General features: G+C 35.7%; 1 protein-coding gene across 8 annotated transcripts; it reads right to left on the bottom strand.

Moving 5' to 3' along the window:
• Positions 1 to 306: 306 nt before the first annotated feature.
• On the bottom strand, positions 307 to 104,547 carry LOC149785302 (TNF receptor-associated factor 6-like). 8 transcript variants are annotated; one of them, XM_089979190.1, is made up of 9 exons: positions 104,476 to 104,547; positions 96,423 to 96,514; positions 82,999 to 83,067; positions 69,029 to 69,375; positions 53,803 to 53,959; positions 48,906 to 49,067; positions 26,926 to 27,000; positions 7,265 to 7,342; positions 307 to 6,463 (listed from the first exon to the last, which is right to left on the bottom strand). In XM_089979190.1, the coding sequence occupies exons 4-9, from the start codon at positions 69,295 to 69,297 to the stop codon at positions 5,240 to 5,242; spliced, it is 1,965 nt and encodes a 654-aa protein (XP_089835316.1). In that variant the 5' UTR covers positions 69,298 to 69,375; positions 82,999 to 83,067; positions 96,423 to 96,514; positions 104,476 to 104,547; the 3' UTR covers positions 307 to 5,239. The 8 variants fall into 8 exon arrangements, with proteins under 8 accessions (XP_089835316.1, XP_089835317.1, XP_089835312.1 ...); XM_089979191.1 differs by lacking the exon at positions 82,999 to 83,067 and adding an exon at positions 72,879 to 72,961; XM_089979186.1 differs by lacking the exon at positions 82,999 to 83,067.
• Positions 104,548 to 121,896: the final 17,349 nt, after the last annotated feature.

Below are 121,896 nucleotides of genomic sequence, written 5' to 3'. Positions count from 1 at the left end.
AATGGGTATTTATGTATTAAGGTACTACCTCCACTAGGTGTGACATCTTCATTGATTGAAATTTCCTTAAATACGTGAGATGCCAGTGATCCGTAATGAAGAGCGCTTTAGACCACTCGGGACCCCAATTGCAATGTACATTTAAAGCATTAGTAAATGAAACAATATTCAGAACTTTCTTTAAAGAAAATAGCACAAGTGTATGTCTGCCCATACACCACTCTCACTCTTAGCAACATCAAAATTATTGGATTCAGTTAATAGACATTTTAAAAAATATTTTGAGAAAATAATTGTAATACCTCAATTAGTACATTCTTTATTAACAAACTGATGGATATCTATAAACAGTCAACACTACAATACATATAATTAATGTCATCAAATAAACTATATACAAAAACTATCTGCCGATACCATGTTATGTGGCATGTTGAAGAATTCATGCTCGCATACTGGTACTTCTGTTTATATGCTACAAAGAATATACTTCAAAAGACGGTACGAGTCAAACTACATGTAATACTGTACAGACTAGTTATATGGTACTTGTACACATTTATCTGAGCTTTACCGACATTACTTCAGTAATTGGTTAAAATTTGCATAAAAGACCAACTAAATGGGACCTTTGACAACTTAAATAAGTATACCAACTCCTAATACATACATTTGCTTTTATAAATTGAATTATTAGTTTTTTTACAAATGGACTGTTTACAAACTAACTTTTGTTCAGCAAAGAGTCTTCACTGACCATCATAAAAGAAAAAGTTAAACAGTCTTTTTGTTATTACCAACAAAACACCGCAGACATTATCAGAACTAACATAAGCAGTTACAAGTAATGTGTGAGGCACAGAGTGGATAAATTGGACATAATTGTGATATCTTGAATAAAAAATAACATTATAAATGAAGCCAATTAAAATGTGCATAAATTATTTTATTGATGTCAAACTGTTTAAAAGGTTACTTTTTGTCATTATAGGCCATCCTGATGTGGTAACCAAATTCTTTGATGCCTTCTGCTTTAATAATATCCCTAGACTGCATGTACAAAATAATGTCTTTCGTTTTTCTCTTGCTTTCCATATTGGATTTATTTAAAAAAATGTATTCTGCTGATTTTAAATCCCACACATCTTCTAGTGCACAAAAATGACAAGGAAAGTTAAATGTGTCATACACCTATTGTTTATCTTCATGTAGTATGATTATTGTTCTATTTTATGAATAAGTTATTAAAAGATCAATATTAATTTATATCCTCTACATCACATACTAATGAAAATGACAGCTCTGTCTTGGTTTTATACTTCCCTGAATTTTCTGTACAATCTTACCCCTCGAATTATCACAGAAGAATCCAATTTAAAATGTCTTCTTGGCAGCATTAGTTTACAAATGGTAATGATTGAAAAATAAGCTTTTCAATTAGCATAAGTTTGAAAAGCCTGGATAAAAGAAACTTGGACAAGCAGGACTTACAATCTATAATTAACGATTTTAATGGTTTTTAAACGGCAACACTCACTTCACTCATTGAAGTTCACTAGATTAACATGCATCAGCTGTCTTGTGAAATTCAATAGATTATAAATGATAATGATTTAAAAATGATATGTGATATTAAATAAATATTTAAAAGTATGAAAATGTGTTTCTCAAAAGACAAACCCACTGTTAAAGTAATAATGATGCACTACTCTGTGTTGTAAGGAATTTGCAATGCCACTTGACTAATGGTTTTTCATTGATCTAAAATTAGACAAATAATCAAGGACTTCATTTGTATGTTTTTCATATTGTTATGTATTAAAATTATAAGTGAAATGTTTGTAAATATCAAAAAACCATATCTATTTTGAAATCAGTGGGTTTTGATAACGTCTTGTTGAAATGGCGAATACAGCAGTGAACATGTCAGTATTTTTAGTTTATAATGATATCTTCAAATCTTGAAACTTTGCTCCCATCTTCCTCGATTTGATTGAAACCTTGATAATAGCTTACTGAATTGGTTTGACCTAGCGGTTAGAGAGTCCACCTCAAATGCGGGAGGTCACGTTTGATTCTCGGCCGAGTCATACCAAAAACTTATAAAAATGGTACTAACAGCTGCCTCATTTGGAGTTCAGCATTAAGAAGTTAAGTGTTAGGACTGGTCGGCCTGGTGTCAGGATAATGTGACTGGGTGGGACATCATGCTACATGTCTGCGGCATGATGTCCCAGTGTTAGACATCACTATAAACTGCCACACTGCAGACATTGTAGCGATATGACTGAATTTTTTTAAAGCTATGTTAAAAATGCAAATCACACAAACATGCACACTGAACTGGTTTAGAACAATGCATGTTCTCATCTATATTAATAAATCTTTAAATTGTAATATTGAAGTTTTCAAACAACATGTTGCAACCATGGAATATGAAGCACGTCTTTAATTGATTGACTACATGTAGATTGAACTGCATAATAACTTTATTCCTGAAATTAAATATTTACTTTTCAGATTCCTTTTGTCGGTCACAAAGGTAATAGTTATGGATTTTAAAAACTTTTGGTGGTAATGGGATATTTTAATTGGGTTTTTGTGTGATTATGTGCGTGTGATTAGGATTTTTAATGTAGCTTTTAAAAAAATTTTCAGTCATATTGCTACGATGTCTGCAGTGTGGCAGTTTATAGTGATGTCTAGCACTGGGGCAACATGCCACAGACACGTAGCATGATGTCCCACCCAGTCACATTATCCTGACAGTTTATCATTGATCCTGAGTCCCGAAGTACATTGCCTAGGTCTTAATTTCATTAAATGACATTTATATAACCGGCAACATGCCACCTCTCCCATTTATCTGAACCAGTTCTGAATCCTGATGGGGAGGAGGTAGGGGACATATGGAAAGAGGTTTGGGACAATAGAAGGAATGGCGTGCAAGGAGAGGTTAGGTCTGAGAGGAAGAGGTTAGTGACAGATAAATATCAGTGACAAACCGGAGGTGACAAGGAGTAGGTTGGAGAGAATAGAGGACTTGATGATTTGAAGGGAGGGTTACCCCTATATTCCTATCAAATGAGACTACCAACCAAGAAAATGTCACATCATTGGAATTAAAAGTTTGGAAAATCTTTCAAAAATCTATTCTTTGATTTTAAGACGACCTGCACTTTACTGTTACTACACTGAACGCTGAACATGTTCATGATAACATATATACTTGCTTATGAGTCCAACAGCAATCTGCACAGACCCAGACATGCCACTGCATAATGTACTGGGAGATCAGGATCTTTGTTGTTTGCTGTTTCACTTGACTTATAGGCGAGTATATATGGTAAGTGAAATCATTTTTGTTTACCTTTTTAAAAAGAAACCAGGCCATAGTTTTACGGCAAACATTGACTCAATAATTAAATATAAAAAATATGTAGCAAACTTTTAAGGCTGAAATAATACAAATTTTAATATCCAAGCATTCACATTTATTATACAGTAAAACATAACCTGAAATTTTGTTTTAAAAAACCCCAACATATTTTGATATACTTAAGTCTCATAAAACAGCTGGCAGTTGGTGAACATATTTATAAAGCCATATTTAATACACAAAAGTCTGAACACCTAGTATATAAGTTTTGTTTGTCCACCATTGGACATATCACTCATTCCAGACTATTCTGAAGACTGATGAATACACACATAAGCTGTGATAATTTGGACATTTGTCATGAATAAGATGATTTGAGTACAGTCAAGTACTTTATTTACATGTGTATAAAATGTCCCCAATAAACTCAGATTTTCTATCCCAAAATATACGGACATATCAGGATCTATTCTGTTCACATGAAGTCATAAACTGAATGAAAAGCACAGATCCTGGTCTGAAGACTCGGCTGAGTCTGAGAATGAGATTTCAATATTAGCCAGTCATAAACAACCTTTCAAATAAACTGTTGTTTGTGACTAGTTAAAACAAAATCTAAGTTAAAACTCAGTTTTATGATTTCCAGGTCTAACCTGCTGATGCATGCATTATGGGACAGCACGTGATTTCCAAGTCTGAATGCTGAGACATTATGGGACAATATATGGTTTCCATGTTGTATCTGCTGATGCATTATGGGACAACACGTGATTTCCAAGTCTGAATGCTGAGACATTATGGGACAATATATGGTTTCCATGTTGTATCTGCTGATGCATTATGGGACAACACATGATTTTCATGTCAGATCTGCTCACACGCTATGGGGTAGCATATAATTTCATGATCTAATCTGCTGATGTATTATGATACAACATATGACTTCCAGGTCCGATCTGCTGATACATTATGAAAAAGTGGATCTGAGACAATACTGTCTGCTACTCAACATTTGTTACACATGTTAAATATGGTATCTGATGTAATGATGTTAAAGTTCATTTCTATTAAAGAATATCACTAAACTAAATGTGGCTACAGAAATTCTTATAAGAAAGAAATACAATATTTGGTTGTTAATAAATATACAGAGACTGAACAGTTTGTTAAAAATACCTGAATGTAATCTACAATTCCTTGATATCTCAGATTGTTCAATGAAGTGGGGAAAATGTGCAAATACTATGTTAAAACCCACATAATTAAACATAGCCTTAGTTGATAATGATATAGAAATATTGTAAACTCCTGCTCTCAGTGTTAGTGTACACTTTATACTAGAGAATTTCAAACTGACTATGATGGTAGGCATGATGAATAACATATTGTCTTCGTCCGTGGGTGTGTCTGCTTGAAGAGTCCCTGACACAACTCTTGGTCTTTGAGATATTTCTTGATTCATCATAACCAAACACATGGTGATGATTTCTCTCAAACACGAGAAGCCATTTTTTATGCAGCAATCTTTACTAAGCAGCATTTCAGATGCATTTGTTAAAACTGAGAATGTGATGAAAGGAGCATCAGTGGCAAATAATCACTTAACCCATGACCTTATTTATCACACAGATAAAACTTATCTAAAATTCAGATAATTATGTGCATCTGGTAAGAGAGCACAATCTCTCACACGTGTGGACAAGAAGAAAGGGGGCGAGGGGAGAGGAATGAAAAAATATTCAAGACCTCAGAAAAAACAGGGAATCAGCAAACTTTGTTCCTGACATCACCATAACTTCCCACTGGTTTACATTTTTTTCTACCTACAAGCATGGTATTGAAAATAAATGTTCACTCAATTTATGATGAAATAACCTTTGCTTTTATCAACAAAGTGTCATTTTTTACATATGTAGACATTGGGGCACTGACAACACTCAAAGGCAGAAACTCCATATATCCAAAGCCTTTGTGGTTTCTCTGAGATGTGGGTCGCTGAAATGCAGCAAGGTTTGGCTTTGATGCAAGTGTCTCTGATACATTTCTTCGCATTTCACAAATTGGATTCTGATCTAATACAGAAAGAATTATTCTCCCGGAAAATGGCCAGTCTAAGCAATCATCATTTTCTCCCTGCATAAAGTGAATAAATATTGAAAGATGAGTCCCTTTGGCAGAGTCAACACCATTTAAATTCACACGAATACACAACTTGTATCCATAGCAACTGGAAAAGAAGGGAGGACTATGTATTGCAGTATTATCACCAATTATTGCTTCATCTCGTAATTTTGCGTAATTTTTAATCCTCCAGATAAACTCTCCATTTCCGAATCGTCCTTCAAATTCATTAACTGTATTTTCTAACTGTTTTATTTTTATCTTCATATCTTTGTTGGCTCTCTCCAAGTATTCATTTCTGTCTCGCAGAAACATGATCTGTTGGTCATGTCGTGCCAAACTCTCATCCTGATAATCATTTTGGGCCTTGAAGGATATGTACTGTGGGTCACAAAAAGAAAGGCCATCAACACCCTCATTATCCTTATGTGTGGAAGGCTTGGACATAAAACTGAGTTCTGATCCTTCTTGGGTCCTTGTACTCGGATGCTGGGCATCAGATAATGTTCTCTTATACACTGACTGCACATCCTGTTGCTCTTGACCTTGCTGCTCGTTACCCTGACCTTGCAACACTGTCACATCAGACTGATCAGGGACTTCATCCTGTTGTTGCGAGGTAGATGGGAATGATACCACTGATGACATTTGTAGTTGCATGTTTTCAAACAGTGTCTGAAGCTGGTGAACACTTTGTAAAGTGGATGGCAAACTAGAAATTGTATTGCCTTTGTCCATGCGTTCATCCAGACTACGAGTGACATCTGAATGGGGGATTCCAGAGAGCTCTCCTGGCTGATACCCCAGAGAGGATGGATTCCATAATTGCCTGGGTTGTCCTTGTGATGATGAAGCATGAATAAAGGAAAACTTCCGATAGAGCTCATAAAGACCTCGTCCAATTAGACTGATATGGTAAACCATTGCCTGAGACTGATGCTGGGACATCTTCATTCGGGTCATCTGGAAGACACATTAAATATTTTATCAAAGATTGTTCTCATTTATTAGCGTCATAATGTTATCCCACAGTCTTGCATGTCACACTCTGACATAACACAAAGTGATGTCAAATAGCAATGTCACTAATTAACTCGGTGATATTACATAGTGATGTCATGAAGTAACTTGCACTGTAAAACAACACAAATTGATGTCACAGTGTTGTCACTCAGCAACTCTGTGTGACAACACAATTCAAACTGACACAACACAACGTTGTCACATAACAATGTCAGTAAGGCATTGTGGCAACACCACATGTCATAGCAATTCACTGAATAACAATGACACCAAAAAAAGTACTGTCACACAGTAAAGTCACTGAGTAACACAGATTTACTCTCAAAGTGATGTAATATAGCAATGTCACTTAGTAACTAAGAGACTTTGCAATAAGTAACTAAGAGACTTTGCAATAATATTATTCCACATTTGTGCTTATAAGACATGAAATACATGTAACTGGTTGAAAAATAAAATGTCACTGACAGATTGTATTCAACTCGGAAGTTTCCTACCAAATGAACACTCAATCCTCCCTATACCATTGCTATGGTGATGGTGTGAGGTGCTCTTTAACGTGGAGGAAACCTGAAAACTAGAAAACCCAGAATTACCCACTAAGCTTGGATGGGCAACCATGCACCCTGACCGTGCAGTAATAAAGGGTCATATTCAAGACTGCAGACATGCAAAGTAAGCTCATTACCACCACATTATCCACAATGCAAAGCTAATTATAAGTTGATGTTAGATTCTTACCTCTGCTTGACAGCCAAGAAACCTAAACTCGCACTGTATTACTACATTGGAGCACTCAAGCCTTTTATGTCTTTCCAACTGTAATTGAAAATCAAACAGAATATTTTACAGTCAGTCAAAATAAAGGTCAATACTTTTAACCAAACTTGTCTGTAATGTTTGTATAATTTATTAATAATTGCTTGGGGTGTACATTTGACCCAGTAGAGCAATTAAACATAAAAAGAACACTTTATTATAAAAATGTTTCATTATAAAGCATTGTCTATCCTAGAACTTAGGATTTAGGAGGAAATTCCAATCTCCATTTGAAAACAAGGATCCCTCAAAGGGACTGATGCTCTACTTCCAAAGAATTTTTAGGAATTCAGGATAAGATCATTTCTTCTTTTTAACTGCCAAGTGTTCAAACCCTCTCTTATATTAAAATTAATCACTGTGGTGGCCATATTGGATGTAAGATGAACTAGACACCTTCAGAAGACTTCTGGTGAAAACCTCATGCTGATAGGACCATCCATTCAGGTAAATCAGTGACAGTGATAGCATTTTCAAGATGGTGGCCATGGTAGCCATACTGGCGCCATTTTCATCTAACACCAACTATGAAACTACAATTCTTCTGGTGAAAACCCAACGCTGACATGACTTTCCATCTAGGAGTAGTGATAAGATTTTCAAGAATTTTTATATGATCAGAACCACTTTTATCTAGGACCAACTTGACTCTGGGATGAAGCTGTGTGTTTTTCATGGCAATGCTCTATATAGTTAAGGAGAAGTAGTGACAAAAACTTGTACAAACAAATGGATACAAATGGAAGAACATAGGACACTTGACAACAATCAACAAGCCATCCCAGAAGCTCTTCTGGCATATGACTAGTAGAGCTAAAAAGAATGGGGTGATTTTTTAAAATAATATTGGAGAGATTTAATGAAGAAATAAAGACTGGGCTTGAAAATGTGCATGATTTTCAGTTGATATTTTGGTGTGATTTGTTCAAAATTAGCATGAATCATGCAGTCATGCATTCTAGAATGGACCAAAATGATAACCTATTCACATCAACCACAGATAGTTTCTTACTGCAAGTGACCACTATATTTGCAAAATCTTTATAAGAATACACAGTCAAAAAAAAAACCAGTCATGATTTTCCTAGATTGATTGTGTAAAACATATTTCAGGGTCTAACAAGACACCCAGGCTGGCCTGATATCGCTAACCTAGCTAAAAGTTATATGATGGAAGATTCTTGAGAAGTAATGTCTGTAACCTTTATCATGTTTATTTATATCAGTTAGTAAACCTATATTCTCCAGCAGAATCAAACTCTCTTGATGTAACTTAAGCTTAACAAGCCTGTTTCTTGTAGATGTAATGAATAGACTTTCCACTTTGTTACTATGAAGTCATGCCAATGCACGGGAAGCTACATCTTTCCACTTTGTTACTATGAAGTCATGCCAATGCACGGGAAGCCACACCTTTCCACTTTGTTACTATGAAGTCATGCCAATGCACGGGAAGCCACACCTTTCCACTTTGTTATTATGAAGTCATGCCAATGCACGGGAAGCTACACCTTTCCACTTTGTTACTATGAAGTCATGCCAATGCACTGGAAGCCACACTGCACAAACATTTGGATGAGAATACTCCAAGGGACATTTCTGCCAATCTTGATCCAAATTGGCTAAGCTATTCTGAAGTTATTAAAAACAAGTTTTTCACCTGGATGCTATGGAAGAGACACTCATGATAGTGAAGTATCCTTGGAATAATTTTACTACATGATCTCCAAAGGAACATTTCTGAAAAGTTCACTTCAAATCAACTCAACTGTTATGGAGAAGTCAGCAAATGTCAGCTACACCATTGTTATAGATATCTCCTAAGTAACATTTTTATGGAGATGAAAAATAAGTTTTCCACCTGGGTGCTGTGAAAGCCATACCATGGATGCAATTTTGCAATTGGACATACTCTAGCAAAATTCTACCCAGGGTTACATCCTAAGTGATGGTGTGGCTTCATTAGTAACCAGGTGGAAGACCTCTAGACAATTTGAAAAAATTGGCAGAAATTCCTTTGGATATTCTCAATCAAAATTTTACATGGAGTTGCCTCCCTAGCAATAGTTACAAAATCACTTTTTGCATTGCCATGACCTTGAACTTCAGGGGCATGGCTAAATAAAAGATAAAATATGGGAAAAATAATCGAGTTAATTTCTGATGTAAGATGAATGGTGGAGAGGGGGTTGATGGCATGTGTGTGTGTGTGTTTGTGTGTGTGTGTATGTGTGTAACCTTCTAATAACATTACACTGGCTTCAAAAGGATTGTAGGGTTATTTCTGCAATAAAATCATTTTCTTGTATTATATTTAACAAATGTACCTTTCATTCAATATCTTTCCAAGGAATGAACAGATCTGAGTACCAGAAAAAAACATTAATTCACAACTAGGTTTACTTCTGATATATATTTGTATTTAGAATTAATTTTACAACACTTCCTTTTTTGGACTTTACAACTGGCCTTAGATATTGATTCCAGTTTAAGACTGGTACATATTAATACATTATTAAGTTAATGAATCTGGTGCATATTAATACAGTACTAAGTTCATGAATCTGGTATATATTAATACAGTACTAAGTTCATGAATCTGGTACATAATAATACAGTACTAAGTTCATGAATCTGGTACATATTAATACAGTACTAAGTTCATGAATCTGGTATATATTAATACAGTACTAAGTTCATGAATCTGGTATATATTAATACAGTACTAAGTTCATGAATCTGGTACATAATAATACAGTACTAAGTTCATGAATCTGGTATATATTAATACAGTAAGTACTAAGTTCATGAATCTGGTACATATTAATACAGTACTAAGTTCATGAATCTGGTACATATTAATATAGTACTAAGTTCATGAATCTGGTATATATTAATACAGTACTAAGTTCATGAATCTGGTACATAATAATACAGTACTAAGTTCATGAATCTGGTACATATTAATACAGTACTAAGTTCATGAATCTGGTATATATTAATACAGTAAGTACTAAGTTCATGAATCTGGTCCATATTAATATAGTACTAAGTTCATGAATCTGGTACATATTAATACAGTACTAAGTTCATGAATCTGGTACATATTAATACAGTACTAACTTCATGAATCTGGTACAGGTACATATTAATACAGTACTAACTTCATGAATCTGGTATATATTAATACAGTATTAAGTTCATGAATCTGGTACATTTTAATACAGTACTAAGTTCATGAATCTGGTACATATTAATACAGTACTAAGTTCATGAATCTGGTACATATTAATACAGTACTAACTTCATGAATCTGGTACATATTAATACAGTACTAAGTTCATGAATCTGGTATATATCAATACAGTAAGTACTAAGTTCATGAATCTGGTACATATTAATACAGTATTAAGTTAATGAATCTGGTATATATTAATACAGTACTAAGTTCATAAATCTGGTACATATTAATACAGTACTAAGTTCATGAATCTAAGTTCATGAATCTGGTACATATTAATACAGTACTAAGTTCATAAATCTGGTACATATTAATACAGCATTAAGTTCGTGAATCTGGTACATTTTAATACAGTACTAAGTTCATGAATCTGGTACATATTAATACAGTACTAAGTTCACGAATCTGGTACATATTAATACAGTATTAACTTCATGAATCTGGTACATATTAATACAGTACTAACTTCATGAATCTGGTACATATTAATACAGTACTAACTTCATGAATCTGGTACATATTAATACAGTACTAAGTTCATGAATCTGGTACATTTTAATACAGTACTAAGTTCATGAATCTGGTACATATTAATACAGTACTAAGTTCACGAATCTGGTACATATTAATACAGTATTAACTTCATGAATCTGGTACATATTAATACAGTACTAACTTCATGAATCTGGTACATATTAATACAGTACTAACTTCATGAATCTGGTACATATTAATACAGTACTAACTTCATGAATCTGGTACAGGTACATATTAATACAGTACTAACTTCATGAATCTGGTATATATTAATACAGTATTAAGTTCATGAATCTGGTACATTTTAATACAGTACTAAGTTCATGAATCTGGTCCATATTAATAGAGTACTAAGTTCATGAATCTGGTCCATAGTAATACAGTACTAAGTTCATGAATCTGGTACATATTATTACAGTAAGTACTAAGTTCATGAATCTGGTACATATTAATACAGTATTAAGTTAATGAATCTGGTATATATTAATACAGTACTAAGTTCATGAATCTGGTACATTTTAATACAGTACTAAGTTCATGAATCTGGTACATATTAAAACAGTACTAAGTTCATGAATCTGGTACATATTAATACAGTAAGTACTAAGTTCATGAATCTGGTACATATTAATATAGTATTAAGTTAATGAATCTGGTATATATTAATACAGTACTAAGTTCATGAATCTGGTACATATTAATACAGTACTAACTTCATGAATCTGGTACATATTAATACAGTACTAACTTCATGAATCTGGTACAGGTACATATTAATACAGTACTAACTTCATGAATCTGGTACAGGTACATATTAATACAGTACTAACTTCATGAATCTGGTATATATTAATACAGTATTAAGTTCATGAATCTGGTACATTTTAATACAGTACTAAGTTCATGAATCTGGTACATATTAATAGAGTACTAAGTTCATGAATCTGGTACATAGTAATACAGTACTAAGTTCATGAATCTGGTACATATTAATACAGTAAGTACTAAATTCATGAATCTGGTACATATTAATACAGTAAGTACTAAGTTCATGAATCTGGTACATATTAATATAGTATTAAGTTAATGAATCTGGTATATATTAATACAGTACTAAGTTCATGAATCTGGTACATATTAATACAGTACTAAGTTCATGAATTTGGTACATATTAATACAGTACTAAGTTCATGAATCTGGTACATATTAATACAGTACTAAGTTCATGAATCTGGTACATATTAATACAGTACCAAGTTCATGAATCTGGTACAGGTACATATTAATACAGTACTAAGTTCATGAATCTGGTACATATTAATACAGTACTAAGTTCATGAATCTGGTACATATTAATACAGTACCAAGTTCATGAATCTGGTACAGGTACATATTAATACAGTACTAACTTCATGAATCTGGTACATATTAATACAGTTCTAGGTTCATGAATCTGGTACATATTAATACAGTAAGTACTAAGTTCATGAATCTGGTACATACTAATACAGTATTAAATTAATGAATCTGGTACATATTAATACAGTACTAAGTTCATGAGTCTGGTACATACTAATACAGTATTAAGTTAATGAATCTGGTACATATTAATACAGTACTAAGTTCATGAATCTGGTACATATTAATACAGTACTAAGTTCATGAGTCTGGTACATACTAATACAGTATTAAGTTAATGAATCTGGTACATATTAATACAGTACTAAGTTCATGAATCTGGTACATATTAATACAGTACTAAGTTCATGAATCTGGTACATATTAATACAGCATTAAGTTTGTGAATCTGGTACATTTTAATACAGTACTAAGTTCATGAATCTGGTACATATTAATACAGTAAGTACTAAGTTCATGAATCTGGTACATATTAATACAGTACTAAGTTCACGAATCTGGTACATATTAATACAGTACTAACTTCATGAATCTGGTACATATTAATACAGTACTAAGTTCATGAATCTGGTACAGGTACATATTAATACAGTACTAAGTTCATGAATCTGTGAACTCTGGTTTATGACAATTGTTTGTGAAAACTGTTTGATATTTATACTTGTGCTTACTTAATTTTTAAAACAATTCATGTTAGTGATTTTTTGTTAATTTGCAGTATTAAATTTACCGTGCCTATGAGAACACTGTTTGATTTCCTAAATTTTAAATATACACATATATTGAACATTGTAGGGTGTTGGTATCAACAAACTATTTGTTCTAGTGCATTCAGCAGAATCCAGTATATTTACATCATTTTCAGTGATGAATTAGTTTAAATGTATATTTTAATGTACACCAGTAATGGATCGCAAAATTATATAATCAGATAAGCAGGTAATCAAAAGAAAACTTAGCTAATCAATCTTTTAGTAAAAATATTTTTCTCCAATAAAATGAACGTCTTTTCATTGCTTACTTAATCTCAGCCATAGAGGTTGGTGCAATACTGGCATAGCAGCATTCTTTCATTGAGAGAAATGTACATGTAATATTTTGTTTTTGTGTCACATTTATTTATCGGGATGAAAGGCAGGAATTGACAGATCAAATATGCCGATAAAAAGTATGAAAACTACAGTTGTGTATACATGTACTTTCAGATAAATTCTAAGCTGGTGCCTAGTGTTTACTTGCTTTAAACTTATCTTTTTTTGTAGATGGTGTGTCATATTCAAAGGATCATTACACAGTAAAATAAAATTTCTATTTTACATAATACTTGAAGTGAAGTATATTCATTAGATACAATTCAGAACAAGAGTCCCTAGAAGGGACTGATGCTCTACTGTTCAAAAAGAATTTCCATGAATTCAAGATAAGACCATTTCTTCTTTTAAACTGCTGACTGTTGAAAACAATCCCTGATATTCTTGAGTGATACAATTTTCAAATTAGCCACTATGGCAGCCATATCAGATATAAGATTTTCCCCAGTTTTCATTTAGGTAATGGGGCCCAGAGTGGCCGAGTGGTCTAAAGTGCTCACTGTTATGGATCACTGCCATCTCACCTCTGTCTGCGTGGGTTTGCTTCTCGGGTTCGGCCTGTGTGGGTAAGTGAGAAAACTTGCCAGTAGCTTATCGTGGGTCGGTAGTTCTTTCTGGGGTTTTCCCGGGTTTGTTCTTCCACCATTAATACTGGCTGCCATGTATAGCCTATATTGTGCTGAAACATGGCGTTAAACCCCACAACAACAACAACATTTAGGTAAAACTAGGTATTGTAAAAGGTCTATCGGTGAAAACCTCATGTCAATGTGACAATCCATCCATGAGAATTTGAGACAAGATTTTCAGTATGTTCATTTTGGCCTCCATATTTGAGATCAGATTGGCACAATATTTATTAAAGACCAACTAGATACATGTAATAATTAGTCTTCTGGGGAAAAAACCCATATTGATATGAATTTAGGAGCAGTAACAATAACAATATTTCCAAAATGATTGCCATGGTAGCCATACTGGATGTCAGACTGGCACCATTTTGATTTAGTACTCTGACATCATAAGAAGTTTTCTAGTGAGAATCCAATATAACTTTCCATCTAGGAGAAGTAGTGAAAAGATTTCAACTATGGTAGCCATATTTAATACCAAACTGGCATAATTTTTATTTAAGATCAACCAGACAGCATAAGAAGAAAATATTATGATGATACAACTTTTCATTCAACAGGAGTACCGGTAGCAATAACTAGATTTTCAAGATGGCTTCTGTGGTAGCCATATAGGATGCCAGATCATCAACATTTTCATTTAGGACCAACTGGACATCATAAAATATCATTTAGTATAACCTCATGCTGATATGACCATCCAATCAGGAGGTGTAGCAATAACAAAATTATTTTATATGCTGGTGTGGTGGCCATAACAGACATTCAAGCGTGGAACCATTTTCATTGAGGACTAAGTACACATCATAAATTTCCATGTTGATAACACTTTCCATTCAGGTGGAGAAGTGACAAGATTTTAAAGATGAATGCCACTGTGGCCATATTAGATATCAGTCAGATCACTACCATTTTCATTTAGAACTAATTAGACATGATAGAGTTTTTTCATGAAAACCCCATGTTGATATGGGCACCCATTCAGGAGTAGTGATAACAAGATTTAAAGGTAGCCACTGTGGCATCCATAATGGATGTGCAAGTGGAACCATTTTCATTTAGGACCAACACGACATCATAAGGAATCATTTAGTGAAAATCATATGCTGACATGACCATCCATTCACGAGTAGCAATAACATGAATTTCAAGATGACTGCTGTGGTGGCCATATTGGATCTCAGTGTAGCACTATTTCCATTTGGTGTATAAAGTTTCATTGGAATCCTCAACAAGTTTAGGAAGGAGTAGTTATAACAAACCTGTGCCAACTAAAAGAAGTGTCTGAAGATGAATGAGAGATAACAGGCCATCCCACAAGCTCTTCAGTCAATGACCAGCAGAGCAAAAAATGTGAGTAAAACACTCATATGTAGTTAGGACTCTACAATAAATGATTTGATTTGGTGCTTTAAGGCACATCAACACAAGCAGATTACTTCAGTTGCCTAAGCAACTGAAGTAAAGTGCTTTGGTAGCCAACATAGGTGTGATCCAATGGTAGGACTCAAACCTACACCCTTTCAGTCACAATCCATCACACTAACCACTATGCAAACGCTGCTGATTTGATGGTATGATTTTAACCTGCACCTTTTAGGTTTGGAGTCTAGCACAAGATGAGCCTCTATAACTTCCTGCTACTTTAGGACGATGAAGATGGAGACTCTCTTTCCCTATCTTTCCAGCCAGACAATAAAATGGCACAGGAATGGAAATTCATCCCAAGATTTTTATGAGAAAAATATTATTTTCGATAACTGCTCCGGTTATGTCATCCATGTGATGCAGGATTGTAAAGTGCAATCTGGCGTGCTACAAGGACAATCCATGAATTCCCTTGAGAATGTACCTTGTAGTTGCAATGCAGTGATTACAAAATGATATCTGTAGACACAGAAATGGCACCACTCTACAGTTATTATATACTTCTGAGATAGGAACAGGTATAAGGTGAATTTGAGATAGGAACTGGTATAAGTTGTTTGCAATGGCAACAAAAAATGGAGAGAATGTTGGCACACCTCTCTGCTACCTTTATGTACTGTGACTGAACTTTCTTTACATCTGGTAATTTATAATGGAAACTATGTATGATCTAAAGCAGACAACTGATAAAATGGAAGCTCCCACATGCTTGAAAAATTAGCCTGGTCTAGTCCAAAGTACACTAACTTTAGCATTTATTAAAACCGGGACAATTAATTTTGCCATATCATACACTACTAGCTTCTGAAAGTGCAGTGAATGATTGATACAATATATAAAATACATAAAAGGAAAGAAGTTATTGGCTCATTTTATTTTCCAAATTAAATTTAAAGTCCAGGAAGTAAAAATGACAAAGTGGAATTATCAGTCTAATCAGAGTTGCACATCTGAAGTATGGCCAAGCTGTATACTCTATAACCCAAATTACATGTACTACTCAAACACTAAAATAAAGGAAACTAGAAGATATTTAAGCAATGTCTAAGCTATACAGGGTCTATTTTAATTAACAGAATAACAAGTGAGGAAATCCTGGGAAATTCTTATTCTTTAAAAATCAAACCCTATGCAAAATGTGAATTGCAGAGCAGAACCATTTGAATCTTTAGAACCAACTAGACCTTGCATATTATTGAGTAAAATCCCAGAATTTCAAGATGGCTACTGTGTTGACCATATTGGATGTCTGAGTGGCACTATTTTTATTCTGGAGCAACTAGACAGCATAAGAAGTCTTTTAGCAAAATTATGGCCATCCATTCAAGAACAGTAGTGATAACAAGATTCTCAAGAAGGCAGCTGTGGCAGCCATACTAGATATGCAAGCAGCACAATTTTTGGGAGAAGTAGCAATAAGATTTTAAATATGGCTGCTGTGGCATCATTTTTATTTAAGACCAACAAGACATCATAACAAGTTTTTCAATGAAAACTCCATGTTGATATTACCATCCATGCTGGAAATGTAGCAATAACAAGATTTTCAAGATCACTGCTCTCACAGTCATAAACGATGTCAGATTGGCACCATTTTTATTTAGAATCAACTCAACATCATAAAAAGTCTTCTGGTGAAAACCCATTGTCAATATGACTTGATGTTTAGGAGGTGTAGCAATAACAAGACTTTCTAGATGGCTGCCATATTGGACATCATATTGGTATCATTTTCATTAGCATCAGCTGGACATTATAATAATTTTTCACTGAAAATCCAAGCTCATATGAACATCCATTCAGGAAAAGTAGTGATAAGATTTTCAAGATGGATGCTGTGGTGGCCATATTGTTTGTCTGATTGGCATAATTTTCATTTAGGATTAACTAGACATAAAACAATTAATAAACATATTACTAAATATACAGTGTGTACATTGCTAAATATACAGGAAAGAATATTGCTAAATATAGCAGTAAGCAGATGATTAATATACCAATAAGCACATTGCTAAATATATCAGTAAGCACATTGCTTCTTATACCAATAAACACGTTGCTAAATATACCATGAAGCACATTGATACATATACTGGTGAGCAGTGAAAATTTACATGACAAGCACTTTAAAAAGCATACATATACACTAGTTACAAACTTGTTCACAAATAACTTTAAGGTATTTTCACACGTAATTTCACAGAATAAAATACAACAGGTAAGTTTTTACACACTGCAAATTTTTTTTACAAATCTAGTTTCTCCAAGAAAAATATATGTATAAACATTTAGATGCATATAAATTCATTACTGCTTTATTCATTATTTCAAACACTGCACTGTCAGTGAAGTGTCACTAATTCTGTAGTGGAAGTCAACATCTTTAAGAGCATTCAATTAACAACAGAAAATAGATCCCATCAACCCACTTGAAGTGTATGACACCACATAATCCTAAGATACATCTATAGTGCATGTTTGGTGGCAACATTTTAAAACAGGGATCTTAAGCTTAAATCACCACAAGTGCCACATGAGGACTAGTACATTGGCCTGACGGCATCATCACTCACACCTTCTCACACAGTGAAAGTGCTCATATAAATGGTAGCCAGTTGAAATATTGGAAACAAGTAAATGATGTAACAATCAAATTTTTTGCAAAACTGGCTGGCTAGGAAGAAAAAAATTTGCATTATTATTTATTTACATATTCCGGTTGTGGTTGCAGGCTGCAGGGAGTAAATTTAAGGCTGCATGTTTGAGACCCCTGGGTTAAAAGGCACTTAAAGGTAACACAGACATAATTTTTGCTAAATAATGTTCTAAATCCTGGGAAGAGTGGATGGGGACCCTTTTTTAATGTGTAATATGTTTTCATTCTAACATGCATTTCTGGAGTAAGCTTGGTAGGAACATATGAAAAGATACTGGATTTAGAATTGAGATATAACTGTAACCAATTTTTATTAAATTTTGAAAGAAGGTCAGAGTGACCCAGTTTTCATGCACAACAACACGCTCATCACAAGATTCACACAAAGTGGTGGTCTGATATCATTAGATGTGGAACATGTTTAGTACAGCCCAAGAGAGCTGTTTTTCAAGGAGTATTTATTCTTTGGAAATCGAACATTCTCAATTATGTTATCTTCTTTTTTACTCCATAAAAGAGGTTAAAACTTAGAGGAAAAGTCAACTAATCAGCATACTGCTAAATGAAACCACTTCACCTGGTAACAGCCTCTGTCATGTGCCATTTGATCCACCCAATTTTATCCCATTTCATGTATTTTGGTTTTGGAAATCACATAAATGACAAACATTCTGAATTTAAATAGTGGTATATTTTGGAGTTTTAACATGCTGTATTCCTGAAGATAAACTCAAGGACTTGTCAATAAAAAAGCCAAAACTTTTCATGCATTTTTCAAGGTTGTACAAACCTGTAGTAATACTGAAGATAAACTCAAGGACTTGTCAACAAAAAAGCCAAAACTTTTCATGCATTTTTCAAGGTTGTACAAACCTGTAGTAATACTGAAGATAAACTCAAGGACTTGTCAACAAAAAAGCCAAAACTTTTCATACATTTTTCAAGGTTGTACAAACCTGTAGTAATACTGAAGATAAACTCAAGGACTTTTCAACAAAAAAGCCAAAATCTTTCATGGATTTTTCAAGGTTGTACAAACCTGTTGTAGTACTGAAGTTGCAGCCAGGACAGTAATGATCATCACAAATTTTAAACAATGTTGAATTTGTATTGGAAAGTAGGTCACGATGACCCAGAGTGACATGTCCATCCTATGATGCACCATAAGTGAAAGATTGTTGTTGTTGTGGGGTTTAACGCCATTTTTCAGCACGATAGGCTATACATGGCGGCCAGTATTAATGGTGGAGGAAGAACCCGGAAAACCCCGGAAAGAACCACCGACCCACGAGAAGCTACTGGCAAGCTTTCTCACATGCCCACATTGGCTGAATCTTAGACTCGAACCGCCGCAGACAGAGGTGAGATGGCAGTGATCCGTAGCGAAGAGCGCTTTAGACCACTCGGCCACTCGGGGCCCCTAAGTGAAAGAATGATACCAATACATGTTGGTGGAAAAAGTATTGTCATTATAGAGTTGATAATCATTTTTAACCAGTTTTTAATAAATCCTATAACAAAAATCAAAGCAACCTAGTTTTGGAGTGCATCACATGTACATCCCAAGATGTATCTACAGTGCAAGTATGACTTCAATAGTTATGGTGATCCCTCTTTATAACACTAATCATGCGAGTCATAAAAGTGACAAGCATTGATGAAACCTTACACTGAGGGATGTTCTAACAAGACCGTTCTTACTGTGTGTTAAACAAACAAATGGATTATTTCATGTGAAATCATTATAATCAGTTCTCATTAACTAAGTACAAAAATAAAGCGGTCAGTTAAATAGCAATTAAAAGAAATTTGACCCATTTAAATGAATTCAGAACTAAAACCGCATTATAATCGGGGTAGCAGTATAATGAAAGGCAATATAGTGAAAGCTGGGATTTAAATAGAATGAATGGATACTGTTGAGACTTAAATAGAATGAATGGATACTGTTGAGACTTAAATAGAATGAATGGATATTGCTGAGGTTTATATAGAATCAATGAATATTGCTGAAATTTATACGGAATCAATGGATATTGCTGGGATTTAAGCAGAATGAATGGGTTATTGCTAGGATTTAAATAAAATTAAGTAGAATGAATGGATTTTACCAGGATTTAAACAAAAAAAATGGATATTGCTAGGACTTTAGGAAATGAAAAATAATGTATGTCATCTACTGCTATATCATTCTTCTGTACAAGAAACATATTTTGAAAACAGGCCTCATGTTTGGTTTGGATGGATGTTTTACAGCAATGCAGCACAACTAAGTTATTTAGCGCTGAAGTAACCGAGTAAAGTGCCTTACCAAGGGATCCACCATGGAAGCTCACCCTAGTTGATCCAATGGTAGGATTCAAACCAGTGGCCTTCCAGTTGCCAATCCAGCACATAAACCCCTAAGCCATTGCAGATCCTACCTACATTACTTTATGACATATGAGAAGTCAAATAACACCTATTATATATCCCACATCTGGCTGTACACTATTTTAAATGAAGTTGTAATAAATGATACCTATTTAGAATAAATGTATATATTCCTCCATGAAATGTGAAAAATCAAAACTCTAAGAAATTAAAAAAGCATGCTATGGCATCTGTAGGACAAAAAACCAAAAACAATTTTGCAAAATGAACAATACAAGTTTCCATTTTATTAAGGCCCAAATGAAAATGTGTGCTTCTGGTCAGCCAACATTCCTGTTTCTCATTGCTGACCATAGCACCTTTTCCCCCATGGTAAAAAAAAAAATTGATTTGTGCATCTGACTGAGCTGGTTTTGCCCATTTGTTTGAAGCTTAGTACATTATATATATATATATATATATATATATATATATATATATATATATATATATATATATATATATATAAACTACTTACCAACCCTAAGTTTAAAACCAGTGCAATTGAAAATACACATTTTCTTTTCCCTAATCTTCTCTGTATCACCTGAGAAATATATACATACCTACCACTAACCTGCTTCAACAGGATGCTGCTAAAGTTTCTTTAAAGTAGGCATAGTATTGCAGATATCAAAATATTATCCTGGTGTGAATGAATAGAGTAGGAAACAAATTGAGAAAAATATCACTCTAATAGTCCTTACCTGAATGTAACTACCCATGCTTACCTAAATGAATTTAACTTTTACATTTAGCATAAACTAGGAAGTAAAAATAAACAGGTGTACATATATGTCATTTTATCTTGGCAACCTTTAAAGTAGGGGTAATATTCTAGATAACTGGTATAACTAGCCTTAAGGAAAGATTGGGTGATATTCTAGATTACTAGTATAACCAGCATTAAGGGAAGATTGGGTGATTTCTAGATTATTGGTATAACCAGCATTAAGGAACGGTTGATTGATATTCTAGATTACCAGTATAACTAGAATTAATGGAGGATTGGGTGATATTTTAGATTACCAGTATAACCAGCATTAAGGGAAGATTGGGTGATTTCTAGATTATTGGTATAACCAGCACTAAACAAAGATTAGGTGATATGCTAGATTATTGGTATAACTAGCATTAAGGGAAGACTGGGTGATATTCTAGATTACTGGTATAACCAGCATTAAGGAAAGGTTGGGTGATATTCTAGATTGCCAGTATAACTAGCATTAATGGAGGATTGGGTGACATTCTACATTACTGGTGTAACTAGCATTAAGGTAAGACTGGGTGATATTCTAGATTACCAGTATAACTAGGATTAAGGAAAGATTGGGTATTTCTAGATTATTGGTATAACCAGCATTAAAGAAAGATTAGGTGATATGCTAGATTATTGGCATAACCAGCATTAAGGAAGATTTGGGTAATATTCTAGATTATTTGTATAACCAGCATTAAGGAAAGGTTGGGTGGTATTCTAGATTACCAGTATAACTAGCATTAATGGAGGATTGGGTGATATTCTAGAATACTGGTATAACTAGCATTAAGGTAAGATTGAGTGATATTCTAGATTACCAGTATAACCTGCATTAAGGGAAGACTGGGTGATTTCTAGATTATTGGTATAACCAGCATTAAAGAAAGATTAGGTGATACTCTAGACCAGGGGTGGGCAAACTAAGGCCCATGGGCCGCATGCGGACCGCCAAGGGCTTTTATGCGGCCCGCCAAGGGTTTTCATGCGCCAAGGGTTTTCATGCAACCTAGGAACAAGTCATCATTCGCACTGACTCTGTTTATTTTACTCTGTTTATCAAATAAATGTGCTTCTTTTGAAGTTTAAGTTTAAGTTTTCAAATATTAACAACATATTAACAACTGAAAATTAATTAAATGTTATTTAGAAAAACCTTTTGTTTTTGCTATTTCAAATATTAATTACTTTACTTAATGAACTATGCAGCCCGCGACAAGGTGTAAATTTGTGCATGCAGCCTTGCACTGGAAGGTTTGGAAGGTTTGCTCACCTCTGCTCTTGACTATTGGTATAACCAGCATTAACACATTAACCCCTGGAGGTTTTTGTCATTTTCGCCTGAAAATCGAGTAGGAAACACATTTTGAAAGCTATTTCTGAATAGATCTGAAAACACCAAATCCCAGGTGATCTTTCACTAACATAGTGCCTAGTTGTGTTAGAAACATAATTTTTCATTGGCTATTTGACTCGCGCATGAGCAGAAGGGAAAAAGTTGGATTTTTTTTTGTTGATTTTTTTTGTTGCTAAACGGAGCCATTATTTTTGTATCGAGACCACTCTTTATTCCAAATGCCCATCTTATCCTCCGTTTTGCAAAGGTTCATCTGTCTGTTTGCAGTTCATACCGGTTTGCCTTAGATCTGAAACCAAAAAGTCTAAAACCCAGACACAAAATCGGATTCCAACCACTGGTGAAGTCTGGGTAGAAAAAATCGGATCCAAAAAATGAGGTTTTTTTTATCTGTAGTTTGTAGTGCAACTAGATATTCCAGATTATTTGGTATCATTGTAGAGCTACATCTGTCTACCTTTCTTTAATACCACCCATTTTAGTGTATCATGCATGAACATGATGCTACATAGCTCAGCAGTAGGCTACTACCTCCTGCCACATTAACTCGTCACTAGGGGTTAATGTGTTAAGAAAGATTTGGGTGATATTCTAGATTTTTGATTTAACCAGCATTATGGAAAGATTGGGTGATATTCTAGTTAAGGTGTAAGGAGCCATCAGGCTTGCATTGTACAGCAATAAATTAAGGTATAAGGAGCTATTGGGCATGAATGGTACAGTAGTAAGTTAAGGTGTAAGCAGCCATCAGGCTTGCATTGTACAGCAATAAATTAAGGTATAAGGAGCTATTGGGCATGAATGGTACAGTAGTAAGTTAAGGTGTAAGCAGCCATCAGGCTTGCATTGTACAGCAATAAATTAAGGTATAAGGAGCTATTGGGCATGAACGGTACAGTAGTAAGTTAAGGTGTAAGCAGCCATCAGGCTTGCATTGTACAGCAATAAATTAAGGTATAAGGAGCCATTGGGCATGAATGGTACAGAATTAAGATACAGTGTGACCCTGCTATAACACAGTAGTTGGGAGCCATAGAACCCGACCACATTATAGGCCGAACTGTGTTATAATCAAAAAGATCAGCTGAAGAAAATGTACCCAAAAATAATTGTGGGGGTGTAGGTAATAAATGTGGGTGGTAAAATATGTGCTTCATCAGCACAGTTACCATCTTAATTTGATGCATATTAAATGAGAAATACACCTGTAGTGGTAACAGAGAAGACATATATAACAGTTTACTTTATTTAGAGAACCATGAATTGGTACATATACGTGAATCCTGTTTATATATAAATGTCTAATGTATAGCATGAATAGAGTATCAACACCATGTACTCACCCGCAAACCTCATCATATATATTGAATCCACAATACAAGTGATTCTGTCAAAAATATGTACACACACAGCTTTAAAATATTCAATAATTTTGTAACAGGTCATATTGGTCTGAATTTAGTGGAAAAACATAGCACAATCACGTAACGAATGATGAAGCACATTTACTTTTCAGTACGTTCCAAGTCGGTAAAAGTTAGTTTGCATTTCAAGCCGCTGTTGGTAGCGTTCGTAAGCATAAACTTTTCCCTACACAAAGGAAACTTTTACAGCACAGTTAACGTGTTCCAGTCACGTTGGAAAATGCAAAATTCCATCAGATTCCATCACTTTTATTTAAGTTTGGTACCGACTTCCTTGGAAGAAAAGTTCTTTGCTGTTATTGAAAAATTGTAGTCAGCTTTCTATGATGAACGGTGCACGCGCTATTGAAGTCACCACTAAAGGACAGCTTAGGAGAACCTAACAAATGCCCATTTCTTATTGTGGCGGCAACATCAAATAAGTGTATTGCATGACTGAGACTGGTATTTTTTCCATTTGTTGAATACGTTTTCATAACAGTTGGTGTTTCAAAGGTAATCTGTTTCCTTAGAAATTTCAGCAAACTATTTTATCTGGGTACATTTTTAAAAAGGAATTGGCCGTCGTTTGGACTATTTACTAGTTACTGTCATTCCATGCCTATTGAATAAACCAATAAGTAAGATTATTATTATTTTTTTTACATTTGAAGTAGCAGCGTGATGCTGCCTTCCATGCATGCATCTGAAAATTAAGAAAGGGTCAAAGGGCAATAGAGACATAGGTGTTCTGATGACAGGGATTATTACAGAAAATGTGAGTGTTCTGAAGGATTTAATTCTGAGTGAAAAGAAGAGGAATTTTACTTACCATCCACATACAAATGTCAGTCTTTGTAAATATATTAATTACTAGCGAGTGGCCAAAAATCCAATGAAAGATAAATTACGAGACAATGCCTTGTCCAGGTGATCTCCGTTACCAGAATTGTCAACAACAAAAAAGCGGACATTTCACACCACACAGAACTCATGCTAAATGTCAAGATAAGCAGATTATGATATAACAATGCACTGTTTAGATGGTTTGTCATAATGGACAATGATGTGTTGTGATGTGATGTGATTTGGATTTTTAACATAACTTTATCAATTTTTCAGTCATATCGCTACGATGTCTGCAATGTGGCAGTTTATAGTGATGTCTAGCACTGGGTCATCATGCCGCAGACATGTAGCATGATGTCCCACCCAGTCACATTATCCTGACACCAGGCTGACCAGTCCTAACACTAACCTCTTAATGCTGTGCACCAAGCCCGGCAGCTGTTAGTACCATTTTTTTAAGTCTTTGGTATGACTCGGCCGGGGATGGAACCCATGACTTCATGCATCCGAGGCAGACACTCTAATAACTAGGCCACCGGACCAATTAATGGACAAAGAATTTGTTTATGTAACAATAGATAAATTTCAGTGCATTTTATATCTAGTTTGCGGCTTCCTTTCATGGGGCCTCTGAATTTCTGCACTCCAAACCAATGGTTGTATATTAAAGTTTAAACAGCCAACAATGTCCAACAGATAAAAGACACATGGTATGTTTTGCAGCCAATAAGGAAAAACAATCCAAGTTTGCGACATTGGCAAAGACCTACACGATCCCAGAATAAACTTTTTATGTGTTTTGTTCCGTACTTTTAAGAAAACAAAAAATACTTTTTCGTGTGCGAGAAAAATACATATAAAATTTCAGGAGCCAAGCCACGATCATCTGGTATCATTCATATGCGATCTCTTCCCCAAAATGATAACAAACTTTTTATGGTTTTTTCGTACTTTTTAAGAAAGAATTTTTTTGTGCACATGAAAAATACATGTATATGAAATTTCAGGAGCCATGCCACGACCGTGTTATATCCGAATTCGTGTTATAACGGAGTGCACTATAGCGGGGTCACACTGTATAAGGAGCCATCAAGCATGCCTTGTACAGTAAAGTTAATGTATAAGGAGCCATGAGGCATGCATGGCACAGTAGTTAGTTAAGGATAAGAAACCATGAGGCATGCATGGTATGGTAATAAGTTATGGTATAAGGAGCCATCAGGCATGCATGGTACAGTGATGAGTTAAGGTATAGAGAGTTAACAGGCATGCATTGTACAGTAGTAGTTGTTGTTGTACTCGGGGCACCCTGTACAGTAGTAAGTTAATGCATAAGGTGTCGTCATGCATGGTACAATAGTAAGTTCTAAGAAATTACGATGTTCTATGCAGATTTAAGCATCTGCTTCTCTCCCAGCATACTGTCCTCACGGCATATGTGCTGATGATGGAATATTTTGATAAGAGTTTTGATAGGAGTGGGGGTACAGTTATTAAAGCATGTGAAGTCATGACGCTAAATAGTAACATCACTTTGATCCCACTCTTTTTGTACAGACTAAGAAACATTTCAAATTTTAACCAATTTCTTCTAAGCGCAATACAGGAAAACTGATCAGAGAAACTGTTTGGATACTGCACTGTCCAGATAAATGTGGTATGGATTAATAAAACTTCATTCTATATAAAACTTTTACACACTGAAGTAGCGTATTTCTACAAAATGAAAATACTGTGAACAAATTTAAATTAGCATAACAGGAAAAACAGGACTTGTAATGAATAATGAAGACTACCCACCTGTTCTCGTAGAACCTTTGCCTTGCAGAAAGAACAAAAGATTTCAACCTTGGGGCATCCTTTATCAAAGTGATCCTGAAAAGAATTTAAAACTTTATTTAGCATCTGGCATGAGGAAGTAGTATATTCAACAACAAAAAAAGAAGAAGAAAAAAAAAGCAGAAAAAAGGTATCATTTTACATAAAGGTCACATTTTACATGTGTTTGTCAAAATTATTTTTATAAGCCAACCCTTTAAGTTTGGATGTCGGCTTTGTAACTGGTCAAGACAATGCAAAACCAATCAAATGGATCGAGCAGAAATGATGATTACGCTGCATCAGTGTAATCATTCAAACATGATCACCATACCTACACAAAGCCTAAGAATATGTGTTATCTCAACATCATACTCCATTTAATAAGAACCACACTGTTACAATTTAAACACAGTTTTCAAGTCTACAAGAGGCCTTGAGTGGACAAGTGGTCTTAAGCACTCTCCGTTACGGATCACTGCCATCTCACCTCTGTGTGGGTTTGAGTCTCGGATTTGGCTAATGTGGGTATGTGAGAAAGCTTGACAGTAGCTTCTTGTGGGTCAGTGGTCCTTTCCGGGGTTTTCCTGGGTTGTTCCTCCACCATTAATACTGGCCGCCATGTATATCCTATTGTGTGCTGAAAAATGGCGTTAAACCCTACAACAACAACAACAACAACAACAAAGACTTTACAAGTCAAATTTATCATGGAATTTCAGCTGGAAAAAAAAAAACATTTCACAACTATGCAAGAACGAAAGCTGGCAGGTGATAGCTAACAGATCCAAGACAGCAACTTTATCTGCCTGTGAGATTTCTCTAAAAATAAAGAATATTTTCTTTCAGGGTCAGGTTTTAGTATATAGGAAAGGTGGTCATAGAAAATAGGTCATATTGACATATTTTTGCCATACACTTGTAATATCCCATAAATTTCAACAGAGTTATAAGATTGACTGGAATTTGAGAGGCAACTGAAACCAACTATCAACAGCAATGTTTGAACACTAAATGATCTGCCTTGAGCAATGACAGCATTTGTTTCACTGATCAAAATCTGAGATAATGACCCAAATCTGCAGCAGCAACAATGAAAATTTTAAATTACACTTGTACATATATCTGATGACCTATCCGGGTTCCATGAAAACAAATGTTTATGCAAACAAAAAATGGAATGGTTCAGCATAGACTGAGCTGCTGACAGGTCATACAATGGTAGATCTGGGTATACAATGCACAGCATAGACTGATCTGCTGACAGGTCATACAATAACAGATCTGGGTATACAATACATAGCATAAACCAAGGGTGGGCAAAATCTGGCCAGATACCTGGTTTTATCCATTAATTTACATCATAGGCAATGGCTTAAAAAACAATTATATACAATGCACAGCAGACTGAGCTGCTGACAGGTTATACAATGACAGATCTTGGTATACAATACACAGCATAGAATGAGCTGCTGACAGGTCAAACAATGATTGATCTGGGTATACAATGTACAGCATAGACTGAGCTTCTGACAGGTCATACAATGACAGATCTGGGTATACAATGTACAGCATAGACTGAGCATCTGACAGGTCATTCAATTATAGATCTGGGTATACAATGTACAACATAGACTGAGGATCTGACAGGTCATACAATGGCAGATCTGGGTACAGCATAGACTGAGCCGCTGACAGGTCATACAATGATAGATCTGGGTATACAATGTACAGCATAGACTGAGCTGCTGACAGGTCATACAATGGCAGATCTGGGTATACAATGTACAGCATAGACTGAGCCGCTGACAGGTCATACAATGATATATCTGGGTATACAATTAACAAAATAGACTGTGGATCTGACAGATCATATTGTTGTTGTTGTTGTATGTTTTAACGCCATTTTTCAGCACAAGATAGGCTATACATGGCGGCCAGTATTAATGGTGGAGGAAGAACCCAGGAATCCCTGGAAAGAACCACCGACCCTCGAGAAGCTACTGGCAAGCTTTCTCAGACAGATCATATAATGATAGATCTGGGTATACAATGTACAGCACATACTGAGCTTCTGACAGGTCATACAAAGATAGATCTGGGTATACAATGTACAGCATAGATTGAGCATCTGACAGGTCATACAATGACAGATCTGGATATACAGTGTACAGCATAGACTGAGCTGCTGACTGGTCATACAATGATAGATCTGGGTATACAATGTACAGCATAGATTGAGCATCTGACAGGTCATGCAATGATAGATCTGGGTATACAATGCACAGCATAGACTGAGCTGCTGACAGGTCATATAATGATACATCTAGGTATACAATGTACAGCATAGACTGAGGATCTGACAGGTCATACAATTATAGATCTGGGTATACAATTTACAACATAGACTGAGCTGCTGACAGGTCATACAATGGCAGATCTGGGTACAGCATAGACTGAGCCGCTGACAGGTCAAACAATGATAGATCTGGGTATACAATGAACATCATAGACTGAGCTGCTGACAGGTCATACAATGATAGATCTGGGTATGCAATATACAAAATAGACTGTGGATCTGACAGATCATACAATGAAAGATCTTTGTATACAATGTACAGCATAGACTGAGCTGCTGACAGGTCAAACAATGATAGAGCTGGGTATACAATATACAGCATAGACTGAGCATCTGACAGGTCATACAATGGCAGATCTGGGTATACAATGTACAGCATAGACTGAGCTGCTGACAGGTCATACAATGGCAGATCTGGGTACAGCATAGACTGAGCCGCTGACAGGTCAAACAATGATGGATCTGGGTATACAATGTACAGCATAGACTGAGCATCTGACAGGTCATACAATGGCAGATCTGGGTATACAATGTACAGCATAGACTGAGCTGCTGACAGGTCATACAGTGGCAGATCTGGGTATATAATATACATAATAGACTGAGCTGCTGACAGGTCATACAATGGCAGATCTGGGTATACAGTGTACAGCACAGACTGAACTTCATATTTTGTCTATGAATTTCTTTGTAGTATATGTATACAATAATAATAGTCCTGTATATATCACCCGAAATATTAATGTTTTTCCCTTTTGTGGCAAATGTACAACTCATCATTTTACAAAGGTTCTTTGTTTGCCAAGTTTTTCCCATATTTGTAGTTAGTACAAGCTTCAGTGGCCTCTGTCCAATGCCATATATACTTGTTTCTGAGTCAGATCCAAGTGCAAACTGCATATACAAAGATCAACTTTTACATAATGCATCATCACATCTGGGTCTATACAGTTTGTCAGAAGTAATCAATGAAACAAACAACACAGACCCTTATCTGTTGGTACGTTATGTGATTGCAGATAAGGGTGTATGTTGTTTGCCACTGGACCTGACTTATGAGTAAGTACATATGGTAATGATGATTCCAAGTCAAGAGTTGTAGAACAGTGCATAATTGTCTTCATACACACAAATTGGTAAAAGCAACTGTCTTTCATCTTCATTTTATGATACAGCTTTATTATTATACGCTCATTTTTGTCTCCATTAAATTGACATTTTCAGAATTGAGCAATATTTTACAATATTGAACACTTTCATACTGCACGCACATTCACAACACGTGCCCAATAGTGTATTAGGAACTACTTTGTAAACAAATCATGCACATTCATGCAGTAGACGCTTTACATTCTGGTTGATTAAATTTGTTTCTGAATGAACTAAAGCAGCTGTTTTGTGGACTACCACATACCAACCGCTTTGCAATATTCTGCATTAAATTTTTTGATACAATATTTTGGATTTAGGCTAGCGACAGACGCCAGACAGGTCATAAAATTACTGAGATCCCTAGAATGAGCATGCAAGTGACAAGACATAAACATGTCTTCTTTAGCTGGTAATAAGAATGCCAAAAAATATATTTACAGTTTTACATCCTGAATTTCCTCAAAATGTACTTTCTTAGTTCTGCAAATCTGAATTACATGAGCTATGTCATGGGTTCTAAACCTTTATTACACATTTCCAAATTGTACTGTAATTTCAACTACATTCCAAGTGCAATAACATCCTCCTTACTGCACTCAAAATGAAATGAACATTAAATTCATCAGCATCTTTTTGATAATTACAGTTGAAAGAGTTAACAGTTTTCCCACATGATGATTCCAAACATTCAATGACAAAACAGAAACGCACAAGCAGTTGAGTCAAGATGCTGCTCCCTTGCTGCTCAAATCAGATGTTACTTTATGTAGAATGGACACAGATAAATCCAGTCCATAATGAACATTTTTTTAGCAGAATCGACAAAAATACCAAAATCTTTTCATTCCAGACCAAATGGAAAAGTTGTTACAATGTGCATTCATTCACAATATGACTCTAAATTTCATTTTTAAGTAGACCAAAAATGACAATTTCTTTTGAAAGTGATGTCAAGTACATAACTAAGTTCAAATTTACCTGGGCAGAGTTATGTATGCATTAAGATTGTTGTTGTGTACTGATGAATATGTGCTTGTGTATTTAGTTTGGAATACAGCATAAATTCAGTTACTTTGTTTCTTGTAGTGTATTTTTGTTTATATAATTAAGCCTTAGGTAGAAAATGAACATATAATAAAAAGGTTAATGCATTTGTATTGGAAAATATGAACTCGTTTAATAGGATGGAAATACTGCACTCCCAATGAAAACATGTAGACTGAATTTGTGTATAGCAAGTGTCACCTGTAATTGTTCTTAACATCACTGACCTCAATAACCATAATTACAGTTATGATTCACATTTTTCCATTGTGAGGCAGATATGATCCATTTTTTTTTATTGACACAGTTACAAAGTTAATATGATTCACATTTTTCCATTGTGAGGCAGATATGATCCACATTTTTTTATTGACACAGTTACAAAATTAATAAGATTCACATTTTTCCATTGTGAGACAGATATGATCCATTTTTTTTATTGACACAGTTACAAAGTTAATATGATTCACATTTTGCCATTGAGACATAGTTAAAGATATGTTTTCCTTGACAATTCTTGTTAATATTATGGTTTTATGCCAAATAAATTATTTCATGTGAGTGGTTAAATAAACTTAGCAAATAAGTTTGAGTAACCTCAACCCACACCCCGATTAAAAGTCGGCTATTCTAGTTTTCATATTGTGCGTTTGATGGTATATACAATAGGGTACAATATATACTTGTTTAAACATCAAGTCCAACAACAAATAACATAGACCATAATCTGACGTCACAAACTGCACTATACTGATTACTCCTGACAAACTGCAGAAACCCAGATCTGCCAGTGCATTATGCAATGGCAGATTTGAATCTCTGCGGTTCACAGCTGAACTCTGCTTATAAATGAGTACATATGGTAGATTGCAGATTATAGTCTCTGTATACTGTAAGTACTCAATGGAACATTTTCACGTTTTATTTCAACTGCCTTTTGTACGGACATAGATCCTGCAGTTTCACTTATGACATACTGTAAAACAGACATCCAGTTTTCAATTTTGCAGAGGGATGTTTTTGGAATTTATACTCACATGAAAACGGTCAATATATATATGAAAGACATACTTCAATGTATGAAGGGTTTAATGGGACAGTCTGGACTTTATAGTGCCACACTAGATTAGATATCCCACAAAAAGACACACAAAAAAAAGCAAAAAAAGGGCAAAAGCCTTAAAATACACTGACAAATTCTTTAAAATATAAATGCACTGTTAAAAAAGTTAAAGACCTCTTCAATTGAAACAATAATTTATTCAGATCGTTTTATTAATTTATGTCAGAATGAGTTCAATCTCCTGATATACTGTGTAGGCGAGAAGAAAACAGAATAAATAATAAATGCAGCACATTTAATCAAAAGTTTTATTTTCTGTAGTTTTTCGTTTTATTATCATTTTTCAATTACAGGAATACAACAGTGTACTCCAACATAACTGTATGTACTTGCTTATAAGTTGAGTCCAACTGCAAACTGCCCAAAATTCGATCTGCCATCGCATAATACACTAGCAGATCTGGATCTGTGCAGTTTGTAAGGAGTAATCAGTAGAACAAACAAAACAGACCCTGATGTGCAGGCACATTATGCTACAGCTGATCAGGATCTTTGTTGTTTGCAGTTTGGCTCTTATAAGCAAATATAAACATAGCTGATAAGTTTAAGGAAGGTAAAATTAGTCCTTCTCTAATCTGACTGACATTTATTTTAAGATACCTTAATGATAGTCATTTACCTTTTTCTTCCTGACTTCCTGCTTAAGTCATATTATTTTTACAGGTAGATGAAATATAAAGATTAGCAAGTGGCAGCTAGATAACATGGTACCATCCAACCATTGCAGAGCAAACAGGATGTTAAATCCCTTCCAGCTAGAAATCAAATGTGCAGGGCACCATTTCAAAATACAATTTAACCAACTTTAAAGTTTCATCCTTGAAGATTTTAAGATGCATTTTGCCTGAGAATCTCTTAAACACATCACCAGATTCACCAGATACAAGTATAGATTCAAATTCACAGTCATTGAAGTATATAGTACATGAATTTTGTTGGGTTTATTTACTTCCTGCTAGAAGCCTAACTTTTCCATTTCCACTATATTTTGACCTTTGATGATCAAGGGCCTTATAAACATCTAAGAATAAACAGTTCTGGTAGATTAACGAACACCATCACATTACACACCACTTAATTAGGACCATTGGTTCCCAGCCAAGAATGTAGATTCTGCACTGGTTCCTATAGAAAGAAACCGGTCTATAACAGTTATGGGACCACAAAAATGTGTCCTATACATCCGCATGTCCATCACATGGAGGTTAAAATGATCATCAATGCAGTATAGAAAGTGAACTCATAAGACTCCTTCCCTCCACCATTATTGCATTTTTTCTGTTCTCTCTTTTTCTACTTTCTTCATTTATTTTCTTCCGTTCTGATGTCATGATTGTCTTCAAATCTTTGTTTCCAATCATTTTTAATGTACTTTCTGCTCTCTATTAGATTGAATTTGCATTACACATTGGTATGTTCCGTACTATAAGCACTGATCACATCAGACAAAATTATATTAACACTAGTTATAAACATTTTCAATGAAAGAAAACTTTATGTACCATATATACCTGCTTGTATGTTGAGCCCAACTGCATGCTGCACAGATCCAGATCTGCCTTTGCATAATGCGCCAGAAGATCTAGGTGTGTGAAGTTTATTAGAAGAAATCAGTAAAATAAACAATTTAGACCCTGATATACAGGTCCTGATCTGCCAGTGCATTATGTGACTGCAGATCAGGGTCTATGTTGTTTGCAGTTTGACTTGACATATATAAGCAGGTATATACATAAACAAATTTAGGTAAAATACTTTGATTCTACTATGCTGCTGTTATGAAGATGAATACAAATTGTTTAAATCAGAAGGAACCTCTTTTATTATGGAATTTAAAATGACCATAAATACAGGAGTAGTCTGTACATAGAAGACTGGGCATAGTGCATCCATTATGTATCAGTGTAGCTGTTGCTTTGATTGGATGCATGTAGAAACATTTCTTGTGTGACATAATGTTTTACCTATATTCTTCTACACAAAAGGATTTTAAAACATAAAAAAGCCCACCAACAGAAAACAATACAGCAACAGTGGTTCAAGTGTGTGTGTGTGTTTGTGTGTGTGTGATTTGGATTTTTAGTGTAGTTTTAACAATTTTTCAGTCATATCACCATGATGTCTACAGCATGGCAGCTTATAGCAATGTCTATCACTGGGGCATCATGCCGCAGACATGTAACATCATGTCCCACCCAGTCACATTATCCTGACACCAGGCCAACCAGTCATAACACTAACCTATTAATGCTGAGCATCAAACGAGGCAGCTGCTAGTGCCATTATTACAAGTCTCTGGTAGGACTCAGCCGGGGATCGAACCTGTGAACACCCGTATCTGAGGTGGATGCTCTCTAACCACTTAGGCCACCACAGCAGTCCAAGACGTATTTTTAGTGAAAACATGTTAATATGACCATCGATTCAGCTGGAGTAACAATCTAATCTCGGAACAACTATGCCATGGAATGAATATATGTGTTTCATTGCAATCCTCCATGTAGAATGCCTCATCGAAAATTGCTCTGTTGACCAAATGAGCTTTTTATTTCAATAAAGTCATTATTTCTATTATTATTATTATTAATAATATTATTATTATTATGATTATTATTCAGGGTTTTCAGTCATGAAAAATCCTGGGGAAAAAATATTGTCATGGAAAGTAACGGAAAATGAAAATATTACTTTACTTGCTTGTCAGGCTATAGTGTTAAAGTGGGTGAATCAAATGGCTGTAAGGGGAGGTATAGACAATCTTGACAAAAATCTTATCATACAGTTATCTTTCCTGTTGATCAATATTGTCTATGTAGAGAACAAACTTTCTGGCCTTTTTGTCATAAGTATTGAGGAATTTTAGTCCAGAAAATCAGAAATTTGTCATGGCGAAGTCATAGGAAATTAATTATATTTGTGTAGGAACCTTGAATCATATTTTTATTATTATTATTATTATTATTATTATTATTATTATTATTATTATTATCAGCATCAGCATATACAATCAAAGTATTTCATGCTGACACTTATCCCATGTGAATTAATGTTTGAATTTAGTGCATACAGAAAAATTCATGAAAAATGGTTGCAAAATGTTGAAGTCACTATTGATTTGGATATATACATATATATATAAAGAATACAAATAAAATGTCAAATGTCAAATAACAATCCTTTCAAGTGCACTGGATCCAGCAAGGGATCACGTGTGTCAGTGATTGATTAAGATAAATGCAATAAACTGACAATGAACAGTGCAAAACTAGTATCTAGCTATCCTAAATGCTTTTGACTCTTTAATGAATCTTTTTCAAAGACAAACACAAAACACAGACAAGACAAACAAATAAAACAGAAAAACGGTTATGTTTGCAAAACTTTACATGGCTGCTTCTAAGGAATTCATCCTTTTAACTCTATCATGAGTCATCTAGTTTATTTCAGCTTGTTGCTGATACTGGAAAATATTTGTATTGACCTAGAAATTGATGAACCATAACAACATCTATTATTTTGACAAAGAAGCTGTAGAGAAGCCCGGTCGCAGATCACTTCTCCTCCCCTGGCCACACTTTCAGTGATATAACACTTATTGTAATTGCTCACAACCCCAAACAGAGTCCCCAAACCAGGAAAGAAAAGGAATCTTACTGGACATTCCGCCTTAGAACATTGAACCCAAGTGGTTTAAACCAAGAAGACTAGAAAAAGACAACCATGCACAAATAAAATTATCTTTTACAGCAGACACATTTTCTTTTAAATAATTCTCTTAATTTGCTTACTAGCCTATGACTACTATAAAAATGAAATATCCAGGATATAATCTGCACTTACATAAATTTACATAAAATAACTGTGTGTTCTACTTGTGATCCATAAAAAGAGGGAAGATCCAGATCTGCTTTAACATAATGTACAGGTATGTCATGGTCTAAACCATGTGTTCTATTTGTGATCCATACTAACAGTGAAGATCCTGATCTGTTACAACATAATGTACAGGTATATCATGGTCAAAACTGTGTTCTACTTGTGATCCATACCAACAGTGAAGATCCTGATCTGTTATAACATAATGTACAGGTATATAATGGTCAAAACTGTGTGTTCTACTTGTGATCCATACCAACAGTCAAGATCCTGATCTGTTATAATGTACAGGTATATCATGGTCAAAACTGTGTGTTCTACTTGTGATCCATACCAACAGTGAAGATCCTGATATGTTATAACATAATGTACAGGTGTATCATGGTTTAAACCATGTGTTCTATTTGTGATCCATACCAACAGTCAAGATCCTGATCTGTTTTAACATAATATACAGGTATATCATGGTCAAAACTGCGTGTTCTACTTGTGATCCATACCAACAGTCAAGATCCTGATCTGTTATAACATAATGTACAGGTATGTCATGGTCAAAACTGTGTGTTCTACTTGTGATCCATACCAACAGTCAAGATCCTGATCTGTTATAACATAATGTACAGGTATATCATGGTCTAAACTGCGTGTTCTACTTGTGATCCATACCAACAGTCAAGATCCTGATCTGTTATAACATAATGTACAGGTATATCATGGTCTAAACTGTGTGTTCTACTTGTGATCCATACCAACAGTCGAGATCCTGATCTGTTATAACATAATGGACAGGTATGTCATGGTCAAAACTGTGTGTTCTATTTGTGATTCAATAACAAAAGTACAGACCCTGCTCTGCCAGAGCATTACACATCTATTTGCTTAACAGTTCACTTATTTCAAATGATAGATAAACACATTTTGTCAATTACTCACTTACAAGCAGAGCCCAACTGCAGTCTGCACAGACACTGATCTGTCATTGCATAACGCACTGGCAGATCTGGGTCTGTGAAGTTTGTTAAAGTAATCAATATAAAAAACAATGCATGCCCTGATCTGATTGCCCAAAATGTGATGTCAGATCAGGGTATTTGCTGTTTGCAGTTTGACTTGGTTTATAAGTAAATATATGATTGTATTCCTGCAAATAAACACAAGAACCACTTTTCCTTGAATTCAGCTTTTATATAGCTAGAAAATAAAAGCACTAATAGTGAGCTTAATCTAAAAAATTCAACAATGACATTAAACTAGAAAGGGACATACAGAAAGACATGCATCCAAGAGATAGATGTTGAACTTCTACCAAAGCTGGCTCAACAGTTAAACAACTCTGAATATTTACTGATAATGTTTCCAGGCAGCAAGTATGCAATACCAGAATGTTCCAGAAACAAAATGATGTATTTAAATTAATCTCTGCCCACCAAACTATCTCCAGCCCCAGCCAATCTTATTTACTCTGGAATAAAAAGCTAGACACCAAAGTATTTGTGTAATGATGGGCAAACAAATCAATTATTATTATTACTGTACAGTTTATGATTTCCTTATCTTTTTTCTTTTCTTCCTAGTTTCTATAAACTATTAGCCTAAGAAAATTAACCAAATGAATCTCTAACAATTAATGTCTAACTGTTATCAGTGACAAGTCTTCTTCACTTCCTGCTATTTAAAACTAAGCCATGCATGCATATATACTGCATTTGATCTCTTTGAAATCTGTAATGTTATAATATTGTTTTGTTTAAGTTTGACAGCAGTTTTCATATTTGTCTTTCTTTCTGATTGTTTGACATCAATGTGATCAAATATCCAAATATCTGTCTACAAAAACCCATAGCTGTACATGAGGGACGTTAGTTGGTATCTTAATCTATTAATGATTAGGCTTTTGGTTATTATATAAGGCTTAAACAAGACGTACAGTACTAGGAATACAAACTAGGACACCTAAAATGCATCACATAACACCACCACCCAACTAACCAACAAGAAGTCCACCCCAAAGCATGTATAAACTCATGCCAATTAGCTATTTAAATCCCCACACTACCTTATGAATAAACCAATTAGCTATATAAATGCCCACACCAGCTTAACGAATGTCATATTTAAGATTAATTATTATACCTACTACACAATGTCCTTTCTCTCTAGACATAATCAATTTTATGTCATTCTAGCTTTCGATAATTATTCAGTAAACTTTCTGTTCAAGTTTTTAATAATAATAATAATAATAATAATAATAATAAATACAATTCTTTACCTTCAGAGGATAAGCCAGTTAGTGTACAAATGTAATCTCCCTTGAAACCCTGTATTAAATACGAAACTAATGTCTTTTGAAGACCTCTGTTAAATACAAAACTAACCTCCCCTGAAGCCCTATATTAAATACAAACATTCTGAAGTAAATGTAGAAAGAACCATTATAGTGCAGTTATTTACATATTCATATAAATGGAAAAAATGAAAGAGAGGGAAAAGAAAAAGAAAATTGATATTGTGAGAAAAACAAGAAGGAAAGATAATGTGGAGGAATGAAAGAAAGTATTTAATAATCCCACAGATTTGGCATTTTCTTATCTGATCAAAAGCACTTCCTGAATGATTCCAAATCAATGGGCCAGATATCAAAACATTACTTAAATAAATCTTTTAGTGTTTTCTGAAATTCTGTGACTTTACCTTGATGAAGATATAAAATAGTTAGAATTTGAATTTGATTGCTGTGGATTAACCATAGTTAGGAGATTTTGAGGACCCTCTTTATTTGAAATTTGTTACATAAGTTTAACTATTCTTATAAATATCCTTTACTTTACTGACAATATTCCTAGTTGGTCAACTGCATAAATGGAATCTGTATAAGTATCACTAGGTATAATTTTAAATGTTTGTTTCTGGATTCTGAACAGCTTAGTTAGGTAATTTTGGCAACAGTATTCCCACACCATATTAAGATAACCAAAGCAGGGTTGAACATGGCTTTAATAAAACAAAACTTAGAAAAACTGAAAGTGTTTAATCTTGGATGCCAATCAGAGTACTGAAAATCCATTTTTCATTATATGTCCAATGTGTTCATTCCAAATTAGACTGTTATCAACATGCACACATTATTTTGTGCAACAACTTGCAGTAATGTATTTTTGTAAGAAAGGTCCAATGCTGTCTCAGTGAAATTCTGGTCTTCTCTGTTATAATCAGAATAAGTCTAGTCTTTGATAGAGTCATTCTGTTATGTTTACACCAAGTTTCTAACCATCTAGGGCACTTAGGAAACTGTTTGCAGTACAGCTAAAGAGAAGTGCATCAGTGTTTTATCATCATTACAGAGATCTGTAGTTGTAACATTGTTTTTTCAAGTGAAAAGGCAAATCATTACAAAAGTCTGTAAACAGGAGGAAACCTAGAACTAAACCCTGCAGAATACCATATTGTTCAAGTTGATCATTTGAGAGCACCTATTTAACAAATTTTTGGTACCTCTCTGTGGAGTGAAAATCATTTTAAAACTTGTTCTTTCTCCAGAAGAATTTGATGGTCAACTAAGTCTAATGCTTTCTGAAATATATAATGACTAACTTACAAGCTTTCCTCACCTAGGGCTTACAACCATTTGTCTCCCACTGATAGGCACTTCACAACCACTACTGGGCCTAAATCCCAACTGATTATTGTGAACTTTACTGCTGTTAACAAAGAAATCAATTAACACATTGACCCCTGGTGACGAGTTTAAGTGGCAGGAGGTAGTAGCCTACTGCCCAGCTATGTAGCATCAAGGTCATGCATGATACACTAATGTGGGTGGCATTATGGAAAGGTAGACAGATGTAGCTCTACAATGATACCAAATAATGTGGAATTTCTAGTTGCACTACTAAATATAAAGGGAAAAACCTAATTTTTTGGACCTGATTTTTTCAACCCAAAATTTGCTCGTGGTCGGAATCTGATTTTGTGTCTGGATTTTAAACTTTTTGGTCTCAGATCTAAGGCAAACTGATATGAACTGCAACCAGACAGATGAACCTTTGCAAAAAATAGGATAAGAGATGGGCATTTAGAATAAAGAGTGGTCTTGATACGAAAATAATGGGTCCATTAAGCAACAAAAAAAAAATCCAACTTTTATCCTTCTGTTCATGCACAAGCCAAATAGCCAATGAAGAACGATGTTTCTAGCACAACTAGGCATTATTTTATTGGAAGATCACCTGGAAGTTGGTGTTTTCGGATGTGTTTCCTACCCGAATTTCAGACGAAAATGACAAAAACCTCCAGGGGTTAATGTGTTAATAACCACATTAATGGGGTTAATGTGTTAATCCAGGGGTTAATGTGTTAATCGGTAATGGACATATTTTTCACTTAATTTTGGAAATGGTTGGTGGAATTGGAATTGGTCTCAAATTGTTAACATCAGTCAGAGATCCAATTTAGTGAACTGACAGAACCTTTTCTAAATTTCACAAATGGGGAAACTACCCCATTTTAATACTGATCTATTAATGAAGTACACAATGCTTACTGCTATGACGTGACAGTAGTTTGCTTTCAAAAGTCTTAGACCAATCTGATCAAGCCCCACTGCTTTTGATAAGTCATTTTCAAAGAGATACTTAAATACTTTATCTGAATTTCAGAAATTGTCAAACAGTGCATCATGGGTAGTTTATTTCTACAGCTCACCTTTAGCATATAACTTGAATCAGTTGAAGGTACTATTAATTTACTGAGTACATTTGCAAAAAGTTATTAAAAGTATCAGCTCTCTGAAAATAATCAGTGATATTCTGTCCTTCTTGTGAAGTAGTTTTAAGATCACTAAATAGATCACTTGTACCTGCCTCTAATTTTCTGAACATTTTCAAAAAAGCATTGTGATCAATCTACAATTTTCTGGTGGTAATTTTTATTAGTTTTTCAAATGAACTTATTCCTCCATGACTTATAATTTCCTTCAATGCTGTTAGCCTTAGTTCTTTTTCTAGGTCTCATAGCTTCAAGAATATCAGCCAACAACCCTATGTGTTTGTGTGTAGACTTAACCTTAGAGTTTTTACAGGTAAGACAGGAAGTTTTGATCAACTACATCGAGGAATAATTTCATCTGGATCATCAAGCATTTTCATTTAAATTTTCTGTTTATTATGTCCCTATATAAATTATAAATATAGCATATTATCAATGTGTGTGTGTGTGTGTGCATTCAGAATGTAAATATACTAGGGGGCCACAAGGAGGATTAGTTCCATACAACAAACTGTGTAACCTCTTGAAATACAGTCATTAGTATTATTATTATTATATTTATTATTATTATTATTTCTATTAAAAATATTAATTGTATCCCACTGCACCAACTGCAGGTCATATAAAAATTGCCTAGGTTTTTTGAATGATCTATATGGTTTTCTTTAAAAGGAATAATTTTGCATTTATAGATAATGAATGTTTAAAAAGGATCACTGAGATCACATGGGTAGCTGTTTGTTAAATTTTCAAAACTACTACAATATATATGATCATGAAGAGTTGCTGAGGATCCATAGCTACCTAACAGAATCCAAAAGACTCCATAAAATCTAACCATTTGCTTTTGGACTTGCACCTTAAGTGAATCTTGATTGAAATTCCCTAATATGATTTTTTCTTTGTTTTCAAGAGGCACATTTTCAGTAATGGTTTCAAATCTGTTGTTAGATTCACTTTTAGATTCATGACTTCACTAAAGAAAACCAAATAGGAATCACTTGAAATCTCTATGCCCAATATCTAGCAAAATGGTCTCAATATTGGTGGGTTCAGTTCCTCTCAACCTTTACATATTCTATTATTCCTCCACTAGATCACGAAGATAATTTGTGTTGCACATCACCTTGCCCATGAGAATGTGGATGACATAAATGCCATGAAAGTATTTTAAATTCCTTTCAGAAATCAGCACCCCTCTAATTGGCACTGACACTTTGGCAGAAAATCACAGATGATCAAAAGCTGACACCTTTAGAAGTTCACTGCATAAAATGGCTTTCCATGACTGCTGTGATTGACTAGCACTCTTAGATATCACAGACACGTAGACTGGAACCTGATTCAAATATGCTTAAGTATGATTCAGATATTATGACAATCTCCATGTACGGTGTGTTAATGTCTTACCAATTTAACGAACATCTTTGGACATAGAACATTTAAGTAAAACCCAACAGATGAGGTATATTAACAACACACAAATGCAAGACACAGCAGTTGCATTTCTGATTAAAGTTTTGAAACCGAAAGAAATTTCCAGTCCATATTTCAGACATGGGAAGGTAAGCCATTCATGAACATGATATATTATTTAGTCATGAGGGGGAAGGGAATAAGAGTCCCTCAATGGTGTTCTACTGTCTGAAAAGAACTTTTGCAGGAATTCAAGATCAGACTGTTTCCTCTTTTAAATTGTTGAATGTTGAAACCATCTCTGACACTTTCAACACATTCACTATGGCAGCCATATTTGAGGCCAGATCAACACCAATCTTCATTCACAAAAAAAATGGATATCATAATTAATCTTCTGTTGAAAACCTCTATTACAATATGACTTTCCATTTTGGAAAAGTAAGCAATAACTAGATTAGATGGCTGCCATAGTGGCTATACTGGATGTCAAATTGGTATCACTGTTTTTCAGTATTAACTTGAAAGTCTTCTGGTGAAAACCCAATATTGATATTATTTTCCATATAGAAAGGCTAACAATAAGATATTCAAAATGGCCACTTCAGTGGCCATATTGGACATCAGATCAGCACAATTTTTATTCAAAACCAACTAGATACATGTACGAAATACCATATGAAAGCTTCTACTGAAAAACCCATGCTAATATGAATTTCTCTTCAAGAGAAGCAATAGCATGGTTTTAAACATGGCTGCCCTGGCGGCCATATCAGAGAATTGGGCAGCACTGCTTTCATGTAAGACCCACCTGACATCATAAGAGATTTTGCAGAGAAAACATCATGCTTATACAACCATCAATTGAGGCAGAATAGCACAACATGATTTTCAAGATGGCCACTGTGGTGGCGATACTCGATGTCTGCATGGCACCATTTTTATTCAAGATCAACTATACATCATAAGAAGTCTATGGACTGCAGACTTTCATTGGAAAAGGTGTGAGGCATGTTATTTAAAGCTTCACTGGAATCTTGTTGGACATTCAGGCCAGATGTCCATCTCCTAGCCAACTGTCACTATATTCAAATTCAAATCATCATAACTTCAACATCTTTCAGTACACACTAAAAAATTAATACTAATTCAGATGGGCTAAGTGTCAATATAAAATAATTGGATTCTATATGATGCAATATTCTAATGAGAAGGAATGGTTATCTTCCTCTGGTCACAGGTGAGTTTTCAAAGCACAAACTGATCACAACTCTACAAACATGACACAAGCCTATATTAAAAACAACTAAAAAACCTGCATGAAAGTATACTTACCGTTAATACCTGCAGACACAGGGTGTACATTTTGCTGCAATTTTTGACCATATGACACATTGTTCATGCAGTTTGTCAGGCAACTCAAAAACAGTTTATTTATTCATGTTAGTTCAGAATCTGAGAAAAGCATTATAGAACACTACACTTCTGTTCGAAGAAAGTATTTTGCCTCATCATGGCAGAGGGAAATGCTTCTGTGAATCATAATACTTAGTACAGTATTAATTGGTAATATAAGGGGAAGCAGTCTAAACTTCATAATTTCCTACACAATATGTCAACTGATACAATTTAGTGATCGATCTATAACTAGCTTTTGAAAAGCCAAGATGTTATTTACCTTATCTCTTGCAAGTTTGCAAAAAATAAATCAAGCACCAAATGTTTATCACCATTTGAAATTGAACCAATTACCATTATGCTAAATTAATCTCCATCTGCCTTTTAACACTATAATGCCACCAATCCCTACTAGTGTCAAAATTTATTTACATTGTATCTACTGAAATTTTTTATCTATACTGAAAATTTTGATATTTTTGTGCCTAACAATTTCCTGTTCATAACAAATTATCCACCTTACATCCTTGATTCCATTCACTGTGCATAATAATTGCCTACAACGACTGTATACCACATCATTAACAATAAACTTCCAAACAGCATATAATTCCATTGAAATTTTCTCAATATCCTGTTACCTATCAATTTTCACAGGTAAAGATCTAAGATGACAAACATCATCACACTCATGGAAAACCTTTTGCATAGAACTAAAGAGACAAGCATTTTTTTTTCAAAACCTTTGACATTTTACTAAATTGTAAAGCATACTTAATTTATTGATTATAGATACAAGATGTTATCTGCCACTTTTTTATTTTTCTGACATTACTGGATGTAGTCAAAAGAAAAACGATATACCGTTAAGCTAAAATTCAATTATGGACAATGTGCATGCATGCATTAGTCCTTCACAAAAGAGTTCAGCACACACTTGTCAGGCAGGTGGCCACGTCAGAGATCAATGGCAAATAAAAAGAGTGCATGGAAAAATTGTCAGGGATGAATAAGAGTAAAACAATAGTCCACATACACACGTGTTTGAATTCATTAGTTACACGTGTATTAGCTAACCTAAAGCCCAACTTTTATGTGGCAGACTATCCACCATTACATTTGTATTTGCACAGTTGTTCACCACTACAACCAGAAACCGTTGATTCGTAAGAAACAAAGTGGCAGAAAACAATTTGTTAGTCTAATAATGGAACCGTTCCAAAATGTCTTACAAAAATTGGAAACACTCTCTAAACGATGTCACAAAGTTTATTTGACTTTAAGCACAATAATGCTGTGAATTGACTCCATACATCGATTCTTGGGGTATACCCTATAACACTACTCTATTTTTTAAAACTATGTTACATTTTTATAATATGCCAGGTCCACAGACATTCTATGCTAGAAATGTACATGAAAGCTACTGTTAGTATTTTAAATGCTGCAGATTATGTGTAAAGAACTCTGAATACTGAATCTATTCCTCTTAGATAAATAGAGATATTTACCTACAAGTTGAGCGTCTTCCTCTAATAGACAGATTTATGTACAAGTTTAATCTATTCCTCTAATATATGGAACAATGAAAACATTCAAGCATATACATGTGCAGAACTTCACTCCATTGTCCACTGTAACATTTCACAAAAGTACATCCTGGTACTTAAATTAAATTTTTTTGAAGAAATTTGATTGGACTATAATGATCCAACAGATTTAAACATAAGTCTTCCTTCTAACAAGGAAGGAAAAATAATTCAGAACATTTTGGTTTAATCCTATTTTCTTTCCATTAAAAGTGACCTGACCAAAAGAACATTCATACAGATCTGAGGACTGATAGTGGATTAATGTCCAAATGAAAATAAAGTTCCATCTTTATCCTTAAAGACATCAGCTGTCCCTGTCTGGTTCCAAATTTCTTATCCTATTTGCTTATAGATTACAAATGCATACAATCTGGAAGGATGACATAACCAGAATGTGTTTATAGTATGCTTGAGATAGAGCTAATACCAACATATTTCCACAATAATTTTATTCAAAAAGCAATGTTGGAGAAATGAACAAGACATGTATATCAATCAAAAAAAGGTTACCTGTACTTTTTTTATTTCCAAAGAGTAAAAACATGTACATGCTATATTCAGTGCAACTAAAACAGCATTTGAGAGTCTCTAGGTTTACATTGATAATGATCCACCATTTTTCTGTTTCACAGACTGGTTCTTTAATTCCTATTAACTTTATAATAAAATTCTAAACTTTGTTCCAGTTCAACAAGTCTAAGAAGAATAACGCTGCAACAGTGGTGATCAATTACTCCATGTCATTATGACTGTCGAGGAGTAGTGACAACACAATATCAGCCATGGCAATCAGACCATATGTCAGATCATACAAACTCTGTAAATAAAAACTCACTGCCAATATGACTGGGGGAGCAGTGATAAGATTTACAATATGGCTGCTGTTGTGACCATACTGGATGACAGGTCAAGGCCATTTTCATTTGGAACCAACTAAATATCATAAAAAGTCTTCCAGTAAAAACTCCATATTTGATATGACTACCATGATGGCAATACTGGATACAGATCTGCCAAACCTAACATGACCTTCTCTGTAAGGCATTTGATATTTTTCCATTAGACCAGTTTTCAGTCAAGTGTAACAAAATCTCATGTACTGCTATTATAAAGTTTGAAAATATGTATTAAAAAAGTTCACAAGTTCTAATCGAGACTGAAGCAGTCATGTTAAACATTATGTTCAACTAAAACATTTGTAAAGTATGCTTTAAGACTTATATATATATAAGCAAACTCTCAACTCTTCTTTGCCATACATACAACCCTTCTCATTTGCTCCACATAAAAAAATAAACACAGCTGGTAGAACAACAATATACATTGCAATATTATTTCTGGGTTGATCAAGAAGTCCCATGTTTACGTCATATTGAATTTTGTTAGCATTAATGAATCTCAGAGTTTGTTACACAAATTGATTGTGCATGATTTTTGCACACATGCTCGTTTTGAAGGGGGATTCATTGCATTTAAGGATTATGAGTAGTACTGTACTCAAAAGAAAACAAAGATTGACAAATCTGAATTTATAATGCAAAAAAAGCAGCAAAGAAGTTTTTATACTGAAGAGGTTTCTGTAAAAGGATGAATGCATGTTTTTCTTTTTAAACAAGAGATCATTCAACCATGTTTCAAACATAAAACGGACACTTTCTAAAATAAAATGCACAATTTTTTTTCATGAAAGTGACTGAAACTGATGTTAGTATTATTCTACCCTCTAAAATGTTTGCATGAATTTGAATCCATAATTAATGTTATTAACATTTCATGTTGCTCTCAACCATTGAGTCATGAAAATGCTAGCAAAATACGTTAAAATACTGTTATGTATATTAAGTTTATTTTGTGTGCTTGACCTTTATCCATGACTGAGGATATAAATTTGGTGTGTACCTGCTTTTTATTGTTGTTGTTGTTGTTGTTGTAGGGTTTAACACTATTTTTCAGCACACAATAGGCTATAGATGGCAGCCAGTATTAATGGTGGAGGAAGAACACGGAAAAACCCTGGAAAGAACCACTGACCCACGAGAAGCTACTGGCAAGCTTTCTCAAATACCCACATTGGCTGAATCCGAGACTCAAACCCACTCAGACAGAGGTGAGATGGCAGTGATCCATAACGGACAGTGCTTTAGACCACTCGGCCACTCGGGGCACCCCCCTGCTTTTTGTCTTGTAAGTTATAAATTGGTTGTTTACTTGGATATAAATTCAAGACCCAGCCTTGATTATGACCTTAGAAGACTCCAGAAAAGAACCTGTTTACAGTTTGTGGTAATTTTCCATTACAACAATTGAGTTTTCTTCAGAAAGTGTCATTACAACATGGGTCAAGTGGGGATGTATATAAGTCTGAGTGCAGCAAGGTTATTCCTTCCTCCTTTCATTTTAGTCTGTAGAAGAATTTACTGTTGTGTTCAGATATAATATGAGAGAAATCTTTTATTTAAAAACTATTCATTTGAATTACAAAGTGCTCCTTGATATTTTCAACAAAAACACTACTTTGGGATTATTTAGTACTCATTCAAAGACATTGTGGATTATATCATTGTGATGCATCAAGACTATTGGTACATTTATACATTTAAGACTATTGGCATATCAGCACAATCAAGGTTGGAATTCATTCGGAACACCCTTAGAATTAATTCAGAACACTCTATACTTTTGGACTTGTGATAAAACTTTATTTGCGTTTTAATTCACAAAAAATCGTAAGTTCCTTTTAATTTTGCACTTATCCTAGGGAAATATATTATTTGTTGAATTTTACTAAGCTTTATGGGTTTCCTTTTTCTTTTACTTAGTTTAAGACCACAGAGTCATAACAATACTAACTTAAAATACGTGTGTTATTAGATTTTTATGACCTGAAAGCTTTAAAAAATTATGCACTTCAAATTTTTGCAATTTTAGCAGTACAAGTACTGTTAACCTTCCTTTCTTTGAGTTTACATTTTTCACAGTATTCCAGCTCAATACAAAAGTTACAAAATATAAAACAACACTGAAATTTCCACATATATAGTGATTGGCTAAAATTTTGATGGTAGTCAGAATATTGGATTTTTATTAATTTCCATTTCTGACATTTGATTCACTCAGCCTTTGCATTACATAGTGCGAATGTGCATTTCAACACTATTGTTACAAAAGCTGTGTCAATCTGAATGTACACTTTACTCCTGGGAATAGTAGAAGCAAGACCTTGATTGACACTCACCTCTTGTTCTTCGGCTATAATGGTCTCCCCACATTTTTTGCAAAGAATGATTCGCTTTGGACACTTGTCATTTTTGTGTTCCTGAAGATCTCGTCGCAAAAGAATATTGGCACACGAGTTAGGGCATTGGACATAGGCATAATCACAGACACACAAGTGACTCTGAAAAATAAAGTCCAGTAAAACCAGTCTTAGCAGATACTTCCATAAAAAGATACTTTAATATAAAGACACTTCCATGTAAGAACCTCATTATAAAGATTCCTCCATATAAAGATACCTCAGTATAAATATATCTCCAAATAAAGATATTTCAATTTAAAGATAACTCCATATAAAGATAACTCCATACAAAGATACCTCAACCTAAAAACCTCTATATAATGATACCTCAAACTAAAGATACCAAATATAAATATACCGCCATATAAAGATACCTGCATATAAATATAGCCTAATATAAAGATAAAGATATAATAAATGAAGTTAGTTCACAGGACTTTTATTGGTTTCTTTTCTTATTTAACTACAGTTATTAGAGACTGATGCACTGCAAAGGGCCCTGCTAACTAAAATTGACTCAAATGGGTCTTAAATAGAGGAACTTGGGCCAAGAACGGGCATTTAGGGGCTATTTAACCTCCAGATGATGACAGTGCTGGAAATCCAGTTTATTAAAGGTATCAACAATATCAGCTGCATGCCAATCTGGATTGAAATACAATAATTGTTCGTCAAATACCCTAGCAGAAACTGAAGTCAGGAGGACATACAAGAAAGGGGCTATAACTCCTGTGAATGATGCCATGGAAGGATAAAAATTAACTAATTCAAGGCCTTATCAATATAAAGGTACATGCTAAATTTGGTTGAAATCTAAAAGTTCTTAGCAACTTTTGGTTATTCTGGTTATTGCAAAAACCAAAGTTAGGTGGAAGGAAAATCAGGGGCCATAACTCCTCTAAATGATGTTGCAAAAAGCTGGAAATGAAAGTCATTTAAAGTCTCATCAATTTAATGTGACATGCCAGATTTGCTTGAAATTCAACAATCATTGGTAAAGTACTGGTGCTGAACCTAAATTAAGGATGATGGATAATCAAGAGGCACATCTCCTGCAAATGATGTCATGAAATGCTGTGAAGGAAACAAGCCCAAGGTCTCATCACAAACCCAAGGTCTGATCAACATATAGCCACTTTCCAAATCTGGTTGAAATCCAACAATCCTTGGTAAAGTAGTGCTGCAGAAACCAGTCAGCAAGATGGGCAAACCAGGAGCCTAACTCTTGTAAATAATGTCATGGAATACTGGAAACTGAACTCATTCAAGGTTTGATCAATATAATGCATGAACCCAAATTTGGTTAAAATCAAACAATCTTTAACAGTGTTATACTGCAGGAAGTGGTTAGTAGCACACCCAGTCAGTGGTGAAGGGACAAATTTCCTGTTAATGATATCATGAAATGTTGAAAATCAAACTCTTTCAAGATCTCATCAATATAACTCCTTGTGCCAGATTCGGTTCAAATCATGATATATTGGTAATTTTATGCTGTAGAAAGTAAAGTCAGGAGAACAGACAATAAGGAAGCATAACTCCCGTCCATTAGGTGGAACATGTGAAATTCAAGTCAAGAAAAGATCTCAACAGTATATAGCTGAATACCAAATTTGATTGAAATCCAACAAAAGTCAGCAGGCCTGGCCATCTGGGGCCATAACTTCTCTAAACAAAGACACAGAAGGCAAGAAATAGGAAGCCACAATAATATTGTGCATACCAATTCTGGCTAAAATCCAACAATTCCCATTAAAGTTTTTGCAGAAACCAAGTTAACAATGGATGGAAGGAAAGACAATAGTTGAGCTGTTGTTGTTGTTGTGGAAAACCCCAGAAAGAACCACCAACCCACGAGAAGTTACTGGCAAGCTTTCTCACATACCCACACTAGCCGAATCCTAGACTCGAACCCACACAGACAGAGGTGAGATGGCAGTGATCCGTAACAGAGGGCGCATTAGACCACTCGGGGCCCCCAACAGATGAGCTAACTGTGGGGCTCTGTAAACTTTGTCTAGAGGGACCTTAATTATATTCACACTTTTGTGGATAGTCTATGATAGGTGATGTCCATCCTTCCATCCATGCATCTGTGTGTGTGTGTGTGTGTGCATACATCCTTCTATCGCTGTGATATCCTTGCAACCTGAACTCCATCTAAACTGATTAATGGAGAAAAAGATCATATTTGGTATGATGCTGCACAGGGGATGATTAGATGAAGGTGAAAGTTTTGGATCCTCAATGCATCCCCAAGAGGAGGATGGGTGGATCAGAGGCATATTTTTATTGGTAATATTTAGCATAGACAAATTCACATTGCTGAAGTTTGGCAACAGCTCTTCTTGTAATTATGAACTCAAAATTAGCACATATGTGTGCAAAAGAAAACTAAGTCTAGGTCGTAAAATTAGCTCTTCTTACAACTGTTCTGTTCTTCATTTACTGATGAGTGCAACTCTTTTGACCTATACCCAGTATTCCGATTTACCTATAACTCTTTTGACCTATACCCAGTATTCAGATTTACCTATAAGTATAACTGTTTTGACCTATACCCAGTATTCAGATTTACCTATAAGTATAACTCTTTTGACCTATACCCTATATTCAGATTTACCTATATGCATAACTCTTTTGACCTATACACAGTATTCAGTTTTACCTATAAGTATAACTCTTTTGACCAATACCCAGTATTCAGATTTACCTATAACTCTTTTGACCTACACCCAGTATTCAGATTTACCTATAGCTCTTTTGACCTATACCCTGTTTCAGATTTACCTATAAGAATAACTTTTGATCTATATCCTGTATTCCGATTTACCTATAAGTATAACTTTTTTGACCTATACCCAGTATTCAGATTTACCTATAACTCTTTTGACCATTACCCAGTATTCAGATTTACCTTTAGCTCTTTTGACCTATACCCAGTATTCAGATTTACCTATAAGGATAACTCTTTTGACCTATACCCAGTATTCAGATTTACCTATAAGTATAACTCTTTTGACCTATTACCACTATTTAGATTTACCTATAAGTATAACAGATTTACCTACAAGAATAACTCTTTTGACCTATATCCAGTATTCAGATTTACCTATAACTCTTTTGACCAATACCCAGTATTCAGATTTACCTATAACTCTTTTGACCTACACCCAGTATTCAGATTTACCTATAACTCTTTTGACCTATACTCTGTATTCAGATTTACCTATAAGTATAACTCTTCTGACCTATTACTACTATTTAGATTTACCGATAAGTATTATTCAGATTTACCTATAACACTTTTGACCTATACCCAGTATTCAGATTTACCTATAAGTAAAACTCTTCTGACCTATACCCAGTATTCAGATTTACCTATAAGTATAACTCTTTTGACCTATTACCACTATTTAGATTTACCTATAAGTATTACTCTTTTGACCTATACACAGTATTCAGATTTACCTATAATTTTAACTCTTTTGACCTATATCCAGTATTCAGATTTACCTATAAGTAAAACTCTTCTGACCTATATCCAGTATTCAGATTTACCTATAAGTATAACTTTCTTAACCTATACTCAGTATTCAGATTTACCTATAAGTATAACTCTTTTGACCTATTACCACTATTTAGATTTACCTATAAGTATTACTCTTTTGACCTATACACAGTATTCAGATTTACCTGTAAGTATAAGACTTTTAACCTAAACTCAGTATTCAGATTTACCTATAACTCTTTTGACCTATAACCAGTATTCAGATTTACCTATAAGTATAACTCTTTTGACCTATATCCAGTATTCAGATTTACATATAAGTATAACTCCCTATAAGTATAACTCTTTTGACCAATACCCATTACTCAGATTTACCTATAAGTATAACTCTTCTGACCTATACCCATTATTCAGATTTACCTATAAGTATAACTCCCTATAAGTATAACTCTTCTGATCTATACACAGTATTCAGATTTACCTATAACTCTTTTGACCAATACCCAGTATTCAGATTTACCTATAACTCTTTTGACCTATACCCAGTATTCAGATTTACCTATCTCTTTTGACCTATTCCCACTATTTGGATTGGCTAATTAGCACAATCTGTTTGGCTTATTTCCAGTATTCAGATTTTTAAAGTTTTGTTGCCTTTTCTATCTTTCATGAACCTTTTTCCATTTAATTTTTGTCTATTTGGATTCACCAGAGTAAATCAGCACTAGAACAATGTTCTTGTTGTAATGAATTTCACCATCCACTGGTGCACATCAAATATACACATATGCTATCCCCAGGATCTATTATTATAGAACAATGTGATTGTGGAATTGATACTCATGAATTAAAAAAATAAAATTGAAAAATCATCCAAAAGCACCAAAATTGGCATTACATTTTCATGCCCAATCTTTATTTCTTCATTAAACTCTTCTTATACTCAGAAACTTCCCCCTTTTTTAAATGGAGGGGGGCTTTGCCCTTCAATATTCAGTTCAGAATAGCCCCCTCACCAGTTAAAAAAGTAAAAACGCTTATCATTCGAATTTTAGGTACTTTTGCAAATTTGGGATATAAGGAAAATTAAGTCATTAGATCATCAGTTCAATTCCAACCCAGCCAATACCAGGTCATTTGTTTTGATCAGTGCTTAGTTCGGATTTCCTCAGCTTGATATAGCCAATAATGTGTTAAAAGTGCCGTTAAAACCAACCTGAATAAAAGACCTTTACAAAACAAAATTCAGACCAGGAAGTACATGTACTTAGCAGAGTGACACGTCAATGCTTATTACTTTTTATTACATGTAACATGCTTTACCTGAAAATGTCTTAAATTAATATTCTGATCACAGCCTTCCTTGTAATAGATACATCGGATAACTAAATCCAGGATTTCTCGTTTGGCAAAATTATCAGTAAATAGCTGATTCTCATCCAGAGGTTCAACACAAATAGGACACTTCTTCTCTGAACTCCTGAAAAAGACAAATGCAGTTTTTTTAAGGAAAATTAGAAATGTGTCTAGTGGTCATAAAACCTCCATTAAACCTTGGTTTCAGGTCAAGGGCAAATTGTTACAAACAAAATTTATAACTTTTACATTTTTATGGGGGAAAAAAAAAGTCTTCTAAATTTAATTTCTGTAACAAATTTGCTTGTTACTTCCTTTGAGTCCTTCAAAAATCAATTAGCAGAAACAACTATTTAAAAAAACAACAGTGAGGACTCATTTAGGAAAGTATGAGCATTTGAGTTGCACTAAGTACTTTTTCAAAAGTCTAACAAGAGTTATTAATTAGTGGGAATAACACTCTACTCTCAAAAAAGAATTCCAGGAATTACAGATAAGACCATTTCATCTTTTTAACTGCTGAGTGTTGGAACTACTTCTGATATTCTTGAATAACAAGATTTTCAAATTAGCTGCTGTGGAAACCATACTGTCTGATTGGCTTTATTTTCATGTGGAAAAACCAGACACCACTAGTGTGTGAAAACCCAAAGCCAGTGCTGTCCAACCCGTGGACTGATTTTAAATGGCCTGCCAGAGCTTGAGCAGATATATAGTCGTTGCTTTTCAGTTTTCTGCTGCAGCCCTCGTCTTCAAGAAAAACATTTTTCAGTGGCCCATGGTGTCAAAAAGGTTGGCCAGCACTGCCCTAAGCCAATATGACCATCCATTCATTAAAATTAGTGACAAGATTATGTTCATTTGTGGCAACCACACTGGATGTTGGCTGGGTACCATTTTTATTTTGGACCAACCTGATGTCTTGAGAAGTCTTCTGGTAAAAGTCCCATGTCAATATGAATTTCCATTTAGAAGAATTAATAAGAATGAGATTTTTAATATGACCATAGGTGGCAATAACATGATTTCTGAGATGGTTGCCATTGTGACCATACTGGGTGTCAGATCTGCATCATTTTCACAAAGAGGTCAGCATACATACAGGAGATCTGCAAAATTTGGTCAGGTGTTTAGACTTCAAATCAAAAGAATTTTCATTGAACCAATTTTTAGTATGCAAATGAATAAAAATGACAACTATTGAATAAATTTCTTCTTATGTATTAAAATATACATATCATCTGAAATGGAACAAATCTACATCACTTCCAACTACCTTCTCTCCAGTCGACCTTCCGGACATGTTTGCAAATTTCTTCCATGACAAAGTACAAACCATTACAGATAAGCTTGACACCACAATTTCAAATGACTCATCGTCACCATACAGTTGGGATACAGAATTTGAGTGGCAACCATTAGCAGCATTTCAACCTGTCTCTATGGTTTTCGTACTTACAATCCTGACAAAGAGTGCACCAAAGTCATGTGAACTTGATCCAATTCCAACATCACTGCTGCTTGAGTGCTTAGATTCAGTATTGCCTTCACTAACTGATGTTATTAATACCTCTCATCTGGGGAATTCCCATCATTTTTCAAAACTGCCACTGTAAAGCCTCTGCTGAAGAAACCAACACTAGACCATAACGATTTAAAGAACTACCGCCCAGTTTCTAATCTCCCATTCATATAAAAAAATCTTAGAAAAGGTTGAATCTATCTCAGCTTGAATCTCATCTGAATTGAAACAGTCTTTTTAACAATGTACAATCTTCATATCACCCTTGCCACAGTACTGGAAACAACCTGAATTTTCCTCCAAAATAAAAATGTCCTTGCAGTGTCTGCATTGGAATTTGGCAATGTTAGTACAAATCTACCGAATCCACCTTGAAGTTAAAATAAGATTTTCCTGCATGTTGATTCAGGTCACTAGCTGCCTGACAGAACTGCTCAAGACTGGTGCTATCTGGGTCTAATTTGGAATGTTTTATTATAGGAATGGCAGAATGCATCTTCATATTCTTTGAAGTCGATTCCAAGAGGTGGGGGCCCCGAGTAGCTGAGTGGTCTAAAGCGCTCTCCGTTACAGATCACTGCCATCTCACCTCTGTCTGCGCTGGTTTGAGCCTCGGATTCAGCCAATGTGGGTATGTGAGAAGGCTTGTCGGTAGCTTCTCGTGGGTCGGTGGTTCTTTCTGGGGTTTTCCCGGGTTCTTCCTCCACCATTAATGCTGGCCACCATGTATAGCCTATCATGTGCTGAAAAATGGCGTTAATCCCCACAACAACAATATCAAGAGGTGAAATTCCTGTTTCTATCCATTGCTGAATTTTGTGTGATATTTCAGTTGTTTAGATCTAGGTGTTTTAGCAAAGGAAGATAATACAACCTTAGATATCTCGACAAACTTTAAGTATAAAAGCCACACTGACCTGTTTTATGCCACTTGAGCGCTTAAGTAATGACTATCGGACCATAATCAATCATTGTTTTTAATCCTTTCTGAATTACTTCTGTCACTCATAGATTCATCCATCTTGACAAACTTTAAACACCAAAGCAAAACAAACCATACAAAAAGAATCCAAGTAATGTTGATCATTTTATGCTGTTTCATGCTGCTTGAGCTCTATAGTAATCCAACCATAATCCATTCATGTCTTTGATCCTTTCCGAATTACTACTGATCACACACAGTAAACTGCAGTAATTACTTTCTGGTTATTGACCATCAAGTATGTAAATAAAGTGCAATGCTCAAGGGTATAAGCAACTTCACAGGAAGTCTAGAATTAGACTTGTAAATAAACTACACTGGAAGCGAGGTGTGAAAAAATAAAAGTGGAAAACTTTCTCTTCTGGGTTTTTAAAAATAATAATTTTGAGTATGCTGGAGATTTCGTGGTGTGACAGGAAGGACAGTAGACATCACCTATCTCAAGAGGAAACCACTCCTGGCTACGAGGTTTACATATATAAGGACTAATAGCAATAAAAACATTTTCAAGATGGTATCATGGCACTCATAAAGGACATCAGATCAGCACAATTTTGCAATTTTCATTTAGGACCAACTAGAGAATATAAACAGAACTGGGTACCACAAGCAATTTTATGCTGCAGTATTTATGAAGATACCGTGATACGTTTCATGGTATACCACAATTATATTAGGAACCAACAATTTAATGTTCTGAGGCAGGGGACTGACACTTTTAAATATCCATCTGTCAATAGCTGAAAAATATCTTTTGTAATAGCAAAAAGCATAATACAGTGTGACCCTGCTATAACACGGTAGTTAGGAGTCATAGAACCCATGCATGTTATAGAATGAATCATGTTATAGGCAACTAGGTCAGGTCAGCTGAAGGAAATGATGCATATACCCAAAAAAATTGCAGGGGAGGGGGGTGGAGGTAATAAATGTGGGCGGTAAAATATGTGCTTCATCGGCAAAGTTACCATCTAAATTGATGCATATTAAATGAGAAATACACCTGTAGTGAAACAGAGAAGGCATATATAATATTTTACTTTATTTAGAGAACCACAAATTAGTACATATACATGTATACTGTTTATATATATACATGTCTAATGTATAGCATGAATATAGTATCAACACCGTGTACTCACCCGCAAATCTCATCACATACATTGAATCCACAATACAAGGGATTCCATCGAAAATATGCACACACACGGATTTAACATATTCAATAATTTTGTCACAGGTCATATCGGTCTGAATCCAGTGGAAAAACAGCACAATCACGTAATGAATGATGAAGCACATTTACTTTTCAGTACGTCCTAAGTCAGTAAAAGTTGGTAGTGTTTGTAAGCATAAACTTTTTCCCTACAAAAAGTCAACTTTCACAGCACAGTTAACGTGTTCCAGTCACTTTGGAAAATGCAAAAATCCATCAGATTCCATTGCTTTTATTTAAGTTTGGTACTGACTTCCTTTGAGAAAATGTTCTTTGTTTTTACTGAAGATTGTAATCAGCTTTCTTTGATGAAGGGTTCATGCATTATTGAAGTCACCGCTAAAGGACAGCTTTGGAGAACCAAAGAAATGCCCATTTCATATTGTGGTGGCAACATGAAATAATTGTAATGCATGATTGAGACTGATTTATGTTTCCATTTGCTAAGTATGTTTTCATAACAATCAGTGCTTTAAAGGTAATTTGTTTCTTTGGAAATTTCAGCAAACTGTTTTATCTGGGTACATTTTTAAAATGGAATTGGTCTATTCAAGTTACTGTTCCTCCCTGCCTGTTGAACAGACAAACAAGTAAGATGGTTTTTGTTGTTGGTTTTTTTTACATTTGTGGTAGCGGAGTCATGCTGCCTTCCATGCATGCATCAGAAATTTAACACAGGGTCAACGGATGATAGAGATGCAGGTGTTCTGGTCTGATGACGGATTATTACAGAAAATGTGAGCATTCTGAAGGATTTAATCCTAAGTGAAAAGAAGAGGAATTTTACTTACCATCCACATACAAATGTCAGTCTATGTAAATATACTAATTTACTAGCATGCGGCCAAAAATCCGACAAAAAATAGATTATGAGATAATGCCTCATCCATTGATCTCTGTTACCAGAAATGTCAACAACAAAAAAAGTGGATATCTCACAACATACAGTACTCATGCTAGATGTCAAGATAAGCGGATTATGATATAACAATGCACTGTTTAGATTGTTTGTCATTATGGACAAAGAATTTGTTTATGTAATAACAGATAAATTTCAGTGCATTTTATATCAAGTTTGTGGCTTCCTTTCATGGGACCTCTGAATTTCTGCACTCCAAACCAATGGTTGTATATACAAGTTTAAACAGCCATCAATGTCACCAATTAAAAGAAATCGCCAGATGGTATATTTGCTGTCAATAAGGAAAAAATACCAAAATTTGTGACATTGGCGAAGCCCTATGCGATCCCAGAATAAACTTTTTACTTTACAAGTTATTTTTCATACTTTCAAGAAGAAAAAACTATTTTTTCATGTACAAGAAAAATACATATAAAATTTCAGGAGCCACACCACAATCGTCTTGTATTACTTATACGAGATTTCTTCCCCAAAATGATAATAAATTTTTTATGTTTGTTTCGTAATTTTAAGAAAGTTTTTTTTGTGTATGAGAAAAATACATGTATATGAAATTTTGGGAGCCACACCATGAATGTGTTATATCCAAATTCATGTTAATAACGAAGCATGCTATAATGGGATCACACTGTATTATGTCCATTATATTACATGGAAGAAAAATTAACCTAATTTTCCTGTTAATTTTTCCCACTGAATTCAGACACATCATGATATGTGACAAAATTATTGTATAGTTTAAATATTTATGCAATTTTTTCAATGGAATTAAATGTATTATGGATTATTTGCAAGCCCCGATGGTATAATACCAGATGGCATGTAAACTGTGTCAATACTCTGTTTATGCTATATATTAGAAGTTGAATTCAGACACAATGATATGGGACAAAATTATTGAATACTGTAAATCTGTGTGCAATTTTTCAATGGAACTACATGCATTATGGGGGGGGGGGGGCCCGAGTGGCCGAGTGATCTAAAGCGCTCCCCGTTACGGATCACTGCCATCTCACCTCTGTCTGCATGGGTTCGAGTCTCGGATTCAGCCAATGTGGGCATGTGAGAAAGCTTGCCAGTACCTTCTCGTGGGTCGGTGGTTCTTTCCGGAGTTTTCCCGGGTTCTTCCTCCACCATTAATACTGGCCACCATGCATAGCCTATCGAATGCTGAAATATGGCATTAAACCCCACAACAACAACAACAACAATAACATGCATTATGGATGAACTGCATGCCACGACGACACGACAGTAAACGGCGTTGATACCTATTCATCATATACATTAGACATGAATACACGTATATGTGCCAATGAGTTGTTCTCTGAAAAAAGTAAAATACTGTAAAACCCTGCATTAATGTGACCCCGCTATCAACATGATCCAATCTTTTGGATCCCAATTATTGCATTATAGTAGGTTTACACTGTATTTAATTTTGGACTTTTAAATATTCATAAAATTCTATAAAATGAGAGTAAGGAATATCTCTTGAATGATTGATTGATCGACCAAGAGATAGGGTAACACTGTGATGATATTGTTACAGGAGAGTGTGACCAATGGGTTAGTATGGTGCTCAAATACTCTTGCATTAGGTCAACAGAACAGAACTGTGTAAACGTGTCAAATTATCAAAACATATATTAGCTTGATGGTCTTTTCATCTGTTGAAGGTCTGTCTGTGGTAGATGGTGTCATTTTATGTGATTTACCAGTTGTATTTCCAGTAGGCAGATTACAGACAGACATATCCTTATCATATATATATATATATATATATATATATATATATATATATATATATATATATATATATATATATGTATGTTGTTGTTGTTGTAGGGGTTTAACGCCATTTTTCAGCACACGATAGGCTATACATGGCGGCCAGTATTAATGGTGGAGGAAGAACCCGGGAAAACCCCGGAAAGAACCACCGACCCACGAGAAGCTACTGGCAAGTTTTCTCACATACCCACATTGGCTGAATCTGAGACTCGAACCCACGCAGACAGAGGTGATATGGCAGTGATCCGTAACGGAGAGCACTTTAGACCACTCGGGGCCCCTATATATATATATATATATATATATATATATATATATATATATATATATATATATATATATATATATATATATACCATATTCATCTATACTTTCAAAATGATTCTAGCATTGGTACATGGGAAAGCCTGCCAGTAGCTTCTCGTGGGTCAGTGGTTCTTCCCTGGGTTTTCCAGGGTTCTTCCTCCACCAGTTATACTGGCCGCCATGTATAGCCTATCTTGTGCTGAAAAATGGCGTTAAACCATAAAACAACAACAACAACAACAAAAAATCAAAATGACTGTTAGTTGTCAGTGATTTTTATGCAACATTTTAGGCCATTTAATGCTACTTCATGTAATCAGATGCAGTACTCACATTAGCTACCTGAGTGAGGTATTTTGATCAAAGAAATATCTTTACTTCTTAATTCAATTTTTTTGTTGTTCTTGTTTATTCAGTTTATCTTAACCACAAGAGAGAAATTTACTTTTGTAGCATACGATCCATCCGGGCTAAAATGATTGAGAAAAGAAATGAAAACTGTGTACTACTTTTAATTTGTATTTTAATTTGCCTTGGTATTCTGCCATTTCTTCATTTCCTGAAAGGGTGATGACTGGCATGCCATCTATTTTTGTCCATCCAGACTTGTATTTAATGCCATTTTCTGGCTCAAATCACCCACTGGGATCTCCATTAATACTTTTCACAGCTCCAATAATTTGACATACATCATGACTTTAAACATTATTGTCATCATAACTATCATCAGCTAGTATTGCCTAACTAGATCATCATATGAAGATGAACCATGCCAGGAATCAGCTATGTAGTCCGTATTTTTAACACACATTTGTAAAACTTCCTTGATGCAAGGTTCACATCACAACATAATGCTGATACAGGGCACAATGTGCCAATAAAATTTAGTTTAACAAACATTAATGTTATGTGACGAGCAATGCAAATGACAAGTTCCAGTTTAAATTTCACTAATGCTGTAGTTTCATCTTGTTTGTCAGTATATTAGATATATACCAAATTTTATACTATAATTTCTGTGAAAATAAACCAACTTCCATTAAGTTTCATGCAGGTATGGCCCAGTATAAAGGCATTCAAGTCTGCTAGGCTGGCTAGCACACAGCTACCCTATGCTGTGTGCTGTGTCATCAAATTCCAACTTATCCATAGGCAATTGGCTCTGACCCCACTTACACCCAACATAAATATCAAAATGGGATGGCAAGGATCAGAGGAAACGCTTAACAACTTTTTGCCAAACAAGCTATTGGGATAAATTACAATGGAATTGGTGGGGGGGGAGAGCAATATTACGAACCACATCACTTGGTTTTAATTTGAAAATGGCGAATGAGTGTTGTCATGTACAAAATGAATACCTGAGCCTGCAACACCTGTCTCAGATTAATTCTAACTTTAAGGAATAAAAAGTCAAATGACTTGTATCGATATGTGTATTGTTACAGCAAAAGTATCGATGCATTGATATATCGATGAAACGTTTCACCCCTAGACAATGAGGCAATTAAGTTTCAAAACCATAAAATGTAATTAAACCTGCTCAAAGAAACTAAAAATAAAGATGTAATTATTAAAACCAACAATTTATTTTATTAAAAATATGTCAGAAACAAGGAAGCTTGAATAGAAATGAAAATAGTACTACAACACTGACAGCCGTTCATTAATAATAAGACAAGCAGCCTGCATGACAACCTTTTAAAAAGTAGGGATCGGTGATATTATTACCAGACAGCCTTCTGAAAACAACATAGGAGCAAGAGTTTTCTCATCAATGATACACAGGTCACAGCAACATGTTAGAATGTTCATCCTATGACAATCTATTTAACATCAAAATTGAATTTTTGCTGTTGGAAGGCTAATATAAATTGTGCATTATATACTGACTTCAGGTTACAAATAGTCCTCCATGTAAGCACTAGTAACCATGGTTACTTGGGGGATTATTGACCCCAAAGTCTCAATGACCAAGACCTTTGGTCAAGGTAATGTACTTTTGAACTAAATATAATGTGCAGAAACCATTATATACTTCTTAGAGTAACCATGACCTTTGACCTTTTGACACAAAAAAACAAGTTCTTTATTATTAAGTGCCAACGTCTGCAAATTTTGATCAAGGAATTGTCTCTGAACAAAAGTTATTCTGCAAAACCAAGTTTGCTTTGAGTGTCAATGATTGATTGATTGTTTGATTGTTTGTTTTTTAACGGCGTATCAGCACTGTTAGGCTATTTAGCGCCAAACAAAGTGTTATTTGTATAATCTTTTAAAACTTATAAAAGGTCCTATATCGACCAGCGATATAAAAGAACAAATGGTTGAAATTAAAAACGGTAAGATGGTAACGGTGCAAAATAAAGCTTCCCGATCAACGGGAGATGTAAAAAAGATAAATAGGTATTAAAATGGGATGGTATATATATTGCATAAAACTGCACAAGGTGATAGCATAAAAGTCAGAGTTTAGAGTAAATATTTATGGCTTTCAAGAACTCTATAATATGAGTGATGTTTATATTATCAAAAAGTTCTTTCATGTCATGCACAATGTAATAATGATCGCACGTAGGTTGTAGGTCAAAGTACTCTATCATAAAGTGCTTGACAGTGAATGGTTCATTGCAAGAAACGCACTCTGGTGGGTCTTCACCTTTTAGTATGTGGGTGTGGGTGATATAAGTATGACCAATTCGGATTCTTGCAATGACTACCTCCTCCCTACGAATGGTTCTGTAGGAAGGAGTCCATTCTCCTAGAGTTGGTTTGATTGCGTGAAGTTTGTTATTTACAGCATCATTCAATGATGCCTGCCACTTCTGACGTAAGAACTTTCTGATACAAGGTTTAAAATCAGTATATGGTATTTTAAAATCAGATGGTTCTTGAGAAAGGGCCATTTTAGCAGCGCGATCTGCTTTTTCGTTACCTTTAATACCAATGTGGCTAGGTAACCAACAGTATATTATATTGTGGGTGACACTCAGCTCGGTATTTTTTACGAGTATGTTTTTCAATAATGGGTTCTCCAGTTTTCTATTGTGTAGTGACTGGAGTACTGATAGCGAGTCGGAGAAGATGATACTGTTTAAAATATGGTTCTTTTCTATATGTTGCAGAGCAAGGTTTATTGCTCTGATTTCGGCTGTAAAAACTGATGCTCCATTTGGTAAGCGAACTTGCGTTGTGTGATTTCCACAAACAAAGGCTGCAGCAGCCTTTTCCTCATCCTTTGAGCCATCAGTGTAAATTCGGGTGTAGTTTTTAAATTCGGTGAGGAGTTCATGGTAAGAGTTGTGGAAGATAGAAGGGTTTGTTTCGGACTTTTTCCCATCGTGTAGCGTAAAACGTACTTTTGGTTGTTTAATTAGCCAGGGTGGTGTTTCGGAGATGGATGTTTTCTGAATTTTAGAAAGATCTATATTTGTAGTGTCAAGGCTGGATGATATTCTAATGCCAAAGGAAGGTATGGCGTTTGGTTTATTTTCGTATAAAGTTTTGTATTTGGGTTGAAAAAAAGCCGAAAAAGCAGGATTCAGAGGGTTTGATTTTAATTTGAGAGCATACTGTGCGGAAAAGAATTTCTCTACGATGCGATAACGGTGGTTCATTCGCCTCAGCTAGAAGGCTTTCACATGGGGATGTTTTAAATGCTCCCAGAGCCAGTCTTATTCCCTGATGATGAATTGGATCAAGCATTTTAAGATACGATTTTCTGGCTGAACCATACACAACGCAACCATAGTCTAGTTTGGAGCGAATAAACGTTCTGTATAAATTTAGGATGACTTTTCTATCAGCACCCCAGTCAGTGTGCGCTACTACTTTAAGTAGGTTAAGTGCTTTTAAGCATTTAGCTTTTAAGTTCTTTTGGTGTGGAATAAAGGTCAGTTTTCTGTCAAAGATTATACCTAAAAATTTGGTTTCCTCAACCACTGGAATAGGTGTTCCATCCAGTGTGAGGTTCGGTTCATGGTGATGTTTTCGTAACTGACAGAAATGCATGCATACCATTTTTGATTTCGAGAATTTGAAACCGTTTGCATTGGCCCAATTTTGAATTTTGTTTATATTTTGCTGCAGTTGTCTTTCAATTGTATGCATGTGCTTTGACCGATAACATATTAGAAAATCATCAACGTATAACGAGCAATCCACACCAGGAGTCAAACACTTGGTGATGCTATTAATTTTGATGTTAAAGAGCGTCACAGATAAAATACTGCCCTGGGGCACACCCATCTCTTGCTCGTGCAGATCTGAGAGGGTAGAGCCCACTCATACTTTGAATTCTCTGTCGGAGAGAAAGTTGGATATGAAAGAGGGCAGACGGCCTTTTAGACCTAGATCGTTCAGGTCATTTAGTATCCCGTACTTCCATGTCGTGTCATAGGCCTTTTCTAAATCAAAGAAAACCGCTACTAAATGTTCTTTCTTAATAAATGCATCGCGAATAAATGTTTTGAGTCTAACCAGATGATCATTGGTGCTCCGGCCATATCGAAAGCCACTTTGGAAAGGAGATATTAAATTGTTAGTTTCCAAATACCAGACAAGCCGAGAATTGATCATTCGTTCCATTGTTTTGCACACACAGCTTGTGAGTGCAATTGGTTGATAGCTGTTGGGGTCTTCACTATCTTTACCGGGTTTGAGGACTGGTATTACAGTTGCTTCTTTCCAGATTTTTGGTACATTACCAGTAATCCATAAATCATTGAAGAGTTTCAAAAGAGATGTTAATGATGATTCTGGAAGGTGTTTCAGAAACTGGTATGTATCTCGTCAGGCCCAGCGGATGTATCATGGGCCTTATCTAAAGCCTCCCTAAGCTCTGATAGTGAGAACAATTGATTATAACTTTCCGAGTTGTTGGATGTGAATTTTAAACGTGACTTTTCTTTTTGAGTTTTAAGTTTTCGGAAGGCTTCTGAATAATTAGATGATGAGGAATTTTTTGAAAAACTGTCAGCAAGAATATTTGCAATGTCAGGTTTTGAACTAAAGTTGTTATTGTTCAGTGTCAGATGTCGGAGAGGGTTTTGCTTTCTCTTTCCGTTTATTTTGCGTATAGTGTCCCAAACTTTCTTAACAGAGGAACGAGAGTTTAAAGAAGAAACATACTTCTTCCATGATGCTCTTTTACTTTCTTTGATTATGCGGCGAGCTTTGGCCCGGGCAATGCGATATATATTTAAGTTTTCGGGCGTCGGTTGATTATTAAATTTCCTTAATGCTTCTTGGCGTAGTTTAATGGCTTCCTTACATTCCTTAGTGACCCAAGGTTTTTGGGTTCTTTTACAATATGGCGAGGACTTGGGAACGGATTCTTCTGCAATCTCTATTAAAATAGATGTAAAATGCTGAATGGTGTCGTCAACATTGAAAACTGTATCCTCATTCAGCCTAGTTTTACAGAGTGTTTCAAACTTGGCCCAGTCAGCCTTCTTTAAATTCCATTGTGGAATTACTTCATCGACTGTAGAGTTAAGATTTACAAGAAAGATTGGGAAGTGATCGCTGCAGTGAAGGTCATCAGCGACCTTCCATTCATAGTTCTAAAGCAGCGAAGGAGAACAAATTGTCAAATCGATGCTTGTGTATGTACCCGTGCCTGGGTGTAAATATGTAGGTGTTTTGGTATTATATAGACACAGATCGTGTCTAGAAATAAAGTCTTCAACTCTGTGACCTCTGTCACTTATATGATTTGATCCCCATAAAATGTTATGGGCATTAAAATCCCCAAGTAAAACAAAGGGTGAGGGAAGCTGTTGAACAAGATTGTCGAGTTCGTTTGGTACTAGGTTAGTGTTTGGTGGTAAATAAATAGAGCAAAATGTAATCACTCGATGTAGAGTGACACTTACAGCAATGGCTTGTAAATTGGTGTTTAAATGAATGAAGCTATGAGGAGCTCTGTTGTTCACAATAACAGAAACTCCTCCTGATGCCCTATCAACATTTGGAGAGCAGGTGTTAAACAGGGAGTAGTTTTTAAATGTGATGTTGTCCGTATCTTTCAAGAATGTTTCTTGAAGGCATAGTACCGCAGGATCATGTTCGTTTAAAAGCAGGAGAAGATCACTGTAATTTGCTTTAAGTCCTCGACAATTCCATTGTATGATAGTGTTTCTCATTATAAATTTAAATTAAAGATTGTGGAGCTAGGTTAGACCTTTCGCAGAGGGAATTTGTTTGGTTATTTCTCTGGAGGAAGTACGGGGGTGAATTTTTTGTTGTTAGGTCTGGAGCTACCTTGAGCGCAAAGAGCAGATTCTTCTGCATCCATGCTCTCAATGTCTCCAAACCTGTTATATAGTTTGATGGGGTCATCTGACCCCTTTTGTTGCCTGTTTCCGTGAGATTTTTTACTCTTTGGTGATTTTGGTGTTTGGGTATTATTAAATGTAGTCTGAGTAGATGCCGTGTTTTTCTGTGCTTGGTAATGGGGGGTGTTTGAATTTGGTGTTGAATCAGGTGCTTCTGTTTGTGTTTGAGCGTCCTTCGTTGTTTTAGGATTGCTCTTCACTACAGTGGAGAAGGATGGGCCAGGATGGGCTGTTTTTGCCTGTACAATTTTTCTGGCTTCTGGATAGGGAATATTATTTGTGTATTTTACCCTCTGAATTTCCTTCTCCTGTTTCCAGGTATCGCAATCCTTGGAATTTGTGTGGTGCTCTTTTCCGCAGTTGACACAATGCAGAGTTGCTCTACAATCAGATTCCTGATGAGCATTGTCTCCGCATTGGCCACATATTTGGCTCTTGGAGCAGCGGTCTTCGTGATGGCCGTATTTTTGACACTTATAACACCGAAGGGGGTTGGGAATGTAAATCTCTACCTTTACTTGCAAAAAGCCAACTTTTACCACTTTGGGAACAGTTGGCCTGTTGAAGGTGAGTACAATGGTGTTGGTGTCCTGCAGATTGTTATTACGTTTAATACGTATTCATCGGACTGCAGTGACACCTTCACCTTTCATTCCTTCGATGATGTCAGCGTCGGTGACTCCAGCCAAGTCACGGCAGCGAATCACGCCTTTGGACATATTCAGTGTGGTGTGAGCGAATGAGGTTACTGGGATATCAAAGAACATTTTCATTTTCCTGATATTGTCTGATTGACCTCGTCGCTCACACTCAATAAGAAGACAACCCGATTTCAACTTTTTAACACTTTTAGGTGTGCCAATCGATCCTGTGATAGTCTTTTCGATGACAAATGGAGATAGTGTGGCAAGCGGTTTCGTGGCATCTTTTGACTGTATGACCATGAAGCGTGGAAATGACTCCACACTACATGGTTCATCGTCAGACTCTGATAAGGGTTTCGATCTTTTATTTTGATTTTTTTTGGAATTATCCATGATGGCTAGATTAAAAATTCAGCACCCGTGCTCCCCACCCACCAAGGAGCCCAACAAGGGGACACTTTTCAAGTGCCAGGGATACACAAATGCCATACTCAGTTGATAAAATTACCTTTGATTCACCTTGAAGTCGCCAATTTCTAAGGTCGGTAAAATTACCCTCCGATTGACCCGTTAAGTCACCGCCTTCTAAGACTTGGAAAAGGGAAAGATAGGGGAATAGAATATAGGGGCAACGGTGGTATCAAGAGAGATACAAGGAGAAAGAGAAAGAAGGTGAGAAAGTTAATAAAGACCTCCTAGGGCTCGGCGTGACCAGCCGATTTGTCGGAACCGGGCCCATCCCGACCACCCGTCTAAGAGAAGTAGAGGCCAAAGTAGTGTATTGCAGGGAAAGCCTCTGCTCAACTACCAGGATCCTTTCCTCCCCCGACACGGGACGCAACCCACGGCAAACAGGTTGCCTCTACTTAGTCGCCTTTTACGACACGTAGCGAGGCACGTCGGGCCAATTCTACAACCCCGGACCCGCAGGGGGCTTGAGTGCCAATGGCTTTGACCATTAATGTCTTGACCCCAAAATCATACATACGTCATACTTTAAGAGTAAGCTTTCCAAGCAAGCTGTCCACAAATGTAGGTCCAAGTGCTACTGCAAATAAATATATGGTCAAGGATAGGCTGGTTTACAATGTGTTTTTCTTTTTTTAGAAAACCAATAAATAAATAAAACTACCAGTCTGCAACAAAGCTGAATTATCCTTCTGTTATCTCTACTTCCTCAACCCATTATACTGTACATACATGTATATAGTTATACATTTATATAAAAGTGTCTCTGCCCCTAACTCTACCTCAACAGGATGGATTGAAATTTTCAAACCACTGGGCACATCTGTACACCACCCACAATTATATTAAAAGTTCTTGATTTTAAAAAATTAAAGGAGTAAATGTAGTCGTGCAATATTATACACACACACACAATGCAAAAATTCACCTAACATATGGATGGGAAGGATTACATAACCTGAACCTTTCTCCAAAAAGCATAATGATGTACTTGTACCTACCTCAGCCACTTGACAATGCAGTCTCGACAGAAGCGATGACCACACTGCGTCTGTGTTGGTTCCCTCTGTATGAATAAACATATCGGACAATCATACTTTTCATCCTTTTCATTGACAAAGATAAATGAGTCCTCTAAATCTCTTGACCATGTGTAATCACTCGGTGATGCAATGGTTTTCCGTTCCCCACCACTTGCCATTACCATTGGCCAGCAGTTTCCATCCACTGTATCATATTGTTTGGCAGTGTTCACACCTTTCGATGCCATCAGTCAAATGGCATCAGAGGCGTACATGTTATCAAGGTTACAGATAAACAGTCTGCCACAAACATCGTGAGGTTTCTTCTGCAAAAAGACATAAAAAAGAAATGAAAGTTAAGACGTACAGATCTTTATGTATCAGTATTTTCTGTAGCCTCATCAAGAAGTTAGAAAAAATCATCACAAACCAGGCTGTTCCTTTACAAAACACTGCAATTTGAGTGCAGTATACTCAAACTCAAATTTTAAACAAAAACAAATAAACTAACTGAAATATAGCAAATATCAAATTAGCAATACATTTTGAGACAGATGTCTGTTAAGTATATACTGTTTAGTTTACTGTGTAGCAACTGAACAAATATAAAACCAGTAAGCACTTATGTGGAGGAGTTAAAGGTAATTTTTAGCTCCAATGAGCACTCATGTGGAGGAGTTAAAGGTAACTTTTAGCTCCAATGAGTACTCATGTGGAGGAGTTAAAGGTAACTTTTAGCTCCAATGAGCACTCATGTGGAGGAGTCAAAGGTAACTTTTAGCGCCAATGAGCACTCATGTGGAGGAGTTAAAGGTAACTTTTAGCTCCAGTGGGCACTCATGTGGAGGAGTTAAAGGTAACTTTTAGCTCCAGTGGGCACTCATGTGGGGGAGTTAAAGGTAATTTTAGCTTGAGTGAGCACTCATGTTGAGGAGTTTCATAAAATTTGACTCAACATTCTGAATAAAATATGTTACTCCAAAAATCATACAAGTGGCTGAAACTCAAAAAACCTCCCTTTTGAATTGTTGGAATATTTTCAATAGTTGAACATGTGCACAATTTTATAACAGAGGGACCAAGTGGTACCATTATAGAGATTAATTTTTCCTTCTTTTTTCAGAATGGTTTTCAGGACCTCACAACTATCACTGATGCTGTCAAAAACATTACTTAAAAACCAACTTCAGCTAAAATTGTTTGCTTTCTCTCCTCCAACCATCCAATCAAAATGACTGCAACTTTCTTCCCATGACTGGTGGGTGGGGCTGACCAGTGCTTGCCATCCACCTGTAAAAATGAGCAAGAAAGAGCAAGAACATTTCTCAAAGAAGGTTCTCTTTACAGATAAATGGTTAAAATTATGCATTGGTAATGCTTAAAAGCAGGTGCTTCCAAGGGCTTTGCCCTCTGGGCCTCCACCATTGGTTCCATCCCACATGCTTATTCATTTACAGCTCACCTAAATGATACACATGCATCCACACATGCATAATACTAACAGATCCTACTGTTTCAATTCTGTATTGTTCTGGGCAGAGTTACATTACAGGGCTTTCCTTTTCAGCCATGAGCCAGGTGATTTACCATGACACTTTAACTTTACACCCAGCTACCTTAAAAAAAATGTATTTACATTGGAGGAGGTCCCCCAAATGCTCCACCTATTTTGGCAACTCACCCTCCAACTTTAAATCTAATAGAAGACCCTGCATTATATCACTGTACCTGTATACTGCAATGAGAAATATACACCCAGATCTGCTATCACACAAAGCGTCAGCTGAGTTACTATATCTGACCCAATATTTTTAAGCAAAACACTTCCATTCAACCTCAAACCCACATCAAATAGCATACATGTAAAAATTCATGGAAATCTGCTGTGAAGTGGTGAGATGCAAGTTAACTAAATAAAATAAATGAACTTGTGTGATTCAAGCTGTATTCTGTGTCGCTGTGCCACAAATCATCAAACCAAAACCAAACTAATATTAAAGACCATCAAAGTTTTGGGACTTTGTTCTTGAGCTCGAGCTACATGCTCATACCTGATATAACACTATGTGTCAAGCTAAAAACATGATCTGTAACTTCCAAAGTCATGTTTAGAAAAACACAAACTTCCAGTTAATACTTGCAGAGTGGGGGGGGGGGGAGGCAATGCTCGCTCTCTGCTCTTTTTGACATGAATGATGCTCCTCCCCGAGGGAAGGGTGTGACTCTCCGCTTTCATGGAATGTGGACAGTGCTTCTCCTCTCTCTGTGTCCATTTATAACCTACCTTGAGATGGGGTGATCTACTCCTATGAGTCTCTGGGGGGACTGGGGTAAGCTTTCTCCGAGACCTCATGACACTTACATGGGTGTTTTACGAAGATTAAATGATAAAAAGGAAGCAACGCTAAGATTCATGACAGAAGAAAAAAAACAATAAACAAAGAGTACTTAATTAAGCAGTGATAAAAACTGATCATGGTATAAACCTAGCATTCATGAAGAATACAGCACACAAGATGATTAATAATTCGCTTGATGACCCACAACCTTTCCAATGGATGCTAAATAAAAATGTCAGATTTCCAACTGCTCTCCAAGTGGTGCTCATTTCTCTCAAAGGATATTTGCAGCAAAAGTTGATATTCATAACTTTCTTGTAGAAATACCTGCTCAAATCTATGTAATTTTTCTAGAAACTCTAACAAAGGAATGGGAAATACAGAAATTTTAAGCCTTGACCCGATAACTATAGCAATGTCATTGTTAACATGTAGTCTTTTTTTTTTACCAAAACCCAATGAAAAAAAGACTGAAATGGCCACTCAGAACCAAGGCTGACACTTATATCACAAAGTTTGTTTGACATTTTGTGTTTACATCACCGGAGAACATTTTGCTCGTATGTAAATAGTGGCCATTTTGAACTTCTATCAAACCAATGGTTGATACCATGTCATAATAGTCAAAAACAATTCAATGACATGTGATCACCAATAGCAACAGTTTTAGGCTAAGGAAACTGAATGGGTCCTTCATTTGTTTTTTTCACTGAAAAGTTCAGGAATAAAATTAATAATTAAGTGCAGGCACTGATTCTGGAAATATTGAATGTTATTTACAACACATCTTTCCAATCTCCTTAGAGAGAATTATGTGTCATAGGTCCTTCCCCACTCGCCTCTTACAGAGTTATGTTTAGAGCTTATTTCATGCCCACCTCCAAATAATTTTCTTCAGCATAAAAAACACCTTCAAAAAATGAAATGCTTTATATTGCATCAACTTACAAAGAACACAGACCTTGATCTACAGTCACAATTTGCACTTGAAGATCAGAGCAGCAGGGAGGGTGAACAAACCAATTTTGGAGCAAGTCTTCTTTGAAAATAAAGCTTCATACGAAAAAATGAAAATACACTGTCAATAACGTCAAACTGAAGCCTCTAACTGACAGAGATTTTCTCTAACTGGGTTAGCTCATTTTGTTACTTTATCTTTATTGCTTGTGTTTTCAAATTTGTATGTGTGTTTTCTGGTTGCATCCTCCCTGCTGCTATAAATATGTGTGTAATTAAATCATTACTAATGTAAAATATGATTGTACACCAATAATGGAATCTCACTCAGCTAGACTACCTCGAGAGCAGCTAGTAGCAATTAAAAAGTATATTCCAGTCCGTGATTCTGTCAGACAAAAATTACAAGTGCATCAGGAATCTCAGATGGTATTTGCAGTAGGTACAGAACAGGTATTTAAACCAATGTTCAAACCAACCAAAAAAAATTGTTACAGTAACTGAGGCGGCGCAAAAAGCTCTTGAGACATTACCTATTGATATTGTTGGTCATCTTCAAGCAGCTCAACCACCACCCCAGCAACCTCCTCAACCACCACCTTCTCGACCACAACCTCTGCCAAGAGTCAGAATTAACATTACAGATAAATTCATGCCTGAAGGTATTACCGCTATCAAAGACCCAAACCAAGTATTTAATATTGCCGCGGTTGGATATCATGATAGAGATAAGTATGTAAAACCCGAATATGTTAAAACTCTAAAAGCTGCTGATTGGGTCAGGGATATATATCGCATCGCTACTGATACTCTGCAAATCAGATCTGAGCAAGATATTAAAAGTTTTGACATCTTTAACAATATAGTATATGAGTATATTGAACAAGTAAATGATGAAAGGAGACTAAGAGAAGAAAAAATGAAGCAGTAACTTGAAAAAGCAAAAGCAGAAAGGAAATCAGCCTCAAGAGCATGGAAGAAAAAAGCAGATAAAACAAAAAGTGAGGATGAAGGAGCAACTGGAAGTGGTCTTGTTACTCGAGGAAGTGGCCTTATTACTCCATATCCCAGCAAGGTCCTTGCTGGTGTTGAAAGACTAGTAATTCTGATTGCCAGAAAATGAGCTGGTAATAATGCCCCAGAAATTGTTAATGAAGCAGCTGATATTTGTCATAGATTATTTACATGCGGTATCATGGATATTAATGTTTATCGATCTCTCATTGATGAAATTGTTGATGATTATCTCAGTGATTGAGGGTATACAATTAGATACAATGGCTAAATTAAGATGACCATACATAATGCTCAACGTGGACCTATAATGGTCAGGGTGAAATATTTGCGATTACCAACATATAAAGCTACCTATGGTGATGGAATCGGTGATATTGTTCAGGGTCTATTTAGAAGGATAGCCCCAAAAGCAATACTGATTACGAAACAATTATCAATGAAAACTTTTGACGCTGTTTATGATACAGGTATTGGTGCAGTTGGTGATGTTGCTAGTAAAGCATTCTCGGCAATTAAGGATAGACTAGCATGATTGACACGACAAAAACAGCAATCAGTAAAATTACCCAGCACTGAAGTTATGCCTGCAAATGTTAGTAAAATAATAAATCAAGCTGCAAATCAAAACTAGCAGAGTTGGCTGGTGTATCACTAATAGAAAAAGAAAAAATATAACTGCTAGTCTGATAGCAGAATGGGGTCTTTGTGTTAGACAATAAAAATTATAATAAAATGTTCAAACATGTATCTGATACATCATTTGACATGGATGCACCAGTTCTCAAAGATGAACCTGTGCATGATTATCAATATTATTCTTATGAAGCACGAGAACCAAATCAACGATGGACAAATTGAACTTCAAGTTCAGGATACAAGTAGATATTTCTTACCCACTGAAACATTCATTGAAGTTCAGAGTAGACTTGTAAAAACAGATGGTAATCTTTATGGTGATGCACAGGGTGGATTTGTTGATAACAGAATTATGGCATTATCTAACAGTGCACGATATATTATTGATGGTTGGGAAATTGAGGTTTATCATATGATGTTGATGTTGCTACGACAATATTGGGGTTATCCCAATACAGCGATGATTATTCACGGTCTGTTGGTCCGTCAATGATGTTTGCAAAAGATACTGTTGATAATGCTGATGGTAGACCTTATACTCTTTGACCAAAAAAGTTTACTGCTGTGGCTGACGCTGTCAATGTTGAAGGTTTACAGTTTGTAAATGTGAAATTTAATCAAAATAATGCTCGGGGAAGATTTAGTTGTGCAATGGAAATGTGACACAGACAAAATTTTTGTTGTGGATGCCAGTAATGTCACCATCACTCGATGAAGAATAACGGCTGTTCTATTTATGGACAGCAGCGACAAATCAACTCTATCAGGGAGTTACAGCACCACAACATGTATTTATAGCTTTCAAGATATCTGATGACAGAATTCTCAACTACAAAATCAAATGGTATTTGACAAACTTGGGGTTAGTGAAGTTTCTTTGAGGATAAATGGACATCAAGAACCGTCTGAAGAAGTATTGCTGGATTTTGAAAATAATCACATCGCACATGCTTATCGTCATTTGATGACATTCATGGGGCGTGATCAGAATGTGGATTCTGGTTTGCACATATCTCAGAGTGGTATTTCTCGACAATGTATCCGATCTACTACTTCTCACTGGAACATCTAGATTTGTCGAGATAGTCAGTCAATGACGTACATTTTTGAGCTCGAATAAGTGCACTACCAGCTGGTGTTACTGTTTATAGAGCAATCACTGTCATACTTTCAGATAAAGTAATGTTACTTGATGGTTTTGGTGGACAAATGAGTCATTGATGCCCCAGTAGAAAACATGTAATTAAATTGCTCATGATATTATAATGTCATATCATCATGTTAGTGTCAGTCTGACTCCTGGTCAGATTAAAAAACTACAATCAATATCAAAAGAGAACTGTGAAATATAAATATCACTAAAAAAGAACAAATCGCAGGAGGTCCAAATAGACTATCGATGTCAGTACATCAGCTTAAACACTTTAATAAAGCCAAAGAATGAAAAAACAGCATTAAACCTAATTTTTTTGCAGATGCTATTAAAGATGCAGTCAAGATGGGTGGTATATTTCCACTTCTTGCAGCTATACAGTGTTAATAGCCACTGCACCCCCAGCTGTTGCAAAAGCAGTTGCACTTGGTGCTGTTGGAATTGCTGCTGGAATGGCATTAAAGAAAGCAACAGGAAAAGAAATAAATACTTTGGGAAAAAAAGGAAAGGGTCTAAGATTACCAGGAACCCCTCATTGGTTTGGAAAAAGTCTCAGACTTCCAGGAACACTTCGTTAGACGTCAAACAACTACTTCCTATGTCCAATTTTGATTTAATAGATGCTGTTAAAAAATTAAACATGAAAAGTTTCAGAGGTGTTTTTATGCGTGATCAGAACAACAAAACTGTGATGAAACCGGTATCATTAATCTCGGTAAAATTTCTGGTCCAGGTACTCACTGGGTTGCATATGCGATTGATCCACATGGAAAATTGCAAGAGTAATTTTATTATTTAACACAGCTATTACACTTGGTACTCTTGTAACTCATTCAGGAGATCTCATATCTTTCTGAATTATTTCCTTTGCAAACTGATATCCAAATAACTGCTCAGAAAGTGTTTGATTAAATCGTTCAACAATTGCCTGATCACAATGTTGTTGTTGTTGTTGTTGTTGTTGTTGTTGTAGGGTTTAATGCCATTTTTCAGCACACAATAGGCTATGCATGGCGGCCAGTATTAATGGTGGAGGAAGAACCCGGGAAAACCCCGGGAAGAACCACTGACCCACGAGAAGCTACTGGCAAGCTTTCTCACATATCCACATTGGCCGAATCCGAGACTCGAACCCACGCAGACAGAGGTGAGATGGCAGATATCTGCAAATGAGAGCGCCCTAGACCACTCGGCAACTCGGGGCCCCCTGTGATCACAATGAATTGCAGTATGTCCTCATCTGATTTTGACGTTATGTTTCTTCATCAGAGATGATACTGCACCAAGAAATTCCTTGCCAGGATCAACCTGTAGCAACTGTGGCCATCACAAGGGTCCTCTTTGATAAATTCGTTCAAAAGCAGATACAATTATTATAGGTCCATCAAGGTCTGGTAAGATGCACTTGTTGCTTAATCTGATAATGAGATGGCTCAAGTGGGATAAGTTATATTTAGTGGCACAAGCTGTAGATGATCAGAGATGCTCTGATGTGCTTAAAGATTTTAATGAAAATGCAAAATTGTTGGATGAGGATAGTAATTATATGATTGATTTTATCACGGATATTGATGAAGCTCCATCTGTAGATGACATCGATAGATTTATTAATAATCTCATAGTATACTATGATGTAATGCTGGACAATCAAATCCTGTTCAGATATATTCTTGAGGCAGACACAAAAACACAGACGTGATTTATGTTACTCAGCAATATGCACAACTACCTAAAGTGATCAGAGATAACTGTAATATTTCAGTTGTGTTTAATGGAGTTGATACACATACTTTGTGAAACATTCATCAGACTTGGTGTTCAGGGGATATAGATATGATTAAGTTCAAAAACTTCTTTTGAAAAGCACAAGCTACCCCACACAAATTTATCATATTTGTATGATCCTCCGTCATGATATCGTGTAGGTCTTGATACAATTTTTGGTTAAAAAAGCAGCAGGAGAGAGGGTGCGACCAAAACTGAGTGTCCAGGTGGGTAGACAAACGCACATACAAATTTGAAAACACAAGTGATAAAGTAATAAAATGAGCTAACCCAATTAGAGAAAATCAAGGTTGGTTTGAGGCTTTGGTTTGATGTTACTGACCTTGTATTTTCATTATTTTTGTATTAAGCTTTATTTTCAAAGAAGACTTGCTCCAAAATTGGTCTGTTCACCCTCCCTGCTATCGGGGTCTGTGTTGTCTGTTCTAGTTATTACATGTACTCCTAATAAACTGCACAGACCCAGATATGTCTGCACATTATGCAATTGCAGATCAGGATCTGTGTTGTTTTACAGTAGGATTGGACTTACAAGCAATTAAATACAGTTATCTAAACATGCTAAATGTTGAATGAGAGTGGCATCCTTGTGATAGGTTTCTGATATATTCAAGATAGTTGATAGATAATAATCCACATTATAGAATTTTGAGACAGTGTTTCATCTGGTGTACATGTCCAGCATCATAGTTCTTAAATGGTTGCAGTAGGGAAGGGAAGGGAACTAACCCAAGCATATGTGAGAAGAGTTATGAGGATCCATCACTAGCATGTACACAGTAATCCGATACTCACCAAAACCACTCTGGTGGCCTAGTGGTTAGAGCATCTACTGTCTTAAATATTCAACAAGAAATATTTTTATTCTATACATAACAAGAAAAGATATGGCATAAAGCTGCTATACCTAGGTGCTTGTGTCATTTATAAAGTTTATGAAAATTGTCCAATTCAATTAGAAAGTATCGTATATTAAAAAAAATTTATTTTAAAATGACAAAATAAAATATTTCACTAAAACAGGATATCTGGTTATGCAAATATGAGCATTTAAACTTCAAAAGAAAACTTGCACTGCTAACTTTCATCCTGGGGCCCCATTTCACAGAAGCAAGTATGCCTCAGATTTGTGTGCATGGTACAGGGGGTGGGGGGTGTAAATACATTCAAAAGAGCATTATGGCTAAGCTTGACTTGAGAAATTATTTCATTTATAACTTTTGTATTGGTAAGTTAATGCACACACATTTTGTAATTCTGCAGTTTCTTTTTTACATGATCGGAGAATATTCAAGAATTGAAAGACTACTGGGTAGATTTTTTAAATACTGATATGTAGTAAATGTAATTTTACTGACTTCATTTTGACTGTACAAAATGCAATTTGCAGGGATAAAGCATATCTTATGATTGATACCATGCTATTGACACCAAATACATTATAAGGTGTGAGAAAATGAGGCTTTTATTGGAATTATTTACAATATTTTTCAAATTTCAGTATAAAATTGGAAAAAATGCTCAATTCAAACACAATAATCTTTTTTTCTTTGAGTTCTTGCAAACTTATGGAAACTTTCCTGATTCAAAAGATAATTACTTCCTCTATGATCATATGCATGCCACTAAATCTACGTTTTTTTTCAATCAGTACCAGTTCCCTATTTACATTCCACTGATGAATCTCTGAATTTCCATTCTTAGAGTAAAATTAAATGAATTAGTTTACAATAATGTCTCATGTATTTCAAAATTGCTAATGTAATTAGGCATTTGATTGACTATGTGTACATGTACATTTATTTGTTAAGTACTCCATAGAGAATATGTACATATTTAGTGCCTAAACACAATGAGATTTATCTCCAGTTTGAAATATATGATATAGCTAAACATCAGTCACAGTACATGTATCATGTTACTAAGGTAGATTGGATTATTAGCTGACTAACTAAATTTGTTTTGACCTTGAAATATATGATATAGCTAAACATTAATCCCAGTATCATGTTACTAAGGTAGATTGCATTATTAGCTAACTAAATGATTTTGTCTCGATTCCCACTAATCATCACACCAACCATCGGTATTGTTCTGCAAAATTAATACTTAGGTGGCGCTATACAGTTTCGCATTTTGCATAGGGTTAGGAATTTAAAGAAAAAGAATGTCCCCGGCTTTCCTCACTGGTTATACTGGCTATTTAAAAAAGACCTTGTATATCTTAGGTATAATGCAAAGAACCTTTAATTCCCTTTATTTTGGTGTATGATTGATGGGTGTACTATGAGTTATAGAGTATACAGCTTGGCCTTACTTCAAATGTGCACCTTTCAAAAAAGTGCTAGCTCTACTTGGTCATTTTCACTTCCTGAACTTCAGAGGTAAATTGTATAAAAAAGAGCCGATAACTTTTTTTAATTTTATACATTTGGTAATTCATTCATTGCACTTTCAGAAGCTGGTATTGTCTAGTCTGGCAAAATTCATTTTCCCTATTTTAATAGCTGCTATGTATAGTGTACTTTAGACTAATTCAGACTGATTTTTTAACACAAAGGAGCAGTCATTTTAGTTAGCAGTGTGCTTAAATCATGTAAAATTTCCAAAAGTACAATATCCAAAAGAAATATCATCCACATTACATTAATGTAGCATAGAGGTATGCAAACATTCTCTCCACTGTGCATGTTTTAAATGCGAACTACTTCACCTTACATACGTCACTCTCTCAAAAGTACATATTATCTGGTGAGTGCCACCTTAGATACATTATAACATAAGGAGTTATAATATGCTTATAACATGAGTTACCTCCCCCTCATCACTCTCCATTAAATGCTATGTTCATGGCTGCATCTTCATTTGGAAATATATGCATATTTTCTAGTTTCTCTACAACTACTTGATACCTACAAGCAATACCTACCTTTCTACAGAAGTAATAAAGTTAAAAAGAAATAAAATGGTCAAGAGTGAACATGTAAATTTACACTAATGGAAACTATTACAACATTTGCCTGCTAGCTGAATACATGCACAATTTCCTTCTGTGTTGAACCTGTACTATTTCATTTGGATACCACTGTGCATGACACAAGTACACCATAGTGAAATATTCACCAACCTGTGCCTGTAAACATGCAAGACACAACCCATGGTCTGTACAATTCTGTCAACCAAATCCAGCTTGATGAGTCTCAGATGTTGTCTTGATAAAGATGGTTTTGAGGCATTTCCCAATTTCAAGGTGGATAGTTGAGAATTTGTATGACATAACTACTGAGATTTCTGCTTACTGGTGTGTGAAGAAATAAGAGGCACCAACCTCCAATGAGCGGACACATGGATTTATCAAAAATGTATGACTAGATGTACCAAAATATCTACCACCCATGATCAATTTGTATCTTTTGTTTATGCAATAATTACATAACATCTATACATCATAACTGTCCAGCAAACAATTATATGGATCAAAAAAAGTCTCAAGCCATTGAAGTGTGTAAATAAATACAAAATTATAAAATTACTCTCAATTCCATGAGTAGCTTTCTTTGCTATTGATATAATCAAAGAAATGAATTTGCTAGCATACATGTATCTAGGTGAGAAAAAGAAAACATGCTGAAGCTGCTACAAAAAAATCTAATGAACCCGTTGCAAAAAAAAGCAGGATCATGTTACAAAACATGCATGGATTTATGATGAATTCAAAAACTTCCTCATCTACATACCTATGAAGACTGAAGGCATGTGACATTAGATAAATTGTTTCTTGTTACTTTAATTACTGTCGTAAGTTGTCTTGTGGAGAAAAAAAACATGCAAACGAAAAATACCTAATGTCCAGGCCCTGCATATAAACCTACAACCAAAGCACAGCTATAAAACAAGTGACCTTGATCCCAATGTCAAGGGAAAGCCATCAAGTCACATAATGTATTGTATTAATGTCATAAAGATTCATCCAATTTATGAAACAAATCTAGAAAAGAGCTTTAAGAAATGTATTGAAAGGAAATTTTTTGACCCAAACTTTAGTACCAATGTTCTATTATAGTGACCTTGACCCCAATATCAAATGAATGAGTGCACATCATAGAATGAATTTCTAAGCCTCAATGACTCATCCCAGGTATGAAGGTAATCAATAGGGATTCTTAGAAAAATCAAAAATACCCAACTCAGATTTTCACTGACCATGACTGATGACACGGTCAAAGTGGCATGCCAGCATGTCACAAAATGAAACGTCTTACATTTATATCAAAATCATCCAAAGCATGAACAAAATCCATCATGGAGTTTAGGAAATAGAAGCAAATGAAAATAATTTTCTGTGACTGTGACCATGACCTAAAGGTTTAAGTGGCAAGTGAGCATATCACCAGATAAATTGTCTTAGATTCATAATGTAAAGCAAGAACAAAATCCATCAATGTGCTTAGGCATTATAAGCAAATGAAAGAACTTTTACCAAAACCTTAATGCAAATTTTCTTTGACTGACTTTGTTCACAAGGTCAACAGAAACTCATCAACTAGATTGCATAAACTGATTCATCACTTCCTGATTTCAGTGCAAACCATTAAGTAGATTGGGTTCACTTTTAAAAGCTGAGAAGAATGCAAGGAACATCATTGGCAGTAAAATGGTCCAATACAAGGTAAATTCTAACCAAACAGGAAGTTCTGATCATACATACAACTATGTCTTGAAGATACATGTAACATTAAGTTCACTAGCACCAAATATTTTACATATAAACATTACTGAGCAAATGACATAACAGGTCATTTATGTCACTTCCCTAAGATAAGTACACACAATCATATTGTCTGGTATTATCATTCATTTTATGGATTGGGATTATCATTCATTTTATGGTATGGGATCACTGACTAAATGACACTGAGAAAAGCAGTTAGCTCTGATTTCCTCTGCATGATAAAATCTGATTTAAATCAGATCTCCACTGTCCTAATGTGAAGATCTAACAGTGACTGCTTAGAGGTCATGTTCTGATGACCTTTGAATTAGCCAGTAGAAATGCAGCTATCAAAAATATGAAAGTGATTCAAATCGCTCAGCACACATTGATGCTTTTCAGCCACACTGCTCTGTCTCCCGAATGCAAAGATATAAAACTTTATCTGACTGGCTGATAAAATTTTGTGATTATTGTAATAACATAGGTCACCAGAACATAACCAATAAGTGATCATTGTCAGATCTTCACGAATGACAGTGGAGATGTAATTTTAATCAGATTGTTGCATGATATAGCCTAATACGTTACATGTGCCATTAAAACCAACAAAAAAACCCCCAACAAAATCTAAATTTCCTGCTGCCCTAAATTCGTTCTCTTTCTTTAATTTGGCTCAGAATATTTCTAAACTCCTTAAGGTAGTCCACTTACGAAAAAGCAATGCTTACTACACAGTCTCATGATCATTACAGTATGACATCTTCAATATGACATCACTTTGTTTTTATCAGAATGCTATAAACTCAGGGAAAGACTGGTTGTAAAATGTTAAAGTTGTACTTTTACTCTCTTATTAAATAATGAAAAACATAAATTCTTGTACAGGTTTTTAGTCAAAATAACAGTCTTGTGAAAGGAAATGATAATATCCACAAAACATAGTTGACACCTTTGGGAATCTTTAACAATTTACAACCACAATGGCTTTCTGTTGGAGAAACAACTGTAATCTCATTAATAAAGTCATTCACTAAGAAGCCATGTTTCTTTTGTACTTAACAAAAGGAACCTGTGATTTTTAACCTGTGCAACCTGGATGAAATTTAAATAGTCATTCCACTGGTAATTTATTGGAAATTAGTGATAGGGTACTTTCTGATACACTTTGTAATGACCTTTACCTGCAGGTTGATATTCAATTGAAATTTATGCCAAGAAAATCTACACCAACATAAAAATAGTTACCTTGATTTTTGGACTGCATGGACTATAAGTCTGGTTAATGCATGATGTAGTCATTTTCTACCATTAAATATTTAAAACAAAAAGCAGAATAAAAAATACTTACATTTTCTTGCATTTCCCAAATAATCTCTCCAAAATAAAACACACATCATAAGAAACCACAGGTTACATCCTGGGGACAGAAACATGCACTATTCTGACAGAATACCAAAACCAAAGAGGCACTATTACAGGAAGCAAAAATTTCAACAATATTTATCCATATGACACATAATAACCTTTCAATTCAAACTTCCTGGTTATCTGATCTAAATATCATCTGCTGAAAAATAGCACTAAATCCACAAAACAAAGGACAAGGATCTTGTGGGCAGAAATCATTTTATGCATACATGAATGCTATTCTTTTGGAAACAGGTACTTAATAAGTGCAAATACCTTAAGTTTTGCTTGCCCTGACTACGTATGTATATGCATACCTACCCTGAACATTTAAGTACCCATTTGAAATGAACAATGAACAAAAAGTAAAATGAATGCAGAACACTGAGCAAATGCAAAACAAATTAAGAATGACTGAAAAACATGTTGTAAATGGTACATGCCAAATGCAGCCTGCCACAAACAAGAAACACTGAACCATACATAATGACACATAATGAATGATAAACCAAACAATATATGCTTAACTTTCCTTGAGTAGTCTCGGAAACATTTGCAAATGCAGTTTCAAATGCATTCTTAAAGACATTTAAAAAGCAAAAACATGTGACATACCAAGATAAATGGTAAACAGTGAGATAGTTAATTGAACAGCTGAGGCATCTGAAATGCATTGTTGGGGTACATAAATGGTTCAGGGGCTATATTAGGCTGGAATGAAAAACAAAAATTAAGGGCAAGATCTGATTGGTCAAAATGTAGAAAAAAGTGCAACATGCTGAAGTTAAATTATCCAATAAAATGCTAAAAACCTTCAAAAGTCAATGTGATACAGAATGAGTATGCCAATATGTTAAGTATAACCTGTTAGCAACCATGACAAAAGTCGTGATTATTCTCTTTGAGTACATGCTGACAATTACTGTAGTACAGTATGGGGTAATTCAAATGATAAAAACACAGCAAAGCTGGCACATCTTCAAAAAAGAGCATTTGGGCTAATATCAATCCAGAAAGAAAGCAAGGAAAGTTTAGCTGGTAGGTTAAAAATATTACCTATTAAAGACCGAATCTGTTTGAGAAAAGCCAAATTAATGTACAGGATATCTCATAATAGTGCTCCTGAATATTTACAATCACTATTCCAGTATAGGCTACCTGGTAATACTCCCCACCTGCGATCCATGTCTACCAAACAGTATAAAATTCCCAAACCAAATAAGGAGTTATTTAAAAAAAGTTTAAACTACTCTGGAATTCTGTTCTGGAATAGTATTCCAGTTGAGATTAGAAATGCCCACACTATTTCCTTCTTCCAAACCCAATATATCCAGTGGCTTCAGAGATGTAGCTTAAATAAATAAATTCCTTTGTATGAGGGCCTCAAGGTAGATTAGTTTTTAGCTAACTGTGTTACCCTCTTTAAATAAGGTCATTATTATTATTATTATTATTATTATTATTATTATTATTATTATTATTAAGCTTGCAAACCAGCAAGCCCAGTACCATCTTTACTGGGGCCCCGAGTGGCTGAGTGGTCTAAAGCACTCTCCGTTATGGATCACTACCATCTCACCTCTATCTGCGTGGGTTCGAGTCTAGGATTCGGCCAATGTGGGTATGTGAGAAAGCCTGCTAGTAGCTTCTCGAGGGTCGGTGGTTCTTCCCGGGTTCCTCCTCCACCATTAATACTGGCCGCCATGCATAGCCTATCATGTGCTGAAAAATGGCGTTAAACCCCACAACAACAACAACAACAACAACAACCATCTTTACTTGCTTACAAGATAACTCCAACTGCAAACTGCATAGACCGAGACCTGCTGTCACATAATGCACCAGAAGATCTGGGTTCATACAGTTTGTTCAGACTAATCAGTAGAACAAAACAACATAGACCCCAATCTGCAGGTGCATTATGTTATGGCAGATATGGATCTTTGTTGCTTGCAGTTCAACTCAACTTTGTTTTTTTTTTACATTTAAGAGCTTTCCTTTCACTAACACAGTTTCATTGCAAATATTCCACCCAGGCGGTAAAAGCTAACAGCTGACCAATGCTTAAATTGTGTCTTGTACTCTATTGGTACAAGACTTAAAGGCCTCTGTATTATCCCACTGGTCATGATACCTATTGGTATTGTAAAGAAATGAAAATTTATAGAAATCTGAAGCAGGCCAACGGGCTTCAAATTCTAAATGTTATACTTCATGTACTTGCTTATAAGTGGAGTCCAACTGCAAATAACAAAGATCTTAATCTGCCATAGCATAATGCACCTGCAGATCAGGATCTATGTTGTGTGTTCTACTAATCACACCAAACAAACTGCACTGACTCTGATCTGCTGGTGCATTATGCTCGTAAGTGAGTATATACAGTAATCAGGTTGTTGAGAATATTTGTTTTCCACTATTTGGAGGTCAGAATTTTGTCCAAAAAATCAAACCCCTTCCACTTGAAAATAAATGGTGACCCCTTAAATCCAGGTATTTATAAATCTTGACCCAGTGGGATACTACAGTTTGAGCTAAGCTGCAATCTTTTCTTCAGGAGGTTATGTAACCTACCTTTCTTCAGCTGCTAATTTTTGTGCAAATTCAATTTTAATATCTTCCTTGTCTGAGTTGATCATTTGGAACTGTATATACCCACCTATAAGCCCAACTGCAAAATGCAGACCCAGATCAGCCATTGCATAATGTGCCAGCACATCAGGGTCTGTCCATTTTGTTACGAATAATCAGAAAAAACAAAAACATAGACCCTGATCTGCAGGTGCATTATGCTTCGTTATTTGCAGTTTTGACTTAACTTATAAGCACATATATAAGGTATTAGCAAAGTGAATCCATTGGAATCATTTCAGATTGACAATAGACTGAGTAATGGCATATGTGTGTGTGTGTGTGTGTGTGTGTGTGTGTGTGTGTGTGTGTGATATGGGTATACTTGTACTTTGAACATGAGTAATTAGCAATAGGTGAATCACAAAGGGACCTGCTCTCTATAATTTGCTCCATAGTGCTTTTACCAGAAAATGTTGTGTTTGGAAAGAAAAGATATAAGGGCATTCAAAGGCTATGATTCCACTGTACGAAATATTGATGTGGAATGCATGAAATTCATCTCTTTCATTGACTTATCAATACATGCAACAATGTTACACAGCATGTAAAGGATATGACATTGATTAAACAAGGGACATAACTCTGACAAAAAGTAGAGTCGATGAAACAAAGCCCATCAAAGGCATATTTAGGTCAATGAAACAATGTTTCCATCGAAGTACATCGGAATATGTTAAATAGTTCCTGAGCTTTGCTGATTACAAGCAACATCCCATGTAAATATATGACGTTATTAATAATGGCCCCTGAGCTTTGCTGATTACAAGCAACATCCCATGTAAATATATGACGTTGATTAATAATGGCCCCTGAGCTTTGCTGATTACAAGCGACATCCCATGTAAATATATGACGTTGATTAATAAGGGCCCCTGAGCTTTGCTGATTACAAGCGACATCCCATGTAAATATATGACGTTGATTAATAAGGGCCATAACTCATTTTAAAATGATGTAGACAAAATAAAACCATGACAAAATTCTTAAAATGCAAACAGAGGTCTATAAGACAAAGTTCTTACCAAATTTATTTTTTTCTTGAGGTTTTCTGATGGCAATCACCATTCCAAGTTTGTAAAGACAAAAATGTGTCTGACAAGAATCATAACACTGTCCAAAATTGAAGTAAATACGACAAAATCCATAAAAGGCACACATAAGTCTTAGACATTGTACACTAGAGCTAAAACTGAATATTCAATCAAAATACTTTTTTTGTGAATATCTGAACATAAAATTGGTATGTAAATATTCATTTGTTTACCAAGCGAGTCTGACAACAATTTGTAAAACAAACAAACAAGGAAAAATGTAAACTTTGTAATGTTAAATCAGTTTACAAGGAAACAATGTAAAACCTGTTAAATACCTGAAATTCAAAAACCCAGTAAATATTTGGAATAGTTATACTAATCATAACATTGTCATATCTATTCATACTTTTGAAAATGAAAGATAATGTGCAATAAGGCAGGTTGTTAAATTAAATTAAAGTGGCCACATGTCCATGTAATTTTGATTCTGAATACCATATACACTTGCTTATAAGTTGCTTATAAGTTGAGTCAAACTGTAAACAACACAGATCCTGATCTACCATAGCACAATGTACCTGCAGATCCCGGTCTATATTTTTTGTTCTACTGATACGCTCCTGTCAAACTGCACAGATCCAGATCTATTGGTGCATTATGCTACGGCAGATTTGGGTCTGTGCAGTTTGCTGTTGGATTTGACTTATAAAAGCGTATATATGGTAAATCACTTCCATGAAAACATTTTGAGATAATCTCTGCATTTAACTGAACAAAGAATAATCTTTCCGCCCTTTTTTACCATCCATTTTTGGTACTAAATGAACATATATGGTCATGATGAATCAGACAAGCAAACTGTCTGGATCCTCGAAAAAAATTACTTAAGATCCCCAAAATTTAATTAATTTAAAACGGCGTGGTTCACAGTGGTAAAATTACAGCTTGGCGGGGAGTGCATTTGTGAAGGTGGGGTGTCAATAAACACCAAAGCAAACAAAAAATGAGGATGAATTTAATGTCTTGATCAACATTGATATTCAAATTGGAAAATTTTATGTTCACTTTGGCTCTAATGTACACACTAAAATCAGAATATATTGAATATTTTCCCAATCTAGTTGCAATGCATAAGGGATCAACAAAATATTACACAAAGTCTTTTAGCAAAATCCCTATGCTGCTCTGAGCATATGGTTAGGAGGGATAATAAGATTCTGAAGCTGGCCATTGCGGCAGCCATACAAGACATCGGATCATCACCATTTTCATTCAGGACTAACTAGACATTATAAGTAGGGAGAACAGCATGTCAATGTGACCTTCAATGATAAGATTTTCAAGATGGCTACTGTGGTGGCCATATTGCAGCTAACATCAGTATCATTTTCATTCTGGATCATCTGAAAGTCTATTGGTGAAAAATCCAAATAAATATGACTTTCCATCCTAAAAATGTAGTAATAACATGATTTTCAAGATCAGTGCTGTGTTGGCCATTTTGGATATCAAATAATAAAAAAAAAATCATTTAGGACCAACTAGGCAACATAAGAAGCATTTTAGTGGAAAGCTCAAGTTTATATGAGGTGTAGTGATAACAAGATTTTCTAGATTGCCGCTGTGTGGTGGCTCTTTTGGATGTCAGATTAGAGGCACTTTCATTAATGACCAACTAGACATATCTTTTGATGAAAATCCCACATCAATATGACCTTCTTGTTCAGGTGGAGTTGTGATAACAAGATTTTCAAGATGGCTGCTGTGGAGGTCATATAGGTCATATCAGATTGGCACAGTTTGCATTTAGGACCAATTAAACATCACAAGAAGTCTTTCATGAAAACTCCATGTTGACATAACTATCCATTCAGGAGGAGTAGTGATCACAATATTTTCAAGATGTCTGCTGATGCAGCCATAATGGATGTACATTGTATAAGCATTTAGGATCAACTAGACCATGGAATGAATTTATGTTTAGACTACGGGATGAATGGGTGTGAAAAGTTTCATGGCACAACAATTCCATTGATGAAAATTTTGTTTCTGATCAACATCACAAGGACAGTAATGATTGGTATGATAAATGCAAAAATACAAATAATCTGCCTCAGATCACATAAATATTATATGCACAATATACCGGTATAACATTTTGAATGACTATACCACTGACAAGAAAAAGTGGATAGTTGAAATTAAGTATAAATTTAGATAGATTCTATGAGGTCACTGTTGCAAGCAAAAAAGTTAAAACTGGTTACATCTGGGATACCAGTGGCCACCTAGTGGACATAAATGGGAGTTAACCTGCAGGAATTACTTCCCTTCATCTATGTTACATGAATATAGATGGATAGATATTTTTTATCTTTCCAGGCAGCTTTATTGAGAGGTAGCAGAGATGAATCATACATGTAATCAGGTTCTGTACCTAATGGAGAATGAATGCCACAATCCAAAAAGGGCAATAACTGAAGAAAAAATTGCAGAAGCAAAGTGATTTGTTCATATGCATAACTTCAGGTTATGACAACAATGTCTACCAAGTTTCACAGCAATTCTGAATCAATATGCAGTAGTTTGGAAATCAAGACTGTATCATACATTGCTACAATACAAAAATGGCACCAACTCTACCAATCTTTGGAGAGCAAACTCAGATGATTGCCACATAATTTCCACATTTCATGGCAATCGATCAAAAGCTGCAGGACTTGTCGCATGGACGAAAAGACAGAATATAAAAAGCACAGTAAGCACAAAATTAAATTGTTCAAGTTTTGTTCACTCACTGTAATTCCCCCCACCCCAATTTACCACCACCTGGCACCATTGCAACCAGAGACACTACTGTGGTTGCTAAACAGCTTTACATTTTCTGAATTAACTCCCCACTTTAGAACTCTATGACCTTACCATACTATCTACCATATTATCTAATGTGCCAAACAATTTAATTTATTTAAGTCTTAGACATCAAAGCTTGGGGTTTAATTGTAAAAACAAACTATTCCTTTTGATTGTAATTTTCTTTTAACCACAGATCATCCAAATAAATTAATGAAGCATAATAATAATAATAATAATAATAATAATAAGGACTGCTCAGATACACTAGTTTAATCTGTCTCCAATTACAAGTTACATTAAAAACTGGCTTTGGCTTGAGAGCCCTATGTGTGTCATTTATAATGGGATATCTAATGGGATATGTAATAAGATCTATGTACACTGTTTAACATCACAAAAACACATTCTGGTCTATACAGCACTGAGTAAGTTAGGTCTCCAAATAAATGGCAATATAAAACATCTCCAAAAAATGGCAAAATAAAACAAAGATATGGCATAAAAGGGTACATTCTCTAAAATACAATAAAATTTTTAAGCCAAGTGCACTCTTTTAAAAAGTTCAAGACCTTGAACAATGTCAAGAGACACATCACAGGCCAAACACGTTTGTCTCCATTACTCGTGTCTTATGACATCCTGTGTGCATCACAGCTATTCATCATCTCCAATCACACAGTGAGATCAGGACATGCAAGTATCAAATGCTGATAAGTAAATTAGTATTCCTCTGAACTGATGGTGGGACAGCTAACAGACGAGGGTAACCATACCAATATCATGCTCGCGCATAATAAGAAAAAAAACGTGTCTCAGTTATCCATTGGGATTACATTTTCTACTGTCATTTCAAGATCTCTTTACATTGTTACAGAGGCCCCAAGTGGTCGAAAGCGCTCACCATTCTGGATCACTGCCATCTCACATCTGTCTGCATGGGCTCAATTCTCAGGCTCAGCTAATGTTGGTATGTGAGAAAGCTTGCCAGTAGCTTCTTGTGGGTCAGTGGTTCTTCCTCCACCAGATATACTGGCCACCATATACAGCCTATCCTGTGCTGAAAAATGGCATTAACCCTACAACAACAACAACATTCTAAACAACTCTGTGCATCCTGAGAGGTATTAAAACAATTTTTTAACCTGAGTTGATTAACCTATCTTCCAACGCATCTATAAAAATTTACAGTATTAAAATTAATATAGTATCATATGGTACCTACTAACAATTATATTTTTTTAAAAACAGTAATTGCAATACATTTTCATAGCCAACCATATCAGGCATCTGCATTAAGGTTCACTCACCAGATGAGGAAAACAAAACTACTGCTAAGGATTATAATTGATTTCTGGGTAAACCAAAAGTGCCAAAGCTCTGAGTGTGTGTGTGTGTGTGTGTGTGTGTGTGTGATTTGAATTTTTAACATAGTTTTTAACAATTTTTCAGTCATATCGCTATGATGACTGCAGTGTGACAGTTTATAGTGATGTCAAGCACTGGGGCATCATGCTGCAGACATGTAGCATGATGTCCCACACAGTCACATTATCCTGATGCCAGGCCAACCAGTCCTAACACTAACCTCTAAATGCTGAGCATCTAACAAGGCACCTGTTAGTATCATTTTTATAATTCATTGGTATGACTCAACCAAAAATTCAAACCCACAACCTCCTGCATCCAAGGCAGATGCTCTAACCACTAACCAGAGCAGTTGCCAAAGCTGAAGCAGACTATCAAGGTAAATAGTTAGCCACGTGTACAATGCAGGTCTCTCTCCAGGATGTGAACATTTGTAATGCATAATAAAATTATTGTTGAAAAAACAGACACTCGATTTCTTGAAAGAAGTGACCTAATTTTATAAATTTTAACACCTGAAAGTAAAGAACCAAATCAAAAGGTTCCTGACAAACAGAAACATCCACAAACCCACGCAGAGAGAGGTGAGATGGCAGTGATTTGTAATGGTGAGTGCTTGGGACCACTCAACCCTTCATGGCCATGAACAGGAGTGGTACATTAAGGACTCACGGTACTAATTCCACTCCAATGGTAAACATATGGAAACACTGTCATATTCAAAATTCAATAACTTAAAATTTATGGGTGCTGATAATGACACCTATAATTTTTCGTGCACATCTAACCTTGGTGCAAGCTTATGTGTGGAGAACACCATATGACCCGCGGCAATTTGTTTACATACATGTGCATGAAACACGTGTTATTGATTCTGCACCAAATGAATCAGGTGCTACTTTCAGTATTGAGTACTCCTGAGTCAAGCCTGTAAAAATGCTAAAATTGCATCAGTAGAAATTTGTCAATATTTTTTTTACATTACATATAGGACAAGCTCTCAAAAGATATTTTTCCTAAAATTTTGATTTTCATTATTAACCAATTATGGACCACCAAACCTGTAAATACTCTATCATTTCTTCACCCATTTCTAGACTGGTTCACAGTTCTTCTGTATAATTAGTATCGTGTGTCCTATAACCAGATTTAATTTTTTTTGAAAAAGTTGTATTTTACTCCTTGATATTAGAGCATAATTGTAAGAAAGAATTGGCCATGCTTGTGCATTTTATGTGATACCAATATCTATAGTTAAATTGCATCCGCATCACATGTTGCTGTGTTGTATTGTACTTATTAATGGCTTATTCTTGTTATTAAAATAATTGTTTTCTGCCTTTGTATCTTCATGTTATCTTTCTATGGCATGCATGCTACACAAAAGAAACACAAGCATGCTGACATCAGCAAGTATGACATCACAGGGTATCAAATTACATGACGCATTGTATTTTCATCTCTCACTGGCTATAAGACAAGTTTTAAATGTTTTAAATTTCAAAATTGCATTTCTTTTCTTGCTGACTCTCACAGAAATAAGATACAGTGCATCCCTATTCACATCAATCAAACAAAACAAATAAGTGTGCCACATGACAGGTCAAAATGATAAGAGGCCATTGCCCTTTTGTGACTAAAACATATACACACACCCATGAAGCATCAAGAGATGCTGACATTCCAAACTTATTTAAACTATCATCACATGTGATTCATGACCCCCAAATGTTAATAAAAAGGTATAAAAGCCAAGGAAGAGTTCCATAAGCTTTATTATACTGAATAATTAAATAACATAGTGCTACTTTTTAGTATAAAACTATGGGGAAGGGTGAATAAGCAAAGAATAGACAGAGTAATTTCTTCAAGCCTGGTAATGTTCCCCACAACGGGGGTGGGGGGAATGTGTATCAACCCAAAAAACACATCAGCATGAGGTATGTTACATAAGGACAGCAAGAGACAAATTTGAAAAAGCTATCCAAAGTTCCTATAATGCTGACATTGATGTTGGAGACAGAAAGTGTATGCACAAACTGTTATGACTCAAGCTATTAAGTATGCTGGAGGTGGAGAAATGTGTGAAAAACTTTGCTATGCCAAGACAAGTTCATGTCTCTATGCAATATGCAGACACTGATAAAAATTGTCACTGAATACACTACTTGTTAAATTTAAGTAATAGAATTGAATTGCATATTGAAGTTGTCTAATACATAAACATATACCTACATTTACCCAAAGCTCATAAAAAGTTAAGAAAAAGTCTCAAAATCATTACTGTGGCTACTTTCCACTATAAGCAGTGTTAAATTACTTACTTTTTAATATAAAGCTGAAAAAATGCATACATTATTGAACAAAAGAGAAACAAAGCAAACATTGCAATCAGTCAATTACAGTCAAAGGGGAGGTAATACACCTTGAATTGGCAAACCAAATAGCAAGCTCTAATTTACAGCTAAATGATTCCTTACTATTACTTGATGGTAAGAACAGAGCAATGTAGGTTTAATAAATAGCTTTTGTTTCAAATATGAAACCGTATTTCTGACATGAAGCTTGTTTTCATTTATTCACAACAACATATATGGTGAAGAAAACCCATATCACTTAGTGCACGCAGTAATCAAATGCTGAGATTTGGAATAATGTGTTCTGAGACCACAAGTTGCAACACCCTGAGTATAAAGGTTTTCTATCATGGGACTTGGTACATGAAGAAAAAAGAGATCTGGTTTGGTGGGAGAGAGCAGTATGTTCACCATGCAGTTATACATCAAGAATGTTTCAACTGTATGAAGGGAGGTTGGGGAAGAAAAACTGCCTGTGTGAAGAATGCAATACAGATAGGACTTTTGCAGACTTATATTGGGAATGAAGGGTTGAAAACTATTATTTTAAGTGAAAATGTCCCTCCCTGCTCCCTCAACAAAAGGAATGCAGAAAAGTTCCAATACTGTTTGCCCAAAAATGTAATGTACCAATATGAGAAACATGCTGAACATAGAATAGGTGTCAAGGAGTTTAATTCTAGGATAAGAAATAAGACCGGTATAATTGATATTCAATGTGACTCGACATATAATAATTCAATTTACAGGTTGAGGCAATGCAGCATGTGCAGTTTTGTGCACAGTCCTTATTTTTACAATGTTCTCTGCTTTGATCTGCTGAGTGTGTCTCTAAAGTTAAATGATCAGTACTGATACATAAGTGATTGTGACATAAGTGGCTTACATATAAAATCTACCCCACCCCACTCCATTTTGGGGAATTATTGCATGTGTTAAATGGTATTTAACCATACAGGCCAATCTATGGGTACCATCATATGAAATTCTGCCATCAGGCCATACTGTGCTCTTTTCCCTATGGCCTGAGCTATATACTTCCACTCTCCAGTGTATAAAACCATCCCCATGTCTTTTGTATAGAATTTTTCTCCAAAATCACATGCAAACCATGATAAAAAGACTCCATTATCACTGTCATATGTAAAAACCACCAAATTGATACCCTGGATGCACGTGGTAACCATGGAAACAACAAACTCCTATTATGGTATAGGTCGCATATAGGACTCACGGTACTAATTCCACTCCAATGGTAAACATATGGAAACACTGTCATATTCAAAATTCAATAACTTAAAATTTATGGGTGCTGATAATGACACCTATAATTTTTCGTGCACATCTAACCTTGGTGCAAGCTTATGTGTGGAGAACACCATATGACCCGCGGCAATTTGTTTACATACATGTGCATGAAACACGTGTTATTGATTCTGCACCAAATGAATCAGGTGCTACTTTCAGTATTGAGTACTCCTGAGTCAAGCCTGTAAAAATGCTAAAATTGCATCAGTAGAAATTTGTCAATATTTTTTTTACATTACATATAGGACAAGCTCTCAAAAGATATTTTTCCTAAAATTTTGATTTTCATTATTAACCAATTATGGACCACCAAACCTGTAAATACTCTATCATTTCTTCACCCATTTCTAGACTGGTTCACAGTTCTTCCATATAATTAGTACCGTGTGTCCTTAATGCAACTGAGTAAAGAGCATAATCAAGACTTGTGTCATGATATTTAACAGAACATACTTAACATGATTGCTTATTCATTCTGCATGGTAAAGTAAACAGCCATGTAAACATTTGAAGGTTTTTAGCATTTTAGTGGATAATTTAACTTTAGTTACAATAGCGCATGTTACACTATTTTCTACATTTTGACCAATCAGATCTTGCCACTATTTGTTGTTTTTCATTCCAGCCTAATAATTAACCCCTGAAACATTTATGTACCCCAACAATGCATTTCAGATGCTTCAGCTATTCAATTAACTATCTCACTGTTTACCATTTATCTTGGTACGTCACATGTGTTTGCCTTTAAGAATGCATTTCAAAATGCATTTGCAACATGTTTCTGAGATACACAAGGGAAGTAACTCAAACAGTCATCTTTTTTCTGGTTTATCATTCACTGTTAACTATCTATTTTTTATGGTTGGGCATTTGATGCATGTGGCAGACTGCATTTGGCTTTTACCATCTATCATTAATTTTTCATTCATTCTTCATTCTGTATTTGCTTACTGTTTCTGCATTCATTTTCCTTTTGTTCATTATTCCACTGGCACTTTAAGTGGGTCAGGAATGTAAAAATATAGCCATGGTGAATTAAAAGTACATGTACTTGCATATATTAGTCAATTTGTGTTTTCCGAAGTACAGTATACATGTATGCATAAAATCATCCCCCCTCCCACAAGATTCATAACAGAATTACAGTTATTGGGAATTTTACACTTTCTGGGAATTGCAGATGTAGTTAGGGTTTCAATTTCTGGGAATTGCAAACAGTCAGGGTCACACTTCCTTGGAAATGCAGATAGATAGGGTTATCCTTTCTGAGTTGCTGTAAATTTATATTGAGTAAATCTGCTTTATTCGCTGTTTGTTGATTTAGACAGCAAACCAGGAAGTTTTGAACTGAAGTGATACTGATAGCATTATATTTCTCCACATTTTGTTGTTGCTGTACCTGTTAATGGAAGCTAAAAGACCTATCCCAGTAGCAATATTGATAAATTTTACAAGGTATTTTAGCTTTCTTTAACCTGAAATATTCAGTGCACTTGATCTGGTGTTACATATATGTATATTTTATGGTTTTCTTAGACTAACATTGTAAACTAAGAATTCTTCTGATGTATGCTTTACTTTGGACAGATTAATTTTGAAAATAAATGGTTTATATTCTGTCTTTCTTTTTAAATATATAATGGTATTATAAGATTGCATCAAGCACCAACCAGACTTTTTCAGGAGTTATTTCAGTAAATTTTAAAGACAAAATAATCTGAAATGAATTCATGTACAGTATATGAATATGTTATGTTAAATATACAATGAGTTGAGAGAGACTTTACTGAAACAAAAAATCTACATCTCACCTGTTCTGCTGTGGGAGAATTCAAAAACCTTGAATAGTTGCTGAATAAAGCGGGTCAATGTGATCTCCTTTTTGCTGGTCATAAGATGTACCCTTCAAAAGAATAAACCCATCAATTTTTGTTACTAAAAACAGGTTTTGAGAAACAGATAAAAACAAACTTAACAAAACCACTGGAGCATGTAAACTAGATTGACATACTCTACTTTGTACATTGTGAACATTACTCTCCAGGATCTAAGTGTCATAGAAACTGAGTTACATGCAAGAAATGAAATAATTGCTGGAGCATGCAAAGTTGATCATGGTGAGTGGTAATACCTTTACTCATCCAGTTTCATGACTCTGCATATAACCGGGTCATAAATAATAAACTAAATGCAAAAACTTTATTAAAAATTAGTCATCCATATGTATTAAAAAATTAATCCATAACCAAAATGTTGAGAAAAAAACACACACACAAACATACAAACACACACACACATATACAAACACACACACAAACATACAAACACACACACAAACACACACACAAATACACACACATACAAACACACACACACACACACACACAAATAAACACACATACAAACAGACACACACAAACATACAAACACACACACAAACACATACACATACAAACACACACACACACAAACATACAAACACACACACATACAAACACACACACACACAAACATACAAACAGACACAAACACACACACATACAAACACACACACAAACACACACACATACAATCAAAGTGACCTAGTTTTTGAACCAAATGCCACATCCAAGGACATAACCCAGGGAACAACAGCAGTCTAAGGTCTAAGGAAATCTGAAAGTTTCAAATCATATAATAATTCAGATTTGTAATCGATAGATATGTATTAAAATATCAATGATGGAATCAAACTTTAATCACCTTAAGTGTCATAAATATTGACCCAGTGACCTGAGTCAAGGGTAGGAGTGGTAAGAAGAATGTAACAGTGGGATATTAATCTTCACAGGAGCCAAATTTGGTAAAGACATTCTTAAAATATAAGTAACTGATAAAAACAATTTCAACAGAAACTTGTACATGTACTTCTTCAGTATTTCCCATTAACCTTAGATACCCAAAAATTTTAATTTGACCCGAGCTCTGATACCAAGTTTTTTAAAACTCAAATCTGACCCCCAGTTCTGACACCATGGGCATTTTAGACTCTCAATCTTGCACCCCTAGGGAAAACAAACACTGTCTCTTGATCCTATTGGGGCCAGAGATAAAATCCAGGAATACCAAATCCATGAGGTCTATATGTGCTGATGTTATCTTTCGATGCTGGTTATTAGGTTATGTAAATATGTGAGTAAAATACAATTTTACCAACATGTGTCTCCAATATAATTGTTCAAATCAAGTCCCACCCAAGGATAGAAACCAGGGACAGAAGGGAAATATGTGTTTTTATTATGATGTGATCAAGGGGTATGAAAAATACATTAAACCAAAAATGTGTCCCCAATAAAATTATATATACTTGATCTGATGGGTAGGAGTGGTACTGAGAGAAGGGAACTATGTGATGATATATTTTAAGTTTAAAGTGAACTGGTATCAGATTGCACAGCTACATGTGCTGTATGAAGCTTTAAGCAAAATGTGTCCCCAATATAATTCTTGACCCCTTAATATCCCCCATGAGCAGGAGTGGTGTTAACAGACTGGGTGTACATGATGATGCAATATTGTCAACATAAAGTGAACTGGTAAAAAGGTTATAGAAATATCAGTAATGAAAAAACATATTAAACCAAAATGAGTCCCCATTTTCACTCTTGACCCTGTGCCTCAAGCTGTAACTTGAGTGGTGCTGACAGATGGGGAGTAAATGATGGCATAACCCAAATACTTTATGCAGTAGGCTGGACTGCTGCAAGTGACGTAAATAAAAATGTAAATGAAGCTGCACATGAGCACATCCACAAACAGAAAACCCAAATGTTATATGACCCTGTATTGGAGGAATAAATGTGCAGCAATCAAGGCAGACTTTATACTATTATTAGTATCATTATCTGTTGGGCCGCTGGGGTGCATATCAGGGTCATTAGGAAGGATGTTGGCTCTAAGGGGAGGGGAAATGGAACTAAGGGTGCAAGTTACAGTTTTTATGCACAAATTTAATGTTCCACACACCTGCCTAAAATAAAAATTCATGAAAAATCAAACACAATTGAGGTCAAAAAGGTCAATATTTTTGGACAGGTATAATAAAGCAAAACAAAAGAATATCATCCACTTAACAAGACCAGGCAGTGGAAATTCATAGAATAAAAAGCTGATGCACCCCACCCCCAAATTTATATATGCGTTTATCATTTCCGATGGCCATTTCTGAGAGAATGAGATGCTCACAGTGCAAACACAAGACCTTTCCCTGAGTGATAATTTTTAAAAACATTGTGTACTTAATAGCTTGATGCAATTCAAAATTGTTGTCATCTAGGCAGTTTTTGAGATATCTTCTTGCCTTGAACCAACATGTATATTGTTATGAGTGGCAAGCTCTGCTTTCTGCTTTCTGTTGATATTTCGCTGGCTACATATTGTGCTGTGACTACATGAGGTGTACATGCCCAAAATCAATTTCAAGAACAACACAAGCTGGGAAGACCAAATTCACAAACATATCCATATCTATAATTATCAAACAATAACAGCCCAAAAAGTCACACCACAGCCTTAAGTCAATAAATTTGCCAGAGGCCAATTTACAAAACTGTCCTCTGCCACCTAAGGGTAGGGGCAATATCTATTTCTATCTAATTGAAGCACTACGGTAGCTCAAGAACATGTGATTTGTCTATATAAATCTACTAATTTAGCTTCATATTTAATAAATGAATCATATAAAAAAGTTTCAAACATCATAATCATTACTAAATTCAACATCTACTTTATGTGTGTGTGTGTGTCAGATTTGTATTTTTAACGAAGCTATATAAAAATTTCAGTCATACTGCTACAATGTCTGCTGTGTGTGGCAGTTTATAGTGATGTCTGAGTGGGGCATCATGCTGCAGACATGTAGCATGACGTCCCACTCAGTCACATTATCCTGACACCAGGCCAACCAGTCCTAAGAATAACCTCTTTATGCTGAGCACCTAGCAAGGCAGCTGTTGGTACCATTTTTATAAGTCTTTAGTATGACTGGACTGGGGTTCAAACCCATGATCTCTCAACTTTATGAGTTGAGATGAAAAACTTATATTTCATTGTTCATTTAGTGTGGATAAAATAACATCCTTTGAAAGAATCTCACCAGTAAGTTTTAGAAAGAATTTTAAAAAATTAAACACTAAAAATTAATAATTGCATGATTGTGCTAAAGGATTTCTGATGATAGCCTTCTGTAATGCAAAATAATAATGAACAACTTGCACTGAGATTCTTATGTGCAAAATGTATTTAAACATAAGCTTTATGAAGAAGGTAGCTTCAAGGTTGTCACAGAAACCTAAAACAACAACATACATGTACATGCATTCCAAAAACCACCCTCTGCAGGTATATCAGAACCTGTATAAGTAAACACTCTAATTTATCAGTTTATGTGACACAACCCGAATTAAATGAGATGTCCCAACATCTGAATGAAGGTTCAGCTTCCACATAAATGTCACTCCCCATTTTACAAAATAAATTTTGAAATGTAATGGATATTACAATCTTGACTCAAATACAGGAGTTATAAAAATCTAGGTAACTTGGTTGGACCTACTCCCTTTTAATTTTGCTTTTTTTTGATGGTTGTTTGTGATTTTTATTTTATTTAACCTACTATATCAATTGTCTAGTGGACTGCAACCACAGCAAATGCTCAAACACACAATAATATACCTTTCTGTTTCAGGGAAAACAAATTACCTGTACATCAGTAAATCTTATTTTATGTTACAAATGAGACTAGACTTGTATCCCCAAGTCTTATTACATCAGTAAATCTTATTTTATATGAAAAATGAGACTAGGCTTATATCGCCAAGTCTTATAGCATCAGTAAATTGTATTTTATGTTATAAATGAGACAGAGCTTATATGGCCAAGTCTTATTGGGTCAGTAAATCTTATTTCATATTACAAATGAGACTAGGCTTATATCGCAAAGTCTTATTACTTCAGTAAATCTTATTTTATATGACAAATGAGACTAGGCTTATATTGCCAAGTCTTATTACATCAGTTAATCTTATTTTATATTACAAATGAGACTAGGCTTATATCACGTCTTCTTACATCAGTAAATTTTATTTTATGTTACAATTAGACATGGCTTATATTACCAAGTCTTATTACATCAGTAAGTCTTATTTTATATGACAAATGAGACTAGGCTTATATCACCAAGTCTTATTACATCAGTAAATCTTATTTTATATTACAAATGAGACTAGGCTTATATCGCAAAGTCTTAAAACATCAGTAAATCATATTTTATATTACAAATGAGACTAGGCTTATATCGCCAAGTCTTATTACATCAGTAAATCTTATTTTATATGACAGATGATACTAGGCTAATATCTGCAAGTCTTACAACATCAGTAAATCTTATTTTATATGACAAATGAGACTAAGCTTATATCGCCAAGTCTTATTACATCAGTAAATCTTATTTTATATGACAAATGAGACTAGGCTTATATCACGTCTCATTACATCAGTAAATTTTATTTTATGTTACAATTAGACATGGCTTATATTACCAAGTCTTATTACATCAGTAAGTCTTATTTTATATGACAAATGAGACTAGGCTTATATCGCCAAGTCTTATTACATCAGTAAATCTTATTTTATATTACAAATGAGACTAGGCTTATATCGCAAAGTCTTATAACATCAGTAAATCATATTTTATATTACAAATGAGACTAGGCTTATATCGCCAAGTCTTATTACATCAGTAAATCTTATTTTATATGACAGATGATACTAGGCTAATATCTGCAAGTCTTACAACATCAGTAAATCTTATTTTATATGACAAATGAGACTAAGCTTATATCGCCAAGTCTTATTACATCAGCTAATCTTATTTTATATGACAAATGAGACTAGGCTTATATCGCCAAGTCTTATTACATCAGTAAATCTTATTTCATATGACAAATGAGACTAGGCTTATATCGCCGAGTCTTGTTACATCAAGTAATTTTATTTTATGTTACAAATAAGAATTGCTTATATCACAAAGTCTTATTACATCAGTAAACCTTATTTTATGTGACAAATGTGCTTATAATATTTTTTAAAACATGAAGGCATGGCAGTGTAAAGATCGATAAATAATTAAGGAGGTAAATGAGAAGTAGATAGATACTGCAGGTAGGTAGAGAAAGTATATTTGCAATTTTAAAAGAATCCAGAGCTGATATACATCACTTACTTACAAAAAACTTATGTCACTAACATGCTGAATCAAATGAAATATCAAGATATACAATAAACAACATCTAGGAAAATATCCTTCAAATGTTTCTAACTTTGGTTACTGATGACCATACACAAGCAGTAAAGAGTAACCAAGAAGTAGGGACAATAAGAAATGTAGAAAATGCATGACAGTACATGAACATCTGATGGTCTGGGTAATACATTTGACAAATTGGTATGGAACTAAAAGACCTTATTAAACATGCATGAGATACACGTAATACTGGTTTACCATTCATTTAATATCAATATCAATCAAATCATAGAAGTATTTATATGGTGAAATCAATATGTAAAACACAAATTCTGATACCAATCTGATTGAAATCATATCTACATTGTCCTACGTGAGGATCTGACAACGACCGCTTAGGGGTCACATTCTGGTGACTTTTGAGTTAGCCAATGAAAACACAGCTTTCAAAAATCTTAAAGTTAATCAAATCATGATCTTCATCCACACTGCTCAGTCTCCAAGCACGAAGATCTAAGTCTTCATCTGAATGGCTGATAAAATTAGCAATTACAGTAAAAACATAGCTTGCCAGAACATTACCCTTAGCGGCTGCTGTCAGATCTTCATGTATAACAGTGGAGATCTGATTTTAATCAGACTGATTTCGATACAAGACATAAACAAACAATAAGCAACAAAAGAACAATACATCTATGAGAAATACAGAAAACCTATAGAATATTACATGTTAACTTATTACGCAAGTTAAATCAAATAATATGTCAAACATAAAGGATTAGGAAAATAGTAGCACAGTAAAATGTTGAACATACAGACCCATAGGGTGGGGGACATAGCTTTTGCTCTACATAATCAGTTATCCAGATGACTGAATTTTGGTGAAAAAAGCAGAATCACACATTTGACTAGAAATTATCAGTAACTAGGAATATATTCCTATTTTGTAGACAATGAATATGTTTAAGGGCAGAAAAAGCAGAAACATTAAAAAATATATTATCTAACATTATAGTACTTTAATTAAATAAAAAAATTTATTAAAAGATTTTATATTTGCACTTCATGCCTATCTACTCAGACTATCTATGCTGTAGTTATAACAATGGCATGATGGATAGTCATTTTACACACTTCTTTGTGCCAAAAGGCTTTAATCAAAGTAAGCTAGCCAGATATGGATTCTATTCACACCATAGCTGCTAGATGATTAAGTTGTATGACCTGCTAATTCACCATTGATCACTGATCAAATGTTAAGCATGTAGGCCAAGATCAGAGAATGCCTCTGACTGGATCGCTATATGTCTTTAATCATGCTTGATTTGCTTGGGACTTCCGTACAGCTGATTGCATACTGTCATAGTAGCACTTAATTTAGCAACAAGCAAGTGTAAGAAATAAAATTTCTCTCTTTGTATCACCCTCCCTTCCTCCTAACAGAGAGATCAAGAATGATGTCATCTGCAGCTATATTTATGATATGCTGGCCAATTTATTGTTGATTTTATATGGTGTTGAAAGCTGGAATAAATTCACTGAATCTCAAGATACTATGATAAAACATAGAGACATAAACAGAACACAAACCAGGATTTCTGTTAATATCTATATTTGTAATTTATAAGTTGATTGTGCCTCAACATGCCTTGTTTAAAATGGTCAATTATGATGGCTGCATATAGAAGAAACTGTCAGGTTGACCATCGTCATGGTAAATGGACAGAATATCATCTGCTTCAAGTGACCTTATCAGGAAGAATCTTTTACTTCTAATTTTACTTTGAAAAAGAAATTTAGTTCTTCATAATACCACTGCATGAGATTATATAAGTGTTATTTCTGATTTCTGTTAACTCTGCTCGGTGCTGGCACAGTTATCAACACTTTAATGTATAAGATACATGTACATTGTAATAAGCAACAATCTCAGGAGTCAAAGCAATGGTCAATATAACAATAAGTACCCAGATGAGTGTTGTTTAAAACAATATACAGTATACTTGAAATGCATGTTTTGAACACTAATTGGAGTGTAATCCCTGTTGGGATTAATACTCCAAGGATTTTAATTTGACTTTTGCTGTGCACATTAAACGGTGAACAATAAAAGTTATTCACAAGTGGATGAAAAATATAAGTAAAATAAAATTAAAAAAATAACCCTGTGACGAAATCCGTAATGAGATTACCAAGCTTAAACGAAAGAAAGAAAGAAAGAAAGAAAGAAAGAAAGAAAGAAAAAGATGCACACACACGTAATTCTTTAGAGGTGCCATATATTTCGATTCCGACCATAGACCATACTACGAATATCATTTGACACGGAATCCTTGATGGCCTGAATTAAGGAAGTAAATAATGTAAGACCCTGCATACAAGACCATACGTGGAAGCCTGGTCTGTCAATGAATACCCCCACCCTCCTCCGTAAGGTCTCAACAGTCCACATGGTTGAATGTTACTGACTTTGCAATATGTAAAGAGAATAATTAAGTGCTTAAATTAAAATATAATTGCAAATATTCATAATTACCAACCAAAAAAATCCTCCCCAAAGGGAATTTTCAACTGATATTTACCTGTATCTTCCTGATTTGTGCAATTCTACGTACACTTACAGAGCATTCCGAATAGACGGGGGATTTCCCTGTAAAAAAAGCCGCCAATGGAAATGAATAGAAAATACGTCACTAGAAGAGAAGTACAATATCGAATATACTAGAATGGCTATGTTGTATTGGGACTTCTTGTATTGGGACTTGTCACAGTTTCAAAGGAAACATATTGTATCTCTCTATACTGTTGTATTGGGACTTGTTGTATTGGGACTTGTCACAGTTTGTTTCAAAGGAAACATATTGTATTGGGACTTGTCACAGTTTGTTTCAAAGGAAATATTGTATCTCTCTATATTGTTGTATTGGGACTTCTTGTAGACTTGTTGTATTGGGACTTGTCACAGTTTGTTTCAGAGGAAACATATTGTATCTCTCTATACTGTTGTATTGGGACTTGTCACAGTTTGCGCGTAAGAGTGGACAACGTATTTTAAAAGTGATAGTGCTGAGAGGAACACATTAATATTAGAAAGACTGCAATTTGGTTACGATTTAAGCAGGTTAGAACTACGTAAACATCAGTTTTAGGGTTTATTGTGATGGAGGCTGCTGACTACAAACTGAAACTCAATCATGTCAGCCAGCAGCAGTTTCAGGCAGAGAATTCCAGTATAATGTCACTGAAGGGGGATAAAATGTTAGTAGTAAACGTAAGCTTCTTGCATGGTGTGTGTGTGTGTGTGTGTGTGTGTGTGTGTGTCTGTGTGTGTGTGATTTGGATTTTTAACATAGCTACAATGTCTGCAGTGTGACAGTTTGTAGTGATGTCTAGCACCGGGGCATCCTGCCGCAGACATTTAGCATCATGTCCCACCCAGTCATATTATCCTGACGCCAGACCCACCAGTCCTAACGCAAACCTCTTAATGCTGACCGCCAAGCGAGGCAGCTGCTGTACCATTTTATGTATTTGGTATGACTCGGCCGAGGATCGAACCCGCTACCTCCCGCATTCGAGGTGAACACTATAACCACTTAGGCCATCGAAGTGGTCTGCATGCTACTTAACAGACAGCAAAAGTAGTATCATAATGTGCGTGTTCGACTGGTATTACTACTATAGGTGAACGGCTTATACAACCCACGACTTTAGCCATAAATGACACACGAGCGTATGATTTAAGCAAGTGCATACGAACCCATAACGACACTTTATCTTATGCATAGATTGTTTTTTATTTGAGAATATTTTATATTGATTATGGCTGTATTTGTATATATTTTGCAGAGATTGTGTGATAATATTGTGGCTACAATATATTTTGTAGAGAGTGTGTGATAATATTGTGGCTACAATATATTTTGTAGGGAGTGTGTGATAATAGTGTGGCTACAATATATTTAGTAAAGAGTGTGCGACAATTATTTTATTAGTGGATGATTGCAGCTTAAATTATATAATTGATGAAGAGTTCACAAATTGACAGGTATATTATTTTGAAAGACTTTAGGATCATATATAATGCTGGAATCATATTATCGAAACAATGGCGTGTGTGTAGTGTTACAGAAAAGATTAAATCACTATTTTGCTTAAATCCATTATACAAATTTTGCTAAAGAGACGAATAATATAATGATTTTTCAAAGTATAACACCAATGATGAAGACTTTGTAAAGCTTATGAGACAAAAAAGTAAAAAGTCATTTTATTATGCAGTACACGAAAAACTCTAGTCGCTGTCGTTGACTAGACCACCCTGTGTATATAATAAAACGAATAGTGAATACTCAAACAAGGGGCATTGAAACAATTATAGCAGCAACAGCGAAGATCATCAATGATAGCTTAATTAGAGAGATGTTTTCATCATTATAAAATAACAGTGACATCCACATTCAACTTCCATAAGGCAAATTATGAACCGATTTATAACGTTGCAGAAGCAAAGTGGCAAAAATAATGGGACAAAGTCTACTAAGTAATTTCCGGGGCCCCGAATGGCCGAGTGGACTAAAGCGCTCTCCGTTACGGATCACTGCCATCTCACCTCTGTCTGCGTGGGTTCGAGTCTCGGATTCGGCTAATGTGGTTATGTGAGAAAGCTTGCCAGTAGCTTCTCGAGGATCAGTGGTTCTTCCTCCACCATTAATACTGGCCGCCATGTGTGCTGAAAAATGGCGTTAAACCCTACAACAACAACAACAACAACTAAGTAATTTCCGAGTCTAGTTAAGCAAAACCCATAGCGTATTATGATGTTGGGTATAAATGTGGAATTTCTGGCTGTATTCGAGTTGGTGCAATACTCAGCGGTGGGTCATTCGAGCTCATATGGGTTGAAACCAACACGATGGAAGATTTATTCAGGTTTACAAAGGAATTTTATGATGATTCCTAAAGAAATAAGTATGTTCTTTTGCAAAAGCCTGATTTACAAATTATAATTACCTTAACATATAAAAATGTGATCAGTCGTTTGATGGACTGACTGAAATTTTAATTTTCATTTGGAGTATGACCTCATTAGTCAGATATGAACGTATGTACGGAAAGAGATAAAACAGTGCAGACTTGAAAAAATCATCAAATTAGATTACTATTTTTGTATATAAAACGTACAATGACATTGGTAGGCAATCAATGCAGAAGTGTATGCCTGTGGAAATATGATCTCTACGAAAAAACATGCCATTACGAATGCTGTAAATCGCATGTTCGCGTTACTTGTTGGTCTATATGCTCGACCGTGCCAAAAATGTGGTATTAGAGTCTCATAATCAGCTTTCCCGGCCACGAAAATCTGTTCGCGAGTATTATCGTTCACGCCAGCTAAGATTCACTGAACCTATGCTTGTAGGACACCTGATGATGTCAACACTGTCGAGGAATAGGATACAGAAGTCTATGAAATAATATCCAGGACTGAAGCTATTTTGACTACTGGTCCTGGTAAAAAGTAAAATTAGCATACTGGAGTTATTAGGACTTTCCGACTACCAAAAAACCACAGCCTGTTGTGCAACAACTTTCCCCTGATGAACCAGAGCCAATTATAACTTAAGCGTAAAAAGTACAACTACTATAATCCACGCAAGAATGTGGAATAAAAATACTAAGAGTTGCAAGATTAGTAGATCTATTTGCGTTATTAGACCTCGCAGTTAATCCACGTCTGAATATAAGGGAGCACAGTGCAACAATAGCATAATTAAAAATCAAGATTCCTTTGTGGACCAAGCTGGCGGGAATTGCATGCATAGCCGGGGATGAACAAAAAATGTATAACATTTCAGTAGACTAACGCCGCTGAAGCTGTTGCGTATGTATTGCAGCAAAAGTTCCAGAATTTAAGTTGTACAAGAGCTCTCGCGATCTTAAAGATTACAAAGCAATTATCTCAAGCGTATATAAGCCAAACAGAGATGCTCTAAAACTTGCGTCATATATGCGTCCTGGAAATGTATCAATCTTACAGCAGGCTAACATTGTTTACAGTGTGGAATTTACCATGCCTAGCCTTGAAATGGCTTTGCACATCACAGCCAGGGTTTTATATTGGTGCTAGTGCAATCTTGAATCATAAAGACTTGGATAATTTTTGAATGAAATTGAGAAAAGTTGTGCAAAGATTCTCAGTAAGTTTGAAAAATACTCCAGAGAAGGTCCCGGATGGATGCTTTTCAGATACTTAGAAGTTCACTTTTTCCCCGTACAAATTTGCGGCTCGAATTACATACCAGCACCAAAGAATGTTCCACCTCGGTCAGTGATAAACAACAACCGGTGTTTTAAATGGGCTGTCTTATCCATTTTGCATCCACGAAGTGATCACCATACAAACGAGCTTCTAAACTTCTAAACTTTAAATAAAACTTGCAGGAATTTTAGTTTAGTAACACTGAATTTCCTACACAAGCTTCTGAAACTATACTAAAAATGTTTGAACAACTCAGCACTGATATTGGTGTTAATGTGTTTGCATGGAAAACAGGCTTTTACGTGAAACGATTATCAGCCATGAAAAGCGCTCGCTTCACTATGGATTTTGTTGTTGCTGAGCGACATTGATAGCTCAAGGGCGAAGCATTATTACTTGTGGATAATGAATCTTTCCGGGTTACTTAACCAACACAGCATAGCAATAATTTCCGTGTGGACGTTGTCTGCATTTAATTTGCCCATAATAGTTACTTGACAACCATAACGTTTACGGTAGTGGAATCAATGAAAAACCTCAGGATGCAGTTATACCAGAACCTGGTGAGAACATCAAAATGTATTTCAGTGCAACGAAGGATGAAAAGTCCTATATGTAATTTACGCGGACTTCGAAGGTCTTAACATTCCAATGGGTGAACCTAAGATTTTAACAAATGCAGTCAAAGATGCAGAACACGTCTCATGCAGTTTTGCTATACTGAAGTCAAATGCTCAATGCAAACGATCAGCCAATGTCGTAGCATGGCAAGGAGACGGTTGTAGTGTTTGTTAAATCGCGTCAAGTTATAATGAAATGCATCCGACGGAAGATCTCGCCCGCAAACACGAATATGACCAATGATGATAAACGCATTTTTTGTAATAGACATTCATTCTTAGATTTGTGATGGCGCTTTTTGCTCCACTGATGATAAAGTGCAGCATGTATCTGGGAGCAGGGCACGGTATATGTAACATGCAGTTACGAATTTAATCCATATAACACGAATTCCCGTGGTCCTAAATAATCTACGTGAATATGATATGCATCTGCTGACGCAAAGATCGCGGCTACTAGATGACGTTAAGCTCGGTCAACTTAAGTTCATCGATTCATTACAGTTCCTTACTTTCAGCGTGGATAAACTTGCAAGCAACATTGCAACAAATAGTACCGATCGTTTCACAATCACTCTTCGATACGGTGGAGCCGCTAATGATGAAATGTTTACCTTCCTGACTCGTTAAGGAATCTATCCCTGCGAGTACATGAGCGATTGGTACAAGTTTGCCGAAAACTCTGTTTCCACCGATCGAGGCATTCCATTTGAAGCTGCTTCGCAAAGTAATTTCCGCCAATTACTATACGCACGCAAAAAAATGTCTGTTCTGTGTTTGGTCGTTAAAACTTGGCGAATATCACGATTTGTATCTGAGCACATATGTGTTGTTGCTCGTGAATGTCGTCAAGACGTTTCGTGATACAGCAATATGTGTGTATATTCTCGATCACACTCACTTACGTTTTCTCATCACGGGGAATGCCCAGGGATGTGCTGCTATCAAAAACGAAGGTGGAAGTTGGAACTTCTCACCGATATTGACAAATGATATTGTACATCACGACCAATGACACATATACGGACATGGCTGAACCAGGTTTGGAAAAACGAATTTGATAACAAAGAGTATCCGAAAAATGATCCACTGTTTAGTGTGACCCACAAGAAAGTCGAAAGAAAGTTCCAAAAAGAATGCCCGGAAAAGCCAACCGAAGAATATATGCCACTGCAACCTAAACTGTAATTGATTGTGGTTGGTTCCGGTAAAAACATTAAGAAAGCAAAATGAATACTCCGGGTTACTGCTGCAGAAGATCTCAAACACAAGATGCTTGTGGAATGTCTGCGCAACGACGCAAATTCGTTCACACACCAAATCTGATACTGTCAAAGAAACATCGCATACTGTATATCGCTGGCCCAAAGTGTGTTCGTCATCTTTTTTCACAAAGCGACTGATATTCCCGCTGATGGAATTACTGCCTCATCATACAGAAGGTACGCGATTGTGAATCTACTTAAGATTGCCACGCTAGGGCATTATAATATAATTTCGTGCTAGTTATGAATCCGCGGAAAAGACTTGCAATTCTTCTCGCGCAAATGCTTTACTAGGAGGCTTCAGTCCGGCCAAATGGAAAGGGGTTGGTTGCCCCGGAGAATCAAACTGGTCCGAGATTGTAAATACATCAATGAACCATACCAGCTACGTAGCATTAAGTTGCCCGCCTTCTAACTCCCCTTTGTATACATATACCCAACGATTCTTTTTCGACTAGTTCTAACGGCGGTGGTTGTGAAATCAATATGTAAGAATAGTAAGAGCCTTCTGTGGAATGGTCATATTGTGCGCGTGGTTTCATTATTAATGACTGATGAAAGTCGTGTTACCCAATCGTGATATCGAGCACTCTGGGTCCGCGACTTCATATAAAATTCCTGCGCATTCTGACATTGTGATGCCCGAGTAATCTTGCACAATTGCACGGTTAAATAGTTCTGTAATAGCCTGGTCGCCATTGTATTAACATGTCCAATATGAAGATGCATCTTACGTTTGGTGAACAATGTATCAACGGCTCAGAGAAATTCTTCGCCCGACCCTACTTGGAACAGGCGTGCTCATGTTAGTGGCCCGCATACGTAACTATGTTTATGAGCATCTGCGACATTGCTTAATCTTTGGACATGAACGGCAACAATGCCAATTTAGTAGCATCGTCAATGAAGCCACTCAGCAACGTCTGTCTGATTCAGTTATTGCAAATCTGTACCGCTCCGGGGACCTAGTGGTTAGAGCGTCCGCCTCGGATGTGAGAGATCTCGGGTTCTTTCACCGGCCGAATCATACTAAAGACTTAAAACATGGTACTAACAGCTTCCTCGCTAGGCGCTCAGCATTAAGAGGTTATTTTTAGGAATGGTCGGCCTGGTGTCAGCATAATGTGACTGGGTGGAAAATCATGCTACATGTCTGCTGAATGATGCCCCAGTGCTAGACATCACTATAAACACTGCAGAAATCGTAGCGATATGATTGAAAAATTGTTAAAGCTACGTGAAAAATCTAAATCACACACACGCACACGCAAACCTGAAAATAGGAAGCGGATTATGATGATGGACGGGCTGCAAAAGGTATTAGACAAAACATAATGTTTAAACAATGATTTATGTCATGGATATGTCCGATGTTTACCATACAGACACGCCTTTGTTGTGTAATCGAAGCAAGCAATCCACCGTGAAGACAGGCTCCAATTGAGCTTTCAGCGGTGGATTCTCACAGCGTTGAGCCAAGCATAATGTACGCAGGGAGTTCACTGCACTATCCCACGCTCACACATAGTTGGGTTCGGTAGAAACTTTCATCAGGTTATTTTCGGAGCAAAACTCACAGTCACGGTAAACAGACAACGCAACACCAATGATGCAATCTTGTGTAATGGTGTCGCAGTTTCCGATGCATATAAAGTTGTGTTATCCATATTTACATTTGGATGGCATCAATGAACCCATCAGTGGACACAGACGCACATTTGACACCATTTAAATGTTTGGCGGATTATCAATAATTTTATTTCTCTCGATAACCATAGACTAAAGAAGGTATTAACGTGCCACATCACGTGTTTATAGCATTTCAAAGCGTAGAGAATCTGAACACTCAACTGGGATATTTTCAAAACTGGTGGTGACTGAAGTCTCGCTGATTTTAAACGGCCACCAAGAACCTACCGATAACACTTAGGCCTATTTTGAAAACTATTAAGTCGATAGTGTGTATCATCGATTAATGAAATATCCCCATCGAGAGCAAAATGTTGATACAGACTTGCAGATATTCCACAACGACTTTCTTACGGTCTACCCGATTTATTACTGTAACCTCAAGCATCTAGACCTAGTTAAGCAGTCCATGGCGGACATATACTTGCCCGGTAAGATAGAGTAAAGAACCTTTTCTTGTGATTCTCTCCGAGAAGGCTCTGTTCTTGAAGGGCTTGAGAGGTCTAAAGAGGGTCATTGACACGCCTGTAAAGAACTAGAAGAGTCAAAACATAGTAGCTAAAACTGTTTTCAAGTAATAATGTCCTGTCGCGATCTTAAGATTAGCCTTAACCCAAAGCAACATGCGAAAATATAGAATGCAATATGAAACGATTGCGGGGTTATATTAAGCCTTTCTTCAACAACGTGCAGTAGCATGATAATGTATGATTTGCCCCAATGACCTTCTTTGTGATTCTTCCACCAATCCTAGAGTCTAACCCCGTGACATATTTAGCCCATTTATAATTGTTAATTTTGTCCACAAACGTCACTTGAGCCAGTCATTCGAGAATTGTCCCATGCGGATGGAAGTGCTCCTAGAGCTCCACTGTTGACAAAATATTACTTTGTGATCGTAGAAACAAGCGGTTAGCTGGAAAATCACTCGCCAATTTTCCACCCACATACGCACCTGGCAAAGACGCTCGACGACTATTGACAAATACGATTTCTGAAATTGCAGCGGTGTTAAAAACTTTGCTCACGCTGGGGTTAAAGCAGACATAGTTCTTAGCGCGTATTTGGTTATGCCACTTACACATGACAAGGCTGGATTTAAAATTACTACGCCGTGGATTCACAGTGGTGCCCGCGTAATCCTGAACCGCAAAGACAGCATCGCCATTGATGATGACATTGGCAGAGGAATTGAAAGATGCTCGAAACACCGGAGAAATGCATCAACGCAGAATCGGGATGGACTCACAAAAGATGAACGTAAGTCGTTGTACATATCTCACCGTACTAATCGTTTCGTGGTTAAAGTTATATAGCAAAACCAAACTGGGTACCGCCAAGGTCAGTTATGAAGTAAATAAAACTTTGACAACAGATGTTTTGAATGGAAAACTTTGTCGGTGCAATATCCGACTAGTGATCGCCAGGATATGTCTCGAAAATGTCAGCAATACTTGGGTGAACTCAACATTGGTGATACTGAATTTCCCGTGCAGATTACTAAAGCTACACTGAAGAAATCTGAAGCACTTAACCCAAGTTTCGCTGTTAATGTGTTTAGTTGATAAAGGCTTTTATCCGATGGCATAATCCCCACATGGATAGAATGGACGAACTACGATTGATTTGTTGCTGATGAGTGAAATGAAAGAAACAGAATCAATATCGCACTTTGCGTGGATAAAGAATCTTGCTCGACGGCTTAACGGACACAGCAAGCATATCGGTAAAAATATTCATGCTGGCTTTGCATGAACACATTTCAGACTCGACAACTGTTCACTAGTAATGACTTTTACTGCAGTTGTATTAATAAAAAACCACAACCCACAATTAAGCCAGAGTCAAATATACCACAGTATAACGAAAGATGAAAGTCCCGTATATCATCTTCGGGAATTTTGAATGAAAGTATCATTGACAGATAACGATACTATTGATCAAAACGTGTTAATCGCTGAACAAATCCCATGTGGGTTATGTTATGTAGTGGCACAATGTGATCACAAAACAGAGCAGCGAGTCCTTTATCGTGCCCAGAGTGCTATCACTCTCGACACAGTTGAGGTGTTCATGATCAGATCGATCGAAATAACGGCAAAATGGATTCTTCAGCAGCTCTATTCACCAGTGGACATAATTATGACTGGCGATAACATTGGTGAGTTATCCGCAGCCACTCACTGCTGTATCTGTGAAAAAGCTTTCAATGATGGACAAAATCCTCCCACCGATAAAGCCGATTAAACGATGATAAAGTTCGTGATCTCTGCCACATTATTGTTACGTACCGAAGTGCTGCACACAACGCATTAAATGTGCAGTTGAGAATTTAACCGAACAAAAAAAAAACGTGGTGCTCATAATTTGCATGTGTATGCTGGTCACTTAATAATGCAAACAGTAGCAACGGCATCAAAATCAACTAGAAGCGAACATGTAAAATAGATGACATTCCGGCTAGGACAATTGCAGTTTATGGATTCGATACAGTTTATGAATTCGTCATTGTACACGTTAGCTAACAATCTGACAGAGAAGAACTTCAAAATCACTTGTCGATACTGTCCAACCAATACAGACCTGCTGACGAGGAAAGGGATGTATCCATATGATTACAGGAGCGACTGGGACAGATGTGCTGAAACTCCGTTGCACCGATCGAAACGTTTTTTTCATCGTTGACACGTGAATGTATCTCAGAACATGGGCACGAATATGCAAAGAAAGTTTGGTGATCATTCGAGTGCAAAAACATTGGTGACTATCATGATATGTATCTGGGCACCGATGTATTATTGCTCCCTGGTGTATTTGAGAAATTTCGTGAAAATGCTACGCACGTGTACAAGCTCGATCCCGCACATTACATCGCGTCACCATGTATGGGTTGGGATGCATTATTGTCCAAAAGCAAACTAGAACTCGAATTGCTTACTGATACTGATCTGCATATATTCATCGAGTAATCACTCCTCAGTCAAGTTACAGATACGCTGTGCAAACAACAAACGTGGACGGGTGTGACCCCGCTGACCCCAACAGTTATATCATGAATCTAATCGAAAATAACCTTTAACGATAGGCAATGACGCAACCACTTCCGTTTGGTGGATTTCAGAGGATCGATCCTGCGCATGTTGATCTACGAAAACACGTGCATGATCATAATATCAACGGATACTTCTTTGAAGTTGATCTGGAATATCCCAAGCATTGACAAGAGGTACAGAATGATGGCACCAGAAGCGCTGTCAGTGCTTGGTACATGATTGTCTCCGTATCAGTGCGCGATAGTCGATGCATCAAGATGCAAATGCACCAAACAGGTATGAAGTCTTAGAACCAAACACAATTAAGCATTATACATGCGAAATCTGAACCTGTACTTGCAATTGGGTATGCATGTAACCAAAATCCATCTAGTGCTTGAAATTCGCCAACAAGCTTGGCTGGCCTTGTACATTCAGATGAATACAGACCTACGCACAAAAGGAAACTATTGACTTTTAAAAGGACTTTTTCAAGCTCATGAACAATGCCATATTTGGGAAAACCTTGGAGATTCGGCACAAACGAATTCAAGTCGATCTTGTCCATGATAGTGAGCAAAACAAAATCCGAAGGCTCATCGCTGACACGAATTTTTGATAGTGGTCTTATTGCCGTTCACAGTTTTAAAAAAATTAAAACTAACGCTGACAAAACTGATCTGTTTGTTTGCCCGTGTTTTATTTGTCGAAGCTGCTCATATATGAATTTCACTATGACAAGATCAAATTGTTTTATCAGGATCCGGTGGAGATGCAGCACACTCACACTGATTCGCTGCTAATGCGTATGCCCACCGATAATATGTAGGCGGACATGGCACAACCAAGTTTGGTCAATAAATTTGATACCAGCGAGTAGTCAACAGAACATTCATTGTTTAGCAACGTCAACGAAAAGGTTGTTGGCAGATTCAAAGACCAATGCTCGGGTAAACTAATTGAAGAGTATGTGGGACTACGACACAAAATGTTCTCCGCTGTAATTGTACCGCGGTGTTATGACAAGAACATTAAAAAGGCCAAAGGTGTTCCAAAGCTGATTGTAGAAAAAGATCTCAAACACGAACTGTACCTGAAATGGCTTCGAGACCGACGTGAATTTCATATACGTTAAATATTATCCGATCCAAGAAACATCCGTGTATAATCGATGTACTAAAGTGAGTTTGTTCTGGCCTGATACCAAGCGATGGATACTCCCTGATGGAATCGCCACTTACGCGTTTGATCATCGTGCTGTTGCGGCTGATTCTGTTTAACGTGTCAACGTGTAAAAACAAATCCTGGTGGCAGTTCCGTATTTGCTGGAACGAATTATAATTTATGTCACACAAATGCACGGCTGGAAGGCTTTGGTCCACCAAGTGACTGTCGCAATCGTTAATGTGTTGGTTGTCTTGGCGTATCAATCCGTCAGAAATTGTAAATACATTCACGGACCATACCGGGTCAGTTACACAACGTTGTTATCCACCTTTTATTTTGGATAGTGTCCGGCTTTTTCTGTTCATTGTTTGCTTGTTTGTTTACTTATATGGGTATAATTTACTTTCATTTTTGCCCATGGTAGGCTCTTTTCCACCACCCAATGCAGTCTTGGCTTTCATGCCAGCTTTGATGACCCATTTTGCAATTCGTTCTCCCAGTATTGGATTAATCCCATTTAAGTCATGAATAAGACCCACATCGGCGTGTTGACGTGAACGGATATCATTGGGTGCTTTATCATCAAGGTCATGACAGTAACACGCAGCGTCAACGCGGTTCATAGGTGCTTCACCAAGCCTTGGTTGGTTATTATAATCGATTCGTATATCTAGCAGTGTACCAGGCGCACAGCAATTATATCCAGGTATGTTTTTCGACCAGATATATACTCCATGATGTTTCTGATCACTTTGTTAATACAGCGCGATATCACCACCGCTGCCGACTTTTAAAAAAAAAAAAAAAAAAAACATTTGCGGCTTTCCTGATGAACGTGAACCCTTTGGTCCACCTCCAACACGCGTTCCATTAATTGCTTCTCTTCCATTACGTGTCGGAACTCGAGTTGGATTTGCTGTACGTGTTTTTGCGCGGCATCGCACACAATATGAAGATATTATCTTACTAATAAATACTGTATTATTCATTGGCATCACGCAAAAGAAAATTCTCATATGATTTTGGTAAAATGAACGATTTTTCGGTCATTGAGTTCTTGGCACATGCAACACTTAAACCGTCCAAGTATGGTGATGGAACCGTAATTCCAGACTCAGTTCGTGCGCTGATCATTTGACCTGCTCAATCGGAAAAAACGCCGTTGTTGCTGAATATGTTTTTACGAACACATAGTAGGATCTAACGGATGTATTAAAACAGATTTGAAAGTCTGTATAAACCCAAAACTAGCTTTTATGTCTCCCCTATAACTTCTATGAGATCCACCTTTTATATATAATAGGACCTCTAGTCCCTCTATCATGCCTCTACTCACCACCATCCTACTAGGATATAATAGAAGGGATACAAAAATAGAATTGTAATCCCTTATAAATAAAAAATACATCTCGTAAACACCCACATAACGTCCCAGATCATCATTATAAATGAAATAAGATCTCTTGCATCCGTATAATGTTCCGACACTACCATCCCATTATTAAAGAAAACAACTATCCCTTTTACTATTCTCAAAAATCTCTGTAATTTTATCAGTAGATATTTTCTTCTACAAATCGCCAACTAACATTTCCCGCCAAAAAAGATCCAACAATGTTACAAACAGGCAGACTTTCTTGTGAACAACTTAAATTTTTAAGCAATAAATCATTTTACCTATACAATTCAATATGGTAGGCTAATGTTAAAATCCCGTTAGACACTATAAATATTTTACTGCTTAACACAGGAAGCCCCATTCTCACGTTAAATTTTCCCTATGTCATACATTTTCCCCATGTTAAAGTTACTTTATGCACTATAAATTTTCCTTCAGTTAAATTGTCCTATAAACTTTATACCATTGTCCCTATTTCACCGCACTATACTACTCTTAGGCAAGTCAGAAAGTCCATTGGATGGTTTTGTAGAACGATGCTTTACTTTTAGTAAAATAAAGACCAAAAACACAAACCTTTGGCATATATTCAGAAGGTGTGACTGCTTTTGACGTGTAAAAATTAACTACTCAAAAACCGTAGAACGAACTTATATAGAGTGGAAGAACGAGCTTGTCTTCACCTTCCATTTAGATTTAAAGTTTTTAAAATGTGATTCTTTGCTTTGTATATCTATTACCACAAGAAAAGAATTGGGTAAAACTGGTCTTTTTAGTAATATTTTAGTGAGTGATGCTGATTTAATGCTAGTAGAAAACGCCTTAAATGAGTCAGGTGAGTATGATAAGGAAAGAAAATCGAAAGACTGTTTGTAATACATTCATTATCTTACTGATTGATATTTGTAAAACATACTCAATACACATCCTAAACGGAAGAACGTACGAGGATCAAGAGGGGAAATTTCACGTGTATTGCGAAAGTAGTGAAGGGGGACGATTCAGCCTCAATGGGAATTAGCATTACAGACCCCCACCCCCACCCCCGGGATGGTTTAGCCTCAGTGGAAATTTAACATGGAGAAAAATCGTGGGATTGTTTAGCTTCAAGGGAAATTTAACATGGACGAAAAATCGTGGGACTGTTGAGCCTCAAGGGAATTTAAACAGGGTGCGACTGTATAGCCTCAAGGGGAATTGAACATGGGACTGTATAGCGTCAAGGGAAATTTAACATGGGATATTTTTTTTTTAAAAAATAAAAAAAAAAATTAAAAAACATGGGGTAGACAATGGAAAGTCATTCTCTTTTCGAGACCTATGAGTGGCCCTGAAAAGGGCCTTTGAGTTTCTTCTGCTTCTAATTTCTTCTATTTCTCCACCAGCTTCTTATTTTCTGTCCTACACTTTTTCTCTTCTTTTTTTTCTTTTCTTCCTCATTTTTCTTCTTCTCCTCCTCTTCTTTCTTCCTCTTCTCATTTTCTTCTTCTTTTTCAATTTTTTCGTTCCATTTTCTCATCCTTATCCTTTCCTCTTCATCCTCCTTCTCCTCCTTTATTTCTTTCATTACATCACTTATCATGTCCTTTACTTTTCTTAAATTGTTGATCTCCATCTTCACTCGATGGGGACTATAAGAATAGTGATCCTCGTATAGTCTCACTAGCATTTGTTCCATCATGCCCAAATTGTCCAGGGCGTCTTGCAATGTTTGCAATTTATCGAGGTGGTTTGAAGCCATCTTCTCTGTAGAATGGTTTGAACGACGAATAATGTGGGTTCTTATACGAAAAGCGCGGACGTGATGGAAAACATCCCCCTCAAACGAAATTGATATTACCTAGATCATGACCTAACAACGCGCGGACGTGAAGGAAAACATCCCCCTACTTTTCTCATTTCATATAATATACTATTCACATAAGTGAACCATCAATAAACAAACCCCAAATCTACTATTCACACACGCAAAGCATTAAAATGAAACCCAAATCTACTATCCACACAAACATACGTGAGCGCTTACAAACAAACACACACACACACACACACACACACAAGAAAAAAAGAGTCAGTGTTTATATTCACACTACTCTACATACACACATTGGCAAATCCATTGTTATATATTTTCTAGAGATTGGGGTAGCCCTGAAAAGGGCTGTTTTTTTTTTTTTAACTCCATGACACCTGGTTAATGATGGCCTGGCACCACACACGCATCTTCTTCCCCAGTCTCTTTTCACTTTTTTGGGGGGAAGAGCAGAGGCGGGATAAGTGGCTTCAGAATCCCAATTTTCTGTCTCTGGGATTCTGAAATTTCCTCTCTCCTCTTCTTTGTTTCTTCTCTTCCCCTCTTTCATCCTTCCCTCTTCTACTAAGGCCTCTGCAGCCAGCTCATTCACTATACGCCTGACATATTCCAGGTGTACATGAAGTTCAAGCAGTTTTGCTAGTCTGGTGTTCATTCTCTTGATCAATCAACAAGGGTAGCTAGACTACCGAACGAATTTCTATTTATACTAAAAGCGCGGACGTGATGGAAAACATCCCCCTAAAAACATAAAATTGATCGTTCGTTCGTTAGTTGGATTATAGTGGTTTTCGTTCTTTTGAACATGTACCACTTTTTTATTCACGCACTGCGTGATTTTTAATTACTCCTGGGGGAAGGAAAAGGAGCCTCATCCCCCAGGCTTTTATGTACTCAAAGAGTACTTTTTAATTTAGCCACTCAGGTGTAGGACTAACTAGTCCTTAACAACCTGACTGAAAGGCTAATAGACATGAGTGGGAATAGTCACACCACACACTCGTGTTTCTTAGTTGGATTGAAATGCCCCAGGTGTCAAACCAAGCAGTATGTGACTCCCGCCACGATTGGTCGGCAGCGATGACGTCACATTAGGACACCCGGTCTTGTGGCATTGACGAAGTGGCCCGCTTTTTTGATATCATCAATTGCCTTTCCCAGTCCCATATTCCGGTAGACAGAGCCTTCCTTTTTTCCACTCTGTTTAGGTGGTGCAGGTTCATCAGCTTCATCGCCGCTGGATGATGATACTTCCAGGGCCGCTGCCAGCGTGGAAGTTTCAAATTCTTCAGTGTCGTCTGTCAACATTGCCAGGATTTGGCTGAGTATGTTAGTAGAAATAGCTGTGGAAGCTTGATTTAAAAGTTCAGCCAGATGTTGTTTAATAGACAAGGAGACGGTTAGGTGGTTTTTTTTTGTTTTTTTTTTATTATTCATGAATTCCTTATTTATTTTGATTCCCTATCTTATTGGTTTGGAATGAAAACTTGTTTTATGGTTGTTTGTATGTTATTATGGAGTCCTGTTTTAATTAATTCCTATTTTCCTATTTTAATTTTTTGTGGCCTTAATTGGTTTTTATTATTCGGGCTATGAACGGCTGTGTCAGTTTGTGAACCTACGAGACCTAGCAGGCCGTCATAATTCCCAATCAGTGATTTTGTAATATTCGTCCTTAACTGGTTTTTATTATTCGGGCTATGAACGGCTGTGTCAGTCTGTGAACCCACGAGACCGAGCCGGCCGTCATAATTCCCAAACAGTGATTTGTTATATTTTTAACTGGTCTTTGATTTACTTTCTTAGATTTTTTTGAGTAGATTGGATTCGTGTATAAAACTTATGATATTTTTGAATGTTAGATTAATATTGGGGTTTGTGTTCATCAAGAATTCTGGGTATGTTGTAGGGGATCCAATTTTATGCTGTTTAACTTTAAACTTAGCCCTTTCTTTTTCAAGTGTATGGCAGTTGTTAAAAATATGCTCTATGTCTTCTGGGACCCTGCAGTGGTAGCAGTTAGGGTTATGTGGTTGTGGTCCTATGTACTGTCCGAAGCTGTTAGCCAGCTTGGTTTTGCCCGTGAGTATTCTATTTATGAATTTTTGTTCACTGCCTTTTGTTTTGGGTGGTTTCCTATTTCTACATACTTCTTTAATGATGGTTTTTAGTTTCCTGCCTTGAGTGCTTGTGTTCCATAATTCCTGCCATTTATTATCAATGAGGGTATTAGATATGCTATTGAGTTCGCATATGCTATAATCTAGGTTGATGTGAGTGGTTTCGTTTAGTTTTTGTTTAGCTGTTATATCTGCCATATCGTTACCTGGTATGTTAATATGGGATGGTATCCACATAAATTCTACTTGTAAGTTATTATTGTTCAGTATTTTTAACAATAAATTGGTTTGCCTAAGATAGTTTTCTCTTGATTTGGTGTTGTTATTAAGTATTGAGTTTATGACGCTTAGCGAGTCACTTATTATTACCGCTTGGGGTATTTTGTTCTCTTTGATCCATTTGAGTGCTTCAAGTATGGCCCAGAATTTAGCTGTGTATATAGAGCAGAGGTTAGGTAGTCTTCGTCCTACTTTAATGTTAAGTTCGGGGATTACGTAAGCTGCTGCTGTTCTGGGTGGTTCTGTAATTTTGGACCCATCAGTGTAAATCTTAATGTAGTTGCAATATTTTGAGTTGATTTCTTCTGTACAGATTGTGTTTAGTTTGAGTTCCTGTTCGTTTTTATTGCCATATTT

Source organism: Sinohyriopsis cumingii, chromosome 13 (genome assembly GCF_028554795.1).
Source record: "Sinohyriopsis cumingii isolate HCF-2022 chromosome 13, ASM2855479v2, whole genome shotgun sequence".
Taxonomy (NCBI): domain Eukaryota; kingdom Metazoa; phylum Mollusca; class Bivalvia; order Unionida; family Unionidae; genus Sinohyriopsis; species Sinohyriopsis cumingii.
Note: the sequence above shows the minus strand (reverse complement) of the source record. Positions and strands in the feature narration are given on the sequence as shown.

Bases quoted from the DNA above. Each gene is read 5' to 3' on its own strand.
- LOC149785302 (XM_089979190.1), bottom strand. From the start codon at position 69,297: ATGGCATCGAAAGGTGTGAACACTGCCAAACAATATGATACAGTGGAT. The intron at 53,960-69,028 runs GTAGGTACAAGT...TGTCTTTTTCAG, and splicing joins TGCATTGTCAAGTGGCTGAG to GAGTTCAGAGAAGAAGTGTC. The intron at 27,001-48,905 runs GTGAGTGTCAAT...AATTCTTTTCAG, and splicing joins TTATAGCCGAAGAACAAGAG to GATCACTTTGATAAAGGATG.